This window comes from Camelus bactrianus, chromosome 4 (genome assembly GCF_048773025.1).
Source record: "Camelus bactrianus isolate YW-2024 breed Bactrian camel chromosome 4, ASM4877302v1, whole genome shotgun sequence".
Taxonomy (NCBI): Eukaryota; Metazoa; Chordata; class Mammalia; order Artiodactyla; family Camelidae; genus Camelus; species Camelus bactrianus.
The window spans coordinates 84411540-84518260 of NC_133542.1; the positions used below are offsets into that span (position 1 = coordinate 84411540).

The 106721-nt window shown below is 45.3% G+C and overlaps 1 protein-coding gene across 3 annotated transcripts; it reads left to right on the top strand.

The window, feature by feature from the left end:
- Positions 1-778: 778 nt before the first annotated feature.
- Positions 779-98400, top strand: FAM120A (family with sequence similarity 120 member A). 3 transcript variants are annotated; one of them, XM_074363016.1, is made up of 19 exons: positions 779-1414; positions 19069-19315; positions 22339-22421; positions 36367-36495; positions 37160-37256; positions 47194-47291; positions 47531-47808; positions 58850-58937; positions 61226-61453; positions 64067-64241; positions 73587-73836; positions 79675-79789; positions 84934-85143; positions 86860-87043; positions 87627-87764; positions 89827-89968; positions 90446-90542; positions 95571-95686; positions 96485-96544. In XM_074363016.1, coding segments are annotated over exons 1-19 (3150 nt in total). In that variant the 5' UTR covers positions 779-940; the 3' UTR covers positions 96486-96544. The 3 variants fall into 3 exon arrangements, with proteins under 3 accessions (XP_074219117.1, XP_074219115.1, XP_074219116.1); XM_074363014.1 differs by having other exon boundaries at positions 794-1414; positions 95571-95675; positions 96485-98400; XM_074363015.1 differs by lacking the exon at positions 95571-95686 and having other exon boundaries at positions 805-1414; positions 96485-98400.
- Positions 98401-106721: the final 8321 nt, after the last annotated feature.

Here is a 106721-nt window from a genome sequence, read left to right on the forward strand (position 1 = left end):
CCGACTTCCAGGTCCTGACCAGCCTGCCCACCTTCCCCATGCAGCCACCCCAGCCCGGGCACTGACTCCATCTTGGCGCGACTGGCTCCCCGGGACGGAACGTCTTTGGGGTGACCGGACCCCAGGGATTAGGCTTCCTCGGGTGACCAGCTCTGAAGGGACCAGATGAGCCTCCTTTGAGACCCCGAAGTGTGATGAGGCATTCTGAAATGACCGGCTCCGGGGCACGAGGCCTCCTTGGAATGACCAGTCCCAGGAACGAAGATGGGGCTTCCTTAGGGTGACCAGCGACAGGACGGGGCCTCCGCAGGGCGACCGGCTCCCAGGCGGGGATTAAGACAGGACCGCCTCGCTGGCTTCCGGGGATAAGACCGCCTCGGGGTGACCAGATCCGGGAACCGGGATGGGCCCTCATCCGATGACCAGCTCCGGGGGACCGGGAAGGGGATGGGATGAGGCTGCTGCCACGAGATCCCCTGGGAGCTCGCGCAGCCCCAGAGGCGCCGCCTGGGCCCGGGCTCCCCATCCCCTGGCCTGGGGCTCGGGGCCCCTCGCCGGCTTGCCTTCCTCGGCCTGGGACTGTGGCTCCGGGTCGGGGGTCCCGGGCCTCCGCGTACCGGCCCCTCAGCCCGCGGCACCGCCTCTTCCGCCCCTTCCGCCGGCCCGCGTACGTCAGCTGGCGCCGCCCCGCCCCGCCGCCGCCCGCCCGCGCGAGGCCGCCTTAGCCTGGCCTGGGCCTGGAGCGGCGCACGGCGCAGGTCCCTCCCCGCCATGGCCCTGGGAGGCGGCAGCACATGGCGGCCGCAGCGGCCATGAGCGCGCCCGCGGCCCGGCCCGGCCCCCCCTAGAGCCCGCCGCCCCGGCCCCGGCCCGCGCCACGGCCCCGCCGCCCCCGGCCCCGCCGCCCCGCCGCCCCGCGCCCGCCACCGCCGCCGCCGCCATGGGCGTGCAGGGCTTCCAGGACTACATCGAGAAGCACTGCCCGAGCGCCGTGGTGCCGGTGGAGCTGCAGAAGCTGGCCCGGGGCAGCCTGGTGGGCGGCGGGCGGCAGCGGCCCCCGCACACGCCGCTGCGCCTGCTGGTGGACGCCGACAACTGCCTGCACCGCCTCTACGGCGGCTTCTACACCGACTGGGTGAGCGGCGGCCAGTGGAACCACATGCTCGGGTACCTGGCCGCGCTAGCCAAGGCCTGCTTCGGCGGCAACATCGAGCTCTTCGTCTTCTTCAACGGCGCGCTCGAGAAAGCGCGGCTGCACGAGTGGGTCAAGCGGCAGGGCAACGAGCGCCAGACGGCGCAGCAGATCGTCAGCCATGTCCAGAACAAGGGCACCCCGCCGCCCAAGGTCTGGTTCCTGCCACCAGTCTGCATGGCGCACTGCATCCGCCTGGCGCTCATCCGCTTCCACGTCAAGGTGCGGCCCGCCGGGCGGGCGGGCTGGCCGCGGTCGGCGTGGGCCGGGGGGCCGGGGGCGGGGTTGGGCCCGGGGCGGGGCGGGGGTCTGCGTGGGCGTGGGCCGGGGTTGCTCGAATTCAGGCTGAGGGTGGGCTACGATCTGGAGTCTGCGGGGCCAGGGAGGGAGCGGGCCAGGGGTCTGGGGTCTGGGCCTGGGTCCGGGTCTGGGGTCTGGGCAGGCCGGGATCTGGAGTTGGAGTTGGCCGGGGTCCGGGTAGGGATGTGGGCCCGGGGGCCCAGGCGCCTCTCTGCTCCGGGTCTGTGTGACCTGCTGCAAGATGGACGCGCGGCCTGAAGCCCGGCCGGCATCTACGAGTTTCCCGGGGTCTGGAGACCTCGGCTGCCCCAGTCCGTGCTAGAAGCTCAGGACCAGCTGGATAGCTGCAGGCTTGGAGGGTGCAGTGCCATCCTCCCTGAGATGCCTGCTTGAAGCTGGCAGATTACTAACCTGAACTTTTATGAGACACTCGTTTTCGAATTCAGTAGGGCTTGAACAGCAACAGGTTTTTGTTCTGGTTTTTTTTTTTTTTTGGGTTTTTTTTTTTTTTTTTTTGTGGGAGCAAGTGGGCCAGATAGCAACAGGAGGGGGTCCCCAGCCAGTAAGGTCTGCCTACTGCTGTCACCCCGACTCACCTGGGGGCAGTGAGCCCGGGCAAGGCCGGCGGAGTTGGCCTCTTGAGAACGCAGGACTGGGTCCAGGTTCTCTGTAAGATGATAGGTTTAGAGAAATTGTCTGACTTTTTTGTGTCTTAGATTTCAAAGACTCAGAATTTGACGTGATGGAAGTTTGTCAGTTCTGTGACTTCTGAGTCTGTGTGAAAAAGTGGTTCTGTGTATCTGATGTGAAAAGAGTTCAGAGTCAGGGCAAAGAGAATGTGAACCAGAGTTTCCGGGATTTCTTTCTTTCTGCACAGTGAGGACTTGGCCGCTTTGGGCTGTGCACTCAGGTAATCAGAGCTTTGACTGCCCGGCACTGTGCTGTCCCTTTGGCCAAGGCGTGTTCCACCACCCTGTAGCCGAGGCGGAGATAACATGCAAATCCGTGACCCTTGACTTAAGTTTTGAGTGCTTCCTTTTTCACTGTTCTTTTAACATTTTTAGGAGGGGGCTGTTTGGGTTTTCTGGCTTTCGCCACTCTGCCTTCCAGCATGTTTGTCATTCCTTTATTTCTGCTTGCAACTGTGCTTGATCCCAAAGTTTGTGAAATTCAAACTTCCTGACTGCTCTGCCTGCCTGTGCTGAGATGGTGGTGGTTAAGCCGAAAGTGATAGCGGAAGTCCCACCCCGATCCTGTTGCAATTGGTGACAGGGTTTCTAAGTCTGCGGGTCGAGGCTGCTGGAAGAGCGGCGATTGGTCTGTGAGTATGGCAAAGACCTGGCCTGCGTCCCCGGAGAAGTTCGGGTGAGAGCTAGGGACTGCTGCTGGCATTTTCTGCCCTGGAGCCTGGGCTCTCAGAGAAGTAAGGCAGTGCCAGCTGCCAGATGTGCTCCACCTCCAGAAGATGCCTTCAGGAGTGTTAACAGTTTTATCTTGTTCAGAGATGATGGAAAAGACAGAATGAGCTTTCTGGTCAAGTAGCTTTCAAATAAACCTTACTGAGGATTAGAGTCAGTGTGCATACACGGTCACTGTATCTTTTTGAAAGAACTGCTGCTGAATTCTTTTTTGGTTGTAAAATTTCTTAATATTTATCTTTGCGCCCCTGTGAATGTCTCATTTACCTACTTGGGTGCTCAGAATCTTAAACCAATGTCTGAGTAAGTGTTTGGAAACTAGATTTAAGATCATTTCTTTCACTTAGGTTTCTAGACACAAGATAATTTTGTCTATAATCAGTTTGCTTTAACTCCTGACGTAGAATCACAATATAGTGTTAATTGTACAGATTAATACAGTGATGACTCAGTTCCCTGGTGGACAAATACCTGGCAGCCTCACCTTTTTGGAAAACACCTAAGAAATTTAGCTACTGAAAGTTTCTCAGCAGTCAAATGAGAGGTCAGGAAGTTTTGATACAGTGACCCAAAAAATAAAAAAAAGCTGTTTCCTCATTGAAGAATCAAGTTCTCTCCCTTGTAGACTGCCCTTTCCTTTTCAGATGTAGTTCTGATAAGCTTAGTTATCTGTTTCTAAACTCAGCTTGAGAAAAGGGTGCAGAGGAAAGTCTGCCAGAGACAGGAGCACCATTAATAGCAAGAAGTGACACTTCACAAGGGAGAAGATAGAAAAAGCTATAAAAAGCACACATAATTCTGGGGCTTCTTTAGAAAAAGGAAAACAACCCTTTGTACTTCAGTAACCCCTGAGGGTGTGTATGGTTTATTCTTTAAGGATGATTTAAAGCCAGAAAAATTTATGGTCAGCATTCTTTAAGGGAGTGAAGCAGTATGAACTGTTTTTAAAAGATGCCCATTAAAATGGTTATGGGAAGTAAAACCAGGATGGCATATCACTACACACTTCTTAGAGTGGCTCAAATAAACAGTACTGGCAAAACCAAGTCCTGGCAAGAATGCTGAGCAACTGGGATTGTCCCACATGGCTGGTGGGAATGCAAGATGGCACGCCACTGTGGAAGACAGCTCCTTGGTTTCCTATAAAGATCCCTTTACCATGTGATCCACCAGTTGTACTCCTTGGTATTTTCCTAATGAAGCTGCTGTTCACACAAAAACCATACATGAATGTTCATAGCAGTTTTATGCATAATAGCCCAAACTGGAAACAACCAAAATATCCTTCACTGGGTAATAGGTACGCTGTGGTACCTCCGTACCACTAAGCCATAAAAAGGGAGACGCTACTGATGCATAAAACAACTTGCTTGAGTCTTTACAGCTTTATGTTGAGTGAAAGTCAGGCTCAAAAGGTACGATTCTATTTATATGACATTCTTTTGAAGATAAGAATATAGTGATGGGGACCAGATGAGTGGTTGCCAGAGGGTGTGAATATGAAGGGACAGCAGGAGGGAGCTTTTGGGGGTGATGGAACTGTCTGTAACTTGATGTGGTAGCATGTTTTAAAATCACAGAACTACATCAAAAGTAAATAAAAGTTAATTTTACTGTATGATAATTAATATTTTTTAAAGGTTAAATAAAAATTGGGGAAGGAATTGACACGAAAGCCTCACTGTATATAATGTTGGGCACATGAGGCATCTCTCAGAAAAATACGCCATTGTATTGGCTTTCTCTAGGGTTCTGTAAACTGGCTGAAAGGCTTAATTTCCTGTCAGCTTTGTTTAGAGAAATCTTTGACTTAGAAGAGTATGTCTTTGCTAGAGTAATAATTGCATTTCTCTAACCATTAGAAGTTGGCCCATGTATCAGCTAATTTTGTTCAGGCCATTAAACTGCCTGGTCTGAACTTGGCTTCTGCTTTGTTACTAGGAGCATTTCCTCTTGTGTGCCTTGAGTCATCATAACCTTTGAAACTTGGTGAAGGCCTGCTGTTTATTTAAAAATCTTGGTGGCATTAAATCCCTGGAGCTTTCCTCAGTGTTCTTGACACGAGACTTGTGGCGTTGGTGTACAGATTTATGATGGAAGTCCTTCCAGTCTTATCCTGAATCAGTGCTCTGGTGAATTTACTCGGATCTTACATAAAGCAGAGCTCATGTTTTAACTCCCTGGAAGAATGTGAGATAGACATCCCGAGATTTTGGGATGATGATCTCTTTCTTTGTGTCCTTGATGGGGGACTAATTTGTCGGGTATGGGTCCCTTGCCAGGTCGTCTCTCACGGTGCTGTCTCACTTAGCCCTCAGTGTTTTTGTCACTCAATTTATATGGGAAGAAACGGGATTGCTGATTGAGCGATATCCGGAGACAAGTCACCAGTAACCTCTTCAAGAGGGAAGTGCTGTGCTGAAATCAAAGTTCAGTTTCATTGTGTAAGAATGCCATGGGGGTGTGCCTGCCACAGTTCACTCTCAGGTCAGATCTGATAGCAAAATGCCTCTACCACTGTTTCCAGGTAGAATGGGAGCTCCACGGTTTTTAGCCAGGAGGCACCGAAACCTAGCAATATGCTTTGATTCATAAAGCCCTCAAATTGATAAAGAAATACTCAGAATTCAAAACTGACCACCTTATAACTCAAGCCAGCCATACATTTAAAATACTATTTAAAAACATGTATTTTCCTGTAAGTGTACCAGTTTTGCGGCTGGCTTATTTCACTTAGCCTAATGTCTTCAAAGTTCACCCATATTGTAACATTGTGTAATAATTTCCTTCCTTTTTAAGGCTGAATGATACTCTAGTGTATGGCTGGACCACATTTGGTTTATGGATACTTGGGTTGCTTTCCCCTTTTGGCTGTTGTGGATAATGCATAATGCTGCTGTGAACATGGGTGTACAAAAATCTGTTGGTGTCCCAGCTTTCAGTTCTTTGGGGTGTATACATGCCCAGGAGTGGAATTGCTGGATCACTTGGTAACTCTGTGTGTAATTTCTTGAGGAATCGCCATACTATTTTCCACAGCAGCTGCCTGTATATATTTTTTATACAATATATTATAATGGTTCTAGTTTTTAACATTAATGTGATCACACAACACATCATTCTGCAATTTGCTTATTTTTATAAGTATGTAAAAAAAATCCTTTCATGTCTTATTGTTCTTATAGAACTTATAGTACTAATTCTTTTTAATGACTGCATAGTGTTCCATAATTTCCCACCCCCTCCAAATGATATACACACATATAAACTTGGTAGATCCAAGAGTATACACATTCTAAAGCCTAAAAATACTATAGAGCCAACATTGCCAAATCTTCAGATCTTTGAAGAATGCCAGAGACCCAGATTTTTATTTGAAATTATCCCATTTAAAAAACACCTCTAAGCCAAGCAAAACGGGCTTCAGCCTAGATTCAGCTCTTGAGCCACTGATTTGTGATTTCAGTGCTGATATTTATCAACAATTGTAACCCATTTCTAAATCTTACTCCCCGTCCACTCTTTTTCAGGTTTATAGTTAGACGTATAAATGCCCACTCTTTCTCTTCCCATCTTCCTTGTTGAACCCTTTTCGATTATCAAAGCGCTTCCATTTTCTGGGGTTACTGAAATGCAATTTTTCATAAACGCCACAGTTCCCCGGACCTTTTCCGTCACATACTCTTTCTTCTCGTAATCCCCAATATTACCTCTTTTGAGGTTAATACCACGCATATGTTCTTTCAACATCTGACAATTCCCAGCACACAGTTTTACTCTTCTCAAAGACTTGAGCAGCTGGTTTTACGTACTGAGAGATTATTTTTACCATATCCCATTCAGCACCCAAACTGACTATTCTCGTCTCTAATCTGGCCTCAGATTACTCACCTCTAGTGACTTGTAATTTCACTTTAGCTACCCTAGACTTTGTTCCCTATAATCAGCAGGGAGATTGACACCACCTTTTAAGATTTCAGACTGTGTAGCCCCTCTGCATCCTGACCCCTACGGATACACCCTTCATTCTCTTCTTACTTTCCACCATCCTCTGTTCGCCCAGCCAGCTCTGATTTCACTTTTAGCCCTAATTGGTTTGAGCCTAGTGGTTACCCACTTCAGAGATACACTCATTACCACCTGAGTCATCCTTGGCCTTTTTATTATCCCATCCTGCCAGTCCCTGCAAAATGTCTCATCAGTTTGAGCCCAGCGGTCTCTCACCTCCACCTCTCTTCCTCATTTCTAATATCCCCAACACGTGAGCTCGCCAGGTTGACCAAAAAGGCCTACCAAGTGCCTTGCAAACCCATCGGTGGCTTTTGAAACCAAATTCCTGGGTGTTCATCAGCATTTAGAACAATTGACACAGAATAAAATAGAAGAAAAAGTCGAATGCAAGACATGTTGAAGGTAAATACCATTCCATTAAACTGCCTTACAGTGGACGGTTGTCGGAATTGCCTCTGGGGAGGACTGGGCCCCCACGCCTGGTGTCACCAGCGGAGCTCACCTTGCACACATTGCCAGAGCAGCCTGCAGGGTCATTAGGTGAGGGACTTGAACCAAACCGCTCATCCAGACTCCTCATTCGGGCTTTTAGACCCTCCTGCAGTCTGAACCCGTTGTACCTTCCATCAGTTTCACAGTTCTTCTCTATTTTTTAAATGCTCTCAACCAGACTGTTCGCTGCTTCCCCAAGAAATGTCCGTTTCCCAGCTACCCAGCTTTGCTGATGCTGCTCCCTCTTATTGAGGTACCCCACTTCTGCTTGTCAGGATTTTACCCCAACCTCAAAGCCCATCACAAAAGCTTTAGTTAAGCTACCTGCATATGTATCTTCTCCGCTAAACTAAGCTACTTAAGGCCAGGGACTAATTTTACTCCTCTTGTATCTCCTGTATGTTCAGTATAGGATCTCAACTTTTCAATCAGATATTTGCTTTGTTCTATTTATATAGGCAGACAAATTTCATAATTTTCTTTCAACACCTTGATCAATGGCCATTAAGTAAAGATTTATTTTCTTACCTTAAATTTCTTGCACTCTTTTCTGACTGGTTCCCAGTGATGAGTCATTACCCCTTTAGCAAACATCGAGTGTCTGTTATTGGCCAGCTGTGGAGGAATGAATATAACAGGGAAGAATGGGATCCTTTAAAGAGTTTAGTCTAGTGGGGACAGGGGTTTGCTTACGTCATTTTCCTTGCCCCCAATGTTTGGAGCCTTCTTTGATGCCATAGGACTGTCGGTGAAGAGCAGTGAGTGGTTCTCAATAGGGGCTGGGGGCTGGTGGTTTTGGCAATGTCTAGAGACATTTTTAATTGTCACACTGAGGGCATCTGACCACAGCCATCTAGAGGTGGAGGCAAGGGACGCTGTTGAACATTCTACAATGCACATTAAAGAATGACCCATTCGCAAGTATCAGTGGTGCCAAGCCTAGGAAGTCCTGGTGTGAACACATCAAAGAATTCTAAGTTTTGGGCCTTAGCAAAGCCATGTAAGTGTTTGAAATAGAGATTTCTAAGTATACCAGGAAGAGAAGTAATAAAAGAAAAATACACCTTAGTTTTCTAAATTAAAATACATACGTTACACCTTATCTCTGTATACTTCTGGACCCATATTGCTCTTTGTTTTGTTTTAAACAATGGGAATTTATACAATGGAAAGAAACTGATTAATACATACTGCACATTCCAGCCTTAGTAAGAAATTGACCATTGAAGTAAGTACTATGTAAAATGAAGAGGAGTTACTTGATTTTTTTTTTAAATGAGATATAATGGACACACAACATTATATTAGTTTTGGGTGTACAGTGTAATGATTCAATATATGTACATATTGAGAAATGATCACATTAAGTCCAGTTAACATCCATCACCATACATAGTTAGAATTTTTTTTCTTGTGATGAGAATTTTTAAGATCTCTCGTAGCAGCTTTCAAATATTCAGTACAGTGTTGTTTATTACACCCTTCGTGATGTACATTACATCCCCATGACTGACTTATTTTATACAGTTGACTCTTGAACAACATGGGTTTGAACTATGCGGGTCCACTTATACATGGATTTTTTTTCAATAGTAAATACTGCAGTACTGCAGTCTGTGGTTGGTTGAGTCTGTGGATACGGAACCATGGATATGGAGGGCTGACTGTAAAGTTATATACAGATTTTTCAACTGCCTGGAGGGTTGGTTCCCCTGCCCTCCCCCTACATTGTTCAAGGGTCACCTGTAACTGGAACTTTGCATCTTTTGACCTTCTTCACCAATTTTCCCCACCCCTCCCCATCCTGAAGAAGAGATACTTTAGAATTGGAAAAATTAGATTTATTTCCCAGGGGGTTTATGGACAAAATTTTATAAATTGAACAATTAGACGTGAATGAATCAGAGTTCAGAAGGAAATATTCAAAAATTCTCTAAATGTGTCTATATAGCTGGCATCATTTATTTTATTTTTTACTTATGTTTATGTTTTCTCTAGAAAGTAAGTCCTGTGGTGTCCACCTCTTAGAACATCACTTGGCATGTAGTAGAAATTCAAAATATATTTGATAAATGGACAAATAAATCGATTTCAGACTCACCAGTTACTCAGTCTCCTGTGCATGGCAGTGTGATGGCAGAAAGATGGCAGAAAGTTTATTCAAACCCAGAGTCTAGTCATTTCCACAGATAAGTAGTCTCAGCTTGGCCACCTGGTACAGAGGCTTTGTCTCTGAGTGAGCCCTTCATGCTTCTAAATTTAGGAGCCGTGTTGACGACATAAAAGGGGTGACTGCTTAGGGAAATCAGCTGAATTTAGCCATCTTTCCTCCCCTGTTATTCCTCGTTCTATCAAACCTTGTTTCTAGGCTTCTTAGGGCCAGTATAGAGTTGAACTTGGCACACTGACCTACCTGCAAAGGTGATGATAAATCCATAGTAACTAAGGGTCTGTGATCTAGAAGCGTGCTCCTTTTGTGCCCTGCTTACTTGGCATTTCCCACTCGTCTCTGGAATAAATGTATTTCTTTGGAAAAACTGAAGTTACCCTGTTGGTATTTGGCTGATTAGTGCAGGACAGTGCTGGAAGGAGTGTTGTTGGGGGATTGCGTTTTCATAGGTCTGGAGTGTGTTGTCTGTCTTCATGAGCACGAGAGCCAGCCAGTCCAGACTGGGAGGGCCTCACTTGACTGCTTAGATGAGCACAGGTACCATGGTTTTTCAGTCTCCCGAACCTATGTGGGCCATAAAAGATTTTAATAAAGAGTTTGCAAGTATCACCACTTCGAAATAAATTGCATTAGTCTAAGATTACTTTTTATAAATTCTGAAATTTACAGTTTTGATGTATTTTGGAATTAGATTTTTAACAAAAATAGTATTGCTAGGAGTTAGCTGAATCACTAGGAAATTAATATAGTAGGCTAAATGGACAGTGAATACAAATAATGTTGGTGTTTCTACTCTCCGATCATTTTATTTTTTTATTTTAAAAATTAATAAGTTTAATTTGCATTTCTTTTATGATATCCACTCTTATTTTTTATTTCTTTAGCAGAGAAAGAAATCAGTTTTATTATTGAATAAGCATTGAGCCAGATTACAATTGCATCGTAGGCAACCTGCTAAAGAGATTGCAAAGAAAGAAATCCCACCTTTTTATGTAGGCTGGCAGATACAATCCCCGACAATATGCTAATGTCATTATCCAAAGGAAAAGTAAAACTTCTGTTTTTTGGACAAGTAGAAAGTTATGTCTTGGCGCCAAGTGCCTAGGATTTCCAAAAAGACAGGGAGATGGGGTGCCACCTCTTTTCATTGTTACATATTTTTATTTTTTAAAATTGTGGCAAACTGTACATAGCAAAAATTGTACTGTTTTAACCATTGTTAAGTGTACAGTTTAGTGAAATTAAGTACAGTCTTTCCTTGGGTATATGCAGGGGACTGGTTCTAGGAGCTCCTTTAGATAGCAGAATCTAAGGATGTAAAATCTCTTACGTAAAATGGCGTGGTACAGTGGATGTCGTCGGCCCCCTGTAAAACCTGTGGTTTCGCATCTGCTGATGTGGAGGGCTGACTGCACGTTCACGCCGTTGTGCAACCATCACTACCATTTATCTCCGGAAAGTTCTCTTCCCAAACTGAAACAGTCCTCACTGAATGCTAACTCTCCATTCCCCTCTGCCGACCTCTGGCAGCCAGCATTCTGCTTGATTGTCTCTGTCAGTCTGACTGCTCAAGGCACTTTTTATGAATGGAATCAAACATAATTTCTTTTTGTAACTGGCTTATTTCACTGAGCATGGTGTCCTCGAGGTTCATCCATGTTGTAGCATGTGTCAGAATTTCCTTCCGTTTCAAGGCTGAATAATATTCTATCGTGTTGGATAGACCACATTTTGCTGATCTGTTCATCAGTCAGTGGACCCTTGGGTTGCTTTTACCTTTTGGCTATTGTGAACGATATTGCTATGAAGATGGGGATGCAAATATCTGTTTGAGTACCTGCTTTCAATTCTTTAGGATCTATTTCCAGAAATGGAATTGCTGGGTCATATGGTGATTCTGTGTTTAGTATTTTGAGGAACTGTTAAACCGTTTTTCACAGCATCTGCCCCATTTTACATTCCCATCAGCAATGTGTGAGGGTTTCAGTTTCTCCACATCCTCACCAACACTTGCTTATTTCTGTTTTGTTTTTTTATGTAGTATCCATCCTAATATGTGAAATGGTATTTCATTGTGGTTTTGATTTACATTTCCCTATGATCAATGAAGTTGAGAATCTCTTTATGTGCACTCCTTTATTTTAAAAGAAATTATCCTTGCTTTTTAATAAGATCACTGCAACTAATTCTTTATTCTGTAAGAACCAGTGATAACCAAGAGCTATATAAGGTAAGAAGCTTATTCAACGATGATTTCAGATTTCCCGAGGAGGAGAGATTTACATTTAGAGACATTGCTAATGTGTGTCATAACATTGAAATCTCCCTTTTAAAGTAAACAACAGCAATACAAATCCTACACCAAATCGGCATTGACTTTCATGTATTCACTCTTTAGCTCTACTTGAGTAGGGAGTAACTCTTCTGAGTAAGTTCTACCCACTTAATACCTACTGACTCGAATTCATCTGGATAAAGGTCAGAGCCTGATTTTTTTTTTTTTTAAACAAAAGAATTTAGGTCAACTCATGTCCTCTTATGTTCAGGTTAACTTATGCCTTTTAAATATGGTAGCTGGTTGGAGCATGTCACGTTATGCCCCAAGCTTCTGTAAAATTATTCTGAGGAAAAACACACCTATTTTTTTCCTTTGTATCAGAAAATCTGTTTCTGACAACTCAGTGTCTTACGTCCTGCATGAAGAGTATGAAGAAGCAGACCCTTTCTCACATGGCTTAAGAATGAATAGTAGCTGACGTTTATCGAGTGCTTTTTATTTATGAATAGATTCGGAGCTGTTCGCATGTAGTAACTCAGTTAATTACTACAGCTATCCTGTGAGGTAGGAGAGCACTATTATTTTTGCAGATGATGAAATGGAAGTGCAGAAACCATCACAGTAGGCAGAGGAGTTCACCCGCCGGAGACACAAAACCTCGCTGTGCAGGGGCTTCTTCCCTGGAGGCGAGGAGTAAGTAACGGTGTTACGTTTTCATTCTTATGGGACTTTCCCCATAGCTGCTTTGAACATTAATGAATAATTTATATGCAAAGTAAGCTTGGGAATTTTTTAGTCATCATTCCTTGTAAAAAATACTGACTTTTGATGTATCTGCCTTTTTAATGATGAAACTTAAAACTGTTGAGAAAAAGATTTCCCTAGGATTCTGTGGCAAGTAGATAGGAGCATTAAAATGATCCCAGCTAAGTACAAAATACTTCATTTGGACCAAAAATGGAGCATTTTGTCAGCTACTAAAGACCTTCCGCACTGATTGGGTTGGAGAGGTGAGGCGAGGTGTTCTGTGATTCCCAGCCTGGTTGTAGCCACCAAAGCATGTAGCAGGTGTCAGCGTTGAATGCCCTGTGCTGTGTACACAGGAGCGCTTGAATTCACTCCCTTGATCTGAAGTTGCATTCTAATGCAGTGGTGATGGCAGCCAAGGCAAAAATCAGTCAAGGTGGCGGGTGGTCTTTGGTTACGGGGGTTTTCTGTAAGGAGGCGGTGATAATTCCAAGTCTGGTTTGCTCTTGTTCAGAGGAGGCCCTAACCCCTTCTGTTACCATCTGTAAGTTAGGTAGGTCTCAGGGCTTGCTTTTTTAGCTTGCTTTTGTACTGTTGGGGAGTTCAAATAGAAATCATCTTCCCAACATTGTACTTCATAGTTTTTACTCGCTTCTAAAATTAGAATTAAGAGCTAGACATAACCATTTTCATCATACTGTGCCCAGTCTGAGCCAGGAGCTGGAAGGCCAGGGAATTAGAGAAACAGAACACAGGTGATAGGGTGGAATAGACGAGATGGGAGACAGGAGCGAAAGGCTTTCAGACCAGAAGAAAGACACATTCAAAGGAGAAAGAACTGCTGATGCCCTGTTAGGCCCTGCTTCTCGGAAGCTTCACCTCTGGAACTTCATTTTTATTTTTAATTAAATGGCTACCTCTCTGGTCCTATTTTAATGCAACCTAGGCCTTTTCCTATGCCCACCCAAACCTTACATCGAGTCTTCTTTTTGCTCTATCCGGTTCTCTGCACCCAATTCTTCATTAGGCTCTTTGACGCGAGTCTGGGCCTCTTACAAGTATTGCTGGTTGCTGGACTCCATTCATTCATTCATAGGTTATATATACCATCTGTGGTCGGCTTTCCTCCGTCCCGCAGTTGCACTGTCTGGGGAAGACTTGTATTTTCACGTGGTAAGCTCTCGGACGCTTTGCCTTTCAGGCCTTTTAATGCTTTATTCACCTGATGGAAATGCTTAAAACACTGTTTCAGCTAGTGTGTTGTACACTATTGACTATTTCCTTTTTAAAATAAACTCCTTACTTTGGAATAATTGAGGTTTGTAGAAGAGTTGTAAAGATGGTACAGAGAGTTCCCGACTATCCTTCTCTCAGCTTCCACGCATGTCAGCATCCTTTGAGCAAGTGCAATTATGAAAACTAAGAATTAGCATTGCTACTGTACCCTTAACTGCATTATGTGTTTCATTCAGGTTTCATCCATTTTCCACCCGTATCTTTTTCGGATGCCCTGTCGCCTTTCGGCGTCTCGTCTCCTTAGTCACCTTAGGTCTGGGACAGGTCCTCAGCCTCTGCCTGCCTCTGGTGACCTATACTTTTGGAGAACTGATCAGGCATTTTGTAGGCTGGCCTCCAATTTGGGCTGTCTGATGTTTTCTTGTGATTTGGGGAGAATGCTCCAGAGATGCGGTGCCCTTCTGTGCCGCAGTGGTGTCTACTGGGCGTGACTGTGGTCCCCTTTGCTGGTTCGGTTCTTAGGAGGCGGTCATCCAGTGCAGCCTACATTCAGGGGGAGGGGTAGGGGTTAAACTCCACATTACCTTCTTTAATTCTTCTCTGAGGAATATTTGTCTCTTCTTCCTCCTTTATTTCATTATTTGTTTTTGTCAGTCTGGACTCACATATTCATTGTGTACTTTGGTTATAAGCCAGTACCACGTTATTTATTTTGTTGCACAAATTCTCCCAGCATTGGTGGAACATCTTTCCACCATCTTTCAGGTGGGTCCTTGTGTGCCTCTGACAAACCCCATCCTTTGTTTGTGGCATCATAGATGCTCCGGACTCATCTTGGATTTCCCCGCCCCAGCTTCACCCATTTTTTTCAAAGGCTCTCGTCCCTTTTAGTGGAGAATGGTATTTAGAAACCAGATCGGGGTGCAGGTATCCTTTCTCCTGGGGTGTTGCTGCTTCTAGGCCCTCTGCTGATAGCTAGGAGATGTGTGTGTAGACCAACCCACGTGTACACACTCACCTCTGATGACTTCTGTGCCTGTAGGTCTGTGTTGTCACCTACACACCGGTTCTTACGGACATCTGCATGGCTAACCCAGCACCACAGGGTCATGCTAGCTTCCTCCCTTTGCGCATTTGTGACTCCGTTCTGTGACCGGGAGACACCCAGGTCATCTACCATCCATCTACCCCAGCCGTACACACGAGGGTGATTGCAGAGTTGTTCACCCGCACCCCTGCCACACGCTGGTTACCAGGAGCTCATTGTTGGGTCACTGCTTCCCCTCAAAGCATTGTTTTCCAAGGTTACCTAGGGCTGTCCTCCCAACCCCTCAGGGGGGTTATTTTATACATTTTATAATATAATTCCATACATCTGTCAGTTTGTATTCTGTCCCGACACCACTGATATGCTGGCTATTTTTTTTAAGTTGTGTTTATTAAAGTTGATTCTCTGATGAGATGTACAGTCAGGTGCGCTTGTACAGATGCAGAGAGTCATGCTGTATCGGTCCCCCAGACTCTCATTTAGGTGTTTCATTTCCCTCATTGCATAACTGCTGCCCCACCCTGCTGCTCTTCACCTGTTGGGAGGCATTGCAGCTCTGTTCCCTTGTGGTTTTCAGTGCCATGTAGCCTTTCCTCAGAGAAAGGCATAATGGATTTTAACTGGTGGGGAACAATACTAGCATTTTAGAAGTTGAAGGAATCTGAAAGATTCGTTAATTTTACATTCCTAGCTGGGCAGACTGGGCATTAAGCCAGAACTGGAACCTAGACAGCTCTCCTCCCCATCACTATCACGCCGGTACCTGAGATAGCAAAGATGAGCAGGACAAAGGGCACAGATTGCTCCACCTTACTTTAGATTTGAAGTCTCCGCTTACCTAAGGCCATGGTTCCTTTGTCTTAGGAGATTAATTCTAACAGACAACTGTTTAATGTTAGGTGTGCTTTGGGGGAGGATTAAAGTATTGTTAATCATTTGCAAAGTAGCATTGTAGTGAATTATTAATGGTTCACTCACTTTGCTTTTTAATGCCAGTCTGAAACCAAGTGTTCTGAATGAACCAGGAATTGTGTTTGGGGAAGGGGCAGTGGACGGAGGTGATTGTGGAAAGCCCACCATCCCACTCTCCAGAGACAGATGAAACCACTCTGTAAGTCTACTGGATGCTGGCTTCTACTGGATAGAATTTATCTTATTCATCTCTGTAAGTAGTTTTAAGACTGTTAGTAGACCTCCGAACTGGGACCCCCAGAGTTTTTTTTATTTTAGAGACAGTGCTTACTGTGTGCCAGGCACCGAGCTAGACCCTTGATACGTAGATGAGCAAGTTGCATGCCTCGTCTGACAGGTGTGAAAGGAGGGCTACCTGCCCCTCAGCGCAGTGGCACAGAGGGGTATGGCTTATACCAGTGCTGTTTCAGCTTTTCATTAGACTATTTTTCCTTTTAAAAAGTATTTTTTTTTTTTAAAACTGATTGCACCACCCTGCACAAAACTATGTTGGTTTTTGCTTTTTCCTTTCCAGTTGTTGTCCCCACAGGCGTACTTTTACACGTTTGTGTATACTGGTTGTTATGTTCTGAAATGGTTTTGTTTAGTATTTTGTCCTCAGCTTTTCGCAGGTTTCGCCACAATGTTGTGTAGTTGCTGTATTTACCCAGCTCCTTAATGTTAACCCTTTTTTTCCTGTAGAAGCCTACTCTTACCCTTTTTATACTCCCAGCGTTTTTCATCGGGTATGTTGGTTTCTTAGGTATTTCCTGGAGTAAGGTTATTCCAGGGTCAACGACTATGAGTGCTTTACAGCTCTGGAAATACATTATCTATTGTTTCCCAGTGCCAACAGCCTTCCTTGAAAACCTGCCAAATTAGACCTGTCCCTGCCTGCTCTGACTCCATCACCTGCTGCTTTCCCGTGGGTCCCTGCGATGGGGCTGCAGACACATCACACTCACCTCTGGCCCGGGGTACCTGCTCTTCCCCTGCTTGAGCACCCTTCGGGGTGACCTGCTCAGGGCTGGCGCCTTCTTTCCCCACCCAGGGCTGTTGTGAGGGAGATGAGGCAACACGCCAGGAGGCACGCAGCCCAGTGATGGCGGAGAACAGGTGCCCAGGGAGGATGAGCCACGTCATCTCTTAACTGCTCTCGTCCTGGAGCTGGTTCTCAACGGCTCTCAGCCTCAGTTTCCCAGAAGAATAGGTTAATAAACTCTCCTGCAGAATACAACTATTGAGTATACAGTACTCGACTTAGACGTTTAATTCTGCCCTATCTCTGCAGGATACCTGGCTCTGGAGCAAGCAGCCAGGCTGCCTTTTCTAGAACTCCTCCAAGGGGTGTGGAGCGAGGAGGGTGCTGACTCACGATCTCTTGTCACTTCAGGGCCTCTTAGGAGATTGTGCAGACTTACTATTAAAGATGCCTGGGAAACAGGAATTGCTGGTGATTTTTAAATGCCTTAAGACACTGCTGTAAAGTTCTGTGTAATAAAGTGATTTGCGATAGAGAACTTGGACTTGAAAGTTATCACTTCTAGATGAAGCTGGCCTAATTTTAGAGGTTTTTTTTTTTTTTTTAAACTATACTTTTCTATCTTAGTGAAAGTACACTGCTTTTTAGATTAAGAGGTAAAACAATCCTCCTATACTAAGACAGAATATTGACTAATTGAATATTGTTTTATTTTCTTATAAAGTAAAATACTTTTGTCAAAATATTTATCAAGAGAAGGCAGAAAATTATTTTTCCTTTGAATATGCATCTTTAAAAGAGTTGCTTTGCCTCCAAGTGAGATTTCATTATAACTAACTTTCCAATAAAATTTGGTGATAGTCAGTGAGAAATGAGTGTAACTCTACAGTGATGTCTAGCAGGTGACCATTGAACACTTGAACTTCATTTTTAAAGTATTTTTATTTTTAATTTTAATTCAGTATAGCCATACATTGGGCAGTGTAGTTTTAGGAATTTATATTTAAGGGCACATGTGTTTTACCTTTAGGGCTCTATAGAGAGTTAACCTTCCATAGCCGAATCACCTGATTAAGTTTAACATTCTGTTTTCTAAAATACTTTTATCCATTGTAGAAACAAACAAACAAAAACCCTGCCAGACTTTAGTTGGATGAATGCGTTTGGGAAACAGCGGGAAAGGACGCGATTGTCTTTGACTTTGTATATTTTAGGAAGATGTGTTTCAGTGCCTTTTGGTATGTTTTTAGGAATAGAGAGATCCCGGGGGCCTTTTACCATTCTGTGGGCGCTGCTTCTCTGCCCTCCTTAGTATGTCCCGACACCTGAGGGAGGTGGAGCCGGCCTTTCACAGGGGGAGAGCCAGTACCAGCAAAGAAGTTCGGCTTGTAGTTTTCATCACGGAAAAGGCAGTAAATTTAGCGCTAGTCTTCACGGCTGTCCTGAACCTGGCACTACCCCACCAGGCCTGGTCCTTTGCACAGAATAAGCATGTGACAATTATTTGGAGGTAAACATGTTCATTCTGATTATTATCCCGTATGCCGATTGCTTCAGGTGTGTAGTAATTAGTGCACAGGTAGGTGATGAGTGATACTTGGCTTTTATTTTATTAAAAAAAAATCCTTCTGATTATTTTACCTATTGGATCTACTTTGAAGAAATTATTTTGTGGGGGAGGGTATAGCTCAGTGGTAGAGGGCATGCTAAACATTCGTGAGGTCCTGGGTTCAATCCCCAGTACCTCCTCTAAAAATAAGCCTAATTACCTCCCCACGAATAAAATAATTAAATAATAAAATAATAAATAAAATAAAATAAATAAAAAAAGGAAGTTATTTTGGTTTCACTGAGCGTGTCTGCATTCTTTCTCCTTCCTTCACACTTCTTTATTTTCCTTTTCTCTCTCTTTTTCCCCCACGTCTCCCTCTTTTCCTTCAAAATACTGCCACAGGGGTCAGCTGGCATTGCATGTTTTGAAGTAGGGTGATCTTTGAACTTGAGAAGAAACTGAAAATGAATTTACAGTCGGGATGGAGATTACTGACCAGGAGGTTTTTTCCCACTGAAATTTCTCATTTGAGCAATGTGCTGCACACTTTGCCGTGGCCTTTCTGACCGTTTGGCCCTGTTGCGCATCTTCCATATCTGAAATTTGCAGAGTCTGTGCAGATAGCGCCTGCGTATTGAGCAAGTGCTGCAGCGGGGCCCGGCCTCTGACAAAGCGCCCCTTTCTCACCCAGGTCGCGCAGAGCATCGAGGACCATCATCAAGAAGTGATCGGTTTCTGCAGAGAAAACGGCTTCCACGGCTTGGTCGCGTACGACTCCGATTACGCGCTGTGCAACATCCCTTATTACTTCAGCGCCCACGCCCTCAAGCTGAGCCGGAATGGGAAAAGTCTCACCACAAGCCAGTACCTGATGCACGAGGTTGCCAAGCAGCTGGACCTGAACCCGAACCGCTTCCCCATCTTTGCCGCTCTGTTAGGTACGAGGGCAGTGTGAGAACTGTCTTTAGTTTTATAAAGGGGTTCTGTACTAGGAACATGCTGATTTCTTGGTTTTTTTAGTTTCAGTGCTGAAATGTTTTCGATTGTCTCTTAAATTGAAAAGAACCAGGAAACGGGCTTCTCAGTAGCATTCCTTATTCAGTATTATTTTCTGGTGTCACTGACAATGTGCTTCTTTTGTTCTTAAGTGTTTGTTTATGTATTGTTCCATCTGGGCTGAGAGACTAATTTTGTGAGTAAATTCATTTCAAGTTGGAGGAAAATAACATTTTAAAATGACAAAGGTTAACACCTTCTCACCATGAAAATCAGACATTTAAACCTTTGCCCAAATTATGTTTGTTATAGAAGAAAATGTGCTATGAAGTTGGCGCTGTCATGTTTCCCCCTCATTTTTGGGATACTCACTACTTTAAAAGAAAACAATAAAAATAAACTATTTTCACCTTGTTTCCAAAGGCTACATCTTAAGTAAATGTTTAAGTGTCTTTAAAAACTCCCTTGGAGGAATTCCTTATGCTGAATACCTAGAAAGGATGAAATTTTTTTTTTAACTGAGGTTTTATATGTTCATTTTTTTGAAAATAACTTGCCAGTAAGTAATATATTCACCCATCACCCTGTCTGCATTTTATAGTCGTATTCTTTCTTTTCTTTTCTGTCAGCTCCCCTTTCTTATGCTTGCAACCTGCAGGTCTCTAGCTACTTGAATATCCAGCTGTAGTTTGCTGAGAGTTTGTAAAAAGTCCGTCCATAATATAAGTAAACATGTTCCGAGCAAGAGCTTCCTGGGAGTAAAATCCATGAACTTCGGTGATAGGATTGGGGGCTGTTTGGGACACATAGGCCCTTTTTGAAAGACATGTGGTCTCCAGAAAAGGGAGACCTTTTGCAACTCTATCCATTTGTATTCTGTAGAGGTCGGCAGCCTGATCCGGTTAAGAGGGGAATTATATTGTGGGTTATTTTTAGAAATTCCCAATTATCAGATTTTTTAATAAACATTCCCAAAAAGTTTTGTACAACTAGAAATTATAGTGAGGGAGCCATAATTTGTCGTATAGTATTTCTTGATGACGTTTCAAATTTTCTAGCTACAAGTCTGTCAACAAAATAATGATTTTACAAGTTGTCTTTATTTGGATTTAATCTCAGATACATGTCTTTAAGTTAGTACTTCGCTATTTTCTGCGCGTTTTCTTAGGGAACTCTTCTGACGTGGGATTTGGAGGATTAAAGCTAATTTTCCAAATATATATAGTACTTTCATATTTTCAGATATTAAAGTATAAAAGGATATTTCCTCTAATGTTAAAAAGTGATGATGTGGATGGGCACATTATGAAAAGTTTATTATTTATGCAAATGTTAGGCAAAATGACTTGGACATGTGGACTGACTTTAAATGGATGGGAAAATTATATACCTTTAGAGTATGGCTGCCTTAGCTAATTAGAGATGTGAAGATATTTGTTTATCTTAATTAAGAAACATTGAATAAATTTCAAGGGAGATAATAATACCAACTCATACTTTTCTAGCTAAATTATTTTGTGAAATATTAAATGAAAAATAATCAGTAGTAACATTTTGAATAATTTAGGAATGAATGAATTTAGGGCTTGGAATTTCTTCCAAAAACTTTGATAAGTTATAGATAAACTCTTGTTTGGGTGAGCATTTTTATTTTATATTTTATGTAAAAGTTGCAGTCTCATCAAAATGAGAAAAATAGTTTTTCCTTTCTGTAATAGAAAGTATAATTTTTCCTTTTGTTACTAGGAAGTATAATTTTTCCTTTTTGTGAGAGAAAGTATAGGTATATAAGTTGTTTTGTTTTAGAAAGGTTGAGTGAAATACTCATTTAAGTATTTGACCCAAGCTTTAACAGACTTTCACTGATGTTGGAATCAGCTTAATATTTTTTCAGATAGAAGCTTCAAAAACAAATCTCAGACATTTTATACTTACTTCACAGCGAAGTTCTCTGCAGTCCATGAACAGCAGTGCAAAACTTAGTAACTGGACGGTTAGTACTTAGCTTTGCATCTTCTGGACGTGGCAGTTCAGTCCATGGCGGTGTCATGCGTTTGTGTGTTTAGAGCATTATGATTAGCACTGGCAAATGAACGCCCCTTGTTTGGCTTTCCATAGCAGCTGTTTAATGAATTACTCACTGATTACTAATTAATGAATCACCAGTTACTTCGCGTGGAGGTGACAAAATCATGATATAAAAACCACAGAATTATTAGGAAGTTTCTGTTTTTAAATTTTATCAATATAAGTAACACACTAAAGATGTCAGTATACCAGGCATCAAAGCATTACAGTAAAGGCAGAGTGTTTTCCCCCCAAATGCGGTTTCTCAGCTGAATACACTTCTTATTTGTGACACAGCCCTGGTGATAGGGTGCACAGCGGAGAGGCACTTCTTGGTGCTGATAGTCTGTGCTTTGTTATGTCTATTTGTGGGTGGGGTGGGAATTGTGGGAGGAGGGTGTTGATCCGTGTCACAGGCAGCAAACATTGTCACTTGACCTTCTTTAGATTTGATAACTGTGTAGATTCTGCCTTTGCTGTTGAACATAGTTCACAGAATGCAGTTTGAACCATAGTTTCTCATAAACAAATGAAGACGTGTATCGAGTTGGTATTTGGCATCTGGCATTATCAGACTGATCTTAATGCTGTTCTGGGAAGTTACTCAGGTTTTCATGCAGTTTACTTAGTTGAAATGCTATTTAGCCTCTCCTGGAAATTCATGGTGTACTTGAGGCAGCTGCAAGAAATCTGCCTGCTGTATGTTGCTTTGTGTTAAAAGATGAAAAAATACTCTCAATTTCTGTGTGAAAGATTTATGTGGTATATCAAGTGAGATGGTCCTAAGAAATCTTACTGCAAAGTCTAAAACTAAGAAAGGTAATCTACAGATGCAGTGATGTCAAGTTTCCGTGTGTCACTCATGATGGCTTTTCTGGTATCCCTGTTTGTATTCCAGGAAATCACATTCTACCTGATGAAGATCTGGCTTCCTTCCATTGGAGTTTACTTGGTCCAGAACATCCACTAGCCTCACTTAAGGTACAGATTCATTTCATTTCCAACATTTCTTGATTTTGCTATTACTTTCATAGTATAAATAACGTTTCTTTATTCTAGAAGGAAATGTACCACAAAATCAGCAAAATTGGCAACTGTCTTAAAAAACAACCAACCCCACCGTATCTTGTTCCCAGCACCTGTATTTTAGGGAAATGTATAAATGTCCTTAAAAATTCTCTAAGACACATTCTTCATGCCTTATATACCTAGATAGGTGAAAATCTTTTAGCTAAAGTTTTTATGTATTAATTTTCTTACTTACAAATATTAATTTTCCAACAGGTAGCACAATCTTTGGTTACTCAGATCCACATCTCAGTGAAGTTTGATAAATTTCATAATTTTCTTACTAATTTTCTGAAATTGTAAGACTCCATTTACAGTTTTAAAGCTTTTCAATGATGGAGAGGAATCCCAAGTTCACTAGAGAAATGGTCCCTTTGTACTGTTTTGTTAATACTTACTTTCTTATTTTTTTCTACTTCTTGTTTGTGAAAGTAATAAACATCCAAGAACATGCACTTAAATTTGAATTTTCTGAAGTGGGAACGTTTACGGTTTGATGAGAGCCTAGTAGTGGAATTGGTGTGAGCCACTGCGCATCTTGGAGTTGTACTTGTGAGCGGCTTCCTGTGATTTTCCACATTCCCTTTGCTGGGTGAATTGGCTCTGGCATTCTCGGCTTTGGCTTTGTGATCATTGCTGCTCTTTGTTTGGTGGGGAATTGGGAAGCTGGGACATAGACTGGCAGCCTGGGCCTCAGTTCCTCACGGCAATGGGGAGGTTGCGTGGAATGGTTTCTGAATGCACTTTTTCCTATAAAGTTCTGTCAGAATCACCCTCTCTCCATAAATCAGCTTAATTGGTGGTTAGTTTCAAATTGGAGTTTTTGTCTCTTAGCTTATAGAGCATTTTGGTGATACTTGCAAGTCCCAGTGGCACTCCTTTCCTGCCCCTGTCATCTTGTTCCTTGCTGCCCAGAGCCCCTTTCTTTTCCATTTCTTACCGATGGGGCCTCATGTTTTCCTTTTCGTTCTGACAGTGCTTGGTACGGGGCTTTTCAACTTCTGTTTGAAAGTTAAGTTTTTCTCCTTTTGTTAGCAATCACTTGTTCTCTTTTGCTTTTTTGTCCTTGAAGGAGAACAGCTTTCTCTTTGCTATTTGGCCAGAGTGTTCTTTATGAGTGTTCTCATTTACAAAGTGCTGCAATTTGTATAATCTTAATTCTGAACTTCTGGTGATACCGTTAGTGAAACGCAGAACGGGAAAAATACAGTCTGAAATCAGATGGACTCAAAAGCATCGTGCTCATTAGATTTGTCAAGTTGAGACACAATGAAGGCTTGCTTTTTGAAGGTTTGTATAGTTTTGAGTAGCAGGGGTGAGGGGCTGCCACCAGGATCTCAGACCATATTCCATATGTCTGAATTGAGCTGGCTTTGCTTCATGTGTCAGAGGTTAGAAGTGAGGAGGAATTACTGGAAAACAAACTTAATCTATTGACAAGTCACAACATCACTATCATGTATTTATCCTAATTGTTTGTTAAGAAAAATATTGAGTATGTAAAAAGTTGAAATAGAAAATGTTTATCGATATGTAGCTACCATCTTGGTTCAACAGTTAACACTTTGCTCTAAAATATATTTGTGTCTGTGTGTTTGTTTTTTAACTCAGCTATTTAGAAGTAAGTTACAGATAACTTAACACTTCAAAGTTTGTGAAAACTTTGGTTTATGTCACTACCACCTCAGAATAATCTCTTACTTATATTACTATTCGCATATCAACTAAATTGATAGTTCCCTAATGTCATTTAATATTAAGTCCATGTTCAGATTTTTCAGTTGTTCCCTGAAAATCGTTTATAAGATTGTTTGTTGTTTTTAAAAAATCGATTCAGTCAAATTTTGTGCATTATCATCAGGTGTATTTTAAATATTAGCTGGCTACTTTAAAAAAATATTTTATTTATTGTATCATTAAAAAAATTATTTTTAATCAGCAGGAGGAGGTAATTAGGTTTTATTTTCTTTTTAGAGGAGGTACTGGGGTTTGAACCCAGGACCTCAAGCATGCTAAGCATATGCTCTACCACTTGAGCTGTACCCTCCCCCCAATAGCTGGGTGTTTTTATGGCATAATAGAGGAACAGTCCAAAATCATTTTTCAGTGACTTGATGGGTTGTAGGATTTCTAAAGTCACATTCTGAAAAGCAAGCATGTCTGACTTTGAGTGCAAAAATTACAAAACTTTTATGTTTTGACCTTTTATATATATTTCCGGTGTGTAGCATCGTTTTAATCATTTTAACCAAGACTGTGAGATTTTTTTTTCTCATGAATGTTGCTACTCTATACAGTTGTCTGTCTCCCATCTACTTCTTTTGTCTCTTTTTCCCAGTTATGAAACTAATTAACTACATCTTTTGAAAGTTCAATTCGTTGGTGATTATGAAACTTTCTTTTGATTTTTATTAGTTTCTTTTTAACACAGTATGTTGTATACACAGCTTTTAAGGATATCTGATTTTGCATCTCCAAGTTCAAGCATTCTTCTTACCCTGCTATATTTTACCAAAACATTCTGCCAAAATCATATCTACAGGAGGGTTGTTCACAGAAGGCTGGTGTTACGTGAACTCACTGTCTAATCAATTCGAATCGCCCCTTAACGTGTAATACCGTAATCCTAACCCTCTCAGCATTTCCACATCACTGTCCACAGTGCTGGTTGGGCTCAGAGAAGAGCGTGCCTGCCTGGGGCTCTGTGGGTTGAGAAGCGAAAGTAGAACCCAGAGTGGTCATGATAAACAGCTGAGACACTGAGACCATGGGATGGTAGCCAGAGCAGAGGCCAGGAAGGGAACAGAATTCTGTTTTGTGCTGCTGTATTAATCAGGGCCCGTGCTCACTAGGGCAGGAATGCAATGCTAGACATACTTAGAACCTAAAATCAGTTAAGAACAGTAGGAAAAAGGAAGTAAGGTGGCTGGTCAGGTTTTCAACTTTTTAGTACTTCATTTCTCATGTTAAGAACTTCCAGTAAGGTAGCATCGAGTTTCTTAGATTTGGAAATAAAGAATATTTCATTTATGTTCAGGATGGCGGAAGACTGTTTTAAGCAATATAAAATTCTATATCCAGGAGTGGGGGGCCCTTTGGGATGTGATGCAGTCAGCCCTGGTGGAAGCACCTTCTGGCCATAAGCGTGTGCTAAATGAGTGCCCTTTTCTTTTGTTTTAATGTGCTTTTTGAGTTTTTTAATTGTTCTATGGCTTTGAGGCCTTGTAAGCTGTGGAAATTTTTATTTGGGGTAGGCATTTAGTTTTTTAATTAAGAACACTCTAAGTTGAATCATTAGTTGCAGGTCATTGTGTTCATTTTAATGGCTTCTGTGTTCCTAAATTTTATATTCAGTTTCGTGTATTTTGAGTTTTTCATCCCTGTCAGTCATTCATGATCCCCAAGTATTTCCTGCCACAGAGTTCTTTCGCCGTTTCCTTGATATTGGACAAGCCACCTTGCAAGTTATATGCCAGCCTTTCCTCTCCCCAGACCTCATACAAGTGTCATTGTCCTGTACAGCTATTCAGTCTGTATTTTGGTCTCTCTGTACCACTGCCCCAACTGTGACAAACAGGCAGAAGAGGCCCTTCCCCGCTCACACTGTCTCCCTCCTCCCCAGCCCAGTTCTGCCCATCAGCCGCGGGCCAGGCCGGCGCGGGTGCCACTGGGATTCCCTCTTCCTCTGCGCGTCTAGTGAAAATGATGCCCGGAAAGCTCCGTTACTCGCTCCTGCCTCTGCTCAGAGCTCCATCTAAGTCCTAGCCCTTGCCCATCTCTCTTTCTGATTTAAATAGTCTTCAGTATTTATAACCCTGCTTCTGGGTTCACTTTTTTTAGTTGCCTTTCTTTGTGAGCATTATCTTTTCCCTGAGGCAGCTGGATACCAGGGCAGTCTATCAGGTCAGTTCAGAAACAGTTTTTTTTAAATTTACCTAGAATTTTACCAAAAGTTATCTCTAACTATACTTTTCACATCTTACTGTCTGCCACCAAAAATCATCGAGCGGTCTTTTTTACAAATGTCTTTGGGGACAGTATGTGGCAGTCAACCCCAGGGAGGAGGGAGCCTGGTTCTGGGAAAGTAGCACGTCGCAGTCCCCAGGAACGTGGAGGTGGACGTCCCAGAGGGCCCCCCACCCCTGGATATAGAATTTTACATTGCTTAAAACAATCTTCCGCTGTCCTGAACACAAATGAAATGTTCTTTACTTCCAAATCTAAGATTTTTTTGCCAGATGTCTCCCTGCTACGGTCCACGTAACTCCAGCATTCCTAAGGTCAGGGTGCAGCCCAGGGCTTGCAGAGGGCCCTTGGGATGAAACCCAGGCTCGAGGTTCTCCCCATCTTGGCTTCCCTGAAGAGGCTCCGCCTGCTGCCCAATGTCTTCACACCCTCTGTACCTGACCCCTGTGTGGGTTTCATACCCCGGAGCCAGCTTCCAGAGAAGAGCGGCGTAATTTCAGGCATTTTGATACTGTATGGTGTGTCTGACATACTGTGCAGCTTTATTAGAGTGAGGTCAGTAATCAGACCCTTTCTGGATTCCTTTTTGAAAGTAAGTTGGGTGTAAATTATACATGGATAGAAGGCTAGGCTTCATTTATTCTGAGTTCCACCTTTTAAAGCATTGTAAGAGGGGGCAGTTTGGGCACTGAGACCTTCCAAAGGAGGAATTCCTGCTTACATATTAGTGTTAATTGGAGTTAACTCAATATATTCCTTTCTCAATATGTCATCCTGTAGTTTCATAATTGCTAAGTAGTACTTCCTAAAATCTAAGGACTTCTGGGGCTCTAGGGAAAATAATGTTAGGGGCCTGAAGGTTGAAAATTCAACCACTATGCAATATGGAAGTGAGAGCTATTTATTTATAATTTCACTTCTGGAAGAGAACCACTTTTAACAGATTGATATTTGATCCTGTAGAATTGTTTTAAAATATGTATCCTGCTAATATTGTCATTACTACAGTGTCATCATCACCACGCACTCAGTGACCTACACATTCTTTACAGCCTGGGTGGGACTTCGGTGCACAGATCCTCCATACTGGACTCTAAGCTTCTAGGTCATGGAAACTCGCTTTTAGTAAGAACTTTTATTCTTGACTCATTTCAAATTTATATATGGAATCCTTAAATGGAACAAACAGGACTGAACTCAAAAGATTTTTTTGCCAGTTTATATCTTCCCATCAGAGCTTTCCCCGTTCCCAGGGATTGTAAACGTGAAGACGGAAAGCTTGGTGTTTTGAGGAATCTGCTAAAATCTTTCGGACTCAAGAAATAGTTTTTCTTTATTTTACAGATTGTGGGTGGATCACAAGTCACTTTGCTGGGAAGGAGGAGCAGGGACATGGGAGGGGTTTGTGTTCCCTCGTTGTTACAGGGTCGCTTTCAGCTTAGCTCCTCCCTCCAGGGACTGGGCCTGGCAGCGGACGCCTTCCCCAGTGAGCTGGAATGTATGGCCCAGCCAGAGGAGGGGAGATGCGCGGTCTGGATGCAGTCCGGAAGATACAGTGTTTACAGTGTCCGACTTCTGATGCCTGGGGTGGCGAGTGATGGGGCCGAGAGAACTCAAGGACGCTCACTAGGGTACTTTTGCTTTCTGTTTCTTCTCATGACCTGGGATCTTCTAGTTTTATGTGAAATAAGCAGCATAGTCTCAGTTTTGAAACCGTGCACAGGCACTTTGAAGCATTCTACTTCTCGTCTCGGTGGGCTTACGTCCCTTTTAGACATTTCATACAGGTGGAATTATATGACCTCTTGTGTCTGGCTTATTTCATCGAGCATATTTTTTCAGGTTCATCCACATTTGTAACAGGTATCAGCAGTTCATTTCTTTTTGTGGCCAAATAATATTCCATTGTGTGGCTATACCTGCCACGTTTGATCCACTCGTTAGTCAGTGGACATTCAGGTTGTTCATCCAGTTTTGGCTCCTGTAATGAATATTCAAGTGCAAGTCTTTGTGCCGACATGTGTTTTCGTTTCTGTCGGATGTGTACCTAGGGCTGGAATTGCTGGTCATATGGTAATGCTTAACTTTCTGAGGAACTACCAGGCTATTTTCCACAGCAGCTGTACTGTTTACACTCTTCTTTCCAGCGATGTGTGAGGGTTCCGACTTTCCTACATCCTCACCAACACTTGTTATTGTCTGTTGTTTTATTTTTAGCTGTCCCACCGGGTGTGATGTGGTTTTGGTTTGCATTTCTCTGATGACTAATGACGTTGAGCATCTGCTTCTGTGCTCGCTGGCCATTTGTATACCTTCTTTGGGTAAATGTCTATTCATATCCTTTGTCCATGTTTAAATTGGGTTATTTTAAATTATTGAGATGTAAAAGTTTTTTAAAAAATATATTCTGGATATAGGTCTCTTACCAAATATATGACTTGCAAACATTTTCCCCCATCCTGTGGGTGGTCTTTTTACTTCCTTGATGGTGTCCTTTGATAACTCTTTTGAGACTCAGGCGATCTAAACCTTCTACTGCTCCTAGTCGCTCCACTTAGTCGCTGATTACATATTACAGCCTTAAGAATCATAGCCTTTCCTACATTTCAGAATCCTCAGTGCAGTCAGTGTCCTGGAGGTTGCCCACAGAACTTGGTTGCATATTCTTTGTAACTGAAGTGGTCTGCCCTCTACTGTACTGCAGCCTTCCAGGCACAGAGTCATAGACGGGGGCTCCTCGCAGAGGAGCTTACCTGTCTTACCCTCTGATACCCTCTCTCTGCTCTGTCTCTGCTGCTTCTCCCATTAGTGTTCTCACAAGCTGACTCTTTGCTCTCTCACCGTCCTTGGCCTTCTGCCCATTTTCTCACTGGTTCCTCCTCCCCTAGCCGGCCAAGGCCTCTCGGGGGGGCGTCTTGAACTGGCTGTTCCAGCATCTCCCTTCTCTTGCTCCTTCTTCCTCCTCACCTGCCCAGCAAACCCTTCACCCTAGTTAGGTACTGTCTAGAGAAGATCATGGGAACCACACAGCTGATGGATAACACTGCAAATTTATGGTCTAAGTTAAAGAAGGAGCTAAATAAGTAGATAAATATGTGTGTTTATGGCTCAAAAGACTGTTTTACAGACTTACTACATCCCAGTCAAAATCCAAGCAAGCTTTTTTTTAAAATAGAAATTGAAAAACTGATTTTAAAATTCATGTGAAACAAATTGCAAAGGACCTAAAATAGCAACAAAAATGTTGAAAAGGAAGAACAAAGTTGGAGGATTCAATATTACCTAATTTTAAGACTCACTTTAAAGCTATAATAAACAGCTCGCTGTGGTACTGATGTAACAGTAATCATATAGATCAGTGGAGCAGAACAGAGTCCAGAAATACACCTATACATACGTGGTTAGTTACTTTTGCCGAAAGTCCCAAAGTAACTAAATGGAGAAGGGTTGGTTTTTATGTTTTTTTTCTTTGTATGTACATATATTCATTTTCATATTCTTTTTCATTGTAGATTACTACAAGATATTGAATATAGTTCCCTGTGCTATACAGAAGAAATTTGTTTTCTATCTATTTTTATATATAGTTGTTAACATTTGCAAATTCCAAACTCCCAAGTATATCCCTTCCCACCCCCTTTCCCCTGGTAACCATAAGGTTGTTTACTATGTCTGCGAGTCTGTTTCTGTTTTGTAGATGAGTTCATTAGTGTCCTCTTTTTTCTTTTTTCCTTTTTAGATTCCACATATGAGTGATATCATATGGTAATTTTCTTTCTCTTTCTGGCTTACTTCACTTAGAATGACCCATCTCCAGGTCTATCCATGTTGTTGCAAGCAGCATTATTTTATTCTTTTTTTTTTTATCGCTGAGTAGTATTCCATTTATAAATATACCACAACTTCTTTATCCAGTCATCTGTCAATGGACATTTAGGTTGTTTCCATGTCTTGGCTATTGTATATAGTGCTGTTATGAACATTGGGGTGCATGTATCTTTTCAAATTAGAGTTCCCTCCAGATGTATGCCCAGGAGTGGGATTGCTGGATCATATGGTAAGTCTATTTTTAGTTTTTTGAGAACTCTTCATATTATTTTCCATAATGGCTGCACCAAACTACATTCCCACCAACAGTGTAGGAGGTTTCCCTTTTCTCCACACCTTCAGGAGAAGGGTTAGTTTTTTTTTATAATAGCAAGATATCCATAGGTAAAAATGAAAAGAATGTAAAAATTATTCTAGAAGAAGATAAAAGATCTTTATGATCTTGAGCTAGGCAAAGATTTCTTAGTTAAGAGAACGAAAAACAAACAACAGAGTGAGAGGAACGATTTGAAGAATTTATCTCTGGTAAAGGACTCATAACCAGAATATGTAAAGAAGTTACACAACCCACCAAGAAAAGATGGGCAAAATTCTGAACACATATTTTACAGAGTGTTCAATAAGCACGCAAGGAAATGCTCCTTGCCATTAGAGATTGCAAGTTAAAACCACCGTGAGATGCACTACCGACCACTGGAATGGGCCGAGTGAAGGAGAATGATGCCAAATGTCGGTGTGAGAAATGCTGATAGCGGTGAAAGGAACAGACTATTCATTTGATAATATGTGTGACTTCTAAAAGCATCATCTTAAGTTAAAAGTCAAAAACCGAGAATATATGATTGCTTTTATGTAAAAACCTAGAAAAGGCAAATATATAGTGATAGAAAGCAGAGTAGAAGGGTGGTTGCCTGGGGCTGTGATGGGAAAGGGGCACAGGGGAACTGTCTGAGGTGACGGAAACATATTTTATAATTGTGGTGATGGCTACACTAATGTATACATTTGTCAGAACTCAGTGAATTATGTCCTTAAAACTGATGAATTTCACTGCAAGTAAAATATCTTAGTAAAACTGATGGTAAAAATGACGGTCTCCAGCTTCAACCAGGCTATCGGTGTCAGCAGCTAATCCTCTTCTCCTCCTTAATGTTTCTCTTAAACATTCATCATCTCTTGAGACCTGTCTTCAGTTTCACGCTGCTTTCTCTTACAGCAGATCCTTTGTATGAGGACAGGGAGAGTCCTTAGCTTCTCATTCTCCTTCATCCAGGCCCATTGTCACTTCTTTTTCCAGCCTGAGACTAGACTCTCCTCACATTCTTGAGCCGTTGTCACTGAACACATCCGGGGACACCCCGTGTCCCTCGTCCCATTGGCTCCTTGCTCCTGTATAGATGCCCGTCTCTTGGCCCCTGGCCCTCAGATGGTACATAATGTCTAGTCTCCCATGTTTTCCTAACTCCCTTTTTCATTCTCGAATCTCCAGAGGGTGGCCTCCCATAATGTCCCCAACAGCTTAAGCCACCTTCACCTCCTGGCGCCTCTCCACCGATTTCTGGCAGGCACAGTCGAGTCCTTGTCCTAGGATGCTGATGACTCGGTTAATGGAGGTGGTGAATGGTTTTCAGCCTCCTTGGAGCACCTGACACTGTCAGTCATCCTGCTCTCATCACCCCACTGGAAACCCCTCCCATGACTCCCACACCCCAGTGTTGTTCTGTATTCCCTGTTTCCTCGTCCTTTCCTTGACTCTTGGGTGAGCTGGCGTCCTCTGGTTGCATGTGCAACCTAGGGTGCATCTGTGCCCTGCTGCAGTCCCCACAGTTTCTGGTGCATCTCATCCCCCCTTAAGGTTTCGACTACCATCTCTGTGTTGTGCTTCTCCCAGCGAGACCCTTTCCCTGAACAACAGGGTGTATCCCACTGTCCAGTAAGTCGTCTCTACTTGGACACTCAGCCTGTGTACCAGATTTCATGCTTCTGACTTACAGGTGTCATCATCTTCTCTAAATAGGTTTGTCCTCCTGTATTTTGTTTCTCAGCTAGTGGTACCACTGTCCCTGCGATCATCAGGTTAGAAATTGGGAATTAACTTTTTTTCCCCTCCCTGCATCTGTTCTGACCATTTCCAACTTGCCCATCCTATCCTTCTTGGCCACCTGTGTTATTGTTCCTTGGGTTTCTGCAGGAGCTGAGTATGGTCCCTCCTTTGTTCCTTTGCCCTCATGTCCATTCTCCACATGTCTGGCACTCACACCTGATCTCATACCTCCCCTGTTGGCAGTCTTATGTTAGCCCCTTTCACCAACAGCAGGGGTTTGGGTTTCATGAATCTGTTGGAAAAAATGTTGGGAGGGCTACTGTTGTGTTGCCAACTTTTAATCGTTCTAAATAATAATGTTCAAAGAAAAAGGAACTCACTCTCTACCATCATTTCATAGAAAAGGACATTTCAGTGCCAGAAGAGGCACAATTAAGAAGACAAGAGTGTGGTGGCCAAGTCTGTGGGCTCGCATGGTGGTCCAGCCACTCGCCTTGTCGGCTCCTATGGGCGGCTTAATGGGCCCCTCTGTCAGACAGGGAGGACATTTACGAGTACACCTCACAGCATTGTTCTGAGGATGAAATGAAGTGATATGTGCTGAGAGCAGTGTCTGGCATGTAGTCTAGAGGAACTCCCTCACAGCACAGTGCAGCCCCAACTGGATGCAGACGCTTCTGTAGGAGGGAGCCCAGGCCCACCCGCCTTTCCGTCGGAGCCTGCTGGTGACCCTTGCGTGGAAAACGTGATGCGGATTTTTCTTTATTCACTTTTAGTACTTTAAAAACTTTAAATTCAAATCCATTAAATTCTTCAGCATATCTGCACAAGAGTTTCCACCTGCAGAGCTCACGTTTGGCATTATTTATGATCAATTGCACGTTAGCAGCCTTTCCGCAGCTTTATTTAGGCAGATACTTACAAGACACTGACACACGTCGTGACTTTTCAAGACTCTCAAGGCACAGCCATTGGTGGATACCTACCAGCTGTGGTGTTTAAATGGTTTCCTTCCTCCTGACTCTTAGAAAATACTCGGCCTGAGGATGTGTTCAGCAATTCAGTGGTCGGAGGGCTTGTCGCCACAAACCGCCAGAGCCCCCTCCCCGCACACAAATCTTTTGGTCTAGGGGGTGCCAAGACTACCCTGGGTGAGATCTCAGGGCCTGCACTTTGACAACCACAGAGGATGCAGAAGCCTTTCTCCCTCCTCCGCCAGGCTGTGATTTTCCTTCCTCCAGGCTGTCCTCTGAGGGCCCCGTTGGAGTCTAGTCAACATTTTTTCTCCAGTAAGCCCTCCTGAAGTCAGGATGCTGGAGAGCTGCCCCGTGTTCTTGTTTTCAGGAATCATGCCTTACCCACAAGTGAATGTTGATCAGATCAGGTTTCTAGTTTTCTTCCCTGGAAACGACAAGATTCACAGTGTTCGTAATCACCCCACTTTGCTCTTTTCCAAATGGCAGTGAAGTGGTTCGGGTTCTTCTGCTTCAGCAGTGATATCATGTGAAACTCGTGTTCATCATCACTTGCATTTAAAGAGCAGCCAACAGAGAGTTTGGGAGCAACAGCCTTGGAGGAAGTTGTGAGCTGGATTGGGAAAGCTGGATTAGGAATGAGGAGGGGAGGTCCGGGGGCAGTAGGGTGTGAGGGAGGGGTCGGGCCGTGGGAAATTATAAAGGACGCAGTTTTATGGTGGTCAGTGGTGTTAATTAGCCACCCAAAAGGATTTAGGGGCCCTCTAGTGATACGATCGGTTCACTTCAGGGATTTTTTAGCCTTCGTGTTGTGAGGGTGGGGTTACTGAAGACAAGGGTGTCCACAAGAACAAAGGCGACAGACGGTCATTTTCACTTGAAGTGGGATGGGACAGTACACGGCTGTCCAGTCATCTGTGGTGTCCTGGTGCCAGGGCGCACACCCCTGGGCGCAGTGGCCTGGACCATGCCTTTCGCTCCCAACTCCTAGGGAAAGCCCTTTTCATATTTTGCCATTTTTGTATCCAGTAAATTCTGTTCTCACCATGTTATTTATTATTTATTTGTTCTGAATATCCTACAATGGCAGGCCTTTCCTGGCCAGTGCAGACCCTCCTCAGACAAGGCTGTCCCCATCCCTGTGGTGTGTGGGCACCAGGGGGGCAATGTTGAGGGCAGGACAGCTTAGGGTTTCTGTCCTGACTCCCTGATCCTGGGGCTGCCACTCACTGGCCCTCCTGCTTGCCCTGGCTGTGGGACTGTTAAACACTGCAAAAGGTAGGGAGTGGACAGAAGTTCCGTTTCTCCCAGACTGGCTGGAATGCACTGTTCAGGGACTGCCCCTCTGTGAAGTACGTGTGTGTCCGTGGTTTTTCATTCTCCAGAGGAGGAATGAGGTTTCTGGAGATGAGTTTGTGGTCTGTAGCCACAGACATTTTACTGGTACGCTGCCTGGAGTTCACTGTGATGGGATTTACCTTCACCAAACACTGACCAGAGCAAGGGGACCAATGCTTTTTTAGGAGACAGAGAGCGGCTACTCAAACATGGTAAACATTATTTTTTAAAAAAATTATTGCTTCTCCAAAAAGAAGTTGAATATACTCTTGTGCATCTGAAAATTTGCACGATGATAACTTAAAAGTATAAATGTTGATTTTTTCCATAGGTTCTTTCATTCTGTTTGCTTATGCTGAGTTTCTCTTTCTTCATTTTTTCTTTCTTTCTTTCTTTCTTCCTTCCTTTCCTTTCCTTTCTTTTCTTTTCTCTTTTCTTTTCTCTTCTCTTCTCTTCTCTTCTCTTCTCTTCTCTTCTCTTCTCTTCTCTTCTCTTTTCTTTTCTTTTCTTTTCTTTTCTTTTCTTTTCTTTTCTTTTCTTTTCTTTTCTTTTCTTCTTTCATGTTTGGTGTCTTAAAACAGTACACATTTAGTATCTTATACTTCTGGAGTTCACGACCAAAGTGGGTCTCCCTGGGCTAAAATCAAGGTGTCGGCAGGGCCACGTTTTTTCTGGAAGCTCTGAGGACAACGTTTCTTGCCTTTTCCAGCTTCGAAAGATGCTGTATTTCGTGGCTCATGGCCCTTCCTCCATCATCAAAGCCAGCAATGGCAGGTGGAGTCCTGCTCTGCCTCATGTAGGAAACCGCCTCCTCTTTCTCTTTTTCCGCCATAGAGGACCATCCGAATAATCCAGGGTAACAGGCGGGGCCCGAGAGACCGCCAGCATACCCTCTCCTGCCGTGTAACGTACCACATTCACAGGCGTGGCGGGCAGGGGCTCACAGATCCGCAAACACAACTCCTTTAGATATTTTTGTCATCTTTTTTTATCTTTTTGATCTTTGTGACTGAACAGGAAATAAAGTGTAATTTCTCAGTGTCATTCAATTAAAAAAATTTTTTATAAACACAGTACCTGATTCATCTTTGTTTCCAAGAGCAAGAGCATAGCTGTATAACATAGTTTTGTTCAGTTATCTTTTTTTCATGTATTTTTTAGTTTTTATGAAAAAGTCCAAAACAAACTTTAAAAAAAAATAGACTGACTTACTGTTTCCTGGTATCAGTTATTCCTGGATAGTAAATTATTCCTGTACTTCATTGCCTGTGTCTTTCATCGGACATGGCCCTCAGCAGTCAGGGATGCCATTTCCCCTCGTTCAGGGCTGACCGTAAGCTCTCCGCAGTGGACTCGGGTCCTGGGGGCGGCATATCCAGCACCGCCTCCTGGTGGCTGGTGTTGAAAGAAGGGAAGCCTCCGTGGTCCAGGGCTCCTCTGTGCTCTGCTCACCCGAGCACGTTGCAGGCATCTCAGAAGTCGTGGAAGGCTGCCAGACCCTCTTCAGCCTAGCGGAGTTGAGACAGCTGAGTTGTACTTCAACAGCTGAAAGGGAGATCCAGGACTTGAACCTCAGACCACCAGAGACCTGGGGCCAGGAACTCACAAACGGGTAACAGTCAGGCAGGCCCTTAGAAGGAGACACCACCTGCAGTTTCTGGACCCTGAGCTTGGAATTAGCGTATTGACACGTGCGCTTTTTTCTCAGGTCCGGGCCCACCAGCTGGTCTTGCCGCCGTGCGACGTGGTGATCAAGGCCGTGGCTGACTACGTCCGCAATATCCAGGACACCTCGGACTTGGATGCCATAGCGAAGGATGTTTTCCAGCACTCTCAGGTAGACGTGTAAGCTCCCGGGTAGCGCCTTGTGCTGCGGTGTGTCCTGGGCTTGGGAGGGGCTTGGGAGGCATAGGCCAGCCGTGTCCAGGGGCGCCGGCCCCGCTGCCAGCCTCTGCTGCCAGGGATCGCTACTGAGAAGACAGACATGAAGTGGGTCAGATGGAACTGAGGGTCTCTGACTTGTGCATCCCTCCTTCACTTGTGGTCAGAGATTTCTCCTTCCTTTTTTTTGAAAAGTACGGAACGTGAGGGGAGTCAGGGTTAGTAGAAGAAGGGAAGTTTGTTTCACTTCCCGCCCCCTCCTGCACTCTCTGAAGAGCTAAAACTGCCGCCCCACTTGCTGGAGATGGAGAGCCAAACCTTTCCAAGTAGCACCAGAGACCTGGCTAAGGAGAAGCTGGGGGGACCGTGCCCCAGAACTCAGGTCTCCTGACTGCCGCGTCAGACTCTGTGTTAAGTACATTGCTCGAAGAGAATTAATGTTCAATTTGTTTCTTCAATACTAAGCTGTTGATTTTCCTTGAAGATTTTAATGTCATTCTAAACTCTCATCTAGCTTGAAAGGCTACAGATGATTATACGTGTGCTAAATTATAAGAATATGTTAATACACATGACCAGTGGCATACTAATTTACAAAGGTTTTCCTGCATTTATTTCAGTCTAGAACAGATGACAAGGTTATTCGATTTAAGAGAGCAATTGGATATTATTCAGCGACTAGTAAGCCTATGGCATTTCACCCACCACATTACTTAGGTAAGTAAGACAAGGCGTCTGTAATGGATGCTGACCATGCAGTAACCAAAGAGATTTAAATATTCACCCAGTAATCTTGTAGGTTCATTCTTTTGAAAGAGATTTCCGCAGTTATAAGTGTAGCAGAACTTCCCGGGCAGACGCAGTAGTAATCCCTGAAAGTGTTGGAAAGTGAGAGAAAACTTAGGGACTTTTGAGAGTGGAGGAGAAGAGCAGGCAGCCGTGAGGACCAAGGCGGGCAGGTGACAGTGACGCTGAGACCTCGATGTCTATGAGGTGTCCTCTTGCAGAGTGCACCAGGGACTCTCTGGATCTTTCCACAAGTGCCCTCATAAATGCACTGGGTTCATGTCTCCTCTTTTGTCTTTTTTTGGCAAAAGATCAGATTTCACCCAGAGATTTGAACTGGGGAATAAAAACAATTATAAACTGTTTGCCTCAAGGCTGCTAGGTTGTGAATATCTCATTGTAAAGCACTAACCATAAGTACCAACCTCCTTCCTGAGTCAGATTGTGTCTTTCTTAGGGTCTGGAGCAGTGAAGCTCTGCGAAATCATACTGTCAACTGTTGTTTCTCAGCTGTGCTTTTAGTTCATATAACCATGTCCCTGGGACTGTCAGAGGAGTGAGACTTTTAACTAGTTTAAAGATTAATCCTGTGGGTGGAAATGTCCCTAACAGTGGTCCTGTACATCAGAGTATTCATTCACTTATTTCAACACAGTGCCACTGTGTGCTGTGTACTGGGGGGGGGGCACAGAGATAAAAGGTAAGTGCTGGCTTCTGATGGCTGTCCCTGTGGGTGAGTGACAGACAGATGAACATGGATGGTCCTGATGTCATGTGACCGAGGAGGGGACAGGCCATTTTCTCTGCTGGCCCAGCCCGCTGTTGTGACTTGGGTAGTCGCACGGCCTCTTGACGGGGTGGGGCGCTTGCTTTCCTGCTGCCCTCGCCACCCACCCTCCTGCCCCCGTGCCGTTCATTTCCTTGCCAGCAGCCAGAATAGTGTTTTAAAATGTCAGTCAGCCCATGCCATTCCTGTCGCGCTTGGAACACGCTCCCAGCTGTGCACCAGCTTCCCCGCATGGTCTGGCTCCTCCTCCTGCTGGCCTCTGCCCCTCACTCTAGAGGCCCTGCCTTCTTTCCTGCCTGAAATTTGCTCTGCTGGCTCCTGCTGGGGCCTCGGCGCTGGCCGTGGGTCTGGAGCTCTCTCCCCGACTCCCTGTGCCTGGGGCGCTGGCATTTCTGAGATCCAGGCTTTGCTATCACTTCTTTGGGGCCTTTCTTGACCAGCCAAGTGACATCAGCCTCCAGGCCATCCTGTCACATCACCTTGATTTAATTCTCTGTGCACCTCCTCACACCCCCATCCCGCCCTCAGGATGCAGGGGTAGATATTCAGAGGTCCAGCAGCAGGACCTTACCTATTCCTCCACTCTTGTACCACAGTAGGCAAATGTGCGGCTGAATGACTTACTCCACGAAGAGACGAGTGAAGTGATGAAATACAGTTTAAGGTTACTCTTGGAAAGGACAGGGTGTGTTGGAAGTGGGTAGACACGCTACCATGGATGACTTCCCTTAAGGAGAGATGCAGTGAGGGCAGAGCATGGCGTCTTGGCTTTACTCCGGGCCCAGGGGGATGTTAGTGGATGCTGTTGAGACACGTGAGAGGCAAGGTGCTGATGCCAGGTCGTGGACGTCCCCATTCCACTGCCTCCTGGCTTCACGCTTCCTGTTTTATTAAAATAGGATACTTATATGACTATTAGAAGAGAAAATATATGTAAAATGCTTTAATGAATGCTTGCTTTGTGACAGATAACTGTCATTGTTACTTGTAGGAAGAATGACTAGAAAAAGCAGTGAATGTTGAAATGAATGGTTAGAAAGCCTGAAAGGAGTTCACACAGGGACATAGCTGGTACCTCGTGTATCTGTAGTGATGTTCTGGCCCTTGTTTGACAGCTGGTTTAAACATTCATGACAGTATACTTGGGACTAGCACATTCATCAAAGAGGAGGAGCATAGGAGAAAAGGGTAGAGACGCTTGATGTAGCATTCGGCATTCACCTGAGCTGATAGCAATTTCGAAGATGTTTTGAAAAGGCAAGATGAGTTTTAAATTAGTTTAAGTTTGAGCTTCTCAAAAATATGTACTGTTCTATAAAATGCTTTCATGTTCGTATTAATTCATCAAAGGGCATTACGAGGTGAGTATTTTATAAAGGACGTTGATGCTCCTAGAACTCACTTTCTCTTTCGCTCCCGAGTGGTTTGTGAAGAACGGGGGTGTAACTGGTAAAGAATTTGGGGGTATTTAGAACGATACTTTCCAGCAGGTTAATGTAGGTGATAACTACCTGTAAATCCTTCTGTAAAGCGTTTCCGGTTGCTTCTGACTGTTGCAGAAATCTGAATTGCGCAGCAAGGGGCTCCACCAGGCACAGGCTCAGAGTCACAGCTGGGCAGGCAGTTTGGGGCGGTGCCGAGTTCAGTGTGTGGCCTGGACGGTTGGGATGGGATTGAGAAGGAAGGTTTACTTCAAGTTAGATACAGATATGAGGTAGATTTTGAAGTCAGTTACAAGTGAGGTAAGTATCTCTTTATACTTACCAGAAAAAAAAACCCAATAAAATATTTTTACATGAATCTGTACAGTTTAATGAGTGCTATCTCCAGAAAAGACATGGAGGCACCTTAATTGCATATTCTAAGTGAAAGAGGCCAGTCTGAAAAGGCTACACACTGTATGATTCCAACTATATGACATTCTGGAAGAGACAAAACTCTGGGGACAGTAAGAAGATCAGAGGTTGCCAGGGTTTTGAGGATAAGAGAGGAATAAATAAGCAAAGCACAGGGAATTTGGAGAGCAGTGAAAATATTCCTTGTACTGTTATAATGCTGGGTACATGTCCTAGTAAATTTGTCCACACCTCTAGAATGTACACCACCAAGACAGAACCCTAATGTAAACTATAGATTTTAGTTAATAATAGTGTATCTGTATTGGATCATCAGTTGTAACAAATGTGCCACAAGGGGTTTACTTTCTTCTTATGTTTTCTTAAAACTGCTAAAAAAATAACCTATTTAATTTTTTTAAACAAGAGTAAATGAGCCCCTCGATGTGTTAGTCGGCCAGGCACTGTGCTGAGTGCTGGGCAAGGTGGAAGGCAAGGCAGATGTCCCCCTTGCCCTTGTAGATGAGTAAGACAAGGAACCACACAGGAATGTGAACAGGAATATCAAGGAAGACCAACCCGATTAAAACCGTCCTTGATTAAACCAGTGTTTGGTTCCGCTCGATTAAGTTAATGCTCAGGTGAGGTTTGAGTGTAGAGTAGGAGTTTAGCCAGGTGATGACAGAGAGGAAGTATATATGCAGAAGAGACAGCATGTGTAAAGGTCCTGAGGTACGAGGCCAGGATGTAGAAGAAACAGGAGACTGTGGCTGGAGCGCAGGAAGCAAGGAAGGAGTGGCCAGGTGATGCTCGTCAGGCTGGTGTGCAGTGACTAAGCATGGCCTTAGATTTTAGACTTAACACTTAGGACCACAGAAGCTCATTGAAAGATTTTTCATTGTAAAAACAAGTTATTTTGAGACTGTCATACGCACTGTATATTCTTACAGCAAAAAACATCAGTTGAATATTATGCGCATCAGAGCCCTCTTCCTGTCTCCCCCTGGTCACATTCCCCTGCACTGCAGCAGCCTGAATTTTGTATTAACGGTCCCTTTGCGTTTATTTTGTGTATCCCGAGCACTGATTGGAGCCATGGAAGTGGGTGGGATTCCCTGGGGAGGTTTTCTGTGGAGGGCACTCTGTAGAGAGGGCCTGAGATGGGGTGCCTGAGATGAAGGAGAGGAAGTGGGACTGGGGGCACAGAGAGGGCAGAGCAGCAGCCAGAGTAGGAGTTGTGGCCAGAACAGCTGTCAGCAGAGGGGAGGAGGAGGCCCCTGTGGCACCCACAGCTCCCGGACCCCGTGCAGGAGCGTGTGGCTGCGTGGTCCTCAAGGTGCAAGGGATCTTAGGAAAAAGTTTGTAGCTTTGCAGCTTCTTCTGTGCTGTGAGAGACATGGGAGAGGGTGGGGTAGGTGGCCAGCACCAGTCCTCCAAATCCACCTCCAGTTGCTTCCATAAAGGGTGGAGCTTGAAATGAGGGGGAGGATAGAACATGCTTAAATTCATAGGTAGCTAGTGAAAGCTGATGGGGGCCTGTGCAGGGGGATGGAAGGTGGGAGCTGATAGTGGCCCCTGGAGCATAGAAGTGGGGTTCTGGAAGGACCCAGGGAGCCTGCAGCACAGCAGGACAACATGCGCTAATAATAGAGAATTGTGCAAAGAGGACAATATAGAAATAGGAGCTGTCGCCACTAAGCAAAGAACAGACTCCACATAGTGACCACGAAGAAAGGACCTCTGGCTGTGGAGACTTCCTGGGTGCTGGTGGAGAGGCCCCGTGGGTGTTTCATCTGGATGGGCTTGCCTGAGTCAGGAGCCTGCATCAGCCTGTGTCCTGACAAGCCCCCACGGCCGCCCACATTCTGCCAGGCTGGGTCAGAGAGTCCTGATCCACGAAATGCCGAAAGGCAGACCTCAGTGTCAGGCGCTGGTGACCCATCTACGAGAGGACGTAACTGCCTGCTGTCTTACCAGGAACAGCAGACTGTGTAGTTGGTGCTCCTGCACCCCAGCTGCTGGGACCAGGGGTGCTCAGAGGTGCTCTTGGGGGTCAAAAAGGTGCTGGAAAAAAAACCAGCCGGGGGAGCTCAAAAAGGTGGCCCAGAATTACAGTCTACCTTTTTGAGCTCCCCCGGCTGTTTGTTTGTTTTTTTAGCACCCTTTTGACCCCCAAGAGCACCTTTGAGCACCCCTGGGGTGCTCTGCTCCTGTGCCTCTTCGGCTGTCCCTGCCGCCCTCCGCCAGGGGACACGGCCCTCAGGACCTCATCCCCCTGCCATCTCCCATGCAGCCGGCTCACGGCAGGGGCGGCCCGGCCAGCCTCCTGCTCCAAGGGCTGTCTGTGTGTGTGGCCAGGCTGTGGGACCTACAGCGGGACCGACTGCGCGCAGACTGGGAAGTAACTTGCCCTCTTCCCACCCAACAGGGTACCTTTGGAATTTCCCTGTCACTTCTCAAAGGTTTGCCTTAGGATTTTTAACGCTTTTGTAACGTCCCACAGTGGGGAGGTGCTGGAATCTACTTAACTGTGTCCTGTGGTCATCATCTAGAAGATTTTCAGTTTTTTAATGTAAATGACATTAATGTCAGGCCCCTGGGAGTCTGACAGAATAGTTGATGCCAGAGGGAAGCTAAGATGTTATTATGTTAAGTTAAAAGTCCTCTGATTGTCTCTCCTTCTTTCTCCTTGATTCCCAAGCAGATCATTGGATTCTCTGTCTGTTCCTGTGACCTTTCATTCAATTTTTAGTGAGTTTATTTTTGTTGTTATGGTATGAAGTGATATAGGCTGTCTGGTCTTGTGTCATTTTTTTAAAAACCTGAAAATCAGTCACTTTAGAACGACTGAAAATACTGCATCTCCTTTCAGTTGCTGTCTGGTTTAAAAGACTACAAGGTGTGCCTTCCTGAGACGAACGCAGCTTGTCGTGAGGTCTGTGGGTGGCTTGTGGCATTCAGTGAAAAGGGGGGACTGCAGGTCTAGCTTACCAGTGACTTACAATATAAAGGCCTTTAGGACTTTTCTTTAGGTTGTGCTTTTTGACATCTACAGTTGGACAGAAACTGACTTGTCTTGTCTTATCATAGACTTATAAAACTTCACAGGTGGCTGAACAAGATGTAAATGTTCTTTTCTTTTGCTGTTTGCCTATGATTCAAACCCTGGTTAAGTGAACCCAGGAACTAATAGATTTGGATAAAATTTGGAATAAGTTCATCACCACCTAGACTCTTGCTCTTTAAGACTCAGGTACCACATGGCTTTGAACGATGCCGTATCCTTTGAGGTCCACATATGTGCTGTCCAAACTCAGGGTAGAAGACTTGGATAGCCAGGGATGCTGTGCAAGCACCAGGCTGCCTTCCAGCCGTGGAATATTCCTACACCAACAGGCAAGCAGTCAGAGCAGCCCTTGTCATTGTTGAAAGTTCTTATGTATGATGACCTGAAGTGTGTTTCCCTAGGTTAATTTTTTCCCTTGCTCATAATTCTTTCAGGTACCTACTTGCTTTAGTTATGATCTTACTTTTCTTGGCCCTGAACTTCACCTTCCGTCGTGAGGGCTTCTCTCCTGGGCGGTGGCCTCTGGCTTTCCTGTGGGCCTTGCTGGCACCACGATTCCAGGCAGACATCAGCTGCCCCGGCTCTGAGCTCTTGCCGGTGGGTACTCACCAGAAACTGACAAGCTTCAGTTTTCTAAAAGCCGGGATGACTTCTGTCTCCTTCTTCCCTAAAGCCCCAGGCTTCCTTGGCTGTGCCCTCAGGCTGGCCTTCAGTCTGCTCCAGTCTGCCAGACTCCGTAGGCCACAGCAGCGTCCTGTTGGTTTCCACTGTCCCCTACTGTAGCTTTATTCATCTGGGAGAGGATGAAACCAGATTATGTAAAATTCTCCTTCATACAACTGTTGCCTTAACATCCGTATAACGTTGATACTGAGTAAAGATGTCAACGTGGTTAACATAGTTGGAAAATTTTGCATTGTTCTTTGCAAGCATTGAAAACTAGTGGTGTGGTAGGGAACGTATTGATTTATTTAAGCTTTGAATTTTCGGAGCTATGTTTTTTTGTGTGGCAGTTGCAAATCATACATCAGTACCCATCTAAATTATAGAATTAAAAAAAATATTACTTTGCTATAATTATTTGCTTAATGTAACATCTCCACAGTTATATGCCCAGTAATAGATGACCATTTGTTAGGTTGGTGTAGGGCCAACTAGTTGTCAGTAGAGCTTCTTGGTTAACACCATCCCGTTCTTAAATCTTAATTTAGAGAAAAGCTGGTTAGCTTCTCACAGGCATAGTAGGTAATTCAAAGGCGTGGACACTGAACAGCCTGTTCCATCTCTCAGCGTTCAGCTAACTGAGCACAGCTGCGAGTGCTTGATTCTTTATTCTCAAAGCCTTTAATATTTAAATATGTTTAAATTATGACAATATTTTCCATATGGTAATTAAACACTTTTTTTTTCCTCCTTTGTCTGTCTTCAGTCTGCCTACTTTTGTAACAAAAGCCTACCTTTCTTAGTAAGTATTTGTGAAAGGAAGAGAATGAGAACCTGGTGGTGTTAATCTCCACTCTGTGAACTGGTGTCAGTTCTGAGAAGGATGTGCTTGTCACACAGAAGGCAGACAGTGGCCCCGCGTAGCCGCGTGAGGGCATTAAGAACAAGAACCGATTCACAGGAAGGGGTCGGATTGCAGAGGCAGGCCGCTGCTTATGAGGCCATTTCCAAGGCCCTCAGAGGAATATAGGCCAATTAATTCACTTAATAGACGAAGTTAGGATAGAACAGTAACTAGTTCTGAGGGTTCTCAAAGGTTTATTTGGGGTCAGTATTGAAATACGATCTTAGAAAATGTTCTTTCCTTGGAAATCTTTGCTTTTAAGTTTAGTTCTGTGTGTGTTTTTATTTGGCAGGAGTTGTTTTGCTTTTTTTTTTTTTTTTTTTAAAGGGAAGTTTATAGCATTATAATGGCCCAACATAGAGTGGAACATAAATGTATGTCTTCACTTGAATGCTGCTGCATAATTGAAGAAGGAAGTCTCTCACTTTTAGTGCTCTGTGAAATCAGGTGTGGTAGGCCGGCTGCAGGAGGTTGTAAACTGGGCTTTGCACAGTAATTTAAGTTATACCATTAGAGCTTGCATGGATTTCATAATATTCTTTTGCCCCAGATCTGGTTACCATTCAGAATCACCTGCGAAGGGACTTTACCTGTCACAGGATCTCGTGTATCACACTCGGAGCTTTGGAACTCATGGGCTTACTGTTTGATCAAGAGTGTGTCGTGTGTGTGTGAGCACATGTGAATGTGCACGTGTGTATGTGTGGTGTTCGTGTGAGTGTTGGACGCGTGTGCGCATGTGTGTGAGCACGTGGGCGGGTGTGTGTATGTGCCTCCAGCCCCATCTGCACACGGGCCAGCATTACCGTTCCCAGCTTCTCGTCCTGCAGCCGTCTCCGTTCAGTGCAACTGGAAGCTGGCCAAGCCTTCTGTTCATGCAAGCCAGATCAGAGGGCTGTGGCATTTCCAGCTCGAGTGCCAGACACTTGGAAAGGGGATCTTCCAACAGATTGTGGCCTCTGGGGCCCATGAGTCTGCTGGGGAAGTGAGAAGTGAGCAATGGCCCCAGCCCTCGTGCTCCCGGTGTCCGTGCGACCCTGGACTGGATTGGCTCAGGGAACCCCAGATAAGGCATCGGTGGGAGTTTCCTTTCAGAGAATGAGAAAGAGGGTTTGGGCACCTTATTTTTGTCGTTAACTTGAATGTGTTTGTTTATCTTAGCAAGTTGGTGGAGTGAGAGGTGGTGCTTTGTGGGCTGGGGTTCTTACCTGCTGTTGCTCAGATTTCAAGGTCAGAGAGACACTCTTCCTGATAGATGACATTTGCGTTGAGGTATCTCTACGCTTGGTTTTGTCCTGTTGTTAAAAGAAACCTCTGGAAGAGACCGTAGGACTTGTGGTGTGTTCTCACAGGGTGTGGGTTGTCGCTGTGTCTCCTGCAGTGTGAGCCCTAATGACACTCATGGTCGGATCTCACCGCACCCCTAGGCCTGCCTCGCAGCCCGATGTCACAAGCACCCCACACCTGATTGTTCAGTGAGTGACCAGAGCCCTGAAGAGTCGCCGCATTTCTGTCACATTAGTAAACAGTGATATTTTAAAGTATTTTTGACATCAGGGCCACACTCATCTCCCGTCACCCCATGCTGGGGGCATTGCCTTGCTGGCCAGCTGCACCCCAGCCCCTGCCCTCCTCAGATCCACAAGGAGACTGAGTGTTGTGGGTCTGGAGGTTTCTGGACCTTGGGCTGAGTTCACTGCTTTATGCCATGTCTTTAAGCCGACCTGGGACCCAGTCCTGAGGTTGTGTTTGGAGCTGCTTCTCCACGTGGCTTCCATTCGGTGTCTGACTGTTACGTGTTAACATGAGGGTAATGATGAGCAAACGTTTGGCCAGTGTATATCAGAACGGGTTTACAAAGTCATGTTCTAAGAGAGCACAGAATCCCACATTATCGATCCTGCAGTGCGTGTGTAACTTGACCACGGTTTTCTTAACAATGAAGAACAAACAAAGTATAGGCAGTAACTATCACATTTCACTTTTTATATTTAAAATCTTGCCAGTAGCTAAGAATCTAATTGCAGTTTAAATAGAAAAACTCCATTGCTTCCCATGTGGAAGGGGAAGCACTCTGTCCTGCTTTGTTCCTTTAGTGCCTACAGGATGTACTACAGGGCTTCCAGCGCTGTCAGCAGCGAGCAGAGGGAGAACATTAAAGACAGGGACAAACCAGGCATTCACGGAGAGGAATGAGCGCAAAAACTATCAGAATTAATTGAGAATTCTTGGAAGTTAGAATTCTAACCCCAGTGTATAAAATTGATCATCATAAGATTAAGTTTTTTTTTTTAAATTTTTAGCAGGGAGGTAATTAGATTTTTTAATTTATTTTTTTATTTTAATGGCCGTATTGGGGATTGAACCCAGGACCTCATGGATGCTAAGCAAGCACTTTACCACTGAGCTATACCTTCCCCCCCAGATTAAGTATTTTTTAATGTTAAGCGACATGAATTTCTAAAGGTTTCTGGGAAGTGGGGCCAGTGGCGTGCTGGCACCTGAGGAGGTACGAGACACGTGGGGACATGTGCTAGCAACTGTGGTATCATGGGGAAGTGCCCTTCTGCTCACAGTTGTTTTATTGTTTTCTTTCCATGTTGATAAAACAGCCAGACCAAATCCATTTGGAATGCCTGGGATAGTGCCACCATATGTCCCCCCCCAGATGCTCAACATTCCACAGACCTCTCTGCAAGCCAAGCCTGTGGTAAGGCCTTTCCTTTCCTTCTGCAGCTGGCCTGCCCAGCCTTGGTGGGGGACAGCTGCCTGGAAAGCTCCCTAAGCAGCAAATCTTAATGAACAGTAAAATAATTTCTTAAACTTCTGAAATGTGCAGCAGATCCCAGTGTTTGTTGAATTAAAACTTAGCCAAGACCAGGCAATGTTGACGTGTGCGGGCCGTGCAGGCAGTGTACACACACGTGTGATCTGTGCCCTCTGTTTCAGGCCCCACAGGTCCCCAGCCCAGGTGCTCCGGGCCAGGGTCCACACCCGTACAGCCTCGCTGAGCCGGCTCTCACCTTGGACACGAGCGGGAAGAATCTGACTGAGCAGAACTACAGTAACATTCCTCACGAAGGAAAACATACTCCGCTGTATGAACGGTCCTCCCCGATCAACCCAGCGCCCAGCGGCAGCCCCAACCACGTGGACTCCGCGTACTTTCCTGGTTCTTCTACGTCGTCGTCTTCCGATAATGACGAAGGCGGTGGAGGAGCTGCAAAGTGAGTGGTGCTTCCCAGCAGTGTAGCTGCCACCCTAGGCTTCTTAAGTAGCTTGTGTTCCCTGGAGAGGCCGCCTTCTGTCTGGCAGTCCCGTGGCACTGATTGTTGTGCCCAAAGATGCAGGTCATTGTGGGTGGGTGACAAGTTACTCTGTGCTTGGACCAGGGCGCCTCAAACAGAGAAAGGAGGTCACACATTTCCTCAGGGCTTCCAAGGCTGAAAACCTGTACTACACCAGCCAGAAGCCTTGCACGCCACCCCCCACCCCCCTTTTGGGGTGGAATCTTGGGAAACTTTTGTGTTTGTGTGACTACCAAATGTGGTGGAGTATCTAGTCAACTTCTGCCTGACCCTTTCTCTCCCCTGGGCTGTGATTTCCCCTAGACACAGCCTGGAAAGCATTTCAAGTTAGTCTCCTGTGGCTTTCAGTCTCTTGGCTCCTGGATTGAAAGGAAATCAGAATTTCCTTTCCCCCTGAATTCAAAAACTTGAATCCGAGCTCAGTAGCTCATAGGACTGTTCTTGAAATAACACTGTTCACCCAACCAAAACCCATGGGAAGCTGCCAGACCCAGGTTGGAATTCTCCCTGCAGAGATGTGTTTTCAACAATGTGTGTTCCTGAGCAAATCAATTTTCAAATGCGTAATTTGTTAGAATCTGATCGAGCAAGTCTTAGTACACAGTCCTCCTCCTCCCTTTATGTAGCCTTACGTTTCTAAACCTGATTCACAAAAAGAAAGAGAAACGAAGAAAACAAGAGTCTTCCCTTCACATCTTTGTCTCTCTCTCCTGGGTGTGAGCTCTGATTCACAGGTAGACGCCCAGGGCTGGTTACTCCTGTGTTGATTTCCGCTGTAAGAAAATCTGAGACATAGTTTCCAGTCTTCCTGGAGGTTTGTACGGGTGTGTCCCTTGAAGCCAGAGATTTTTCCTCTTTCGTCTTCTTTTGCTCCATCTGTAAAATGGGCACTAAGTCCGCTGACTTTCGGCGTCAGTTACTGAGGAGTTTGCTGCCATCCAAGGGTGTGAGCGCTTGTGGGGCAGAGAAGCATAAAATGCACCAACGTTTACTTGCTGTCTGTGCAACCCTAAGCTTTTGAAATGAAGTAAAGAGCTGTCATTTAGCATTCCAACTTCTAGTCTGCTTGAAAGGTAATTATTTAAGTCCAACTGAATGAGAATTGCCATGTTTGGGCTCAGAAATCTGCATGTGTAAAGGAGCCCATGTGACTCTTCAGCACAGGGAACTTTTTTTTTTTTTTTTTAATACTTTCATGTTTTATTTATTTATTTTTATTGAAATGTAGCTGATTTACAATGTTTCAGGTGTACAGCAAAGCGACTCGGTTGTACATATACATACATACATACATATATATATATTTTTTTTTCTTTTTTTTTTAGATTTTTTCCTTTCCTGTTATTACAAGAAATCGCATATAGTTCCTAGCACAGGAAAGTTGGAGGGCAGCTGATAGATGTCTCAGGAGCCCTTTCACTCTAAGGAACTCTGAGCTTTCTTTTAAAAATGGACTCATGTCAGCAAGATGAAGGTGTCTGTGGTACAGGTTCACCTTAGTAAGACGCATCCTTTCTAGAAATAAGACCTGGAGCAGAAGTATGTGCTCTGTGGCTCAGAGACTGTGCTTGTGACGAGCGTGGGAGAGGCTGTGGTCTGGGGCGGTTGGGCGGCAGTCCTGTTCTGTTGGGTAGGGATGCAGAGATCATGCGAGCTGCCCGCTCCGCTTGGCAAGCTGCCCTGCCAGGATACAGGCTGAATTTGAGTGAGTAAGGTTGCTTGAGAGCCCCTCCCTTCACTTGTGCTCATTCAGCTCTGCCCTGGTCCCAAAGGTCCCGACCAGCGCCACCTGCGCTGGGCTTCTTCCTCAGTCTGAGTCGTCTCTCCACCCTCTCAGCTCTCTAGCGCTGAGCTGTCTGTACTCCCGACGGGGGAGCATTTTACTCTGGTTTTCTGGAGGCGCCTCTAGAAGGCGAACTCCGTATGTGGAGTTGGTATGGGTGTCTCACCGTCTTGTGGTGTGAATTGTGGTGAAATAGACAGAGCACAGCCACCGCCTGGGCTCAAAAGGTCGGGTTGTGTGGCCTCGCAATGTCTTCATTTCCTGGAATCTGCTTTTCCACTTATTATAACAAATAAGAGACAGGCATGTTACAGTGGAGAGGAAGGAGGGAAGGAAGAGGGGTCAGGGAGCCTGTGCCAGAGGCTTCAGGGTCATAAACCAGGCAGAGTAGGACCTGGGGTCAGCCCTGATAATGGGCGTCCCTTGCTCATGGCAGGATGTTAAGAAGGGCAGTGTTTGTGATTTCAGGCTGAGGATTCTGGTTGAATACGTTGTGTGTGTGCACTTTTTGAGGCCATGCATAGGACAGATGATTGCCCTCCTAGTTCAAAACTAAGGGGCACTAAGTCACGATTTGGTTTACCTTTGGTTTGGACTTGAATTGGGACCCCTGGACCTACACCATGCTCTCAGGATGGTCTTGAGGGAATGAAATCATCCATTCATTTAGCCAAGCAACATTTGCGCACTTGCTGTCTGCAGGCAGCACAGACAGGGTGTGGTGATGGGAGCTCTGCAAAGAAGTGAACAGACAAAATGAACAGATAGACCCAGGTGGTGAGTGTGCGAAGAACACACCAGAGTGGGACTGGAGGAGGGGTTGCTTCCAGAGAGGCAAGGTTTGAGCTGTGACTGAGCGAGGAGAGAGCTGGACCAGTGTGTGGTGTGAAAGAAGGGGAAGCCAGTGTGGCTGCGGGGTCCCGATGAGCAGGAGGTCAAGCGGGGTGGAGTCTGAATTCTGTTCTGAGTGTGATGGGCAACCTCCAGTGTTTGCTTAGAATGGCCCTGGGGCTAGAAAGATCCCAGCGGCTTCTTTGGAAATGAGTTTGCTCCGGTCTGCTTGCCTTGGGGACGGACAGGTGTCGAGGTGGCCACGTTATTTAGCTCGGGAAGTTACTGCTCAGTTGAACTGAAGCGCCTCTGGTCACGCCAGCTTCAGATGGACCGTAGAAGCATTTGTCACCGACTTGTACGACAGCAGAGAAGGGGGTCCTGCACCACCCCAGGCTGGTGTGCCCTTTCCTGTTTGATTGCCTCAGGCATTGGCGTTCCTTCCACTGTCTTCCTCACAGTACCAGTAAGTGATCCTGTATGTGGGAGAACCCACAAAATAAGTAACCTCGTTTCCCCAGTGGAAGAGCAGTGGGATTCTTTTAAAGGATGGTGCTGACAGGAGATGGGGACTGTTACAGAATAAAAGAGAATTAACTGCCCACCCCCACATATAAAAATCCCAACTTCCCACAAATCGAACAAACAACTGTTTTTTACGGCAAAGAATATAAACACGCAGTTCCCAGAGGAAACACAGATGGTCAATAACATGAAAGAATGTTGTTCACTCTCACTAAAAAAGCATAAAGGACTGCAACTTAAAACATAACAAGATACTTTTTTTTGTATATAAACAGTTTTTTATTGAGTTACAGTCATTTTACAATGTTGTGTCAAATTCCAGTGTAGAGCACAATTTTTCGGTTATACACGAACATATGTATATTCATTGTCACATTCTCTTTCGCTGTGAGCCACCACAAGATCCTGTATATATTTCCCTGTGCTACACAGTGCAATCTTGTTTATCTCAAGATACTTTTTTTAACCTATAAAATTGGCAAATACTGTTGCTTTTTCTAACTTTAAAATTTTTTTTATTGAGTTAGTTTACAATGTTGTGCCAATTTCTGGTGTACAGCACAATTCTTCAGTCCAGCATGAACATACATATATTCATTTTCATATTCTTTTTCACCATGAGCTTCTACAAGATCTTAAATGTATTTCCCTGTGCTATACAGTATAAACTCGTTTATCTGTTTTATATATACCTGTCAGTATCTGCAAATCTCGAACTCCCAGAGGATTTTAAAGATAAAGTTCAGTGGGGAAAATCGGTGGAGTTGGTAGGGCGTGAGGTGTCGACTCTCCTGGCAGGTCCTTGGCGTTTGGTCAGTGGGACACAGGTGTCCGAGGGCTGTGGGTGTTCCTCCTGGGAGGGTCTGCGCCGTCTGTGTGCAGAGGTGGGGGTGGGGGAGCGTTTAAGAGCAAAAGATGTGTGAGTGCCCCAGATGCCAACAATAGAGACATTCCTTCCAGAGAATACCGTGGAGCCACTCCAAGGAGCATTCCGATGTGAAAGGCAGTTCAGGCTAAGGTGTCCCGTGGAGGAGCTGCCGGGAGTGACAGTGCCTCCTGGCTCGTCTGCGGGCGCAGATGGTGGCACCTTCACTATGTGTGTATGTGTGTATCTGTAAGTTTGCACGCACTCGGCACACGTGTGCACACTGCAGGCCCTGTCCTTTATCTCCCTCCCTTGTTTTAATACCTTACCTAGCATTTTACCTCTTGAGCTGGGAGAGTTCAGGTGTCTTTCCCACCTCACTCCTGGAACGGCCTCCTGGGTTGTTGCCCTGTTGAAGCTGACATGTGTCTATGCTGGACGAGGAGTCTTGGGCTGTGAGAGGCCCCCTGCGCACAGCTGTGGTGAGTCCGGTGTCCCACCAGGCCTGAGATGAGCTGCGTGGCCCCCTGCTGAAGCTGTCCCGAGTCTGCTCAGTGACATCGCCCTTCACTGCTGGAAATGCCACCTTCCGCTGTTGGCTGTGGCTCTGTGTCGAAGGACAAAGGCCACAGGGCAGCTATTTCAGACAAGTTATTTTGGAGTAAAATAAGAAAGAAATGTGCTACCTTCTAACTAAATAATTTTTTCCCTCCTATTTCTTAGGGTGTCACCAGCATATATTTATTTTTATGTTCTTGGTTAAAATTAAAAAAAAAAAAAACCCACAGGCTGTATTCTTGTTTTTCTTCTCTTCCTTCCTAGTCTTTGTCAGATCTTTGTAATTCTCTTCTGGTTGAATTGAGAATTACAATTGAATCTTTGTGGAGGTGTTTGTTATTTTCATAAATACATTGGCTTTCAGAATTTGAATCTGGTCTGAGGTGGCTAATTTGCAGTTTTCAGTTGTTTCATATCTTTTTAAAATTACCACCTCAATACAAAGTTACAGAGTTCAAACATTAGACACTGCACCATAGCAAATCGCTCATGGTCCCACCTCTAGAGATACAGCTGTTTTCAAAATATTGGTGAATATTTAAGCACCGTATTTTTTGCCACATATACTAACATTGGGTTCTTACAATAACGTGACCTTAAGGACAGCAACTCTCCTTTTTTTCCTCTTCTTCCTTTTTACACTTTCTACACTTAAGTGTATATTCTTATTTGTGTGTGTAAATGCACATGTGTATTTGTACACTGAATATTGCTTCAGTGTTTTTACCGATCCTGACTGACATTTTAAAATGGATATTTAAAAGTCCTGTTAGGAGAGGAGACTGACTTCTTTTTTCCCACTTTGTGGCTTCGTTGTATAGATTTGCTCTCTTTCCCTGCACATTTACATATACCTCAATTTCGAGATACCGTGTCACGGGGGCATTTTTGCGTAAGCTTATCAGCAGGGCCGCACGTGGCCCCTGCTGGACCAGGTCTGGGCTGTGGAACGTTGTTGTCACTGCCCGAGGGACTGCTGAGCAGTGCTGAGACCCAGCGCTGTTCCCCAGCCTCCTGAGCTGGTCCTGCCAGGTGCTGCTGTGTGACCCGGAGCTCCCTGGGTGGGCCCAGTACACCCGGTGTAGACGGGAGGCCTTTGGGCTGTCTGTGATCTGAATCAGCTGATGAGTAGCCACGGTAAGTTATAGCTAATGCTGTTATTTAAAAGACAACTATGGGTGCAACTAGAAATCAGGACATTGATTTCATCCTTCATGTAAATATCCAAAGGATTTCATTTGGCGCCCTTGATCTGGCATCCTGGGAACACTCTTCTTCTGATCTTCTTTCCTTTACACTTAGTTACTGGTGTTTTTCTTCTACTTCAAGTCCTGACCGTCTCCCTTTCCAAAGAAACCATGTGGTTTGCAGAGACAAACTACATTTCACTCCACCCTAGGGCACCCCGTGTCAGACAGGCTAAATACAGCTGCAGGTTTTTCCTTTCAGACTGTTCGGCTGTTGTGCCAGACAAACGGCTACTTTATATTTTGACTTTTTAATGTAAGGTGACATTTCTAGTATCTTCTCAGGGAAACTATTCTAAATTATTTTTATTGTTGGCAAAAATTAGTAATCACCTTGCCCTCACAGGGAGAGGGTCTTTGTATGTTCCCGCCACCCGCTGACCCATGTGGGCATTTTATGTCGAGCTCAGCTAACTCAGTTAGGTCTCTGAACCTTCACTTGGGGATGGGGAAAGCGTGAGAAGTCCTGACAAGCACGTAAGAGCTGCATTCAGAACAAGGGCCCCATCTGACCGCTGCGCAGGAATGAGACCAGAACATTTCTGTTACTGATTTTTTATGAAGAAGTTGAATGTGTGACAGTAGCTCGTTGTTTGGGGCATAAGGAGGCTGTACCTGCAAGGGTGTCTGTATGTGCCTCCCTTGTCACAGGGAGCTCAAATCTTCACGCTCTGTTGTAGGTGCACCTGACCACCAGGCCCCCTCTCTGGAACTCCGGGAGGTCTGTTGAATGAGAACAGGCTGTGGATCAAGTCTCTCTTCCATTCCCGAGTTGGGGAGCTGATAGAAATGAACACATATGCATGCTTGTTAAAAGCTTCACTCGGTTTGACTGTAACTGTGACCTGAAACACACACCCCAGATATTGCTGCTGAGGATTTGATCTTTTCCCTTTCATTCATTGTTTTGCTGCTTCCCTTTTGGTTTTTTATTTGCCTTTTCTTTTTTTCCCCATTGACAAGTAAGTCAGCCTGTGGTCTATGCTGTCTTCCTCTTCTGTTGCACAAAAGCAAATCGCACCCATGGCAGGGGGGCATGAGCGGGAAGTCACTGTGCCAGGTCAGACACTTCTGCACTTGGTGTAAATGGACACCAGTCAGTTTCCAGCCTAGCGTCACCAATCTGCTGACTCCAGAAACGTGCGGGGGAGAATTTCAGTGGTTAGGACATTTTGCTACTTGGAACCAGCTTTAGTGCAGGAGAAGCCCCACTGCCCTGGGGTGAAGCGAGCCCTTGCGGCGCCTCCTGAGGGTCCACAGGGCCTGGTGATGTGATGCTGGCCTGTCTCTTTGCCGCCGATCTGAGTGTGAGGGTCGTTCTCTACTGTCGATCGTCTGCTGCGTCATGAGTGCATCTGTGTAAAACCCCTTGGGATGGCCTTTTTGTAAGAGCTTGCGGGGATGTCTGGAGTTGGGGTTCTGGGTTTGAATCCAGTCACTGTCACTATGACTACGAGTGGATTCCTCTTCTCTGAACCTCAATTTTCCCAGCAGGGTGTTATGCCTTAGGGTGTGCAGGAAAATTCAGCTCAAGAACACATGCAGGCGGCCTTCCCCGGGCCGGTCCACTTCCCTGTGGCCTGTGTGTGGGTCTCAGGAGGGCTTCCCAGGGCACAGCTGGTGAAACGTCACATTGACGTTAACAGTTCCAAGTGCGATTATGAGGTGGGAGCAGTTGTGCAGAATGGAACCTGACTCAGTACAGAAAGGGTCTGAAACCCCTCATCCATCTTGTTCTTCAAGGCAAGAAGGAGTTTGTTGTATTCAGATACTCTTTTTCTTAAGTTGTAAAGTAATGTAGTTATGCTATTGAAATATTCTGGACTTTTAAAAAATTGGCCATTGTCAAGATGCTCTTCAGGCAGAATTTTAGATTTTTTAGTTCAGTATCAGAGGGGTTTATGAGCTTCTAGATTATGACATCATTTTTAGTTTGATAATCTGTATAAAACAAATCTCAGATTTATAAATAAAAATTCTGTGTGATCTTAGGTGGGACAAGCTTCCTACTTCAGTAGCATGGCATGGCCTCCCTGCCGGACACTGTACCCGTGTGCTTGCTGGCGGGGTCTGCGTTACAGACCTGGGGCCAGTCACTAGGGCTGTGTGTTTGAGGGGCTGCATGTTTAAGGAGCGTTCCTTTGTTGTGCTGTATAAAAGAGAAACCAGATTTTATACTTTCTTTGCCATATGCCTTTAGGCTACAGTTACGTGGTTTATTCATTCAACAATTGGGCACCTGTTTGTAGTGACCATAAGATCTTCATGGAGTTTATAACTGCGTGATGGAAACAGACAATAATTAGAAATGGTGCTGAGTATGAGGCATGCCATGAAGGAAACACAGAAATGAAAATAGCATTTCTATTTTCATTTCATTCTGGTCAGGGAAGGCTGCACCCAGTTGTAGCCAAGTCTTCAAGTTGAAGCATCACATATAAAAGCTTCAGTCTATCACGAGGAGGGAGGGGTGGCAGTCCAGCAGGGCATAGGAAATATTTGCAATCCATTAACCTGCAAAGAACTTACATTGAGAACACATAATAACTTCTTTTAAGTCCATAAGAATAATATTCTGCACACTACTTACTGTAGAATATTTGAGCAGGCATGTCACAAAAGAAGATGTCACACATGGAAAGACGCTCATCTTCATCACTGTCAGAGAAGTGCACATAAGACTATGCTGACATTCACAGCATTCCCTCCCGGAAGGCTGACACGAGAACCACAGAAGATACTGAGTGCATCAGGGCAGGGATCTCCTGCAGGGCTGGGTTGTAGACCCAGCTGTGGCACGCCCCCACAGTGGAATGTGTGCAGCATCAAGACCGCACCAGCACTGTGTGCGGTAATGTTGTTGAGCCAAAACTGCTGGACCCAAAAAAGTGTGCAGTTGCGTGATTCTATTTATATGGTGTTCAAAACCAGGTAGACGCAATCTTTGCTCTTAGGAGTCAGAGTAACTGTTACCCTTGTCTCTGGAGCAGATCAAGAAGGGAATTCTGGGGTGTCAGCTCTGTCTCTTGATTTGGTTGCTTACATGCTCTGTTCAGTTTGTGTACATTCATTCAGCTGTTCACTTGTGACTAGTGCATTTTGTAGGTATGTTTTACTTAAATGTTTAAAATTGTAGGTAATAAACATATTTCTTCATATATCCTGTAAGTATCCAAGTAATTTGTTCTAAAATTTCACCACATAATTGTCACCAACTTTTTTATGAACAAGTAGTTAAGCAGCTCTGTTTAGACCATGCTAGATGACTTCAGGGCCGCTAACCTTTCCTCCCCATTACTTGAATACCCACCTTGGATGTGTGTATGACAAGATCGTCCACCCTCTGTCCCCCTATTTGACAGGTCCTGGTGCAGTTATCACATAACATGTCCTGACAGGCAGACACTCAATTGAAAATTGATCAACTAATCAGTTTCTCTAACTTCTTATCTACTCACTCATGTCATAGCCACTCTGCTCCTCTCTCTCGGATTAAACAGATGGATCACTATGCTTTTGGAATACTTGCCTTTATTTTGATGCCTCCTCCTCATCACTGGGGTTTCCTCTGCTTTTGCAAAGTTGTAGCCTGAGGTTGCACACATGAGTAGCAAACTTGGACAGAGCAGTGGTTTCTCTGAGTTCCCCTGCCGAAGACTGGGAGCCTGGATACTGGATAACTGGGCATCTGGGCTGCTTATTTCATGTGGAGGTACTGGGGTTTACCATCCCATGACTGGGATCATGGTGCTAGAATGAGGCTCTGGATACCACATCGCGGGACACGAATCTTGGTTTAAGATGGGACAGCCTTCTCATCTCTCCTCTTCTTTTTGCAACTGCTCTTTTTTTCAGTAGAACTAAAATGAAGTCGATTGGAAGACAGAATTTGCAGGTCTTAAAACTCTGTCACGTGGGTCAGTTAGAAAGGCAAAACAAATAAATACTTTCTACATTGGCTTGCCTTTTGGCCAGCACTGGTTTTAGAAGATGATTTTTGGCATGGAACCCTGCAGGGGGAGGACAAGCGAAGGGTGGCTGCTTGATGTGGCCTCAGCGGTCCCCACAGCGGGGCAGCATCCCCTCCCTGCTCAATTCCCTCTAGATTTGGCTCCCTCCAGGATAATGCTTTTCACAAAATTTGCCTGGGACTGCAGTAAACTTCCTTTTACATTATGGCCCATAACACACAAAGGAACAAAGAATTTGTGAAGTTAAACCATTCATATCACTTTTACTACATTTGGACTGTTCCGTTTCATTTATTTTTTTGAAAGCTTGTTAAATCCATTACATTGTTTTCTCAGGCTACTTGTGGATCACAACCCGCAGTGTTTTGTGTTTTTTTGTTTTACTTTTTTTTTTTTTGAGTTATAGTCTACAATGTTGTGTCAATTTCCAGTGTAGAGCACAGTTTTTCAGTCACACATGAACATACGTATATTCATTGTCACACAACCCATCGTTTTTTTAAGAATGCTGATTGAATACCTCATTCTGGCATTTAAGATGCTCTATCATCTTCCCCATTTCTTTTCCCCACTTTCACTTTGCCGAGTAAAATCATCCCCCCAATAAGAGTCAGTCAACTCCCTGTCTTCTGAGCTCACCAAATCCGTTCCCTCTTCTTGGGTCTGGGAGGCGCCTTCCCATCTCAGCCTGGTCTGTGTGAGTTACCCTAGCCTGAGCTCCCTTGCCCCCTTCCACGCGTAGGCTGGAATGCCCCCATCAGTTGTTACTTGCCATATAATACCTTGCATTTGTTTATAAATTATGAGTGATATGTGATCCAGATAGCATTTAATCTTCAAGTGCCGGGCAGTTCTCAGTTAAACGTGATTCCTTATTTCTCCAAGCTGACTGAGCCCCACAATGCTGGCACGTCCTGGGCCACCTTCAAGCCGCGCGGTGAGCCATAGGTTAGGTGCTTTATTTCTCCTCCACAGTGAGTGGTTACCACCCGCCTGTTTGCAGTAGGCAGAAAGTGTCCCCATGATAGGGTTCCCTTTGGAGACGTGCTGCTGGGGGCGGGGAGATCAGTAAAGCATCAGGCATCGTTGAGCCTATAGGCTTGGTCCCGGCACTTGTCGTCCTGAGCGTGTGTGGGAAGTGGTCGACATCTGTCAGTAATTTTGTTCATCTTATGTTCAGCCATATCAGTGGGAACAAAATTGGCTGGGAGAAGACAGGAAGCCATTCAGAGCCTCAAGCACGGGGAGACCCAGGAGACCAAACAAAGGTAGTAAGTCTATGCCTTTTATTCTTTCAAATTCTCATTCTCTCAGCATGTGACACTAGAGATTGGTTTAAAGTTAAATGCTCTGTCTTTTTTTAAGCATATTATGACTAATATATTGGCAGGGGTGAGAGGGGAGGGGGCTCACAGACACTGGCCGGGGTGAGAGGGGAGGGGGCTCACAGGCGCTGGCCGGGGTGAGAGGGGAGGGGGCTCACAGGCGCTGGTAGGGGTGAGAGGGGATGGGGCTCACAGGCGCTGGCCGGGGTGAGAGGGGAGGGGGCTCACAGGCACTGGCAGGTGTGAGGGGAGGGGGCTCACAGGCGCTGGCAGGGGTGAGAGGGGAGGGGGCTCACAGGCGCTGGCAGGGGTGAGAGGGGAGGGGGCTCACAGGCGCTGGCCGGGGTGAGAGGGGAGGGGGCTCACAGGCACTGGCAGGTGTGAGGGGAGGGGGCTCACAGGCGCTGGCAGGGGTGAGAGGGGAGGGGGCTCACAGGCGCTGGCAGGGGTGAGAGGGGAGGGGGCTCACAGGCGCTGGCAGGGGTGAGAGGGGAGGGGGCTCACAGGCGCTGACAGGGGTGAGAGGGGAGGGGCTCACAGACAGTGGCCAGGGTGAGAGGGGAAGGGGCTCACAGACACTGGCAGGGGTGAGAGGGGAGGGGGCTCACAGGCACTGGCAGGTGTGAGAGGGGAGGAGGAGCCCCAGGGCTGTGCTGCCATCAGCCAGCTTTCTTGTACAGGGCAGGGTGGTGGCCTGTGGTGACCCTCCACTACCTGCTGACTGCATAGTCTTGTCAAGAACTTAGAGCCTTCCAGAGCCCTCATTTTTTGTAGGGTTTTGTGATGATTGAGAAAGCACCTGAGATGTATACAATAAAAACAAAAGTAAACTAATTTTACTTCCCCTTTTTTCCCCTATTTCTACCTATCAATATCGATCTCTGGAAATACCTTTTTAACTTACGAAAGGACATCTGTCCCCACATGTGATCACTGAGGATGAGCTGGTCTCTGCCGGGAAGAGGGCTTGTCTTCCATCCACAGAATGGAATCCATAGAATAAATAGAATATCAGAGATCTGTGTAAATCTCTGAAATATTCGACTGTTGAATGACTATCCTGCAAATAAATAACAGAGGCTCTTTCTGGATACCTACTGTTTGCAAAACACCTTCCAAATTATTTTCAGTTATGTCTACATTCTGTGGAATGGAAAGTATAGAAAACACTCATGAATTATCCACGAGTTATTCTTAAGACTGATTTTGGCATTTTGTGTCTTAAAGGATAAAATTAAGCACTCATTACATACTATTATAAAAATACATTTTGTTCCAAAATAGAAAAATGTCTATTTTTTAAGGTGCCAGAGAATCACGTAATAGGCAATTGTTATTTCCAGTATTTTTGTGAGAAAAAAATTTATTGTGAAAATAATGGCGGCTTTGGTAAACAATTCAGACTTGGCTAAAATTAATAAAATTTATAAAGAACAAACTAAGGGTCTCCCTCTGCCTTCCCTTCCCTTGGTCCTGCTGCTCTGCAGCCATCCAGCACTGAGGTCGTCATTTGGTGTCCACACTGTTTCCTGTTCATGTACATAGAGCCTGTATTTTGGTGATTGGTGATTCACCATGCATGTATTTCTATGTCAGTATACATTGATCTGACTCATCATTTTTAATGGGATTAACTTACTCTTTAGTTTTAATTTTTGGTGAGCAAAAATACCCAAGAGAATGCCTGAGGTTGGATTTTTGTTTCTTCAAATACCAGCTGGTGGTGGTGGTGAAGAGCGGGCCTGACCCGCACCTACGTTTGAGTCCCAGTTCCACAAGCTTCTGGTCTCGTTACTGAGGACAAGTGACATATCCTCTTGGAGCACTGGTTACTTCATCTGTAGAGAGGATGATGCTTATTTAGTTTAGGAACAGTCTCCCCAGAAAGCGAAACACAGGAATTGGCCACATGGGGAGCCAGATGGGATGGGGAAGGCTGTCCAGGGATTCGCAACTACAGAAAGCCGTTCACCCCCTGGGGGGCCCAAGGGAGGAATCGTGGGTGGGGGTCACCCAGCAGAAGCTGCAGCGGTCCTCCGGGCTCCCACCCCCAACACAGGCACAGTGGGCGTCCCCCCGTCTGAGGAGTGGGTCGGAGCTGCCGTGTGCTCGGTGGTGAAGTCGCAGTCACGGCTCTCTGGACAGGGCGCTGTGCCGCACGTGGATAGACGGGTTAGAGGAGTGGAAACGTGCCATGAACCCGTCTTCCCCTCTCCCCCGTTGCTCTGTAGGCAGAAGGCTCGTCCACTGCCTCTTCTGGCAGCCAGCTTGCTGAAGGAAAGGGGAGCCAGATTGGCACTGTTCAGCCAATTCCATGCCTCCTGTCCATGCCCACCAGGAACCACATGGACATCACCACCCCGCCCCTGCCCCCCGTCGCGCCTGAGGTGCTGAGAGTGGCCGAGCACCGGCACAAGAAGGGGCTCATGTACCCCTACATCTTCCACGTCCTGACAAAGGTACGCGCAGGGGCTGGGGGTGTGGCCGTCGTCTCCCAGCGCTCATTCCTGCGGAGTGTGTCCTCGTGTTCCTTTTGGAACTGTTTTTTACCTGACAAGCTATTTGAAACGAAGTGCATTTTCTCCTTTCTAAACTGTGAGGAAAAAAAGATGGATATTTCTGTCCATGAACACAATAAAAGAACTTGGGAAAAGTCCTATTTTCCTCTTCAATTTAATGCAAAATATTTTGAAACATCTAATTACTGACGCATCGTGTTATTTTCTGACTTGTAATTTTATTCTTTTTACCTCTCATTTCAATTTTTCCTGCACCATGTTTATGCCGTAGTGTCAGGTTTAACTGATGTCACCTACGCTATCTGATTTCTTATCGTCTGTCCCAGAAATACCCCACTTCTGAGTGGCTGATAGCGCTTCGTGTACTTTCGCTTGTTCCTCTGTCTCACCGAGTACAGTCTGAATAACACAGCAAAAATGGAATACAGGATTTTGTAGCACAACATAAAATTTCACTTTACTAGTATTTTACCAAGTGTATGCTAAAATTGACACACAGTGTGCCATTAACTGTTTCTAAATCTTGGTGTCTTGAGTAGATCTATGTGTATTTAAATTTCCTCAGTGGTTTGCAGTCTTCATGTTTATAATCATAGACCCCAAATTTAATAAGCTACCTTGGTGACCAGATTTCTCATGCAGAATTAATTCATTACTCTATGTATTTTTAGCATGTTTTCGTTAGTGTCCATCCCACCACGTGTGATCAGGCTTTTTTCTCCCTACTTTCTGCAGTCTGTCTGTGGTTTGTAAAATGGAGTCATTAAGTACAAGTCACTCGCATCCCACAGCACTCCTGAGCTGCACTTGAACTGTTAACTGACTAATTTGAACTGCTTACTTTTACATTTTATAAATTAAAGGACACGAAGAGTATTGTATTTTATAAAATAAAGGACATGAAGACGAGTAGAATTTATTCAAGTCCTTCAATTTATTTTTTAATTGTAATTACGTCCAAGTCTCACCCGTAATTTGATATGGGTATGCATGTATGGTATCACTTTTCAGATTATGGTTATAAAGTAAACATTTTATTTTTCAGGTCCAACGTAAATTATAAGGGTAAGTGAAAGTTACTACTGCGGGAAAAGGATTTTGCTGAGTTTAAAGGGACCAAGGTTTGGGAAGATTGTGCCCTTGCTCTGTGGGATTGTTTGGAATATAAGGTCCCTGGACTCCCTGCTGGCTGTGCCCTGCCACGCTGGTGGGTCTGACCTGGGGATCAGTCTGAGTGATGCAAACTGCCTGTCCACCTCTTCTGTACTCACCGATTTCAAGGGCAAATGATGATTAAATGACTGTGGTTGAGAAAAGTAAACTTGACTGTCTTCAGATTTTAAAGTGCCACCTAAAATTTTTCGATATCCTAGGGGAAAAGTTTAGATTAAAATGTTTGCTGTTTCCTGGGAGCTGAGTAGCTCTAGTATTAAATTGTCCAGGCAGAGACATTTGCAATAAAGTGAAGCTTCATAGTAAGAATGCAGAGGTCAAATCCTCATAGTATTGAGAGAGATAATATTTGTGGGATGAGCTGGTTAACCACATGCAGCTGCTAGATTAATGAGTATGAAGGTTCTGCTAAGGGAGAAGACCAATTTTGAAATTAAATTTACGTGAAAGAAAAAGCAAATGTAACGAAATTACTCAGAGTATATATATCAATAAATTTAATAGACATTGGAGGTCATAAATTTATTTATATGTTATGAACATACGTAAATAAAATTCCTTGTAAAATCTCTTGACGTACCTTGACGCCATGAAATATCTGAGACAGGACCACTGCATTTTCAACGGTGTCGAGTGCAGGTGGTCGCTGCGGTCATCTGTCTCCTGGAAGCATGGTCCTGCACCATGGCACAGCCCCTGCCATGTTGGCAGAGGGGGTGCGGGAGTGAACAGAGCAGGGCTTCCTTCATTTTCTGCCCCTGAGGGCTGTCATGCCCTCTTATTCAGTGAGACGCGTCTGTCAGGTACTTGCTGCACTAGGGCAGAGCCCTTAAACATGACGAACACTTTAAAAATGAGTGACACTTAAGAGAGTTCTCTTAGGTAGAGCATTTTTGCGCATGGTAATTTTTTATGGAAGGGAAAAAGATAAATTTGACCGTGTTATTTTCAGGATGCTCATTTCGTGAATTTCATATTATAGGTCATTGAAAATGATGAGTTTCATTACGTATGACCATCCTGACTTGTACATAAAATCTGCCCGTTCTCAGCATTTTCTATTCTTTTTGTCGTCTGATGTTATCTGTCTAGATTGCTTCAAAGACTTTGGGATCATCTACATGGTTTTCTTTTGTTCTTGGTTCCAGATTAAAACTAAAACAATGTAGATTTTATTTTGACTCTTTGAGCATATGTTTTGACTACAACCTGCTAAATGAACTCTCCCTAAACATCTCGATGTAGGCAACTTGTTAAGCAATTGATTTGGAATAGAATTGCAATTTCATTAACTGGAGATAATACAGTATATTTCTGTGAGTTTATTGTAAATTCAACATGAAAAATGTGCAATATTATTCTGCTTTCTTCCATGCAAAGGGTGAAATCAAAATTGCTGTTTCTATTGAAGATGAAGCCAGCAAAGACCTGCCTCCCGCCGCCCTGCTCTATAGGCCAGTTCGTCAGTATGTTTACGGAGTCCTGTTTAGCTTGGCAGAAAGCAGAAAGAAAACTGAGAGACTTGCTTTTAGAAAGAACAGACTTCCACCAGAATGTATGTACTGTAAAATCCATTGTTTGTTTTCCTCGGTACCTCGTAATCGCTTGTGCATTTTCTAAAGCCTTAGAAAGATCGTGACTGAGTCCGCCCTGAGTGCCCCCACGTTAAGGAGGTGGGCTTCATTGGGGCTCTTAGGAAAGGAGGACACGCCACGGGCTTTTTTTCCTCAGTGACATACCAGCAGTGATGGTTATTCAGCAAAATGATAAAACAGCAGGTTTGTGCTTTAAACCGCACGTTGATCTGGAGACAGCCCCGACGATTGCTGTCCTGCTGTGGTTAGCATGTCGCAGGCAGAGCGGTAGCAGGGTCTGCTCTGGCGTGCACGAGATGTGGTTCGCTCTTTCCAGAAGCCAGTGTTCCTGGGAGGGTCCCACCGCCAGTCCACTGGGCCGCTCTGCGCTGTTGGCGTGTCGCTGCGCACGTCCCTGAAGCTGAGAGGGGACTTGTAATGATGATCCCCCTTGGAGGCCTCCAGCTGATCGACTCTGGGGGTGGAAGGGGAAGTGGGAAGACAGAAACTGTTGTTTGAACATTGGCAAAAGTTGAAGTCGGAGTATTTCGCTCTCCTCGTGGGCAGTGTAATATTTTGGGAAAATCATGCCTTTCTGTTATCGGTGATTTTATCTACTAATGTAGGGAATGTAACAGTCACTGTGCCTTCAGTAGGAAATAGAGAAAAGTTTCCCAAAACATGCAGTCTAAAATAATATTTTGAACTGTGGAAATTGTAGACTACTAGATCATCCTCTAAACAAAGGATATTTAGTGACACATCACCTGCTTGTGTGGCAGGTCAGTGCAGGCCTGCTGACCCGGGTGAAGCTGACCAGCTCAGGGACAAGTGTGGGAGTGGGTCTTACCCTTGGAACTCAGACCTAGAGAGATCCTGGCAATGCCAAAAGCTTGGTTCAGTAGATTTTAAGTTTTCTGTTTCCGATTACCGTGACGAAATTGTGATTCTGTAAGCCTTTAAAATGAAGCGTCTGGTACTACCCTCGCTTGAAGGTGGCCATACTGAGAGTGGCTGCCGAACCGTCAGTGTGACCACAGCTGGTAGAGGTGATGCGTCGGCTGCCCTGATCAGGGCTCGGGACGCCGTGTGCAACACGAGTGTTGTCAGTGGACACACTTTTCAAAGGCCTGGTGTGTTCCGGATGCACACGTCCTCTTTTCTCACAGCGTGTGGCTTATTCGCTAGGAAGGAGGGACCTCTTGCACTTTGCACAGGGCTGCTCAGCCTTCTGTGCTGTGACCCTGACTTCAGTCCGCCGCCGGCCCTGGCCAGCCTCGTCCCCGTGGCCCCGCTGGGTCTCTGTCGGGCCTAGGACGCTGCGTGCTGCGGGGCCGCGCGCAGCCCCGCTTCCTGCCGTGTCCTCAGCTCTGTGACGCTGCCGTGGCTTTGCTGGCGAAAGGCTGCTCTTTCATCTGCTTGTGTGTCGCAGAAGCGCGGGTAGCGCTGTGCAGCAGGCGCCTCAGACTTTCCGCTGAGCCCATCCTGGGGGCCCTCAGGTAGCTCCCAGGACAGGCTGCCCATTGCCGTACTTGTGAGTATGGCTGGTGTGCTCCGTTCCTGCTCTCCGCAGGGGGTGGTGTGCACCCCTCAGGTCTGGTGTGCTTGTCCGTGTCCCCTGCAGTTCAGGGAGCTTCAGGTGCCAGGTGCTCTCGGGAAGTAGGAGTGTTGGTCTCTTCCGCCCTGCTGCACGTCTGCAGTTTTAAAACATTGTCGGACAAACACACAGTTGTCAGCACACAGCACGCTCACTCCCTCATTGCCTAATTGTAGTTTGTCCTGCTGGCCTGGGAGAGGCTGGCCTGTTAGCAGACAATAGTATTGGAAAGCAGAAGCCAGTGGACGGTATTGACTAAATGGACCAGCATCCTCTGAGCATAAGCCAGAGAGAGGCCAACTGTGAGGAAGGGCTGAGTGTGCAGACCACACAGTAGGGCCTGGTGCTGCTCTCCAAGGGGAATGACAGGGTCAGCTTGCCTGTGGCAGGTCAGTTGTAGCTGGGGCTGGAGGGCGTGGGGAGTGGCGTGATCAAGGGAAGAAAAGAGAAGAAGGATGGTAGGGTCTGGGGTGACCGGACGGAGGTGGCTTGACCTCATTTGGATGGGGAAGGCCCCAGGGAGTACTAAGGAAAGGAGGAGGAAGGTGTACCCGTGTGAGGTGGATGGGAGAAGGCCGTAGCTTCAGAGAGAATTCAGCAGGCGTGTCTTTCTCCTTTCCTTCTGCCTCCACTGACTCCTCTCTCCTCTGACTTTTAAGGATGGGAGACAGTTGTCTGTTACTGCTGTTACTTTTGGCCAGTAGGGAACACTGACTAATGATGGTACTGATTTAGGTTTCCATGCCTGCAGCTTCTACTAAGTGACTATGCTTTTTACTCTTCTTGTGAAGAAAATACTCTACGCTTCTTGAAGGCCTGGATGAGATGGGACAATGACAATGTCGGGTCATGTGAAAAGAGGCTGACCTTGAACGGCCTCTTGGGAGTTCTTGGTTGCCAAGACTTGAGAGTATGTTGAAATCTTGTTTTACTGATGCTTCCTTTTAGATCATACATAGATGAAATGAAACGAGTGGCACCTTGCGGGAGATTCGTAAACCACGTGACAGTGCACCACGCGGTCCTTGGGACAGGTTTGTCCTTCGGACGCCCACTGGCTTTGCCGTCTACTTTGGTGGTCCGGTAACCAGGACCGAGCTGGGTGGGCTCCGGGTAAACCCACCTACTCAGGTGGGTGATGCAGCCGCTTCTGAATGTGAGGGCTCTGATCTAACGTGGCTTCAGAACGCTCTGCGTACAGATGCATGATTCTGGTGTGGTTACTGGGACAATCAGGAGTTCCCTGAAGATGGCTTTATTGTCCGAGCGAATGAGTCAAAGGGTGCACTGAAGTCTAAAGGGTTGTTCAAAAATACTTGACCTTTACTAGACGTAAGACGTGTCCATTTGGAAATCTCGTCTCTTAATTAAGGCCCATGATAAAGTGTTCATGAGCAACAATGGATTTTTGTGGGACTTACCAGAGTTTCTTTTTAAAGTCATTATATAGTTACAGTAGGATATCTACAATCAGATCCTTAAAAAAACAGCAGCCTCTGAAGGTCCTGATGAATCACATGCTGGCAGTTTGTTTTCTATTCCTTTTTGTCCATCTCTAGGTTCTATCATTTTACTTTGGTAAATTCATCAGAATACTTGTTTTATTGCGGGAACTACTGTGGAATTCAAAGTCCTGCCAGTGGGGCAAGCAGAAGGTGTTGACCCGGCACAGGCAGATTCTCCCAGATGTGCTAGATGGTGACAGTGGCAGTTGCTGTGGGGAGACGTAGGACCGGGGAGCTTTCTCTGCAGCTGCTGGAATACAGGCCGGGCCTGGAGACAGGTGCCTGGGTCTGAGCCAGCCCTGGCCCTGAGGCCTCCTTGTGTGAACTCCAGACACTCTCCAGCCCTGAAAGCAGCTCTGGCCTTTGCTGCCCTGGGGCGGGGAGGCGCTCCCCCATCACCCAGGCACTGGGGTCCCCCCCAGGTGCTCCCTCAGGATGAATGGGAGGGGCCGCAAGAAAGGGGTCAGGTTCTAAAAAGACTACAAGGGTAATGAGTCACTTCAGCTATACCTGAAGAGTTAAAAAAATCCAGGAAGCGATTTGCACATTTTAAAATTACTATCCACTTAATAAAACTGGCTTCTGTTTTCTCTAAGCCTTCCCGGTACCTCAAGATTAGGTAAAAGAAACAGAGTTATAGAAAATAGATGAGACATAAATTATAGACACACTGAATTGTATTTATGGAATAGGAAACACGTTTATGTACTATGTGTAGTATGTACTATGCTTATCTGTATTTTCCCATATTTCCTCTACTTTTTAAACTATCAGGAAAAGTCAAAAGGAACATTGATTTTTTTTTTTCTCCTCTTGGTCCAATTTGCTTTAGGAATTTTGTTAGTGCTAATAGTTGGGACTGCTAACTGAAAATAAATACATTACATTTGCTCATTGTGGATTACGTTATAAAACAGAATACTTCAACATGACCAACACAAGTGTGCTGTTTTAATTTGTGTAACAGTTGGTTGCCATAAACATTTTTTCTCTTGATTTCATGGAAGATGTTTGTGTATTAATCTGACTTTCTTTATCCTTCAAAGCTTTCCAGAAGTAGCGTTAGCAAACTGCCTTTTCCTCACAAAACTTTGAGCAGCCAAGCTCAAGAGTCAGCTGAGGAAGAAGGCAGTGTTGTGTGACAGGCCAGTGCTTGATGGCACTCTTTCAGATTTTTATTTATGTCATGGGTCCTTGAACACCATGTCACACCGTGCTCTTCTGTGTACCCTGTGGCCTACTGAGCGTATATATTTTTGTAGATAGTAAGATGCCCCCAGTCTCAGGTATGAAAGGTTTAAGGGAAGAACTGATAGCCTTTTACTTCTGAGAGTCATGGAGGGTGCACACCGTGCTGCTCGAAAGTTAACCAGCCATTCTCCTATTGGAAGGGTAGACCAGCTGTCATTGCACCCATTTTTCTGTTTCTGCCCTAATATGAAGGAACTAGAGTTTTGTTTCTATTTATTTGTTTTTTTTTTCTATAACCTCAGGAAAGCTCAGTGAGTAAAACAGTGGCTCCTGCCCAGATAGACACACACACGCGCTCACATACCCACGCACACAGAGATGTAGACCAAAGGTCCGGTTGGCTGCAGTCTTGGAGGTTTTTTGTCTCCATCTTTTTCCTTACCTGTAACCTTATCGCCCAAGTGCTGCACTGCTCGGTGCTGGTGGTGTTCTGGCACTGAGCTTAGAGGCATATACTTCAGCAGATGGCACTAGAGCCGGCCACTACCAGTGAGTTAGAATAGGCTGACCCAGTGAAACGTGTTCATTGTTCCTGGTCTGGGATGGATCCCGAAATCAGCATTATAACAGATTTCCAAGGTAGCTGGTTGTCACATATTTAAATGTGAAGATAGTAGAACATGGCTAATGTCTGGTGGAAAACATTGGGTTTTTACTGACAGCTTAAGCATAATAGTGTTTTGTGTCCTGAAATTGTGTTTTGAAGAAGTACTTTTAGTAAAGAAAGTACGTTATAAATTTAGCCTCCAGGAATACGGAAAACTGATGCCTTAGAATTGCTTTTGCCAACATGAAAATTCAGTTTAGTTTCAGGTCAGAAAGACAATCTGATACTCAGTTTTTTCTCAGACCTTTACTTGAAATTGGGAGTTTTCCTGTCGGTAGAAAAGACAAGTTAAATATTTGTTGATGGTGACACACAGATTTATTCATGGACAGCAACTGGGTTAGCTGATTTCTGGAATTCTCTTATTGTTTTAACAAGGCAGCAGGAACATGTCTTTCTAAAATGGTACCTTTGCACAGAGTTTTACCCCACAGTGCTCGTGTCTGTGGGCACTCAGACATGCGCTCAGGGTGTTCCTGTAATCCAGCTGCCCATGCCATCTGGAAAATCCCTGTATAACCGGTGGTTTTTGCAGAAAATGCTAAGAGCTGGCTACTTTGCACCTGCTTATTCCTGTGCGCTGAGTTAGAGACTGAGCCTTCCCTCCTGGGCAGCAGCGACTTCAGAAGGAGCCCGGAGCCAGAGGGAGGGAAGGTGCTGCGTGTGCCTCAGCCACCCCTGTCAGGCAGCTTGTAATGCAGAGGCTGCCACGTGTCAACCCCAGAATGGGATGTCCCTTGGAATTCATTATTTTATATAACACGAATCTTTAATTAATCTAATGTAATGAGTCTGTACAACATAGGTTGGTCTCACACAGTCGTGAACACATAACAGGGGTGTGAGGCGTCTTTGTAAGTTTCCTCATCTGGATTGTGCTGCAGAGTGAGTGGCTGGCCTCCTTTTTTCAGTGCCTAGTCCCAGGGCTGGGCTGGGGTGAGGCAGGTGAGGGGCCCAGTCCTCAGAATTTGAGACCCTTGCTAATAGCATGGGCACGCGGGGGTTGGCACCTGCCTCACCCGTGCCCCAGCCAGTCTGGTACATAGCAGGTACTTAGTACATATCTATTAGGTGATTGGCCAAAGTTTCCACAGCTACTGAGTGGCAGTGTACACAGAAGGTCTCCAAGTGTTCAGTTGTTCAAAAACAGATACACACGTGTTAAAAAATAAAGCCAATCAGGAGCATCTTTGCTTTTGGAACAGTTTTTCATTGCTGCACATTGATTTTCTCTGATAAAGACATTTATTTCCTAATTCTTGAGCTTCACAAATTTGCCTGAGTAGAATATTCCCATCATCCTGACAATGTTTGCAATTAAGTGATTAGTGGCGGAAAACTTAAAAAAAAAAAAAAGACATGTATTTCCTAAATTCAGTTGGGGGCCATTCTTTGAGAATGTTCTACACGTGGATGTATTTGTGGGAGAGGGTGAGCCCCGCCTCCTTCTGTTCTGCCACCCTGAACCCCTCCCCTTTGAGCCATTCTTGTTCTGAGTAGTGCAGAGAAGCAACAAAAATGCTTGGAAGGATGAGAGGAAGCTAAGACATCCGATACCACCTTGACAGCTGCGCTCTCCGCTGCGCTGCGCTGCGCTCCTGGTGGGAACCGACGGCACGTCCCTGCTAGTACTGGGGCAGTCCTTTCCCCAGGGACGTGAGCTCACGACGTCAGGTGGCAGTCCTCAGGCATGAGCGTGTGCTCATCTGCAGCCTTTGCGGGCTGTACGGGAGCCGAGCACACAGCACCATGCCAGGTAAACTCGGGCACACTTGGGTCCTTCGGAGCCCCCGCGAGTGTGGACAGCTGTCCAGGGCAGCTTCAGGGAAGACTCGGGTAAACAGACGCTTGTGAAGGGGCCACTGGCACTTCCAGCCTCCACTTACCTGCGCTGTATCTTAGACCATAAAGCATGTAGAGGTCTAAGCATTCTGAGCTTCAGAATGAAGATCCTCCACCAAAAATTTATTTCTAGAATGAAGACAAAATAAAATGGTTGTTAAAAATTATTAAAAGAGGCAAGAACAGAGCTGACAAAAGGGGGAGAAATGGAGATGAAGGAAGCTTTAATAAGAGTGCCTCTCTTGAGAAAGCTCAAAGGAGTCTCTGACGGTGTATCCTGAGGTTTTTTTAAGATGTAGTAAACTTATGCTCTGTGTGCATGCGTGCATGGTGTGTGTGGTGTGTGTGTGTGTGTTTTGGGGGGAGAAAATAAGAGAGCCTAGATTAACAACCAAAGATAAAATATAATTAGTTCCATTAAATAAATCTTTGCCAGCAAAACAAAGATGTTACCTAAGAAAAACAGATTCATGCGTTTTTGCTCTTGGAGGCATGGAAATGCACTTTGTGGAGTGACCTGATAGAAATGCAGCGAACTGGTTAATGGGTTATTTGGTAACCTCCTTTCACCTCTTTTGTTGGGACTGACAATGTGCCAGCCTCTGAGACTGTAGTTGGGGCAAAGGCAGGGCAGGCAGGGCACCCAGGGGCACCCCGCGGTGGCGACCTGCGCCCCCGGTGTATGGGCAGGCCCTGTGTGGAGCCGTGTGTGCTGGAGCTGGGTGGGCATGGGGGGTGGGTGGCTAGATTGTGAGTCCACGGACAGGGTCTGCTGAACAATGGGGACTTTGTGAGCTTGCGTTTGGCACATAAAAATAGATAAATTTCAAGAAGCATGTATTTATATATACATGTATATCTCTGTTTTGACTTGGTGGACTTTAAAATGAACATTTTAAGTATTTAAATTTTGCCTTTAACATTTAAACACTAATATATTCAAATGTAAATTAAAGGGATTTTCCCAGTGATGAAACAGTAACTTTTTTGTAAGAGGAACATTTTCAGAAACTGTCTTGACTTGCATCCCTGCTCAAGCAGCCTGCTCCTGGGAATAGGGGGGGGGGGTCCCTGCAGAATGACTGGTCATGGCGCTCCTCTGCAGCTCACTGTCACCTGACTTGACTGGGGCTGAATGTGCCAAAGCTTGCTTTTCCTGTCGCTGACACACTGTGTATATATCCAAGTATCTGACTCCTGAAATTCTTCGTGACATTGGAAGAGATGGTTGTCTTGCCTGACTCTGTTCAGACTTGGGGTGGAGCTAGAGGTGGGCCAGTTAATCGTTTAACTTTGTCAGGATTCGGGTTCTTCACCGTCTCTCCATTTGCTCAGTCTGTCCTGGGTGTTACTTTAGGGAAAATGAGCCCAGGTGGGGTACTGTTATTTGGATAAAATTGATACATCCAAGGTCACATTAGAATCACAGCACCATCCTGGCTCCTGTACCAGCTGTCAGCCACGTGGGGAGGCGGGAGGGCGTGCGAGCGGCTCCCTGGGCCAGGGGCGCCCTGCTTCGGTTCTGATGGTTATTGATCAAAGTGAGCTCTTTGTAACTTACTAAACGCACACCCAGACTTTCCCGCCCGATTGTTGACATCAGTGCAGTTTGATGAGAAGTTTTACTGCACTTTTCTGCAGTATGCCTTATCTTCACTGTCCTCCCTCCCCGTGTCCCATCATAGTGTCTCCTTTAAGTAATCTGGAATTTACATGGGAAAATGTGCATGTTTGTGTGTGTTTTAAGAATTAATTGATGCTAATAGGGGTAAAACCACTGTGGATAAAAGGTCATTGTTTTGTATGATACCAACTTAGAACATCTTGATTTTTTTTTTTTTTTTGAGGTGAAATGGGGAATTTTACAGTTTGTCTTCAGTCTTGCTGAATAGAAATACTGTGTGCCGACTTCACCTGGGATTTTTGAAACATGGAATACTGCTTCCGCTTGCTGCCTTGCTGGGCTGTGGGGGTCTCATTGTGTGGTAGTTTGTCCCTGTTAATCTTTAAAATAGAGTTTAACAGTTATATTTATTAAAGTAGGAGGTCCTAGAGTAAAGTGGCTGCCAAATTGCAAATTATTTCTCAAATCTGATTAGTAAAAGTATTTATATAGAAAAAGCTTCACTGTCTGGTTTCCATGATAGTCATACACTTCTAAATGTTACCAGTTGTTATTACTAAGACTATTAGTGGATTTAAAATATTAAAACAAATTTTGTCTAACATTGTTGACTTATACATAATAGTTATATGGAGAAATCCAGTTTGATTTGATTTGATTGAGAAGAAATTTATTGGTGGCCTGACTGAAAATCCGAATGAGTCACTAAGGTGCATGGAGTAGGGAACAAAAGTGTCTCAGAGGGAGGACTGATCACCAAGGGCTTGCTAATGAGAGAGTGCGTTGCTATACAAGGGGTGACATCCTCAAATTATAATTACTAGAGCTTTTGGGTTTTGTTAGGCTTAAGGCGGCTACGATGGGGCGTAAATGGTTCTCCTCTGCTTTTCCTTCCTGTAGTCTCGCCAGTGATCATTAAAGAGTGGGCAGCTTACAAAGGGAAGTCTCCCCAGACCCCGGAGCTGGTGGAAGCCCTTGCCTTCAGGGAGTGGACCTGCCCCAACCTGAAGAGACTCTGGCTGGGGAAGGCGGTGGAGGACAAGAACCGCAGGATGAGGGCCTTCCTGGCCTGCATGAGGTCGGACACACCAGCCATGCTCAACCCAGCCAGCGTGCCCACTCATCTCACGGTGCTGTGCTGCGTCCTACGGTAGGTGCAGCCGGCCGCTGCCGGCTCCCCGGCGTGTGCTTGTGCGGACGCCTCCCCAGGATGCGTTCTGTGTGATGCTCCTGGGGGTCACGCCAGATGAATCATCTTGCCGATTGAAATTAGTCCTCATCTTGTATTTGATTTGGATTTGAATTGATGCAATATAGCATGTTTATAAATAGGTGTGTTTGATGAACCTACACTTTATGTAAACATAATGATTTTAAATTGAGGGCTTTGTTTTTGTTTTTTTAAACCGATTTCAGACTAAGGAAAAAGTTGTATAATACAAAGAGCTTTTAAAAAACAGACACTGGAGTGTGATCTGCCAACAGACAAGTACACTGTCCTGTGCGATCACAGTACAGCCAGCGGGACCGACCAGCATCGGGGCTTGGTTTCTATCTAAACTTGAGGTTTGTTGCAGACCGTCTCTTTGTATTTGGAGATGAACTCCTGTTGGTCTCCAGCAGGTGCTGGTGGAGCGCGGAGCTGTCCTCTCCTCCGTGTCTCGTCCAGGCTGTGTGTCTGCACCTGACCACTTGGCAGAGGGGGCGTCTGCCTGGCTTCTCCAGTGAGGCCACTCTGTCCCCTTGTAACTAATACGATTTCATGCGAGGCACTTAGTTTAAACATTCTGTTCCACCTCCAACTTTAGTGCATTCGTGTCAGCATGGGCTCCTGGCTGCTTCAGTGGCTTGCGGCCCACTACTGCCCTCATTTAATTTGGTGCTTCACTATCACGTGTTGGGCCAGGTGGGGGCCTTGTCAGTCTGGCCTCTGTGTTCTTCTGACGTGTCTTCGTCATTCTGTGAGCACTTCCTTACTTCCCTTTGGAGATGTTCTGGCCTCACTCTGGATGCCGCCTTTTTCCCAGAAGCCCTAGTTTCTAGCGATGGGTTTGGTGTTGGACACGACGCTCTTTGCTGCTCCCAGGCCTTCCCAGTGCGCTTATGGACACAGACACCTGCACGTGTGTGGACTTCTGCTTCTGGTGCCTTCAACCTGCCCATCCTAACTCTCTTTTCCCGTGTGTGTGGCCTCAGACTCTGACAAACAGAGCCTGGGGCACAGCTGTCTTCCAGGCCGTCACCTGCCCCAGCCCTGTGTGTCCTGTCCCCCCAGGCTAGCTCCTTCTCCATGGGCCCCTGATCCCCACTGGATCTCATCTGCTTGACTGAGAACAGCAGACAGCCTCAGTCAGGTGTTTATTTCCTGAAGTTTCGTAAATTCATAACAGACTTTAAGGCCAATAACTTACTTAGAAGCCTTTCCTTAGTTAAACTGAGGTTAACGAAAATGAGCGTAGTGTGTCAGTTTCCTATCTTTATCTCTGTTGAGGGTTAGCTGGAGGGAAAGTTCTTTGTTTTTGTTTTAGAATCTTCGGCTAGTTTCCTCTGATGGAGAATTCATTTATCGATAAAAGCCTTATAATAGCCAACACTTTAAGGTTAAGACTTTGAGGGCTCTGAGATCAAATCAGCAGTAATGAATTTGTTTATATGTCTCTCTTCCAAGTTTAAAATGATGTGTGGCCTCTAATTCAGTTAGCTGTCTACCGTACACCTGGCCCAAAGATCCCCCGGCGCCCTGAGGGAGGACAGCGTGTGCTGCACCTGAGGCTTGTTTGGCTCCCCTTGGACAGAAGCAGCTGTATGTTAGCGTGGGAGCAGCCACTGTTGTCTCGATGTGAATACGGTGCTCACGTTATTTCACGCTCCTTGGGATGGCAGTGCCTTCGCGTCTCGTGTGTTCATGCGCTTGGCCCCGTGGGGCACTGGGATGCTGGGCACGTGCAGACTGGACAGTGTGACTGGGCCCCACTTTTTGTCTTGGTCTTTGTGACCCTTCCTCGACTTCTACCCCAGAAGGAGGTAGGCACTGTTCAGATGGCCTTTGTAAGTCTTCCCAGATTTCAGGATTGTGCTGGTCCCTGTTTCTCAGACAGTCTTTATTGTGATTTCTTTACGGTTGTTTCTAAAAAGCGTACTCATTTTAGAACTTGAAAAGATTAATAAATGCAACTAGTGATCTTGTGTTTCAGGGAACCACCTCCTGGGCTCATGTCTGTGTTGCCAAGAAGCTACAGTGAGTTCATTGCGGGTTCCCCGCTTCTTGGCACCCCAGTGGAGGCCAGAGGACAGGCTGGTTGTGCAGACTGTCGTGTGTGGGGTGGGCTTGGAGCTGTGGAGTTTCCCGCTTGGACAGACTCACACAGTTTCAGATCCTGCAGAGGAGGGGCCTGTTGAGGCCAGGTCGTTGGGGAGAGATGAGGGAGAGTGACGGAACAGGTCCCAAGGATTTGAGGCCAGGTCACCAGTAAACGGGTTGGTGCGCCTCCACTAAGAGCATGTGTTCTACCTGTGTGGGTGTTCTGGGGCCATAGGGACAAGCAGGTAAAGGAGGGCACCCTGTTTGATTGGTGGGTGGCCGTCCCGCCCCCAGGTTCCCCACACGTGAACACTGTACCGCAGCGGCTTTGTCCTCTCTCTCCGTGTGTCTGTGTGTGTGTCCTGAATCCCTTGAACGGAAGTTGTGGGTGCGATGCCGTTTACCCCTAAGCTCTTTAGTCTGTGTTTCCTTAAAAAACAAGGACATTATCAGAATCAGAAAAGTGACACTGATGCATCTCATGTGCAGAGCTTGCTCAGGTTTCACCTGCTGCCCCGGTAACCTCCTTTATTAGCAACAGAATCTTGGCTTGTGCTTGCGTTTAGTTGCCATGTCTCCTCCAGTCTAAGACAACTTCTCGGGTTTCTTTGGGTCGGTGCAGGGACTTTTCTGAAGAGAGTAAACACTGGGTTTTTTTTTTTTTTTTCCCAGACCAGAGACCTGCAGATCGTTTGTCTTTTAGGCAGCATGTGAACTAACAGGTGTGGCTGCTCCAGGAAGTTGTGTTTAAAATCAGGCGGCCACCTCTGGGCAGACTGTCAGTCCCGATTTGTTGGTGTCCCTTCGTGATGAGATTGCGTTTCTGTTTTGGGGACAGGCATGCCCCAGCCAGGAGGCGGTGGTCTGCTGTCACAGTGATGTCAGCACCCGTATGTGACGTGCGTTCCAAGTGTGACATTGCAGCAGCAATCAGGAGGACGGGGGGAGGACGGCAGCCAGACTTCTAGAACCCTTGTAATGGGGATGAGGAGGGGCCTGCGTCTGAGCAGAGGTTCAGTGAGGGTGAAGCAAGCGTCCAAAGCAGAACAGAAAGCAGCCTTCCTGAGAGCAGGCAGCAGCAGGTCCTTAGCCCAGAGAGTTCACATTCTCCTGAGAAGGAGGAACTTGAATAAACTAAGGGGACTGGAGGGCTTAGGGCCCCAAACAAGACTCACACAGTCAGCGCAGCCTGTCCCAGCACCCCGAGGAGCACAGCCGGGGTCTCGCTCCTTACCTGTGCCCGTCGCGGGCAGACCTCATGGGTCCCAGTGTCACGGAGACCTGCTTCTGAAGGGCAGTGGGCGGGGAGGTGACAAAGGGAGAACCCAGAGATCCTCCAACTTCCGGGGCAGGAAACTTAAGGCTGGCAGCGGAGAAGTCACGGAAAAGAATGTCTAGACAAAACTGAGAAATGCGAAGGGATTGAAAACACTGTCCGTGCGCAGACAGTGCGCCAACAGGAATAGCTCGAACACACGAGATGGTCAAGGGGAGATGCTTGCTGCTCTCACCTCTGCCGTTGGTGCCATCTGACATCTCCCGGGGCTCTCCGGGATTTCAGCTGCTCTGGGCGTGCGTCTCTCCATGTACACACTTCATACTCCTTCTACATCCAGAAAGTCTTTCTGGGGACGTACATTGAGCAAGAGGTAAATGGTAACTTTGTTAAAATGTGAATAGGAAGCCAAATGGAGGACACAGTAGGTCTTCTAAGCCCGTAAGACTATTTGTCGTCAGAGCTAAACCGAGCGCTGAGAGCCTTTGCTGCTGGGGAAACCAGCCTGTCCCCGACACAGTCTTTTTTCTGATTCACAGTTTGTAAAGGAGCATCTAGTCTGGGCTGACGGGCCAGGGAGGGGAGTGAGTGTTTCATGGCTTTGCAGGATGAAACCTGTGGTAGGGGTCAGTCGTTGGGGTGGCTGCTCAGCCGCCGTGAGTGAATCTAATAAATACCATTGTGCTGTCCACTTAGAAATGGTTAAGATGCTAAATTTCATGTTATGTGTATTTTACCACAGTTTTTTAAAAATAAGAAATAAAGATAAAGGGACGTATAACATGGGTACTTAGGCAAAGCACATATCAAGCACAACTTTTCCACAGTAATTTTTTTCAGACAAGAGTAGGGGTACTTTCTTCCTATTTGCTGTTTCTTGCATCAAGCCCTGGTTAAAACTCACGAAGACTCTTTTATTTAAGGTTCTGGGCACTCAAACAATTACAAAGGGTGCTATTTTTTTTTTGTCATCACAAACATTGACAATTTAATGAAATAAAATGTTTGCATCACTCTTTTACATATTTCTGATTATATCTAAATACCGTGGAGATTTAACATCCACTGTTGGTTTACTTTGAAATTGCATTTCCTTTCAACTTTCACTGTACAGCTTTACCATGAAGTAAATGAGCTCCGTGCCTTCACTTCCCCATCTCTAGAATGGGGCAGTAGTGGTCCCGGCCTCAGAGTTGCTGTGGCCACTCGAGATGTTAATGTGTGGTAAATGCTCAGACCAGTGCCTGGCACCCAGTGGGCACTTAGATTTTTCTACTGGGGTTTTTATTGAAAATACTTCTCTGAATCAGCTAGGTGGAACCTCCTTTACCTATTAGTTTATGTTCCTGTGGATGAATATTAATTATTACAGAAATGAGAGAGGGAGAGAGGGCTCAACACCGACTCTGATCCTGAGTTTTATTAACTTAAATTTGAAGCGCTGAGATAACTTCCTCGGCAGACAGGCCTGGAAAGAGCTTTGTCAGGCATGTCATGGTTCTCCGGACTCCTTTTAAGCCAGCAGTTATTTATGGTGATCAGTTGGCAACTTGGCTAGGTCAGGTTTGCTGAATGCAGAGAATCGGGAACCACTGGCCATGCGGTGAGACAAGTTCTTAGTGGTTAGCCTTTCACTCTCTCATACCCAAATACTCCTTGGAGTTGAGCTTTTGCTTAGCGTCCTGGAGGTTGTCACTGGAGCAGTGCTGTCCGCAAGGTGAGTACAGGGGAAAGGATTTGTAGAGAAGAGGGGATGCAGACACCTGACGGTCCACAGGCAGATAGTACAAATGGAAGTTGAAGACTTAGAAATGGATTTCCCTACAGCTGTCCATACCAGGGTGGCCCCAGGAAGTCTGTGTGTCCCCAGGGATTGCAGCAGTTCTGAAGGCTGAAGCTTAAGGCATTGTCCCTGCTGTCCCTTCCCTCTCCATCCTGGGGCACTCCCCTGCCACCGCCAGGGCCCCTTCTGTGCAGACGGTTCGCACACGCACTCTTCATCGGGAGATTAATCTTTCTTGTTTGGACTTAAGGCCTGCCTCCCAGGTATCCTGTCTTGAATTTAAATAGATAAATCTTATACATTGGTGCTTAAAATATATTTTCAGGGTTTAAACACTTCAAAAGAGTAAAGTTATATCAAAAATCACTTACCAGCTGGCTTACAGTATGTACAGACTTAGCGTGCTATTTTTCATTCCTCTGAAATCATTCTGATGAGTCCAGATGATGAGGTTTGTACTTGTAATTGGCAACATCCAGTGAAGATAGAAAAGCCGGGTGAGAAATCCATATAGGCCTCCTTAGCTTGTGTCGTCCTGAGGGAACTTACCACCGGAGCACCAGGTTGTGCACCTGACCGGTGACGGCCGCATCCTGACGCTAGAACCCTCTCTGTCCACCCCCTGCAGGTATATGGTGCAGTGGCCTGGAGCACGGATACTGCGTCGGCAGGAGCTGGATGCCTTCCTGGCTCAGGCGTTGTCCCCCAAACTCTATGAGCCTGATCAGCTGCAGGAGCTCAAGGTAATTGGCAAGCCTCATTCCTTGTCTTGGGAAGTCGTGTCTTGGGAAGCCTTGTTTTGGAGTTCTTGGAGACAAAGCTAACCTCACTAAGCAGTCACTCAGTGCACTAAACTCGTAGTACTAATGAGGTGAACTTGAGAGCCTTCAGGGCAAAAGGGATTTCCTTCCCAGTTATGAAAACAGTCAAGCCTACTTTTGTTGGATAAGATTTTTCCCTTGTTTACCAGTGGGTGTTTATTCTTGTTTTTCATATCAGGAAATAAACCTGCCTTTTATTTCAGATGGGGATCCCAAACCCTGGGAGGGCTTGGTCCTAAGAATTGACTAACATCTGGCCAGGATTCTTTTTCTTATTTCGTTCTGTTGTTCCTAATTACAACATTCGTTTTCTTTAAAAAAACAAAAACAAAAACAAAACAACTTTGCCCTCCTGGTATTATAAATCCCTTTTAAAAAAAAACCACTTGAAGAACAATGTTATGTCATCATCCCTGTGCCCTTTTAGTCAGCCTTTAACATCGTATTTCTTTTAATTTTCCCTTCTAGTGTTCTTTTTGTTCTTTAATTGTTTTGACAATATTAATTTTCTCCATGTTGTCACCTGATTTTTTGGTGTGCTTATCTTTTCAGTGCACTTTTATTAGTCACTGTGTCCACATAGCTGTACTTGCTTCCTGATTGCGACACTAAATTTTAGAAAGTTCAAGACTTTCCAGAGTTAGCTAAATGAGTGGATCTGCTTTTTCTTTTTATTGTACAGGGTTTTGGGTTTTTCTTTGCCATTGGTTTGGTTTTTTTGTTAGTTTGTTTTTTTTACAAAATTTGATTTGTAATCAGGTAATCTCTTTTGACAAAATCGCCTTCACTTTTAGATCTTTTGGCCATTCTTTATGAAGGCGTTCTTTCCCCGCAGAAGAGTTTTAGGCTCATTTGAGAGATTTTCAGTATTCTGCAGTTGGGGCTGAATAAATCTCTGATTTCCCCTAAATGATTGAGTTAAACTCAGTTTTTCAGTGTTGAGTAACCCGCAGCTGTGTGGAACCCATGTCACATTCGTGGTCACCTTAGGTTTCTGATGACTTCGAAACAAGCTAAACTAAAGACAACCGAACTTAGGAGAGTCCACCTCAAACTGTGTTCTTTACTTTGTAGATTAAGCTTTTCTGTTTGTTAGACAGAAACTGTGGTTATTTTAAATGGTTTTGAATTTAAGTTTTCGTTCTAGAACGTTTGGCTGGGTGTCCCCCGAGAGGCTGGTACTGAGTGCAGGCCCTCCCTCCCTGTGTCCTAGAGCGTGGTGCCATCACCACCGTCTTCAGCAGCAACTGTGCTCAGGGGTGTTGTGAATACTTTGACCAGAGTGTGGTGCCATCCCTCTACCTCTACTTCCTGTTTCTCTTATTTAGATTATTACATCAGTATTGACATCCCAGTTCTGAAAATCAGACCGCCAGGTATCAGGTATGCCCACCAAGCCTTATTCACCATCAAGTTGCTTTTACTCCAAGTTCATCTTCTCCCATATCCTTTTCATTTTTGGATCAACACATAGGATATAGCTTTTGAAAGACAGTCACACTCTAAGCTTTCATTTTGGTTCTTTTGAGGTCTTAGTGCTTTCATGATTTTTCTCCTTTTTCTTCATCTAAAGCCAGGCGTTGAGAAGGACCCGTTTTATGTGCAGTTACTTCAGGCCCACCACTGTCCCTGTGGGTCTTGCTGGTCGGGGGGTCTGCATTCCCTCCACCAAGGGCAGCCTGCACCGTCAGTGCTTCATTCGCGAGCACCATAAATTCTGAACGAGCCGGAAGGGGAGCTAATAGCATATTCGCTGCGGGTGCGGGGGGAAGGTAGTCGGTTATTTTTTTTTTTTTTTTAAGATTAAAGAGCCTCTCAGCTGTCAGATTGAGAACTGACAGGAATAATCATTATTTCAGTGCTACACAAATCCCAGCGCAGAGCTGAGGGTCCCCAAATTCAGTGATAGAAAAGTAAATTTCGACATTGCTTTTTTCATTTAACCATTAAAGTCGTTTTGATATTTCAAAAGCAGTGACAGTGCTTTCCTACAAAACACCATTTCCCTGTTTAGGATATAGTCAACTCTTGATTTTTGCTGTTGTTTTAGGGGCCACTGTCCAGTTTGTGGATTGCCCAGATCCTGTTTTCCTCCTCCCATTTTTGTCCATTATACGCTTTGAGAATAAAGAGAAGAGAAAGAAAATAATTTTGGCAGTTTGACCTCCTGTTAGCTATTCTGACGGGAGGTTTGCTGGGGAAAGATGTTAAAACCGTTGTTTTAAACGAGTTTGCAAGAGTTTCATCCTGTACGTTCTCTGTCCACCCGCCACGACCCTGAACAGTCGAGCGTTCTGTGTGGCTCTTTGAGGACGGGTGACACTGAGTGACCGCCCTCACTTTCTCCCTGGTATATTTTTTAGACCCTTCTCCTAGGTCACCAGCACAAATGAAATGACTGAGGGAAAATCAGCAGTGACACTGTGCTTGGAGGAGGGCTGGTAAAGGATGAGGAGAAGGGCCCTCGTACAGTTTTAGTATTTGTCCAGTTTCTTTCTCCCTTGCTCTTGACATCCCTGAAATTGCCTCAGATTCTTTTAACAGTTTCACATGCCAAGTGCAGAGTATAAAAGATAGAAAATGAAGAGCTTTAAAGGCAGTATTAGGGATTGCAGCATGTCTGTGATACCTGTAGGAATTATTGTGCATATAGGTAAATATGACAAGTCAAAGTGAAGAATCTGTTGCCCAGTAATTAGGAGTTGGACAGAGTGACCTCACTGGAATTTGGTTCTTGAGCGCATTGGCCAGAGATGCATTCCATATTTTTATTTCCTGTAAGGGCAGAAAGTTTTGTCACCGTTTCTCTAGTTGAGGAACTTTGAATAAAGGCGAATATTTTATCTTACTTGGTATATAAGAGGATGAGGTTGGAATAGGAATATTGCAGCCATTTACATTTATAATTCACATTTAGGGAAAGAAATATAAAACACCATGTAAAGTACTTAAAACATTTTTCAAATGAAGCGAAATCCACACAGCAGTTGAGATTTCATTCACATTATTTAGCCAGCTTTGATTTGAAGAATTTTTCTCCGTTAAATCAGTGATAGTTGTCATTTCTAAAACTAATTGACTTGAACATCGTTTTTTAAACCCATACACCGTTCTTCAGCTAATGATGAGGCCATTTAAAATAAATATGTATGTGTGTGGGAACCGTAGACTCGTCCGTTCCTCCCATCAGCTCACTAGAGGGTCACTTGTTCTAACTGGGGTGCTCCTGGGCCCCACACACTGGCTCTTATTTCTTAACCTCAGCACTCATGCGGCCAACTGCCCACATTGGTTTTGAGCTGTATTGGTGAAATAAGGGCTGGGCGTGGCTGTGACCAACACCACCGGGGACTAAGAAATGACAGCAGTACAGACTTCCCCAGGAGCGCGCTGCTGGCGCTTTGTTACGAAGCACACATCCTTACATCCTTAGGGCAGCATCAGCGCCATCACTGCCTTCCCCTCAGCCTTGCCCAGGTCTCCCGTCCTCTGGCCTGGGAGGCTGGGGGCTGGCGCAGCTCGCGCAGTAGACACCTGGTTGCCATTGTCCCTGCAGAGGGCCAGGGGAGGGGTATCTGTGCAGGCAGCCCCCAGGCTCGGGCTGGCATCACTGCGGTGCCGCCTCCCCACAGCGCCAGTGTTCCGGGAGGGGAACCTCCCTCTTTCTGCCTCAAGACTCTCAGCGGAGAAGGGACTTCCACTTCCTTTCTGCAGTGCACAGAAAGGCAGGGCCAGTGAGGCGCTAAGTAAGTCAGGTGATTTTTTTTTTTTTTTCCGTTTTGACCCTCTCTTTCTCCACTTTCTGCTTAGAAATATAAAACTGCATCTAATTCCATCACCCCATCCCTACCTGCCCTCGACTGAGCATGTTTAGTTCTGCTTTCTGACGCTACACTGGAGAAGCAGGAGCCAGGAGGGTGGGCTCGGAAGGGTGGACAGACTTCTACGGGTTAAGTTCTTCACTGCATTGACTTCAACTTTATTTAAAAAAAAGTTGAAAAACAGTGTTGGCTGATAACGGGGAATGTTGACACTGACAGCACAAAACATCAGATAATCACAAATTCATTAATATTGGGCACAGAAATTGTCTTTTTTCTCTTTAATGAAAGGCCAGTTTACCTGCCACCATTAGGCACGACTCAGGTTGGTACCTGTAAAGACTGCATTCTTGGGATGCCAGCACCTTTGAAAATGAGCGTGCAAGATGGGAAGACAGAAACCAGGACAGTTAAGACTCAGTCCTGGATAATCCACAAACTAGGTCCTTCACAGATAATCAAGAGTTGACTGTATTTGGCAGTGTTTCTTATCCGCTGCTTCAGATGCTAGACGCGAGGGCTGTGTGTGCCCAGGAAGGCTCACAGCACTAATGTGTGAGTGAGAAGACGCCAGAGATGCAAGCCTCTAGATGCTGATAGTGTGCATGGTTCAGATACAGTGTTTTTGCTGTTGTGTTCTTTCATTTATAAGCTATCCATTTCTCCTAAAACATTTTGACAGTCTCATTAATAAGTTGCTATCTAAAACATTAGCGTATAAAATGCTGTAAACGTAAAGTATACGCTTTAGAATGAACTTACACCAAGTCATTTTTTAAGATAACTACCTGAAAAAATGCAGAATCTGAATAGAATATTCCTTTTTACAACATTTCTGTTGATGTATTGCCAGTGTTTAGAATCTGAGATGGAAAATTTTATTTCATAAATGAATTGTGGGCTTAACTGCTAAGGAAACTTAATAATTTGGTACTTTGTCAACTGTCCACCTTAAATACAGTATTACTTACTTTACACTTATGTAACTCTTTATAAATTCCGAATTGAAGTATTTCAGTATGTTTATAAAACAGTCTCTTAAATTTAAATTTGTTAAATAACATAAAAGGTCTTTCTGTTTGGACAGGTCAGTGCTGAGTCACTGTGAAGTAGGGACAGGGCTGCTTAGGGGGGCGTTTGGTTGAGGGGTGTCCTCGATAACTGTGGAGAGCTGTAGTCAGACATTGCAAGAGTTAGATACGGTGGTACTCTTACTCCATAGAAATCACTCTTTTCCGTTTAAAGATTGAGAACCTCGACCCCCGAGGCATTCAGCTGTCAGCTCTCTTCATGAGTGGTGTGGACATGGCCCTGTTTGCAAACGACGCGTGTGGCCAGCCAGTGCCCTGGGAACACTGCTGTCCTTGGATGTATTTTGATGGGAAGCTCTTCCAGTCCAAACTCCTCAAAGCAAGCCGGGAAAAGACCCCACTCATCGACCTCTGTGATGGTCAGGTCAGTTGCAGGGAAGAGGGTGGGCGGGCCAGGGAGGAGCGGGTGGCGACTTCCGGCTGGAATGAAATAACGTGCTCACTGGCTAATCTGTCATCTTTCCGACCGAATTTGTAATGAGCATGTGAGACAGCACTCTGATGTAGGTTAGGCTCAGCCCATTGTGTAACCAGGTGTCAGTTAAGTGCCCACATGAGCCGTGCTCAGGATAGACACTTGCTTCTCATTCACAGTAATTATATTCTGTAACTATGCCTTGAACACTGAATTAGCAAATAGTGAACCTTTGCTCTTAGGGGAAGTACAGGCTTAGGTTCCTGCGAGCCTCCCGTCACAACATCTTCATCAACCAGTCAGCACATAACCTTCCTTTATGTGTTTCTGTTTAAAGACTTCTTAATGCATAGATATAGTGTTAATTCACTCATATTGCACTTACGGCCCGCAGCTCTGTAACTCAGCCTAAGCAAAGCTCGTTTAACTAGCCACGTATGTTTTCTCCATGAGATACCTTACAGCCCAGTATTTGGGAACACAAGCCAGAACTCAACACTGTGCTTGGGGACATTTCACACAAGTCATTCACAAAAACATGGAAACCCCAACACTAGGGACACAGTGAACAGGACACCTGTTTACAGTATGAAAGCTGAAACACGAAGGCCACGCTGTGCCTCCTGCAACCTCAGGTGGCAACTCAAACTTTATCCCGCTCAGTGCATGTCTTCAAATGACTATGAAAATGCCATGAGTGTTGATTTTGGAGGTTATAAATAAATTTTAGCAAGTAGGTGATTCTGCAAATGTGAAACTCCTGCATGATGAAGACTGGCTGTAATTTTAAAACCTTAATTTAAAAATAAAGTGAAGTAGGTTATCAGGTTATCTTGTCCCATTGCATAAAAGATGCTCACATGTGCTTCAAGCTTTTAAATCTTAGACTATAAAACACACATTTTCCCACATGCTGCTTAAGTCAAGCTCAGTCTGAAGACAGACTTACAGAGTAAATGGATTTTTAATTTCTCTGATTAAAGATGGGTTGTTGGTGTATATATTATGTATGTGTTTATTAACAGAAGACACTCTGGTTGAACGTTTCTGATGTTACTTCACGGTGGAGTTGGACACACACAAGCTGTATTGTCCACATTGTGCAGGTCGCCCCACAGACGGGTCAGCAGGGCTCTTGTCCCGTCCTGTCTCAGAGAGCCCCAGGCTTCCCTTAAGCAGCATTGATCACTCTGTGCTTCAGTTCCTTCTCTATAAAATACAGTAAATTTCTGACCTAAAATTAAATTGATAGGAAAGTAAATTTTAAAGATGTGAACTAGACATCATCTTCCCTGTGGTCCACGGTTGGAAGGAAGACTGAAGTGACCTGTCTGGATTTAGACATGGATTCTGAGAACCAAGTTCATTTTTAGTTAATAACTTTCATAGTAAATAGTTCTCACCTGAAGATATACTGAGAAAGTAGGAATTTAAATTCTTTTTGATTTACAAGATTAAGATTATGAGATGGAGAGGCACCTGTTAATTTTTGTTTGCACGTTTGCATGCTGTAAACAAGTGTTGCTGAGCAGTTTGACTGTTTTATCTGCGGGAGAACAAACAGGCCTGGCACAGTGATCTGTGTGTCATACTTATTTCTTGTTCATTCCAATTCAGTGGAGACCTAGTGAGTCAAGTTGTCACATGCCAGTCCTTGCCTTGCAGGCCGAGCAAGCTGCCAAGGTAGAGAAGATGCGGCAGAGCATCCTGGAAGGGCTGAACTTCTCCCGGCAGAGCCACCCGCTCCCCTTCCCACCGCCGGCGGCGCTGCCTTTCTACCCTGCCTCCGTGTACCCGCGTCACTTCGGGCCCATCCCTCCAGCTCAGGGCCGAGGGCGGGGCTTTGCAGGTGAGCGTGCCCCCCACTGCGTGTCGGGACGCGCCGGTGTGGGGAGGCAGGCGTGTGACCAGCAGGCAGGCCTTCTTGGCGGGCCATGTCTTGCCGTGTTGAGACCAGGTAATTGATTGTCACGCTTAGTTCCGAAGTTTGCACCGACAGCTCTTATGTGAGAAGGGAGCAAACTTGATCCTAGAAGAGATTATGGGAAAGGGAGAGGAAGCTGCAAAAGTTGTTGCAGAAACAGGATTTTAAAATTGGTCAGTATAGCTGAAATCCTGCTCGCGTTTGCGATTTGAGATCCTCTCCTGTGTGCAGCCTGCCGAGCTCTCCTGCTCTAAGGCCTCCCCCCAGGCCTGTGGCAGAGCCCCTGGCAATAGTATCTGGTCTCAGGAGGCTCCTCCAAGAGCGGGCAGGGTGACGTTTCAGTATCGCTGGTGACAGCAGGGGCTGGGAGTCCCCTCCCCGGCGACTGGCGGTGTAAGACCAGCGGTGGAGGGACACGGGGGTTGCTCTTCCCACAAGCCCACTGGTGGCTCTCCCTGAACCCGGCTCCTCACGGCTTCTCCCGTCTCTCCCCGCTCGGGTCCCACAGGAGTCTGTGGCTTTGGAGGCCCCTATGGGGACACTGTAGCGACAGGCGCTTACCGTGCCTTCCGTGTGGCGACGGCGGCAGGACACTGCGGAGCCTTCTCAGGCAGTGACAGCAGCAGGACTAGCAAGTCGCAGGGCGGTAATTATGCCACACCTCCTCCTGGGGCTTCTGTCCGCCAGCAGCTTCCCCGCCTCCCGCCTCCTCTCCCCGGCTGTCATCACCCCAGCGCCACGTCCCTTCTGCTAGGTCTCCTCCTGGCTCTGCCTGCCCCCAGGCCTTCCCAGCAGCTTCGCCGTGGCCCGCCCCTGCCTCCCGGCGGGGGCCGTCGCGTGTCCGCACACAGCCCCTCTTCTCTGCCCCCGGCCCCCTGACCACTGCCTCCTGCGACAGAGCAGGCCGCCCAGGGGCGCTCAGTGTCGTCCCTTTCCTTCCGTATTCTCTAACAAGCCCCTGGCAGGTAAAGGGGATGATGCTGGTGTGGAAGATTCTAAGACCAACGCAGAGTTCCTGGCATAGAAAAGTTTATCACAGCTTTAAAGACGTATCCAACATCAGATGTATACGTAGTCTATTTTAAATTTCCATTGCTTCTCTTCTCATTTGTACTAGGCTTGCGAGGGAGCAAAAAGAAGTCCTAACGTTTAGTTTTGAAATAATGTCTTGTGATTTTGCTGTACTTGAAGCCCGTGACTTGTGGCTTTGTCATTAAATCCATGTGTGGGGCCTGCAAATCTCAACCTGGTCATCAAGTCTGAATGACAGGGTTATTCAGGTACATTTTTGGAAGAACTTTTAGCATAGGCACGCCTCTCTTTCTTGACCAGGAATATTTTTCCAGCTCAGCTACTTGGGTACTTACAGAAGCCACTGAGAGACGTGTTTTGTAGCAGTCAGACTGGCAGATGAGTGAGCTGCAGGAGCCGTTCCTCCTCTCCTCCTGGACTCGCTCGCCCCCGTCCCGCCTGCCCCAGCTCTCCCGGCTGCCCGGGGCGCTCTCCCGTCTGTTCCTGCGCCTGTGCAGCGCGCAGGAACGTGTGCCCTCTGCTTCACAGTCAACTTCAGCTTCTTGCAACCCTTGCCTGGAAACTCATGCTGGCCTGTAGTTGGGATAAAATACTGCGGTGGGGGGGGGCAGTGGTCGGGGAGTCAGGACTGTGGACATTGTGGGGTCAGAGTGGGTTTTTTAGTCTGAAATGACAAGAGGAACCTCCAGATTGTATCTGGAACTCAGATCTGCGCTGTCCAGTATAGTAGCCACTGGCCACACGTGGCTCTGGAGCACTTGAACCTGTGGCTCATCCGAGCTGAGCTGACTTAATACAGAAAAAAGAGTGCAAACTGTCTCATTCATAGTTTTTGCATTTATTACATTGTTGAAATTAGTATTATTTTGGATATACTGGGTTAAATAAAATACATATTATTAATGCTTATTTCACATGTTTCTTTGTACTTTTTTAATGTGGCTACTAGGAAACATAAGGCTTGTTGTAGATTTTGTTGGACAGCGCTGTCTGGCTGTTAATCACCACGGCTAACATCAAGATGATAGAAAGTTTATTATCCATTCCATCTGCCAGAAAATAAGATGCTTGAGGTTCTGTTCTATTTTGTTTTTATCAGAAGTTTTGAGAAATTTTTCTTAGGGAAGTCAGAAGACCTTATGCAGGGTACCAGCAATTAATAGAAGTTAGTGAGCACAGTGGATATTTGTGACCCTGCCTAAGGAAATTTTCATTTCATAACACAATAAGAAGTAACAGGCTAGACTGACTGATTCATTTCTGCAGTGTTTGGTTGAGGTAGTAAGCTTGGAAATAATTACCCGAAGAGAAAAACATTCTGAGTTTGCAGGTTTCCATGCTGGTGCCATAAGCACCCAATACTTCGGCTGTATTTCCACCTAAAAGCCACACTCATTTTGCGGTTGTAACCTGTTTTAGTTCTCGTGGGTTCTTTGAATAGTCAACACCTCTTACTTTCAGCTGTATTTTTAAGAACAGCTTAAAGCCATTAAAATCCAATCGTGTGTACGTAGACAGTTTACATAACAAACAAGAAGTCTCCACAAAGCAAGAGAAAGGGGCTTCAGAGGAAATAATAGAAACCACATTTGAAAAGAAATAGCTTGCTTATTTCTGTTTGCTATTCTTAATTCTGTGATTGTAAAGATTTTTTTTCTTCATCTATTTTTGTGCAGGGATCCAACCTATACCTTCTCAGGGAGGGAAGCTAGAAATAGCTGGCACCGTGGTCGGCCACTGGGCTGGGAGCAGACGGGGCCGGGGGGGCCGGGGGCCTTTCCCCCTGCAGGTAGTTTCTGTCGGAGGACCAGCAAGAGGGTAAGTTTGAACAGTGAAAGCATATTTGTATTTTTTTAAGAAAAAAAAAAAAAAGGCCTTTCTTGTTATTTTAATCATGAGTTTACTAGGAACATTTTTATGTCATTAAATACATTCCTCTTTAACACTATTCTTAGTAGTTTACAGGGTTCCATTACATACAGCGTTATGTGATTATTTAAGCCATTATTAAAGAATTATCCACAAATGATTCAATTAACCATTTTTTTAATGTTTAAAAAAAGGAACATTTTTGAAGTGTATTATTTTTCAAATTGAACCCACTAGATATAGGGACCCCCCCCCCCCAAAAAAAAAGACTGATTACTTGAAATCAATCTTTGGTATGACCATGATTTAATAAAGTCTGCCTTCTATAGCACAGATTAGACACCTTTAAATCCATCTGATATTATTTTAAATGTTGTTTGTAACAAATTCAAGTCTGTCTGCTTTTGTCCTCTTTTACGTGTTTAGGCGCCCAAGAGGGGTTATTTCCACGCCAGTGATCAGAACATTTGGAAGAGGTGGAAGGTACTACGGCAGAGGCTATAAAAACCAGGGTGCGATTCAGGTAATGACACGATGTAGCGTGAGTGCCAGCTCACTCCCAAGTGCTGGTCTGCCCAGGCCGGTGTTCCGGGGCCAGTGTCCAGACAGGAGGGCTGTCGGGCTGAGCGCCCAGCACAGTGGTGGCACGTGGTGTTTACCAAATTTACGCTCCCTCCGACCCAGATCGCTAGAGCGTTGCTTGTGGTGACGAGAGCTCGATCTCACGTCCACGTGCTGTGTGTAGGACGTTAGCTGAGAATGTTCCAGGAACTCTTCCTGCTGTTTGTATTATAAAGCATGATTTAGGTAAATTGCATGTAGGATTGAAAAAGAAAATTTACATACAGGGGCAGTGCATCTTTTTCTCCTCCTCCTGGTCCATCTTGACTAGGTCTTCCCTGAAAGGATCAGCCCATGAGAAAATAAAGTCACGTGCCTGTCTTCATGAAATAGCCAGAGCTTTCTTCTGCTTTGGATGTTCCATTTTAGGACCTGGATCTTGGTGAACTTCTTGAGAACGAGCTTTTAAAAATACCGATCAGTCCTAACACCGTATTGTGTTGTCTCACTTGAGTTATGATATTTAATCAAAGTGCAAACAGTTTCTTCCCCCATACTATCCATGTAAACATTAAAAGTACACTCTTGTGACTCATTTATTAATAATCTGTATTTGAAAGGTTAATTGGCCAAGAGGAAATAAAATTTCTGCCTTTACCAGGTGATCTTAGCATCTTGGTAGCCTTTTTTTTTTTTTTTTTTTTTTTTTGATGAAATACCTCAAACGAGTCAAGCGCAGAGGCAGTCCCGTCCCTGAGAGCGGGCCCAGGAACCAGCATCCAGCAAGGAGGAGGTACTCCGCTCATTCTGGCTCCCCTTGGGGCCCCACCCTGACCTTCCTCAGCCTTCACAAAGACATCCTTGTGAGCCATTGACACTCTCAGTCCCTTGGCAGGTTTACAAGAGGGAGGAGAACTCTGTTCTTACTGGTTCTCCAGCCCAGAGCTCGTTCTGTAAAAGTGTCCCAGGTTGTGCGTTATGGTCATCCCTGGTGGGTGCAGGGGCCTTTCTTGAGCTGGTGGTGGGGAATATGTGTCCCCACATTGCTTAAGCACTTTTATTTTAATATAAAACCTAGATACCCCAAACCACACACACACAAAATGTGTAGCTTAATGAGTTAAAAGGAAGAAAGCCATGTAGCCATCACCCATGTGATGGTTTATATCTTCTCAGTCGTACCAAGAGCCCCTCGTGGGCCAGATCTCAATACCAACCTCCTGTCTTCCAGTTGCACAGAAATAACCACCACCCTGGAATTTTACACTCATCTCTGTTATTTCTCCCTTGTCTCTTTCTGGTTTTATCTCTCATGTGTGCATTCCTAGACAGCGTGGTTGAGTTTTGTTCATTTTCTTTTTCTTTGCTATGTCTTCTGAGTCTCTCTGCAGGTTTCCCTCCCTCCCTTCATTTACCTTCGCTTTATCTAGTGAAGGACAACCCAGGCTGTTTCACCTGCAGACTTCTGGCTTTTGCCAGGCGCACACTCATGGCGCTCTTCACCGTGTGGCTCTGACCTTGTCTCTCTTGCACCGTGTGGTGGCTGGATCTGGATGCTGCTTGGACTCGGGTTTGTCCCTGAGACAGGATGTAGTGGAGCTGTGTGCTTTCGTATCTGCTTCCCTATTTTTACATGTTAGGACCTGCTGATGCCTCAGTGAGGAGATCCATTCATTTACTGTGGATTGCAAAGTAAAGATACTCTCATTCCATCGTTTCTTTTTCTTTATTTATTGGAGTGCTTTATAAAAAGTTTCTTCCTATCGCTTTTGGTGCCCAAATATCACAACCCTTACAGGAAAGCGAGGTCAGCACATGGCTTTGTAGCTCCCCTTGCCCGTCCTTGGCCACTGGGCCCTGTACTGTGACCTCTGATCTTCAGTAGCTTCCTGTCCGGAGCATCACCCAGTCCAGCAGACCTGTGACAGCCGTTTTTTCTAGTTTCTTGGTTTCTTTAGTGGGAAACGGCGTTTCAGGACCAGAGTAGGGGCACTGATACACTCTGGCTTCCACGGGGTCAGTCACTATTCCTAGTGTTCTGTGTACATGGACACACAGAGTCCTTTTTCGTTATACACACAACCTATATGCTTTTTATTGCATTTTTTAAAGAAACAATTCTCATGAATTCACACTGATGTTTCCAATTCAAACTGAGGACTCTAAGGCTTCCCTTTAGCCTCTTCTCTGTTAATTGTATACGTCCTTTCTTCCATGCCAAATCACCACTTCATTTTTCCTATGAACAGAGCTAGAGGGGCAAAGTGTGCATGTGCTCACTCACATGTACTTGGCACACACAGACACACGCATGCAGTCTGCCGCCTTTTCCTCCCCTAATTAAATACCGTAGGAGTTTATATAGACTCCTCCAATTGAAATTTAGGACTTCAAGACTTGAACTTGACTTTTATGTTTATATCAGTATGTCCGTTCTTCCATCCTTCGAACCTTGGTTCCCAAGAACCCAGATGATGGTCCAATCGGAACGTCCCCTAACTCATCATTTACTTCCTCTCACATTGCGTACACAGTCCGCTAGGAATAGCTAATACTACTGCCATCAGCACAATCACGGGGAACAGTTAAAAGAAAATGTTGGCATATGTCCCCCATCTTTCCCCCAACATTGTCACATTTAAAAAAAATAGCTCTGCTTTTATTGTTGGCGTTGTCCGAGGTACACGCTCAGCCATATTTGTCCCGGGCCTGTGGATGACTGCCCCGTGGCCCACCAGCCTGGAGTCTGCTGGTCCATTTTGTCCCTCTGAGGCTCCTTCTTTAATGGGTTCCTCAGGGAGGACTTAGGGAAACAGCATTCAATTTGAAAACAATTTATTTTCCTAGTAATTGCAAATGTCAGTTCACATCTCCTTCTCAAGTAACGTACACGTGTTATGCGATTTCTTCTGTCATAAAGCTTTGCCGTCAAAGAATGATAATAATTGAATTGTCTTTCCCTTTGAAGTCATTTGCTGTTTGGGCCTAAATGCCTAAACTGTGTGTGTGTTTCCATCAAAGTTCAGTGACGTGCCCAGCTGCTGGTCATTCTTGGTCAACATACTTGGTATATGATGCCTTCTTTCCAAATGCAATTTCAAGTCTTGTTTTACATCGGAAATTTTCTTGAGTCACTGGTTTTTCATTTCAGCTCTTTTTCTTTGCTCTATTTTCGTCTCTGGTGCGGCTGTTGTGCTAGTCCTTCTGGTTCAGTCCCTCTGTGTTTGTATACTCTTCATTCCTTTTTGTCTCTTCCCTTCTTTTTTGAGCTGTAACTCATATACTGTGCAGTTCGCCTGTTCAAAGTGTGCAGTCAAGTCTGTTCTCAAGGCCATACAGCAGTCACCACTTCTTCTAGAACATTCATTACCCCCAGAGAAACTCCTTACTCTCATGAGCAGCCACACACCCCACCCCCCTAGTCCCTGACGGATCTGCTTTCTGTCTGGATTTGTCCTCTGTACATTTCATGTAAATGCACGTGTTGTGACATATACTAGGTTGTCATTCTTTCTTATTGCTGAGTGATGCTCCGCTGGATGGATACACCACATTTTCTTTATTTGTTCATCAGCTGATGGACATTTAGATTGTTTCAATTTTTTTGGCTATCGTGAATACTGCTGCTGTGAACATACATGTCCAAGTCTGGTTTTCCCCCCAGCTTTATCGAGATACAATTGACATATAACATTACGTTAGTTTTATGTGTATAGCATAATGATTCAATATTTGCATTTATTGTGAAATGATCACCACAGTAAGTCTAATTCACATCCATCGCCACACATAGTTACAATTTTTTTTCTTGTGATGAGAACCTTTTTTTCTAAGTTTTTTTTTTTTAAATTTTTGAGGGGCAGGTAATTACATTTACTTATTTATGTATTTATTTTTGGAAGAGGTACTGGGGATTGAACCCAGGACTTTATGCATGCTAAGCGTGTGCTCTACCGTTTGAGCTATACCCTCCCCCCAAGAACTTTTAAGATACACTCTCTTAGCAACTCTCAAATATACAATAGAGTACTGTTAACTATAGTCATTGTGGACAAGTTTTGTGACACATTTTCAGTTCTCCTGGGTATATAGGTAGGAGTGAATTTCTGGCTCAAATGGTAATTCTGTGTTTAAGCATTTGAACCACCAAACTTTTCCGTGGTGGCTGCACCATTTTCCATTTTGACCAGCAATGTGTAGGGTTCCAATTCTCCACATCCTTGTCTACGCGTGTTATATTGAGTTTATCCCTCCTAGGGGCTGTGAAGTGGTATCTCATTGTGGTTTTGATTTGCATTTCCCTTTTTTTTTTGTCTCTTTCTGATTTAAAAAATTTTTTCCTTTTACCTTCTTCAAGTTTTATGATGTTTATTTGGTGTTGTATTTCTTCTAGTTTAGTGTTCATTTTGGGAATTATTTTTTTATGTTTCTTTTAAATTCTTCCCTAAGTTTTCCACCTCACTTTCTAGCTTTCCCTGGTGTAATCTGTGCTGCTCTTCCTCATCCTGTCCTGTCACAGCCTGTTTTGAGATCAGAGCAAGCAGTCTTGGTCTTCTGTGGACATGCCTTTCAGACATATTTCATTGTCCTTAGGGACATTGTTCCATCCTTTATTTTCTTATAATGGCATAATGTGTAGTTTCACCTTAGTACTTTCTGGTACTTGTTTTTAAGTGAATGAGTGTCCTGGCACGTTAAGAAAGACAGGTGACAAAGGGCTGCTTGTTTCCTGAGCATTTCTGACCTTCCGGCCTCTGTTGTTGCCATCCTGGTGGGACCAGTTCTGAGGGGATGTGTCAGCGGGGCCGAGGAGGCCGTGCTGCCCTGTGCTGGTGGTGCATCTGGTGATGGGGGCTCCTCCTGGCGGCCCAGGCTTGTGGGAGGAGGTGGCTGTAGAGAGAGGGAATGTCTGTCTCCAAACAGGTACAGGCTGGCTTTCCTTCGTAGTCTTCCTGCATCCTTCACGCACACCCCTCATATTGCTACCTAGGGAGTGACTATCCCGAGGTTCCAGGATGAACAGGCCGCCGCACACGTTGCCTGCAGCAGGCGCCCACGGGGGAACCACTGCGTGACCAGTGCAGCGCTGCTGCAGGTGTGTGTTTAGTAAGTGGCCCTTCCCCTGAGGGAGCGAGGGCTTTAAGGTTGGGAAGCATGGACTTGAAATCTTCATGATTGCTTTTTCTCCCCTTCTTGGCCCTGCTATATTTTTGTATTAATTATTTTGTTCAGGGTTCCAAGAGGATGATAGTAGTATTGACTTCCCGAAAAGATGAGTGTTTCTGAACTGTAGGAGTAAAAACCAAAATGAGAAGATACTGTGGGACATTGAGCCTGGATGAGGAACACGAACCCCTGGGGTTACAAGAGAGTGCATCTAAAGCGAGGGGGATGGGTACCTCCAGCCCCACTCTGGGTGTGACTATAGGGTGGACAGGGGATAGAACAGGATGCAGAGAGAGTGTAGATGATAGAATGCACACAGACTGCGGGGGTAGAGGGTACAGCTCTCCCGCGGACAGCGCCTGCCCTCTGCGCAGTCAGAAATCCACGTACAGCTTTGCAGTCAGCCCTTCTCCGTGTCTGCAGTTCCGCATCCGCAGATTCAACCAACTGAGGATCCTGTAATTCTATAGTACGTATTTATTGAAAAAAGCCCCCAGAATAGTGGACTTGTGCAGCTCAAATCCGTGTTGTTCAAGGGTCAAATGTATAGAGCGTGTGTAGCGTATGTAAGAGGACGCGCAGAGCAGAGGGTACGTGCAGCAGGGGCGCGGCCTCGCCCCCGCTGCGTTCTGTTCTTGAATCTGCAGCGAGTGTCATCAGGCCCCAGCTGGTGTCCCCTCTCTCCCGCTGTTAAATCAAAAGCTGCCTTACCGCTTGCCTGTCTTTCCTTTCGAACAGGGCAAGCCTCCTTATGCTGCTTCAGCAGAAGAAGTGGCCAAAGAACTGAAGTCAAGATCCGGGGAATCGAAGTCCTCCGCCGTGTCTTCAGACGGGTCCCTGGCTGAAAACGGAGCGGTGGCTGAGGAGAAGCCGGCTCCCCAGATGAACGGGAGCGCGGGCGACGCCAGGGCCCCCAGCCACTCGGAAAGTGCCTTGAACAATGACTCTAAGACGTGCAATACAAATCCTCACTTAAATGCACTAAGTACAGACAGTGCTTGCCGCAGGGCCGATGCTCTGGAGGCGGCTGTCTTAAAGAAAGAAGAGTAAACTTATTTTTTATAGAGGGTGAAGGATGCTGGAAGGGTAAGGATTTAGGAATATCTGGAGAGAAAGAGAGCCTACAGTTATGTACATTTTTTCCTTTCCGTAAGTGAAAAATGAGGACTTTGGAAATTCGGATCCCTCTTTGATATCAGAGATTTAAACAACACATTTTTAGTTTTAACCAGTTGTAGTCAAAATGCTACAATAAAACAAAGAAAGAAAGAAAATGAAGAGCATTTGACTCCCACACTTAAAATGAAGTACACACAAAGTTTAAACTGGTTATGACAAAAGCCTACAGTTGTGTTTCTTGAACTATAAAGAAAACAAATTTTGGCAGTCTTTAAGTATATATAGCTTAAAATATCATTTTTAGCATTTGGCACCATATGTATGCCATTATCTTTGATTTTGCATTACTGTTCACAAGAAAGCTTTGTCTAAGGCTTTGATTTTATGATTATGAAAGAAATAAGGCACAACCACAGTTTTTCTTTCTTACTTAAATTTCATCACTGTTGATGTGGTTCTTTTTTTGTGTTTAAAAAAAAAAGTGCAACTATCAAAACTAAAAAAAATTAGAGTATTATTGCCGTTCTGCTGATTTTAAATATACAGTACATCATACATACTTTACAAGCAAGTTAAATGGAGATAAAGTTGAAATCATAGAAGATGCAAATGACCTTTCAAAATCAACACAATGTGTTCTGAAACTTTTCGTGACTTAATACCATGCATCTGTGATCAATGAACTATGTGGTTTTGAATCGGACGTAGACCATTAGTGCTACTACTTGAGCTAAACTTCTGCATGGTTCATAATTTTTAAAGTGTGTAGTTAATATTATGCATGTTATTGTCCTTTCTTCCATTCTTACCAGTATGTGCCCATTTGCAAAACAAAAATGCTAATAATCAGTAATAGTCCTATAAAAGATGTTAACTCTGTTTAGTCATTGACTGATCTTGCTCTAACCTTAAAATTTTGTGATTATTGACCTCTGTTGCATTTATTCTAAAACCCCCCCAAATTATCTAGCTGTTTCGAATATCAACATTACCCTGGTGTATTCACTGCTGTATGCATTATTGTTCTTTGTTGCTGTTTTATGCCTTCATATTAGCAAAATATGAAATTCTGTGAAAAACAAAAAAAAATCCCTTTGATCTTTAAAAAAAAAACAAAAAAAAAAACAACCCCCCCTTCTGTAGCAGGAAACAAATTGCTTGTTCTTGAGAACTTTCCCATCAAGAATTTAGTAGAAGCAGGTATACTTATATCATTTTGATGTTTTTGTTAATGTTTCCAAACAATGTACTTTGAAATCAGAATCACTTCTTATTCGTTTTCATATAATTCTCCTGATGCTCTTCATCACACATTAGTGATCAGAAATGAGATGTAATTCCCCAATCCCTGCCCGCAAGACCTGAGTAGGATCTTACTGTAAGTTGAAGGGAGTTTTGCCCTAACTCATGGATTGTGCAAGAATGAACTGCTGTTGGGTTTGACTGATTGTAGATGGGTTGTGGTGTGGTGTATCTGAAGGCTATTGAATGCAACTTACAATGCTTAATAAAAATCTTTATTCTTTTAGTATAAAGATGGTGTGGCTTTTACATTCCTTGTAAAAACATACATTTTACCGAGATTTAATTCAAATTGAAACAGCTATTTTGGTCAAATAACCAAAATTTAGAAATGTTTTGCCCCTTGCAAGTAATTCCAGGTTCCAGCTCTAAAGGAACATACATGGCTAATATGCAAGTTATGCTGATACTGATGTCTGAGTTTCATAGTTAAAAAAAAGACATTCTCTGATAGAGCAGTCTTAGAAATAGAAACTTAATTTTAAAAAAAGCCCAAGAATGAAATACACTTGATCTTGACAAAACATAACTTTTATTTTTTAAAATCAGATCTATACTGTATTCAGATTGGTTTAGTTTTCACCTAATGTCCTTTTTTGTTCTAGGATTACCCCATTACATTTAGTTGTCACGGCTCCTTAGGCTCCCCATTGTGACAGTTGCTCAGGCTTTCGTTGTATTTGGTGACCTTGTGACAGTCTTGAGTGCTGGTCACATGTTTTTTTGACTGCCCCTCAATTGTGATGCCCGATTTTTTTTTTTTTTTATTCATGAGTAGACTCGGGTTAGGCTACGTAAAATGAGCACGCCTTATCACCACTGATGGCGGCCTTGATCATACGGCTGTGTGTTGGCCAGGTCTCTTCTCTGTAAAGTTCCAGCCCCTTCTCCGAAGTCACCATACGCAGCCCACACTCAGGAAGTGGGCTGTCATGCTTGAGTATCTATCCCTAGTAAATTACTTAGAATTCTCGTGTATGGCAGTTTCGTCTCTTCTCCCCCATTTCCCCATGTTTTTACGTCGTTGAGTTCTGAGTGCTTAGCACAGGACAGGGGTGAACGCTCAGTACTTACTACATTTTATTGGTTCTTGTTTTGTAAGCCTCCACTGTAAATCTCTCGTGTTCTAATAACAACTTCAGTAATGATACTAAAATAGGACATGCTTTTTTAGAAGCGCTATTCTAGATGTTTTAGCTCATTTAATGCTCACCGCAATGCTATCTGGATGACACTAGTTCACCACCGAAGATTTTTAACTTATCGGAGGCCACACATCGGAGGCTAGCGAGCGGGGGAGACAGCATCTGAGTTCGTGCCGTGGAGCCCACACTCGGAGCCCTGGCGGCGCCCTTTGGTCCGTTGGTCCCCTTGCCTGGCTCGCCCAGCTCCTCGGGAACCGCGTCTTCGGTCGGAGCGGAGGGTGGGGCTGTGTGCTGGCCGCCACGGGGTGGGCGGGATGGGGGAGAGGGCCAGAAGACGCAGCAGCACCGAGGAAAGGTCTGCGGGCCGCCGCTCCGGCCGCCTACTCGGAACCCGGGAGCGGAGAGGGAGGGCCGCCGCGAGGGCCCCGCCCTCCCCGCTTCCTGGTAGGAGGCGGACGCGCCCGGGATGCGCGCTTCCGGCCTTGCGTGGAGCAGGGCGGGGCCTTGCGGAGGGCGTGGGCGGGGCCTTGCGTAGGGCGTGGGCGGGGCGGGGCCGAGCGCAGGGCCGCCCCACTCCCTCCCTGCGCGGACGGTGCGCGCGCGCCCTTTCCCTCCCACCCGCGAGGCCCGCGAGGCCCGCGCGGCTCTGCGCCACTGCTACCGGGGCCAGGCCCGAGGCGGCCGCGGGAGGTCGGCGGAGGCCGGTTCGGGGTTCACACCGATGGCGCCCGCAGCCGAATTCCGCGCGCAGAACTCAGACCAGATCCTCAGGGACGGCGAGGGCCGGGCAGGGCGGGCCGGGGCTTCCCCAAACGGTCAGCGCTCAAGTTCAAGGTTCCTGGAGCCCGACCGCAGAAAACCCCCGCCTGCTCTGGGCTGCGCTCCGGCACCGCACGACCCTCTAACCTGGAGCTCTGCGCCCCTGAGGGACCGGCCACGGTCCCCAGTGCCCAGGACTCAGGCGCTGTCCGGAGCCAGTATGTTCCACGCAAGCCCTGAGAGTTCTTCTGGTTCTGGCAGCTGTGCCGACTCCAAGGGCGGTTAGCCCTCTGCTCCTACAGGCTGTGGCTCCGAATTTGGAGGAAATAAGGAACCTCACCCATACCTCTCCTGACACTTGTTGGCCCCACCGTTCCTCAGGGACGTGGGTTTGAGCTCCTGTACGTTCATATCATGTTCTGGGCCACAGTACCAAGGGCCCCCGTTGCCCCCAGCCCTTGCTTGCCCTCGTTGTGGGAGGCATTGGGAGCAGGGTGGGTTTCTAGTTTACAGAAATCACAGTTCCAGTGAAGACTCGCCATACGGCTCACCTGGTTTGTGCCGGGAGCGCGTTTAATCCAGCGTCCATTGCAAACTCCTGTTAGGGTTCTTCCGTGAGATAGTCTGCGGGGAGGGCTGTGTGCTCAGTGCCACCAGCTTCTAACCTCAGGTGCCAGCAGTGCCTCCCCACCAAGACAACCGCAACCCTCTCCCCTTCTACCCTGCCATTTCTCTGCTCTCTCTCGGGCAGGTCCACCCTCTTAGAGAAGAGCCTGGTGTTTTAGAGAGGGAAGAGGGACGGAGGCACAGGCCTGGGCAGGAAGCAAAGGGAGGCCCAGGGCACCAGGCTTGCTTGGGGACACGCTGGCCATCCCTCCCGCAGCACTAGGATCTCAGGGGACGGCCTCGGTGGCATCCTGAGATAGCAAGGTGCCAGCAGCCTTGCGTGGTGCGCTGAGGTTCTGGACCAAATTCTGACCTCGGCCTGGCTCCTAGGACAACTCACACACTCTCCCGGGCTGTCGGCTTCTTTTCTTTTTCTTTTTAAAGAATAGCTTCTACTGATTTTTTTTTTCTTGTTTCAAAAGTAATATGTTTATTGTAGTAACTTTAAAAAATACAGGTAAACGAAAAGGAAAAGAAAAATCACCCTCCTGGTGACCTGTTGTTAATATTTGGTCTTTATCTTGCCTTTCTCTATGCAATTTTTAACTTTTTTGCAGAAAATAATCAGGCCATCAAACCTACTTTGTAACATTTTTACCCCACCTAGCATCATTTTAGGGCTATCCTTCTCTGCCATTCTACTTTCTGTCATAGGTCCCACAACTCCGCAGGTGGCTGCACCATGATGTACCTGCTTGTCCAGTGTGGCTGGACCTGGCTTTACTTGGGCCCCCTCCAGGGCTGATGGAGCACCTGTGTTGGGTATTGCTCGAGGCCCCTAGGCTCAGAGGGCAGCAAGGGCCCTGCCTTCAAGGCATTTACAGTTGTGGGCTGGGGAAAGTACACGTGTGTACAAATAAGACTACTAGAAACAAGAAGATGACAATAAAACGAGGTGATGGGTGCTTGACAGGAAGGGCCTCTGGGACGGGGGATGAGAAGGATGGTGGTCTGAGCAGACTGGGGTCAGGCTTAGGCCCCGGGCCAGGAAGCAGTGGATAAAGAGGATATCTGAGTGAGGGGAAAAGCCAGCACTGCAGGGTGAGGGCATGCTGCTGGCCCTTCGGAGGCTGTGACCAGTCTCCAGGTGGCCGCTGACTGGGAGGCAGGTGACACCCTATAGGTAATTAGCATTTCACGAGAAGGAACAGCTCAAGGTGGGAGGTGAGGGAAGGTTATCTTGGTCCCAGGTGCTGACCAGACCCTGACTCTTGGCCAAAAATGGTAGGGAAAATGGGTTTCTGGTTTTCATCTCATTGCTTTGATTGCCTGCAAGGGTGATATATCCCTTCTTAGGTTTACTGTGCCCTCAGCTTACCATTTTCCAAGTGGCAGAGAATGTCCAGCGTCTTGGCTCTTTCATAATTCTAAAATCCCAGGCCAAAGCCAGAATGTTAAGAAATAATTCACTGTTTGTACCCTCATCCATATAATCGCCTGCAAGGACAAAGGGAGCTCCCGACACCTCCCTCCGCACCCTCCCTCTCCTCTTCGCTCCCCAGAGGGAGCCTGTCACCACACCTGGTACCAGTTCTTTCCTGATGTTGTGTCCTCAAGAGTAGCTCTCTCTTCCAGTGACCTTATTCTACCTTCAAATTTCCTGAGAATGACTGATTTATTGCCCCCTTTCTCCTTAATCCCCACTTGGTAGACTGAACCTTGCAGAAGCCACTTTGCCTAGAGTCCTGCCTTTGCCCCACTACGTGAGCCAAGGCTTGTCCTCTGTTCCTTGCCATGTTCGCTTCCCTAGCGCAGCTCAGGCCATAGGTGATCGGAAGGCCAGCAGACAGGGCCAAAGCAGGCACTATATTGTGTCCCCTCAAATTCATATGTTGCTGTCCCTGACCCCAGGCCCTCAGAGTGGGACCTTATTTGGAAATAGGGTGGATGCAGAACTATTTAGTTAGGTTAGGATGTCATGCTGGGGTGAGGTGAGCCCTAACCCAACCAATCTGTGGTCCCTATAAAAAGGGGAAATAGGGACACAGGGACAGATACCCACATAGGAAAACGGCCATGTGAAGACTGGAGTGATGCTTACCATAGCCAAGGAACTACCAGAAGCTGGAGAGAGGCCTGGAACAGACCCTTCCTAGGGCCTTCAGAGGGAGCATGGCCCTGCTGACACCTTGGTTTCAGACTTCTGACTTCTTGAGACAGCACATTTCTTTGGTCCTAAGTCACCTAGTCCGTGGTGCCTTGATGTGACAGCCCCAGGAAGCTGAGACACCTTGCAAGCCGCCATTCTGGTAAGTGCAGACTGTGCTCTGCGGGAGTCTCTGAAACCACGGGGGGGGGGGGCACCACCACCTTAGCTGGATGGGACTTAGCTCTGGTTGCATTGCGTCGTTTTTCCTGACACCCAGAACAGAGACCGGAAGTGGCCTGCATGCCAATGGTTCCAAAGTGGAATGAACTGGCCTGGTGGCAAGGACTACGATCCTGTCTCTGGGACAGGTGGGGGCTGATTTCAGGCTGAGGGTCTTGTTCTCACCTGGTATTTAACCCAGTGGCCATGACGGGTCCTCCACAAGTGCTCCCAAACGCGTGCATCCGGAATGAAAGTTCTTGGAGCTCCACTGCATAGAGAGACTCCTGCATCTCCATCAGTCCTTTTGTCTACCTGTGGGTCACCTCGCTGAGGGTCTGCTGGGGCTGGTGTTCTGCTCACTCCCGAGGAGACAGCCAGAGCAGAATACAGAGCTCTCCATGCTGCGTCCTTTCACCTGTGCGGACAGCCATGTGAAAATGCACACGAGAAAAAAATAAATCCACGTCAAAATGCAACAGCAATGGTAATAGGCTCTGTGAAGGAAAACGCAGAGGAAAGGAGTCTGTCTGATGAATGGCCTGGGGGGCCAGATGGGAATTACCCTGGCAAAGCTTCAGCTGCTTCAGGGTGGGTGCCCTGGATGGACTTAGCCCACTGTGCCTGGCAGGTCTTGGCATTCATGGCAGACCTAGCCAGACCCCATCATGCCACATCCTCTCCTGGCATTCGTGCATGTCCCTCCCTGCAGACCTGACCCACCCCAGTGTGGGCTATAGGTGGGCCACCCTGGTCCCAGTTTGACCGAAGAGCCTGGTTTGCCCCTGTTCTGGTGTTTTATTGACAGCATCCCTTTGGATAAACCCCAGCTGAGGGGCTTTTGTCTACAAACTCAACTGCTTCCAAATATCACAGGACCATCCAAGAGATGGACAACAAGAAAGGGCACACTTTCATACCTATCAGAAAAAAACCAGAAAGCTTCTAAAATTCCCAGGGTCACTGTTCATTTCAGTCAGTTCTGGATCAGATCAGCTTGGTCCAGGAACCCCAAGAGGACCCTCTCTTAGAACTCCCTTTGCATTCACCAGATGGATTCATCTGCTACAGAAGCACACATACAACTCTGAAGTAGTATTTCCCTTCTGACATCTCACCCCGCTCCTCCGACAGTTATTAACTGTCTGTCTCTTGCTCTGGCATATGAGTTCCTTGGGGGTAGGAATGGTGTCTGCCTTGCTCACTGCTATGACATCTGCACTAGTTATGTGCCGACGCACTGGATAACCTAGATTAAATGGACAAATTCCTAGAAACATACAACCTACCAAAACTGAATCATAAAGAAATAGAACATCTCAACTGATCTATAATTATTAAGGAGGTTGAGTCAGTACTCAAAAACCTTCCAACAAAGAACAGCCAGGACCAGATGGCTTCACTGGTAAGTACTACTACGCAAGACAAATAAACACCAATCCTTCTTAAACTCTTCCCCAAAACTGAAGAGAACACTTCCTAATCCTTTCTATGAAGCCAATATTACCCTGATACAAAAGCCAGCCAAAGACTCTACAAGAAAAGAAAACAACAAAACAATCTCCCCTATAAACATTGATGCCAAATCCTCAACAAAATACTAGGAAACCAAATTCAACAGCATATTAAAAGGATCATACACCCTGACCAAGTGGAATTTATTCCTGGGATGCAAGGATGATTCAGCATCCTTAAAAAAAAAAATCAATGTAATACAGACCACATTAACAGAATGAAGGGGGAAAAAAATATGATCATCTCAACTGATGCAGAAAACGCAGTTGACAAAATTCAACACCCTTTCATGATAAACAAACAAACAAAAAACTAGGAATAGAAACCTCTTCAATATAGTAAAAGGCATATATGAAAAGCCCAAACCAAGCATCTACTCAATGGTGAAAGAACTTTAAAAAAGCTTTTTCCCTAAGATCAGGAACAAGAGAAAGATGGCCACTTTAACCACTCCTACTCAACATACTATTGGAAGCTCTAGCCAAAGTAATTGGGCAAGAAAAAGAAATGAAAGGCATTCAAATTAGAAAGGAAGAATTCTCTCTCTTCATAGATAACATGATCTTATGTCATGTAAAGTCATCAAGATTTAAGAATTCTAAAGATTCCACAAATAACTGTTAGAACTAAAAAGCAAATTTAGCAAACTCCACACAAAAATCAGTTTTGTTTCCATACACTAAGAATGAACAATCCGAAAAGAAAATTAGAAACATAATTTCACGTACAATAGCATCAAATAAATAAAATACCTAGGAATAGACCTAACCAAGAAGACAAAATATTTGTACACAGAAAACTATAAAACGTTGCTGAAAGCAATTAAAGAAGGCACAAATAAATGGAAAGACATCCCATGTTCATAGATCAGAAGACTTACTGTTGTTAAGTTGTCATGACTACCCAAAGTGATGTACAGATTCAGTGCAATCCCTATCAAATAGCGCTTTTTGCAGAAATGGAGAAGCAGTCTCTCAAATTAATATGAAAATGGATCAAAGTCCTTAACTTAAGAACTAAAACTATAAAACTCTTAGATGAAAACATAGGGGAGAAAACTTCATGACACTGGATTCGGCAGTGATCTCCTGGATATGACATCAAATGCACAGGCCACAAAAGAAAACATGGATGAACTGGGCTTCATCAAAATTAAAACCTTGTGTGCATCAAAGGACACAAGCAATTAATAGAGTGAAAACACAACCCACGGAATGGGAGAAGACATTTGAAAATCATATATCTGATAAGGGATTAATATCCAGAATATATAAAAAAACTTCTACAGCTCAGCAACTCAAAGCAACCAACCCAAATACAAAATGAGGAAAGGACTCGAATAGACATTTCTCCAAAGAAGGTATATTAATGGCAAATAAGCACATAAAAAAGATGTTCAACATCACTAATCATTTGGGAAATGCAAAGCAAATCACAGTGATCATGAAGCTTCAGTGGAACCAATATTTTGCCATTAAAAACTGGCATTATGGGGGAGGGTATAGCTCAAGCAGTAGAGCGCATGCCTAGCATGTGCAAGGTCCTGGGTTCAATCCCCAGCACCTCCTCTAAAAGTAAAATGAATAAATAAAATAAATAAATTACCCCCGCCAAAAAAACCTGGCATCATATTGGGCAATACATTAAAAAATCAAAGTAAATTTTTTTGCTTCAAAGGAAAACACAATAAGATGCCACTTCACACGCATTAGGGTGGAAAGAATAATTTTTTAAAAACACCAAAAATAAAACCCCAAGCCAGAAAATAATGTGTTGATGAAGACGTGGAGACATTAGAACACTTGTGCACTGTTGGTGGGAATGTAAAATGGTGTAGCTGCTCTGGAAAAAAGTATGGTGGTTCCTCAAAAAGTTAAAAATAGAATTATCATATGATTCAGCAATTCCACTTCTGGGTATACACACCAAAGAAGGGAAAGCAGGGACTTGAACAGATATTTGCACACCCATGCTCACAGCCAAAAGGTGGGGACAACCTAAGTGACCATCAACAGTAAACAGATAAACCCAATGTGGTCTCTCCACACAATGAGGTGTCATTCAGCCGTAAAAAAGAAGGAAGTTCTGACACAGGCTACACCACACATGAAGCCTGAGGACATTCTGCTGAGTGAAATAAACATCACACAAGGACAAATAT

Bases quoted from the DNA above. Each gene is read 5' to 3' on its own strand.
- FAM120A (XM_074363014.1), top strand. From the start codon at position 941: ATGGGCGTGCAGGGCTTCCAGGACTACATCGAGAAGCACTGCCCGAGC. The intron at 47,292-47,530 runs GTAAGGCCTTTC...CCTCTGTTTCAG, and splicing joins CTCTGCAAGCCAAGCCTGTG to GCCCCACAGGTCCCCAGCCC. The intron at 64,242-73,586 runs GTATGTACTGTA...TCCTTCCTGTAG, and splicing joins GAACAGACTTCCACCAGAAT to TCTCGCCAGTGATCATTAAA.